Raw genomic sequence first — 144,179 nt, 5'->3', positions numbered from 1 at the left:
CCACATTCTATCCACTGGTTGCCTCACCTGTGAAATGAGAAAATTGGACTGAAATGACCTCAAAGCTCTTATCCAACTCCTATATCCCTCTCCATGGAGCTAGCGAAAAACCCCTGATGAAACATACAATTTTTCTTCTTTCTTTTCTTTCTTTCTCTCTTTCTTCATTTCTCTCCTTCCTTCCTTCCTTCCTTCCTTCCTTCCTTCCTTCCTTCCTTCCTTCCTTCCTTCCTTCCTTCCTTCCTTCCTTCCTTCCTTCCTTCCTTCCTTCCTTCCTTCCCTCCCTCCCCCCTCCCTCCCCCCCTCCCTCCCTCCCTCCCTCCCTCCCTCCCTCCTTCCTTCCTCCCTCTCTCCTTCCTTCCTTCCTTCCTTCCTTCCTTCCTTCCTTCCTTCCTTCCTTCCTTCCTTCCTTCCTTCCTTCCTTCCTTCCTTCCTTCCTTCCTTCCTTCCTTCCTCCCTCCCTCTGAGTTTTCTTCCACCAAATGACTAATATGGAAATATGTTTTACAGTTTTGCATATGTATAGCACAGATCAGACTGCTTACCATGGTGGGGAGAGAGATAGAATTTGGAACTCAAAACTTAAAAAAATCAATGTGCAAATTGTTTTTACGTTTAACTGAGGGGAAAGAAAATATTATCTTACAGTGCATATCACAAGAAAGCAATGGAGAGGTGCATGATGGATACAGGCAGAATATAACCAATGAGAAACTGGGAAAGAAGAAAAGAGAAGCAAATGCTAGGGAAGCAAATGCTAGGGAAAAAAAAGACTGATCACATGGTCAGGGGAAGAATAGACTGAATGCTCTTCTATGGACTGCGAATTGTCTTTGTGTTGTTCATATCTTGGTATCCCTCCAGTGCCTAGCAAGGTATCTTAAGTTCAGTAGTTGCTTAATAAATGCTTAATGCAAAGAAAAAGAGAAAAAGAAAAAGGCCCTGAGCTGGGAATCAGGAGACCTGGGTTCTCCTTCTGGCTCTGCTATTCGCTTGCTGTGTTCACCTTGGCCAAATAACTTCCCTTCTCAGACCTCAGTCTCCTCATCTGTAGCATGAAGGTCTGGATTCTATGGTTTCTGAGGTTCCTTTCTCCACCCAAGTCCCGTAGTTCTGGATTCTTCCAAGGGCTGATGTTCTTAGGGAAAAGGTAATATCTCCCAGTGCCAGCAGGTGGCGCTCTGACTTTGCCAAAGGGGCGGTAGTCACTCCCTCAGGCTCAGTGGGATAATTGCAATGGCGTCCTGGGCTTCCGAGAGGAAAGTGGGAAAAGATGGGGTAGGAGAGGCAAGAGTCAGTCCTCCAGGAGGGCGTCTGCACCCAACTGGCTGGAGGGATCTCCTGGCTCCCAGTGTGAGTTGGTTTGTGGGTTTGTTAGTTTATTTTGGGGTTTGGGCAGAGGGAAGTGGTCTGAAAGGCAGCTTCTTTCCGAGAGGTGGCAGTACTAGATTTGAAATCAGAGAGTCTGTTCTGAGTTCCAGTCCCTGGTCTGCTCTTTACTTGCTTTGTGACCTTGGACGAGTTATTTCCCTCCACTGGGTCTGTTTCCTTCTCTGTAGAACTATGGGGTTGAACTAGGAGATCTCTAAATTATCTTCCATGCCTGCCCCCTATATACAATAATGCCTCCTGCCCCTTCCCCCCCCCCCCCCCCCGCCCAACTTCCTTGGGTGGCAGAGAGGCCCCTGGACACTGCTAGGGGGAGAATGAAAGAAAGCCAGCTACGAAATAAAAACAGCCCCTTCCCAAGTGGCAGGCAGTGATTTAGGACTTCAGTCTGGGTTTTCTTCAGCTTTTCAGATCTATGGATCTTGCTCGAAGGAAAGTTCAAGCAGTAGTTTGATTTGAATGCCAACTTATCTAAAAACTGAAATCAAGCCCGCATGGTGGTGCTGCTGGTGCTGGTGGTGTGTGTGACAAAGAAATGTGTCTGCCTATCCAAGCTGGGCCCGGGATTTGGGTCCTGAGAAGAGAGGGGGACCACTTCTCCAGTACCTTTGCAGCACATGATGGGGTACTTCTTCCCTTGCTCATGCTCCCATCCCCTAGGGAGAAGCTGACTATGTCTGCACATTTCTGAGAATAATAGGATTTAGATCTAGGAAGAACTTTAGAAAGAAATCATCTACATTTTACATATGAGTGAAAAACCCAACAAGGGGCTATGACTTGCCCAAGGTCACATAGCCAGTAGGCAGCAGAGCTGGGATTGGAATCGAGATCTGATTCTGACCCATGAATTCAGCACTATTCCTTGCAGTAGGGGCTCACTTTTAAAAATTGAAAAGAAAACATTTTAAAGCATTTCTTTTTTTCTTTCCCCCTACCCACATTGGAAAGGAAAATGAAAAACAAGACCCTTGTATCAGGCATACATAGTCAAGCAAAACAAATTCCCCCGTTGGTCATGTCCAAACAGGCATGTCACAATTGGTATCCCAAGCCTATCACTTCTCTGGCAGGAGGTGGGTAACAGGTTTTATCATTGGGTCTGTGGAATAATAACAGCAACAGTAACAGCATTTATTTATTTTTATTTTAATTTTTTTAGTGAGGCAATTGGGGTTAAGTGACTTGCCCAGGGTCACACAGCTAATAAGTGTTAAGTGTCTGAGGTCAGATTTGAACTCAGGTCCTCCCGACTCCAGGGCTGGCGCTCCATCTACTGCGCCACCTAGCTGCCCCAGTAACAGCATTTATAACGTACTGTGCTAAGTGCTTTACAAATCTTAGAGTTTAAGTGCCTCAGATATTCCTTACTACCGGCCCAATGCTCTGTCCACTGTGCCATTTTGATCAGAATTCTCAAGGCTTTCTAAGTTGTCTTTACAATGTTGTTATTGAATAAATGATTTCCCTGGTTCTGCTCATGAAAGTCTTTCCATGTTTCTTTTCAACTTTCCCTTTTGTTATTTCTTATGGCACAATAATACTCAATTACAATTTGTTCATATATTATAATTTGTGCAGCCATTCCCCAACTGATGGGGGTCCCTTCAGTTTCCAATTCTTTGTCATAACAAAAAAGCTGCTATAATTATTTTGTACATTTGAGTCTCTTTCCTCTTTCTTGTTTTCTTTGTATCCTGGGTCAAAGGGTATATACAACTTGGTAACTGTTTGCATATAGCTGCTTTCAAGAATGGTTGTCCAATTCACAACTCCACCAATAGTGTATTTTATTTATTTATTTATTTTTGCAGGGCAATGAGGGTTAAGTGACTTGCCCAAGGTCACACAGTGTCAAGCATCTGAAGCCAGATTTAAACTCAGGTCCTCCTGAATCCAGGGCCGGTGCTTTATCCACTGTGCCACCTAGCTGCCCCACCAATAGTGTTTTAATGTGCCTGTTGATCCAATATTTTCTTTTTTTTTTTACTTGCAAATATACATTTATTTAACAATGAGTAGAATTAAAACCATATATCCACTTTAAAAAACCTAACCAAGCAACATATATATCTATAGTACTCTAGGGAGGTAAGAAAAATGTAATAATGAAAGGTGGTAAAGGAAATAAAATATATTCATCTAATATTTTCTTGACCCTTCCCTCTATCAGACAGTAGGGAACCAAGGGCTTAATATGAATCTTGGAGATAAATAAATTAGCTATTGAGGGAACAATCTCTTCCCAGAGTCATTCTCCCTGCCCAACATCTATACATCCTTCCCTCCTCCTCTATCTCAGCACTTTGCTGTGGCCCTTCAAAGAGCGTTGCAAATTGTTTACTGAGACTGCTGGAGAGGAACCATGGAAACGTACCATGTGAGGCAGGCATCTGTTCTGTTAGATTTTCTCTGAGCAGAATAAGAGTCACAGGTGGTCATCCTAATCTCTGGCTGCTGCACAAGACCTCGCAAGAAGGAGAAAAGGGCTTTGCTTATTATCATTTTAATTTTTATTTCTAGTTGCAGCTGTGATCATCTTTCAGACATTATTTATGGCCCTGCCTGCTATGGGAGGCAGCAGGATGGGAGCACAGAATTCAGAGTCAGAAGACCTGAGTTCAAGTCCCAACTCTGTTGTTCACCAGCTTTTGACCACAGGCAAGCAAGTCCCTTCTTCTCTCTGGGCCTCAGTTTCTTCCTCTGTAAAACAAAGCAGTTGGATGAGAAGGTGCTGATATTCTATTATCTTCTAGGTCACTCCTCCTGGAAGGAAGGAAGAAAACAAACATTTATTAAGTACCTACTATATCCAAAGCACTGTGCTAACTAAGCACCTTCCACATTTTTGTCTCATTTGATCTATATAGCAACACTGATAGATAGGTGCTGTTTTTAACCCTCATTTTATAGTTGAGGAAACTGAGGCAGGCAGAGGTTAAATACTTGCTCAGGGTCACACAGCTAGTAAGCATCTCAGTCAGAATTTGAACTCAGTTCTTCCAGACTCCAGGCCCAGAATTCAATTTACTGTGCCTCCCCAGGCCTCAGCTTCTGGCTATGGTAAGGTGAATGGGACAAAATTATTTGGAAAGATCCTTTTCTCTTTGTTCTCTGGGCCGCAGTTTATCATGATAATAGTGAACATTCACATAGCTCTTTAAGGTTTGAAAGGATAAGTATATTTGATCCTCCCATTGGTCTTATCTGTAAAGTTGCTCCCTTTGTCTCAGGCTCAGTCTCTTCAGAGGGGTGTGTGTGTGTGTGTGTGTGTGTGTGTGTGTGTGTGTGTGTGTGTGTGTGTGTGTGTGTGTGTGTCTGTGTGTGTGTGTCTGTGTGTGTGTGTGTGTGTGTGTGTGTGTGTGTGTGTGTGTGTCTGTGTGTGTGTGTGTGTCTGTGTGTGTGTGTCTGTGTGTGTCTGTGTGTGTGTGTGTCTGTGTGTGTGTGTCTGTGTGTGTGTGTGTCTGTGTGTCTGTGTGTGTCTGTGTGTGTGTGTGTGTCTGTGTGTGTGTGTGTGTGTCTGTGTGTGTGTGTGTGTGGAGAGGTTTGTGAGTTCTATCTCAGTGACACTGAGATCCCAGTTAGGAACATTCTGAACATTTAAGCAGAGGTCACTCTCTCCAACTTTACATTGATATTTCTCTCTTGTTAATGCCTGGCCTCTGGGTGGTTGAGGCAAAATTTGATTGACTGCAAATGGTTGGGTAATATGACTCCATATTATAATGTCTTCAGATAGATGGGCACCCAGGGAGAGCTTGAGAAAAGAGCCGAACTTTTCTGGGAATTTCCCCCAGCCTGGGTGTTCTGCCCTGAACCTGTGGAGCTCAGGACCTTCCTTGGTATCTTTCTTCATCAAAGGCCAGACCTAACCTTTGCCCCTCCAAGGTGCCAGGAAGCCAAATGCTCTAGTTTCTGGAATTCCTTTACTTTGGAGATGACTCCATGCTTTTATAGAAGACCCAGAGAGGATAAGGAAATTTCCCAGCCACTTGGAACAGATCTCTTGTTGGTGTCATTTCCCATCATCCACTGATTTCTAAAGACTTTTCACACTCAGTATAAGGTCTTTTGATTGGTTGGTTGATTGATATATGTTTTCACCTAGTTCATAAATCACAAGTCAGATGGAGTGTGGCTGGTTTAGTTCCCCAGTTAGCTATGGTCCCATATCTTTCCTCTCTTTGGTGACTAAACTCCTTGAGAGGGCCATCTACAATAGCCACTTACTTTCCTGCACGAGCTTGCTTCTTTTTTTTTTTAAGTAAGGCAATGGGGGTTAAGTGACTTGCTCAGGGTCACACAGCTAGTAAGTGTTAAGTATCTAAGGCCGCATTTGAACTCAGGTACTCCTGACTCCAGGGCTGGTGCTCTATCCACTGTGCCACCTAGCTGTCCCCTACTAGCTTGCTTCTTAACTCTTTACAGCCTGTCTTCTAATCTCATCATTCAACTGAAACTGCCCTCTCCAAAGTTACAAACAATCCCTGAATCGCCCAGTTCAATGGCCTTTTCTCAATCCTCATCCTTCTTGCCCTGTCTGCAGCCTTTGACACTGTTGATCACCCGCCTCAGTTTCTTCCTCTGTAAAGTGGGATTTTTGTAGTGTTCAGATGAGTAATGTATGTCGGCTACTTTGTAAACCTGAAGGCCCCATATGAATGTCAGCTATTTATTGTTATTAGCTCTCCTTGGGAGAGGTTTTGCTGCTTTCCCTTACATGAGCTTTGCCCCTAAGCAGGAGACACCAAGCATCGGTTGGGCAATTAACAAATACTTAGTAAATGCTTCTCATGTGCTAGGCACCGGGGCTACAAAGAGAGGCAAAGAATTCCTACCCTCAAGGAAATCACAGTGTAATGGAAGATAACATGCTAACAACTGTGCCCAAACAAGATCTAGATAGGCTAAATGAGGGATAATCAACAGAGGGAAGGCACTAGTATTTTTTTAATCATAAGAGTATTTTATTATTTTTCAGTTACATGCAAAGATAGTTTTCAACATTTGGGTTTTTTTGTATCACAATTTCAATTTGCTTTTAATGTACTGGATTCTACATTTCTTTAATTAAAAGCTTAATAGAAATTTGTAGTTTTCAAATAGTAAGTTACCTTAGCCTGGTTCTGACTTTCTATACTTTCTCTTAGATGTATTATATGTTTATGTCATCTCTTGGTATCCTCCCCATTCCTTCATTTCCTTTTAGAAAACTTGAGTCCTTAATTTGCTTTGAAATTTATCTTTGGGTAAATGAAGGTCCATTTTCTTGGTATTTTTTCCCAGCTTCATTTTCTTATGGAGAGAGCCAGAAAGAATAGAAAAATCTCCTCAATTATCTGTTTCCTGAACATTTGTTTTATAAGAGTTCTAGTTCCAAATTTTTCTCTCTCCCTTTCTTCCCCCCTCTCCAAGACAGCAAGCAATCTGATATAGGTTATATATGCACGATCACATTAAACATATTTCTGAATTAGTCATGTTGTGAAAGAAGAATCAGAACAAAAGGGAAAAACCTCAAAAAAGAAAAAAAATAAAATAGTATGGTTCAATCGGCATCCAGATTCCACAGTTATTTTTTTCTGGATGTGGAGAGCATTTTCCATCACGAGTCCTTTGGAATTATCTTGGATCATTGTATTGCTGAGAAGAGTCAAGTTTATCACAGTTGATCATCATACAATGTTGTTGATATTGTATACAATACTCTCCTTGTCACCAGCCCTGGATTCAGGAGGACCTGAGTTCAAATCCAGCCTCAAACACTTGATACTTACTAGCTGTGTGACCCTGGGCAAGTCACTTAACCCCAATTGCCTCACCAAAAAAATATTCTCCTTGTTCTGCTTATTTCACTCAGCATCAATTCATGTAAGTCTTAACAGGTTTTTCTGAATTCTGCCTGCTTATTGTTTCTTACAGCACAATAATATTCCATTACATTCATATACCACAACTTGTTTAGCATTCCCCAGTTGATGGGCATCCCCATCAATTTCCAATTCTTTTCCACCACAAAAAGAGCAGCTATAAATATTTTTTTACATGTGGGTCCTTTTCCTTTTTTTATGATCTCCTTGGGATATAGACCTAATGGTGGTATTGCTGGGTCAAAGGGTATGTACAGTTTTATAGCCCTTTGGGCATAGTTCCAAATTGCTCTTCAGAATGGTTGGATCAGTTCACAACTCTATCAACAATGCTTTAGTGTTCCGTTTTTTCTATAGCTTCTCCAACATTTATTATTTTTCCTTTTTTGTCATATTAGCCCATTTGATAGGTGTGAGGTTGTACCTCAGAGTTGTTTTAATTTGCTTTTCTCTAATCCACAGTGATTTAGAACATTTTTTCATATGGCAATAGATGGCTTCGATTTCTCCATCTGAAAACTGCCTGTCCATATCTTTTGACCATTTCTCAATTGGGGAATGATTTGCATTCATATAAATTTGATTTAATTCCCTATATATTTTAGAAATGAGGTATTTATCAGAAACACTGGCTGTAAAAATTGTTTCCCAGCTGTCTGCTTTCTTTCTAATCTTGGCTGTATTGCTTCTGTTTGTATAAAACCTTTTTAATTGAATGTAATCAAAATGATCCATTTTGCATTTCATAATATTCTCTATCTCTTGTTTGGTCATCAATTCTTCTCCTTTCCATAGATTTGAGAGATAAGCTATTCCTTCCTCTCCTAATTTACCTATGGTATCACCCTTTATGTCTAAATCTTGTACCCATTTTGATCTTATTTTGGTATACAGTGTAAGATGTTGGTCTATGCCTAGTTTCTGCCATACTCTCTTCCAATTTTCCCAGCAGTTTTTGTCAAATAGTGACTTTTTATCCCAGAAGTTGGAGTCTGGGTTTATTAAACAGTAGATTAATATAGTCATTGACTATTGTGTCTTCTGTGCCTAATCTATTCCATTGATCCACCTCTCTATTTTTTAGCCAGTACCAAATAGTTTTGATGACTGCTGGTTTATAGTATAGCTTCAGATTTGGAAGGCTAGCCCACCTTCCTTTGCATTTTTAAAAATTAGTTCCCTTGATATTCTTGACCTTTTGTTCTTCCAGATGGGGAAGGCACTAGTATTAAGGTGGATCAATGAGGAAAGGTTTCCTATTGAAGAAAGGCTTTTAATTAATTAATTTATTCATTGAATTATTCATCCATCCACTTATTTATTTATCCATTAATTTATTCATTAATTTCTATATTAATTAATTAATTAGTTCGTTCATTTATTTATTTATTTGGCAGGGCAATGAGGGTTAAGTGACTTGCCCAGGGTCACACAGCTAGTGCCAAGTGTCTGAGGCCGGATGTGAACTCAGGTCCTCCTGACTCCAGGGCTGATGCTTTATCCACTGCACCACCTAGCTGCCCCCTGAAGAAAGGATTTTAGCTGAGACTTGAAGGAAGCCAGGAGGTGGAGATAAGGAAGGAGAACATTCCAGTCATGGGGGACAGCCTGTGAAAATGCCCAGAATTGACTGCTACACTGTAAATTATTCTTCCTCCTCCTCCTTCTCCCCTCCCCCTCCCTCCTCCTCCTCCTTCTTCTTATGTCAAGGTTAGGTGACTTGCCCAGGGTCACACAGCTAGTAAGTGTCAAGGGTCTGAGGGCAGATTTGAACTCAGGTCCTCCTGAATCCAGGGCTGGTGCTTTATCCACCGAGACAGCTAACTGCCCCCCTCCCCTACCCCCTGCCACTATAGCTTCTTTTTTGTTGTTGTTTGTTTTTGCAGGCAATTGGGGTTAAGTGACTTGCCCAGAGTCACACAGCTAGTACGTGTCAAGTGTCTGAGGCCGGATTTGAACTCAGGTACTCCTGAATCCAGGGCCGGTGCTTTAACCACTGCGCCATCTAGCTGCCCCCTGCCACTATAGCTTCTTGAGCAGGTGAGTGGCATGGTCAGACCTGTGCTGCTGTGGGGGGATGTGATAGAGAGGAGAGAGACTGCAGGAAGAGAGCTAATTGAAGAGGCTACTGCAATAGTGTAGGTTAGAGAGGATGAGGGCCTCACCTGGGGCCATGGCTGTGTGGATGGAGAGAAGGTTTTTCTCAGACTTCCTTCTTCCCCCTGCCCTTCCTTGCACTCTCTCCTCTCTTTTCTAACTCAGTTCTTTCATCCTCCTCCTAGCCTTGGATCTCTGATTCAGCTTAAGTCACCCTTTTCTAAGGTGACTACTCTGGACTATGGAAGCAAGAAATCTGCCCTCTAGTCCTTTCCCTAACACTGACTTGCAGTTAACTACCCCAAGTGCAAGCGTGAAGAGGCAGATTCCAGCTCAGTGAAGGAAGGAGACGACCTTTCTAAAGAAAAACACCAGCTTTTCAGGGCTGCTTCCACAGGTAGTGAGTCACCTATCATTGGCAGTATCCAATACAAGGCTGAAGAATCAGCTTCCCGGGGAGAAGATTAGGCTGGATATCCTCCAAAGTCTCTTATATCACAGATTTTCAGGTTTATCCCAGGCTCCTCCTGCCCAATTAACAGAGCCTTGGGAAGAAGTTCTGCGTCCCTTGTTCTCAATAGCACATGCAGTATAACTCATGAATTTGGCTGGGTTTCATGACCAATTTGATAATACGTCTATTTCAAAGGGTTTCAGTTAGATTTGGAAGGGCCCTCGGAGGTTGTCTTGTCCAACCTCCTCGTTTTACAGAAGAGGAAACTGAGGTTTGAAGAAGGTGAAGCGACTTGCCCAAGACTTGCCCAAGATGCCCTAGATTTTCTAGCTGAACAAATGTCACTCTTGGGAAGTTGTAAAGCCTCTTGGGGGTGAAGGTGGGAGGGAGGGATCAAGGTTTGAAATGGAAGAAATTCCCATCCAGTGAAAAGTGGTTTCTGAGGCTTGTCTCTCTCCCCAACTTGGTTATGAGACATCTCCCCCATCATGGGGGTTGCCTTGTCCTGGGGCCCAGGTTCAGCACAGCCAAGCCCTGCAACTTCAGCTGGGGAAAAGAGGAAGGAGGGAGGGAGAGAGAGAGAGAGAGACAGAGAGAAAGACAGAGAGAGAGACAGAGAAACAGAGAGAGACAGAAAGAGACAGAGAGAGACAGAGAGAGAAGAAGAAGAAGGAGGAGGAGGAGGAGGAGGAGGAGGAGGAGGAGAGGAGAGGAGGGGAGGGGGGCTTTGCCAGTGGCAGTCCTGACTTGGGGAGTGGTTGAATAGGAGGCAGCGGTGGTTGCCAAATGGAGGAGGGAATCATTGGCTCAAGCTTCAGGGGCCTGGGAACAGCTTCTGGAAGAACCATTACTGGTTTGCTCGCTGGGGTTCACAGTGGTGCCAGCCTGGGGACAAGAGCTAGAAGCTCATAAAATCGAAGACTCAGAGGCAGAGGGCATCTATTCCACGGCTGATACAAGAATCCTAGATCAATGCTCATCCAGCCTCTGCTTCACAGCCTCTAGTGATAGGAACATTTGTCATGTCCCAAGATAGTCTCTTCTGACAAGTAGTTGTTAGAAAATCATTTCTTATATGAGCTCACTGTGCCTTGTTCTGCCCTGTGAGGCAGAGCTGACAAGTGCAGTCCCTCTTCTTCAGGCTAGCACTTCAGACACTTGAAGAGAACTAGCACCGCCTAAGGATGTTTCCTCTAGGTTAAACATGGCTAGGCCCTTCCAATGATCACCATTTGGTATGATCCTTCCTTCCTTTGCTATCCCCAGCCTTCTTTTCTGCATACTCTGCAGCCTTTCAATACCCTTCCTCTAACATGGTGGCCAGAGCATAGGCCTCCACGTTTGGTCTTTGTGTACCTGTTCCATGTCTTATCATGTGTACTTGAGATTGAGGACACCAAAGCAGCTTTGTACGCAGAAGGTGAGGCATCGTGGTACAGTGAAAAAAGAGCATTGTCTCTGGAATCAGAGGACCTGAGTTCAAGTCTGGCTTCTTATGCTTTTTCCCTCTGTAACCTTGAGAAAATCACTTCATTTTCTTAGGCCTCAGTTTCCTTATCTGTTAAATAAGGGGGTTGGACTAGGTGGTCTCTGAGGTCCCTTTTAGCTCTAGACCCATGATTTGATGAACACGTCAGGCATTTGAGGAGGGATAGAGCTGGGGTGAGGCCGGTCAGGTGAGGCTAGCTGAGCAGTACAAAGAGACCCCGGGCAGTGAATTAGTTACTAGGGTAAATTCCCTATCCCTCCTCTAAAACTGTGCTTTCCAACCCTGGCCAGACTACAAGACCTATGGAATCTCACATAAACTTGGCCTGGGGTGGGGGAGAAAGTCAGCCTCATGTCTTTAGAGGCGTAGAACTGGAAACTAAGGAGATGCCAGCATTTGAGGAATGGTTGAACAAATTGTGGCATATGGATTTAAGAGAATATTATTTTGTCATAAGAAATGATGGGAGGGATGATTTCAGATAAACCCAAGAAGACTTGTATTAATTGATGCAGAGTGAAGTGAGCAAGACCAGGAGAACATGTAAACAACTTTAAAAAACTTAAGAGCTCTGATCAAGGAAGTGACAAGCTACAATTCCAAAGGCCCGATGACAAAGGATGCTACCCACCTCCTGACAGAGTTGAGGGACTCAAGGTGCAAAGTGAGATTTACATTTTCGGACACAACTCATATGGGAATTTATTTTGCTTGACTATGCAGATTTGTTTTTCCAATAGAGGGGAATGTAGGATGGAGATAAAATAAATGCTTCTTGATTGAATAATAAATACTAACATTGACATGGCACTTTAAGGTTTATAAAATACTTTATATATTTTATGTCACTTCATCATTAAAATAACTCTGTGATGGAGGCACTATTGTTATCCTGTTTTATAGAAAAGGAAACTGAGGCTGAAAGAGGTTAAGTGATTTTCAGGGTTATACAATTAATAAGTATCTGCAGCAAGGTTTGAGCTGGGAACTTACTGATTCCCAGCCCAGCACTCTCTGCATTATACTTCCTAGCCACCTTTAGGAAAAAAGTAAAATAAAACAAAAGTTGCATTTTAAAATATGTCAGGCAGTGTAGGGACGTTTGGGAATGGAGGAGGTCTTCCTAGGTCTGTGAGATCCTAACACAATTTCCTATCCCACTGGACTGGGAGGCTGGAGAGCTGAATGGGCCTGACATGCAGGAAGGAAGGGAGAAGGGAAAGATGAAAGAGAGAAAGAGAGTAAAATAAGGAGAGTGAGGAAGGGGGCGATGGGGCTTCAGTGTTTCCATTTTCCTTCCCTGATTTGACTAAATCAGAGGAGTGATCATCGTCAGTAGCCGCCCATCCTGTGGCGCTGTCCACGGACTAAGGACGAGCATCAGCATGCTTCTGAATTCCAGATGGAGGCCATTCATTGTACCAGGACGTGTGTGTGTGTGTGTGTGTGTGTGTGTGTGTGTGTGTGTGTGTGTGTGTGTGTGAGTGAGACAGACAGACAGACAGACAGACAGAGACAAAGAGAGAGAGACAGAGAGAGACAGAGAGAAAATGAGTACCTCTCTCAGTCTGTCCCTGTCCATTTTCTAATGGTATCATCCCAACAGCACTCTTGAGGTAGGAATGGCAGGGTTTACCATTCCATTTTACAAATGAGGGTATCGAGGCTCGAAATGGTTAAGGGACTTTCCCAATGTCACATAGGGAGTGAGCAGTAGAGTTGGGAGGGCACCCTAGTGTCAATAACCTTCTGACTCAGGGGTATTTGTCTTCTTGTCCTGCACCCCTCCATTCAGTGGGGGTTGGGATGGAAGAGGGGTTGGGAAAGAGAGGCCCCAGTTCCTGGGCCCCTGGCACTGACAGCACCCCTGCTGAGAATATGAAGGGGAAGGGAGCTTCACTGTGGGAGTGTTGGGGGTGTAATGTTCTTTATTGAGTTTTGCTTTGTGCTCATTATACCTGGAATGCCATGGGCCAGGAAAGGCACAGAACACTTACTCAGTTGGAATTTGAGGCTTTAATCATAATTGCAGGAACACCAAATCCAGAAACCAAATCCTGCAGATCAAGTCATTTTTCTTCTCCTTTCTTTGTTCGGCAAATGCCTATCAATTGCAGGTTTAAGTCCTTGGCCCCAAAAGATAGTCAAAAGAGAAGCAATCCTGCTTGTCTTGCTTGGCCCTCTAACTCCCTCTCTCTTCATCTTGTCCCATGTATCCCATCCTCTTCATCACTCTCTCATTCTTTCCTTCTCCGAATCACCCCTTTCCTCTCTACCTCCCTTCATTTCTCCCTTATCTCTTCTTTTCATTCTGTCTCCATCCCTCACTTCCTTCCTTTTCAAGCTCTAGCCAGCCTTCACTTCCTTCCTTTCTCTTTCCCTCCCTCCCTTCTATACTTCCTCTCCATTCCTCCTTTCCTTCATTCCTCCCTCTCCATCTTCCTTTTTCCCTTCCTTCCATCTTTCCTTTTCTCTCGAACCTTCCCTTCCCTTCCTCTCTCCTACCATCTCTTCATTACTTCCTTTATTCCATTCCTCCTTGCTTCTTTCCTTTTCTCTCTTCTATTCTTTCCTTTGCCCCCTTTCTATCCCTTCCTTTATTCTTTCTACCATCCTTCCTTCTTTTATCCCCCTCTCTCAATTTCTTCCTTATCTCTCTCTATCTTTTTTCTTTGACCCTACCTCCCACTTCACCCATTCCTTTCTCCAGCTCTCTTTCCATATCTTTTTCCTGTCCCATTCCTGTCTTTCTTTCCTTTCCTCCCTTACTCTCTCTATACCTCTTCTGTCCTTCCTCCCTTTCTCTCTTCTTCCTCTCTATCTTCCCCCCCCCTCTATCCCTGCCTTCTTCCCTACTTGTGCGTGAATATCCATTTTATATATAGGTGTATACGATGGGACCTGGGATTTAATTGGTGTAGGGCAATAGCAGTGGAGGAAGCTCCCTCTGCTGATGAAAGTTGGCACTTTCTCTACATTGTAAAGAGTTGCTTATAAATATGGATGGGGGAGAGCAGGAATACCTGAGTAGGGAGCAGGAGGGAAACCCCAAAGTCCTCCTGTAGGAAGTGGTGCCTCATCTGTACTTTCAAGGGGTAAAGATAGCACTTCCTCTCACCTGGTGCTTGTGATGCTCAAACGATGCATTTAAAGGACATTACAAAACCTGAAGTGCTATGGGAGGGAGTCCTTGGGGTGCTGATATTATTCTTTAACTTCCTTTTTTTTTGCTGGGCAGTGAGGGTTAAGTGACTTGCCCAGGGTCACACAGCTAGTAAGTATCAAGTGTCTCAGGCTGGATTTGAACTCAGGTGTTCCTGAATCTAGGGCCGGTGCTTTATCCACTGTGCCACCTAAGCTGCCCAGTTGGTGCTCATATTATTCTACAAGTAATGAACACGCACTGTGGAGCTCAAGGTCCTCTCCAATTTGGTGCTGACGACTCCAGAAGTCAAGAACTGCCCAACTCACCTACATATACCCCAACCAAATCAGTCACCATAACTTGCCCATAGCCTGACTTGGACACCTTGTCTCAGGACTGTCATTCTCCCTAGAATTCCCCTCTCTGACACCATGAGTCTCTGCCTGTCAAAAGTCATCTTATCCTTTAAGACCTAGTTCCAGTGCACACCCTCTAACCTTCCCTGTATGCCCTTAGTCAGAAGGGACTTTTCCCTCCTCTGAACTCCCGTAGCTCCTCTTATGGTACATATCACACCCTGAAGCTGGATGGCATGATGGAGAGAGCACTGAGCTTGGAGTTAGGAAGATCTTAGTTCCACTCAGACTTCAGACACTTACTAGCTGTGTTTTCAGCAAATTAGTTAACTTGCTGTCTTGGTTTGCCCAGCTTTAAAATGGGTATAGTAATAGCACCCACCTCCCAGGGTTGTTGTGTGTGGCACATAGTAGGTGTTTAAGAAATAATTTTTTCCTGCATTCCTTATATTGTAGTTATTTGTGCAGATATCTTATCCTCCCTTCTAGATTGTAAGCTGCTTAAGGGCAAGGACCTGTGTCCTGGTACTCTCTCTCCTCCAAGTATAGGGCATTTCAGGAGTGGACAGTGTGCTGATTTCAGAGTCAGAGAACCTGAGTTTCAATCCTGGCTCTTTCACTTACTACCAGAGTGACCTTGGGCAAATCACTTAACCTTTCTAGTTCTCACTTTCTTCATCTGAAAAATAGGGGAGCTGGAAAAGATGGTCTCTGTGGTCCCCCAGTTCTAGAGCTAGGATCCCATGGAGGGAGGGAGGAGAAGGGAATGAGTATTTACATACTCACTTATATACTCATAATGTCCTAACCCTATGGATCTAAGAATGTTCAAGGTGAAGAAATTAAAACAGGTCCCATGCCTACTCCTCTTTGATTTCCTATAGGTTAGTTGAAGGCCACTACTCTTGGTTTAAGAAATTCAGAGCCTGGACATATCTAGCTACCACACTGGGTAGGCACCGCTTTTGAAATAAAGCTTTCCCTACCATTAAAGGAAGGAGAGAGTTATAGTCCATTGGGTCAGGTCTTTGTGTGGACCCTGGGGGAACTGGGATATTGGAACAGAGCAACTGACTCCAGGCCAACTCAGTTCTAGACTACTCATTTACCCTCCTGGGTGAGGACAGCTGGCTTTGTTCATGGTGCTGCTCTGCTCAACTATTTCATCAATGAATTGCAAGAAGCCTTAGCTGGCATGCTTACTTAATTTGCAAATCATATGAGTCTGGGAGGGATAGCTAACATATTGGATCACAGACTCAGGATTCCAAAAGGTCTCAATAGGCCAATTTTAATAAGTGGAAATTGAACTGGGATAAATATAAAGTCTTATATTTGGATTGAAAAGGTAACCATCTGAATACAGGTTGGGAAAGACACAGGCTCTTAGACTTAGAGCTAGAAGGGACCTTAGAGTCATGGATAGGTAATGGCTTGTGTGAACCAGCCCTGGGGGTTTTAAGAGATTGCAGGCATAGGGGGCATCTAGATGGCACAGAGGATAAAGCACTGGCCCTGGATTCAGGAGGACCTGAGTTCAAATCCGGCCTCAAACACTTGACACTAGCTGTGTGACCCTGGGCAAGTCACTTAACCCTCACTGCCTTGGAAAAAAAGAGATTGCAGGCATAATAGGAGTATTATGTAGCAGCAAAAAAGTCAACTCATGTTGCATTAATAGATATGAAATTCTGCTGTCTAATGTATCATGTTCAGTTCTCTATTCTCCATTCCCTGTGGAATATGGAAAACATTGTGTTGAAGAAACTGGGGCAGTCAAACCCTGAATCCAGGCCAAGGTCAGTACTTTGCACAGTGATGGCACAGGGGCACCTTATTAAGGTGAACTCTCTTTTTCTTTTTTGAGGATTTAGTATTTTCTTTTTTCATAGTACATGTAAAAACGATTTTTAACATTTGCTTTTTAAACTTTTGAGTTCCAAATTCTCTCCCTTTCCCTCCCTCTCCCTCCTTATTGAAAAGCAAGCCATTTCGGGGCAGCTAGATGGCGCAGTGGATAGAGAACCGGCCCTGGAGTCAGGAGTACTTGAGTTCAAATCTGGCCTCAGACACTTAACACTTACTAGCTGTGTGACCCTGGGCAAGTCACTTAACCCCAATTGCCTCACTAAAAAAACAAAAACAAAAACAAACCAAAAAGAAAAGCAAGCCATTTGATATAGTTTATATATGAGTAGTCACGGAAAACACATTGCCATTATTAGTCATGTTGTGAAAGAAAACATAGACAAAAAACCCCGAGAAAAATGAAGTTAAAAAAGTATGCTTCGGGGGCAGCAAGGTGGCACAGTGGATAAAGCACCCGCCTTGGATTCAGGAGGACCTGAGTTCAAATCTGGCCTCAGACACTTGACACTTACTAGCTGTGTGACCCTGGGCAAGTCACTTAACCCTCATTGACCCACCAAAAAAGTATGCTTCGATCTGCATTCAAACGCCATTAGTTTTTCCTCTAGAGGTGGATAGCACTTTTCATCAGGGGTCCTTCAGAAATGTCTTGGATCACTGTATTGCTAAGAATAGCTAAGTCATTCACAGTTGATCATTGTATAATGTTGCTTTTACTGTGTACACTGTGCTCTTGGTTCTGTTCACTTTGCATCAGCTCCCGTAAGTCTTTCCAAGTTCTTCTGAAAGCATCATGATAATAATTTTCTATAGTACAATAGTATTCCATCCTGATTATACAGCACAAGTAGTTTAGCCATTCTTAATTGATGAGCATTCCCTCAATTTCCAATTCTTTGAGAGTAGCAACTCTTTACCATCACAGATAGGAGATTGCAAGTCATTTATAACTCAGTAGGTCAGTAGTTATTCGGGAGCTGCTTCATTTGAGGATAGCCAAGGCAAAATGCCACAGCCCCAGTGTCTCCTGTTGCTTCCTCAAATGCTCATAATAATCTCAGCTCAGAAGCACTGTTCACCATGACTGAAATGTCCATTGCCTCTGACCAGACCCTTTTCGACACCGGTACTCTCTCTAGGCCAAGCTTTCTCATTACCAAGTGATTCCTGGGCTCTGTTACCACCTATTACTAAGATCACTTCCTACTCTCTCTCTCCTAGATGCTCCTATGGAGAGGCTAACACAATCAGCTACTCCTACAGTGGTGAGGTTGTACCTGGGTGACACTCTGCTTCCAAGCCCTACAGTGCCCCAGTCTCTTGATGCTGAGCCAGCTGCCATGCTGAGGCGTACTTTGAAGATGGTAATGTGGCAGGACACATTTGGAGTTGTGATTGAACAGAGTAGGGGGCAGGAAGGGTAACCTCTATCTTTCCTTTCTTGGCATGAAGAATGCCATTTTAGAATGTTTCCATTTGGGTATAAATGAGTACTCTTATCTAACCCCTATATAATGTCTTCCTTTACCTTAGTTTTTATCCAAGGACAACTGAAATCCCCAAAGAGAGGAAGTATGTATAGGATACCAGACTTGAAGCCATGAATACATGAGTTCAAACACTTCCTCTGATATTAGCTGTGTGAGCCTCCCCAAGTCATTTAACTGCTCTTAGCCTCAGTTTTCTTATGTATAAAATGTGAGGGTTGGACCTGAAGACTTCTAGGGTCTTTCCAATTCTAAAATCTATGGCCCATGATTCTGAGTCTTCCCTGCCTCAGACCCTTGGGGCTGACAGCAATTTAGCAGATTTGAAAGTCTTTTTGTCTTCTTCTGATACAAAGCAACTTGCTCCCAAGGCTAGTGACTGGCTGATTGTAAAGCTAGATAACTATGTCTTTTCTGTATACTATAAGTACCTGTAGGAAATGGCTCAGGTTTAAAAGGCTGCTTGCCCCATGAAGACACTTCTCCATATGGTAACTGATGCTCCCCCCTGCCTTGGCTTGTAACTCTGGACCAAAGTAGTCTTTTATTGACTTGTGTTCTAAATGACAAATAATGGGTTTTCTTTCATGACAATGATTTTATTGGAGAGAGATGAGGGGGTGCCAAAAGGTTTTCTCTTCCAAAATATTCCTTCCACAGGCCTATTCCAGGACCTGACATTCCCACCATTTGGGCTCCTCATTTGGGTTAGGGTGTTTTTGCTTCCATATGCTAGTTCCCATCTAAAATGCAAATATTTTATATAGGAGCTATTCATCTGTATCCAATAAACATGAGAACAGAGAATGGCTTATCTGATTAGCTATCTGCCACTCAGAAGAGAGTAGTGTGAATGACAACTCAAACTCTTCCTTGCCTGGGTACAAAAGTAGGAGTTGGAGATCCGCCAAAAGAGGTGGATCCTAAGAGACAGAGGTGTACATGGAGGAGGCTCATTGCAAGGGGTGGGCCGGTCTGGGGTGTGTGTGTGTGTGTGTGTGTGTGTGTGTGTGTGTGTGTGTGTGTGTGTATGAGAGAGAGAGAGAGAGAGAGAGAGAGAGACAAGGTTACACATTGGCAAGACATGAATGGATCTTCTAAGGAATCTTGCCCAGAGTCAGAGAAGGATTGACATTTCTTTTAGAGGGTTGAGGAATAGAGCATTTCCGCATTTCCACATACTCCTTGTTTTTCTTTTTCCCTTCCTTCACACTCTTTTCTGAACAAGAACAAGAAACTAGTGCAAAAAGGTCCGAATATTCTTCTAAGGACTGCGGTGACCAACAACACAGACTACTATTACCTGAAAGATCTCTTTTGCTGACCCACCTTTAGAAATGAGAATGCTCTAAGGAGGAGGAGGAGGAAGAGGAGGAGGAGGGAGAGGAGGAGGAGGAGGGTGTGTCCTGAGAGAACAGGCTGATTTTCTGTGAATAGCACATCCTGTCTTTTCCCAGGCAGATGCTTTCAGCCACACGGCAAGGCTGCTCTGCCCCAGGGCTGTCCAGCCTGCCCACTCTCAGAGCTATCATCCACCTACGCTCTAAAGCTCAGGTGATTCATGCTGCCATGGCTCCCAGCCTCCCCGATTAAAGGGACAATGGTCTGTTGTTTTCCCAAAGAATTGTTGGGGAGTCAAGGTCAGCATCTCAGACAGAGCACCTTGGTAGCTGATGGTCGGGGCTCAGGACTCCTATAATTCTCCTAATCTCAGAAAGAAAAACAAAACCTCCCAAACAAAAACTATGCTTAGTGTTTCTCTGCACTTCAGTTATGCATCTCCATTGGCCTCTTAGACAGCTCAGACTGGAGGTACCAAAGGCGTCACCAACTCCACATGGCCAAAACAGTTCATGATCTTTCTCCCTATGATCTCCTCTCCTAATTCCACTATTATTGTGTAGGGCACCACACTTCTCTCAGTTATTCAGCTGTCCTCCTGGATTTCTTATTGTCCCTCATCTTATTATCTTATCTCCCTCTCCCATTTATCTAATCAGCTGCCAAATCTTGGTGTTTCTATCTCTTCTATGCTCCATCTTTTCCATCTGGCCCCTTCTAATTGGTTTCCCAGCCTCCAGTACATACCCGCTCTACCAACTGCCAAAGTGACTTTCCTAAAGCACAGGCCTGAACACTTTGCTCCACTACTCAAGAAACTCCAGTGGCTCCCCATTACCTCTGGGATCCAATATAAGGTTTCGTGTTTGGCTCTGAAAGCCTTCCTCCTGTTAAGGGTTAAAATTCTAGCTAAACTGTCTAAAATATCTAATGAGTGGTCGCCAATAAATTATAAGCTTTAGCAAGAGTTAGACTTTTAAGCATTTATTAAGGAGAATAAGAATTTGGTAAAGAGAGAGAGAAAGGCCTAGATTCCTATCTATTAAAGGGAGAGCACATTTCTAGCTCCCTTCTCCGCCAGCGTCCCCAGGAAAAAGAGCCCCAGTCTCCTCCTTCCTCCTCCCACTAGTCCGCGTCACTTCCTGATACCAAAGAAAAGACTCCTGGTCTTGCCCTCAAAGACCTTTGCTTCATGGGCAGAACTCTTCTACAGTAAGTATCCAGCAGGTGGCGTTATTCCAATCGTTACACTCCTTTGCTTATCTGACACATTTTTCCCCTTCTTGTTGTTTCTCACACAAGACACTCTGTCTCTTGTCTTCGTGTCTTTGTACTGACTGTCTCACAAGTCTGGAATGTACTTTCTCCTCACTTCTACCTCTTAGAATTCCTTATTTCCTTCAGAGAATTGCTCGTGCCATCTTCTATGCAAAGCCTTTGCTGATTCCCCCCCCCCAACTGCTCCCTCCCCACCAAAGGTTTTTTTAAATTATTTTTACTGTGCATTACTTAGCATGTATACGTTGTCTCCCAACTAGCCTTTCAGCTCCTTGAGGGCAGGGATTACTTAATTTCTGTCTTTGTATCCCCATCATGTAGCATTGTTCTTGGTGCATTTATGGTAGGCACTTAATAAATGCTTATTGCTTGATAAGGCTGGAGCCCGATGGATGATTAGAGGACGTCTGGCAGTTTGGGAGGGGCAGAAAGAGGGCTGGATTTGGATTTAGGGGACCTGGGTTCCAATCTTGACTCTGCCACTTACTGTGTGACCTGGGGCAAGTCATTTCCCTTCTCTCTGGACCTCAGGTTGCTCATCTCTAAAATAAGGGGGCTGAACCTGATTATCCCTAAGGTCTCTTACAGCTCCAGATGCTATGATCTGGTCTGACCCCTTCATCCTTGGCACAGTAGAAGAGTTTGGGGCTTGGAACTAGGGCAGACATGGGCTCTGACCTGCCCTCTGCCACTGACTAGCTGTGTGGCCAAGGGCAATCCACCTCTCTAAACTTCTGATTCTTCATTAGTAAAATGGGAGTGGTGGTGATAGCCCTCACCTCATGGGGTTATTAGGAGGAGCTGAAGAGATGTTTGCAAAGTACTTTGCCATCCCTAGAGTGATTGACAAATATCAGCTACTCCTATCATACAAGGGGAGGATAGTGAGGCCCGGACAGGGAAAGTCATACAAGTTAAAGGCAGAACCAAGATTTGAACCCAGGTCTGTGCTGTGATCTGTGACACTGTTCTCCAAAGCCACCCCCCTCTATAGAAAATGAAGTAACCACTCAACCAGACTCTTTTCTGCCCCTCAAGCTTTTGCCACTCTCCAAGCCCTACCACAGTCACCATCCCTTACCTCAGGTAAAGGAATCCTTTGATTAAATACTTTAGAGGAAAAACCATGTCTGACCAGGTAATGCATTTCCCAGAGGCTTTGTTGCTAGCAAGAACAAACAGAATCAATTACCTTAGCTGGCTACTTATTCATCTCCATTGGAGGCCAGCCGGAGCCTAATGGACTGTTGGGGATTCCGATGTCAAGTGGGACAAGGATTGCTGAGGTTCTCTCAACCAGAAGCCTAGTTCCTTCTGGGACATGGGACTCCCTAATGTAGTCCCTAGGGGGCCCTCTCTGGTCTTTGAGGAAGCCATTAGAGTTGGTCACCACCCTTTGGGAAACCCAGCCTGGCTTGAAAGTTCTCCTCACTAGCTTGGCCAGTAGCAACCCAGAGAAGGAACATGACTTGGCGAAAGTCACACAGACACTAGGTGGCAGAACTGACATTTGTACCTGGGATGTTCATTCCCCCATATGGGATTCCTAAAACCCAGGTCTGACCATGTTAGTCCCCTAGGGTCAAAACCAAACAAACTCAAAACTCCTATGTTTGGCATTCAGAGCCTTTCCCAGTCTGGCTCCTCTCAATCTTTTCAGGCTGATTATACATTCACCCCCCTCATGCACTCTACACACTCACCAAACTGCCCCATTTGATATTGCCTGTGCATGACTTTCCATACCCCACCTCCTTGCCTTTGCAGAGGCTGTCACCTATGGCTCACACTGAGTGCTGCCATGGCTCCCAACCTCCTCAATTAAAGGGACAGTGGTCTGTTGTTTTCCCAAAGACTTGTTGGGGAGGCAAGGTCAGCATCTCAGAGCACCTTGGTAGCTGATGGCCAGAAACCCTGAGGGTCTTCCCCTCCCAGACTGATCCTTCTGTGAAGGCAAATGAGGCCATCTTTGGCCTCAATTCTTACCTAGCCTTTAATCACTGAGTGGTCTTTGTCTCAGACAAACTGAGACCTGGGAAAGACCTCAGCTCAAGAAGGCCAAGGACTCCTACTGCATCCGGGGTCATCTCCAGTCATCCTCACCTATGTCTTGTCACTGGCCTCCGAAGATACTGGAGGAAAGAGAGAGGCTGGTGGTGACTGCACAGCTGTGTCTCACTTAAATCCAGCTCACTTGCAAGTCATGGGATCACCCTGCTGATGTCACTCTTTGACAATGAAGGATGAACAACAACCTATCCCTGGAATGCTCTCTCATCACCTCTGCCTCTTGGAATGCCTAGCTCCCTTCAAGGCTCAGCTTCAGTGCCACTTCCTGAATTCTTTCTAGATTCCCTTGGTTATTAGGCAGGGCTGTATTGGAACCAGCTCCTATGGAATCTCCTAATTATAAAATTTTCAATGTGAGTATTTAAACCTGGGAAATCAGCAAATGCTACAAATCAAGGCTTGATTTATTGTTCTGTTGGTTGTCTAGGCTTAAGAAAGTGATGGAAAAAATGTTAATTATGCAGTTAAACTTAAAACTATGTCCAGCATAGATCTTCCTTCTTTCATTCCTTCCTTCCTTCTGATGTAGGATAGATTTAGGGTCAAATTGATCATGAGTCGTCCCAAAAGAATTATAAGACTCAGTGACTCAGTTTCCCAAGTTTTATTGCAATACTGTGAGTGAACACAGGGAGAGAACCAGAAAAGTGGAAAGGTATCTCTCCAATGAGGGAAAGGAAAGACAGTTATATTTATAGTATGGATAAATTGATTATCAGTCTCATTATAATAATCTCCACCTTAGGGAGGTACAGGGGAGGGCTTAACCTAATTTGGAGTTCCTGGGGTCTTGAGCCAATCCCCCAGGCAGGCACCTTTTCCGTAAAGGTGTGTTTTTGGGGTTTACCTGTCATAAGGTGAATCTGGGAACAAATTTGGCCTTTTCTCCATTTGTCCCCTTTTCATTCCCATGCCTGGTTTCAAAGTATTTTCATTTATCAGTTTTAATTTCTATGCCTTGTGTGTGTATCATTGTTATGGTTAAGGTCTCTATGACCTGCCTCTTTATGTTCTTGTTATGAGTGCTGATTAATGGGGGTACACAAGAACCTAGTCCCTGACTTGTATTAATGAAGACTCAAGTCTGAAGTTATCCATTAACTGGGGTCTGAATCAGTCTTAGAGCTCAGATCTAAATTAGAACTTGGGTCTTAGGTTTTTCTGTTAACCCCCTTTAGGTACTATTGATAGGTTATCTGTTAACCCTTTTAGCCTCCTCCCTCCCTCCCTCCCTCCCTCCCTCCCTCCCTCCCTCCCTCCCTCCCTCCCTCCCTCCCTCCCTCCCTCCCTCCCTTCCTCCCTTCCTCCCTTCCTCCCTTCCTCCCTTCCTCCCTTCCTCCCTTCCTCCCTTCCTCCCTTCCTCCCTTCCTCCCTTCCTCCCTTCCTCCCTTCCTTCCTTCCTTCCTTCCTTCCTTCCTTCCTTCCTTCCTTCCTTCCTTCCTTCCTTCCTTCCCATTTGCCAGCACACCACAAACTCCTCCATCTCCACCCCTCCGAAAATGACTTTGTTGTTTTGTATACAAGGTTCTTCCCCCAGCCAAGGTTGTTTTGTATACAAGGTTCTTCCCCCCCATCTCCCCCAAAGTAAACTCTGCTAGGGCAGGGACTCTCACTTTCTTTGTTTCCCTCGAGTCTAGCCAACTGCCTGGTACCTAGTGGCCACAGACTGCATTAATGCTGTTGAATTGAATCCAGTTCCTTCTACTCTGCCTGAGGGGTGGGGGGGTGGGGCTTGTGCACGATCAAATCCGAGAAGGTTGGGATACTTAGAGGATACGGAAGGAAACGTAGGGTATGTGACCCCCTCCCCCCCAAATAAATAAGAATCTATTTCTAAAAAAGACCCTAAGAGAGGTAGTCGCTACCCAACCTTCTCAATTAGCTTTATTTGTCATTTTAATTTATTTTTTGTTATGGGGAAATAGGTGGGGGTTTGGGGGAGGGGTTCTTAGGAATTCCTTTTTAAAGGATTACACTCTTTTGCACACAAATCCAATTAGAATAAAATAACAGTTTATTTAGGGTGCTAGAGAAAAGAAACCAAGAGAGAAATCCTTGGACTTCTTCTTCTCATGGGGAGAAGGCATGACACAGAGATGTGGCTCTCTGAGATACCTTTCTCCCTGAACAGGAGACAGGCAGATACCTTTTTTTTTTTTTTAGTGAGGCAATTGGGGTTAAGTGACTTGCCCAGGGTCACACAGCTAGTAAGTATTAAGTGTCTGAGGCCAGATTTGAACTCAGGTACTCCTGACTCCAGGGCCGGTGCTTTATCCACTGCGCCACCTAGCTGTCCCCAGGCAGATACTTTTATAGAGGACAGATGGTGGTGGTCCAATGGGGTCATCATCTGACTGTGAAAAGTTCCCTTATTGGGGGAGGACCATCCCCTACTGGTGGTGGCTGGGGGAAGCTGGGTGAGGGGCGGCTTTGGATCTCTCAAGCCCTCTCTCTCCCTCTCACACAACAAAGGCAGCAGCCATACCTAATCTTATCTCCCCAGGGATGGGGGAGACTGGAATGAAGGGTGGTGGTCCCAGAGCTAGCTCAGTCCCAATCTGGTGCCCCTTATCTCTTTAGGTGTGTCTGTCCTTTGGTTTAGTTTATCAAAGAGAAGGTTCTTTTGTTTTACCTCAGAAAACTTCTGGGGTACGCTAGGCCCATAACATTTTTCAGTTAACAAACATTTATTTTCTCTTTCACTCTCTCCTTCAATTTAAAAGGAAAATGAACAAAACCCTTGTAATGGATATGTGTAGTCAAGCAAAACAAATCCCTACACTGGTCATGTCCAAAAAATGAATGTCTCAATAATCACCTCGCTGTTTCATGGTGGATCCTCTGGCATTGTTGTTGGTCATTGCTTTGATCCAAGTTGTTTGTCAATGTTACAATGTTGTTAGTGCATAAATTATTCTCCTGGTTTTATGTTCCCTTCACTCAGCATAAGCTCATACAAGTCTTCCCAGGATCCTCTGAACCCATCTCTTTTGCTCTGATTCATTTAAACTCCAGGTTAGGAACAAGAGCCTTGGGTTGGAATGAGGTTGATATGTGTTCCAGGTCCAGGATTCTCTCCAACTCTGACTTCAGGCAAGTTACTTCCCTTCTCTGGGCCTCAGTTTCTTCTTCTTCTTCTTTTTTTTTTTTTAGTGAGGCAATTGGGGTTAAGTAACTTGCCCAGGGTCGCACAGCTAGTAAGTGTTAAGTGTCTGAAGCCAGATTTGAACTCAGGTACTCCTGAATTCAGGGCCGGTGCTTTATCCACTGCGCCACCTAGCTTCCCCAGTTTCTTCTTCTGAAAAAGGGGAGGACAACCCCAGGGATTTTCTCTATGGGTAAAATCGATAGTACAAGGCTTTGAAAAGTAGACTGAGGTAAGGAACTATTTTCATATGACAGTCAAAAGGAAGGCTTTTGGATTTTCCATTAAAGAAATTAATTAAAAAAACAACACCACACAACACCAGCTGGTCTGTTTTGGCTTCATTGATCCAGACGAAGACCTTGGGCATGCCTTCCCTTTTCCAGTGCTCACCATCATCTCTTCTCTCCTTGGCCTTTTCCTCTGTCCTTCAGTAGTCACCCTGAGCCTAGAGACCAATCTCCTTGGGGGGGGGGGAGGGAGCAGTGCTCCTAGGGGCTCGCCCCTCCTCCCTGGAGATTTGCCAGGGATCCATCCTTCCCTGGCATTTCTCAGCCCTCTTTCCCCCATCACGGACCTCTGGTGGGCCAGGGCCAGAGAGGGACATCACAGGTTAATTTGGGAAACCAGGCCGGGACTCAGCACATAGCAGTTGGTGCTGTTGGCATCAGCTCTGAGGGAGAAAGAAAGTGCTGATGGTTCCAGCTGCCTGGGTGATTTATGAGTGTTCAGGGAGAGCCCGGTCAGGGCTGGAGACAAGCAGGAGGCTTGGGGAAAGGGCTCCTCCTCAGTTGGTCAGTCAGTCAGTCAGTCAGTTGACATTGATTAAGTACCTACTATGTGCCAGGCACTGTACTGAGCACCTGAGATACAAAGATAAGCAAAATAACAATTCCTGCTCTCAAGGAGCCCAGAGGCCAATGGGGGAGAGAACAGACAATTAGATACAAATCAATGATATACAGGATAAGTGGAGGGCACTAATATTAAGGGAACAAGGCTTCTGTGGTCACAACTGGCCTGGTCTTTGGGCTCCTTCCCATGGAGATCGGGGGCATGAATGAATTCTGCCACCCCTCTGTCCGTGCACCTCACACTTACTTTGGCTCCAGTCTTTTGTTGACCCTCATCTCTTTTGTCTTCCATTGTGGCAGCAGCCCTGGGACCCTTCCTCTGTCTTGGATCCTCAAGCCTGGCTGTGACTCAGAGATTCATCACCCTGCCATCAAACTGGTGAGGGACTTCTAAGTAAGATGATGGAGAATAAGTCTATTCCACCTTGGCACCTTGTTCAAAGCCTTTCCAGCTTGCTAAGACCTGACAGCAGCCCTTGAGAACCCATGATCAAAACCCCTTGTTGGTACTCACTGAGGAGGAACTTTATGGAGCTAATAATAATGAACTAAAATATGTTCCCACCCTTGGGTCGAATTTGCATGTAACTGAGACCATTAATGTCTTTAGCTAAAGAAATGAATTTCTGATGATTTAAATTTCAGGCACTATGACAAGTTACTTAAAGCCATATTTTGGAACTGGAGTGAGTGGTTCTTTGAGCAGTTAATATTTATCCTCAAAGCACAGAATCATAGGAAATAGAATGTTAAAACTGGAAGGGCCCTTAAAGTCATTTAGGTCTTCATTCGACAAAAGAGGGAGACTGAGGTCTTTAGTCTAGTGGCAGACCATTTCAACAGAGATGGACCCACTAGGCAAGGTGCTAGGGCACTTCTTTTAATAATACCTTTTTTTCTTACTATGACCTGAAAAATCAAGAAATATGAACATTTCAATATATAAAGAGCAGAAACCTAGACTATTTGAAACCATGAACTTCTGTTTGGTGTTATATTTAATATGAATTTAGAAGGTAGTAACAGAAATGCCTTGCCTGTGTCCCCTTCTGAGCTTCCCTGTGCTCTTTTCTGTATATTTGTAATTTTTAATTGTTTTTCTTTTTTTCTTTTTCTCCACCACTATCATTACTCACCAACTCCTTTTCCTTCCTCCCCCAATAGAAGCCCTCCCTTATAACCAACAAATAGAATCAAGGACATTGGCACCTCTGGTCTGCTACCCCTCCAATTAGATGACATGTTTTATCTTCAGTCTTCTGAAATCTCTGAAGACCGGTGATGGGTTTTTGTACTGATCAGCATTTTGAAATCTCTCAAAATTGTTCTCCCTTACATCATTGTGGTCATCTTGTCAGTTGCCTGTGGTTTTGCTCACTTCACTTTGCATCAGTCCCTGTATTTCTTTGTCCTGTAGTGTATATCTCGTAGCTTTTCGGTTTATCCACTTCTTTTAATCCGGTATTCCCACCCTAGGCCAGGAGAGGTGGTGGCATCAATACTCAGTCTGTCATCAAAATTTTATTAAGTGCCTACTACGTGCCAGGTACTGTGCTGAGTTCTGAGGATACAAAGAAAGGCAGAAATCTATATGTTCTCCATGATATCCTGGGGGGGTTGTGGTTTCCCTCCACAATGTTACTGAATCTTGACTCTGATCCTCACTTTGGTGGCTTGAGGGAATAGAAGAACCTTGAAGAGAGGGGCTTTTAGCATCTGGGGAAATGTCATCTGATCCAACTTTGGCAAGACCCGTCCACCAAGGACACAGTCAAAACCACGTGGAACTGTCTCCTGGCCTTGGAAGAGCTCCCTGGGTCCTGCCAAGGAGACCCTTGGCCACATCCCACATTACCCTTTGGTTCATCAGGGCCTGGTATTGATGATGGTGGTGCTAAATTGGCTATGGGAGCAGCAGGGTAGGGGAGGAGTCAAATGCCATTTGGAGGATTAGCTGCTGGAACTGGTCAAGGGGCTAGCTCATGTTACCTGGAACATGGAAGCCATAGCCTGAATGGAGGTTTCCTTATGATGCACTTTATTTTTTTTTTTTATTTTTTTTTTTTAGTGAGGCAATTGGGGTTAAGTGACTTGCCCAGGGTCACATAGCTAGTAAGTGTTAAGTGTCTGAGGCCGGATCTGAACTCAGGTACTCCTGACTCCAGGGCCGGTGCTCTATCCACTGCGCCACCTAGCTGCCCCTTATGATGCACTTTAAAATAGCCACATTCTAGGGTGGCATGGTATAGTGAACTGGGAGTCAAGAAGTCTTGACTGTCACTATTTGCAGTGTGACGGAGACTTGCCTCTGAGTCTCAGTTTTCTCATTGGTCAAGTGAGGGTGATACTAACTTCTCTACCTCCCCAGCATTGTAATGATGATCATATAGGTAAATATGGGACGGGGTTCCTTTGGTACACTACAAAGATCTCTTGTCATTTGCCCATGCCCCCTTCTCTCATCCCTTATCCCTGAGACCCCAGCAAGGCTCCCTGGCCCAGCTGGCTTTTCCAACTGATCAAAGGGGATAATGGGGGAAGGGGCAGGCAGAGCTGTCACTAGACAGAGCAACTGAGTCTGTGTCCCAGGGCCTGAGTGACTTCACTCCCCTGTGCCCCATCATCCTCATCTGTAAACTGAGGGTAATGATATTTACACAATTGTTCAGAGAGGAGAGTGCTTTACAAAACCTTTAGATGCAGTAGTGAGTTATTATTACAGTCTCCCAGGCGACACCTTGCTCTGGGTTAGTGGGATGTCAGTCAAGGCAGGCAGATGGGCAAGCAATTGAGGGAGTCCAGCTCTTCTGTGTTTGGGGGGACTATGGCAGAGGGGTTGGGGTATAATAGTAGACAGGACACTGGGCTTGGAGTCAGGAACCTCTGACTTCAAATCTTGCAACTTAGTAGCAAGTGTGACCCTGGGCAAATCACTTAGCCTTTCTGTACCTCAGTTTCTTCATCTGTAAAATGAGGTGCACCTAGTTGGCATAGTGGATAGATAGAGCACTGGGATCAGAATCAGGAAGATTCATCTTCCTGAGTTCAAATCCAGCCTCAGACACTTAGTAGCTGTGGGACCCTGGGTAAGTCACTTAACCTTGTTTGCCTCAGTTTCCTCATCTGTCAAATGAGCTGCAGAAGGAAATGGCCAACTACTCTAGGATCTGTGCTGAGAAAACCCCAAATGGGGTCGTGAAAAGTTGGATGTGACTGAAAAATGACTAACCAGCAACGAAAAACCAGGGGGTTGTACTCAATGGCATCTAAGGTCCCTTCTAGCTCTAAATGTATGATCTCTAACTGCAGCAGGGCTGGGCTCTTGAGGCCATGAGTGGATGGTAGAAACTACAGTCTGAAAGTGGCAGCTAGGTGGTACAGTGGCTTAGAGAGATGGACTTGGAGTGAGGAAGAGTCGAGTTCAAATCCTGCCTTAGTCACTTATTATCTCTGTGACTCTGGCTAAGTGACCTCTGTGTCTAAGCTGCCTCATCTATATAGTAGCACCTAGTTAACACAATTGGGAGGATCTAATGAGATAACCTATAGAAAAGGGGCACAATTTCACCAGCTTTGCCTCTTTTTTCAATCTATCTCTTTCTTAATGACTGGGGGCTGGTTTGGGAGTCAGAAACACCTGGATTTAGGTCCCATCTGTGACCCATGTGAGTTGTTCCACCATTGGCAAGTCATTCAACCATGTAAGCTTCCAGGCAACTCTTCAAAATTGTCAAGTCCCACTCTCATTTCTTAAAGGGAATTTTGATATCATAAATCTAATAAAAATCCACCAACATTCTTTTCTCCTTGCCATTCATCTATGCTGAGGTTAAACATTCATTCCTTCTCTGGTGGGAGTTCTCTGCATTTCAGTTGGCCTGTATGTATATTATAGCAGTGTTGACCATCAAAGCAGATACAATCAAGGGTGCAGTAGGGGGGGAGCTGTGAGAAGAGGGAGCCCTAAGTCACCTCTCGAATGAGTTTTGGAGACTCCTATGACAGGAAGGAAAAGCTATAGGGTTTCCAACCAAGACAAAGGAGGAGGGAAAGAGATGGTCAGGGAGATGAGGTACCACTAGGACCACGTGGCTCGGGATATGGAAGCTGCCATTTTGGTTAGGAATCAAAAAAAAATCAGACCCAGTTGTTAGAATCATTTGTAACTAGGAATTAGAAGATGGTGTGATTTTCCCATAATTCTTGTTGAACCTCTCCATAATTGTCCTATATTACAGGCCTCTAAAAAAACCACTAGCTTTGGGGGATAAAGGTGGGAGGTCACATTAAGGCAAAAGGGAAAAAAAGGGCAGTAGCAGAAAGTGCTCCTTGAACTCTGGTTGGAAAGTGAGGGGAACTCAGCCTCCATTGACTCATTTCAAGTTGTGGCAGTGCTGACAGCAGGGTAGAAACCTGGAGAGAAGGGTCACAATGTAGGTTCTTGGACTGTCTGTTGGGTTACAGGAAGTGAGACTAACAGGAAGTGGAATCACTGGACCTGTGAAGGCCAGGCATGGGACAGGAGAGCCTACTTTGCCAGAGAGAGAGAGAGAGAGAGAGAGAGAGAGAGAGAGAGAGAGAGAGAGAGAGAGAGAGAGAGAGAGTGTAAGTGTGTGTGTGTGTGTGTGTGTAAGTGTGTGTAATTGGGGGCAGAGTCCCATGGATCCAATTCCCTACAACCTAACAAACTGCAATCAAGTCACAGTTTTCCTTTCAAGGACATTGTTTCTAAAGTATAATTTTCCAGTTTGGGTAAGACAAAACAATACCACCAGGAACACACCAAAAAAGACTCCTGACCACTGAATAATTTGCAACATTCACATACATTTATAGCCATATAACATTACAAGTTGCTTAAAACAACAATAACAACATGATTTTTTTTGGTATTTTTATACCCCCATTTTTTTTTTCAAAAAAAGAAATAAACACATAGGTTACATTATTTTGGTATTTTTTAAAAGAAAAAAAACCTTTCTGTTTTATTTCATATGGTTTGTACAAAATTGTAAACTTTTTCAAGTTTAATTTTGCTAGTCCCTCCTTCCCTAACTCAGGGTGGCTTTGACCTTGGCCCCCTCCCCCCCACGCAGGGCGGTCAATTGAAAGGCAGCAAGGCAAGCGTGAGCATCAAATGGGCCGGCTATAGCAGCTGAATCCTACCGAGTGGAGGATTCTTAAGGCCAAGTGTGGCCAGGGCCAAGCTGGGGCCCGCTGCGACTTTTGAAGCCTATCTCCGTTTCCCTCCCTGGTTCCCACCCACTGAATTCCCTCCCTCCCTGGTGCCCACCCCCCACCCCAGGAGATGGCAAGGCCGGCCTGCTCACAGGAGAGTAAACAAAATGGCTCCAAAGGCCACTTGTGGGCTTTCTGAATTTTTTTGTCTTTTTTTTGTCTTTTTTTTTACAAAATGGTATATAGGTAGGATTCCTTTGCTAGAAATGTTAAGTGTCTTGTCTTATCTTTCACACAGTTAAGCTTGTGAAAAAGATAAGCAAGGTCTTATTTCATGCAAAGATGCAAACTAAGGATTCTTTTTTATGTCTTAAAAAAAAAGAAAAAGAAAAGAAGGCTGTGTTGGTTCCTTGTTGCTGTAGTTGTCTTTTGGTAACACTGTACACAATGCAATGCAGCCTCTCCTGTCACTTGGCTGGGGGCAGACCAAGTGACTGCTTTCTCTGGTTTCCACACCTTAGGGTGGCAGCACCCTTCCTTGCTCTCCCAGGCTGCTTTGCTCCTTTGGGCATCAGAGTAGTCAATCTGGGTCTGGACTATGCTGTCCAGTGCTGGCATTTGCCCAAGTGGGATGGCATGCCGGGGCCTTGCAACTTTTACCACTCATTCCCTCTTGCCAGTCTCTACAGTTTGAATAGGCAAGATACAATTCATCTTGCCTCCCCTCCAGAGCCACTTGAGGCCCAAACTGTCCCAGGGCAGGCAGTTTGAGACCCTCAGGTTTCCCGGAGGGTGAGTTGATGATAGTGACTGGGCCTATTTGCGCTGTGCACATGGCATTCTCAAGTCTGAACCCATCAGTGTGACATAACCCACAATCACCCACTGTCCTCTGGTGCTAGAAATCCCATGGGATGAGCCTGCTTTCAGAGGCATCCCAGAGGGGTTCATTCAATAGCAGTCTATAGGCTATGTCACCCATTTCCAAAAGGCAACTGCCATCCCCACTGCCAGGTTACCAGTGCAGGTGGGTAGCTCAGAGACAGCTTGTTCTTTTCTGTACAGAACAAGGAAATGTCATTGGAAAAGGCCATTCTCTCAGCAACACTCGGCTTGGAACATGCAGAGGCAAAGTCACTTTGTGATTAGCAAGAGGATTGAATAGATTTTACAGATACATTTGACAAGTTCAATTCAAACCCAACAGATCAGCTGCTCTCACAGCTGGGGGTGGGTAAGAGGGTGTGTGGGGGGAATATGAATGCAGCCCCAGCCACCCTAGGGAAGAGGGGCCCTGGGAGCCCCTCCTAGGAAACATAGGAAAAGGCAAGGGACACAGGAAAGGCAGAAGGAGGAGGGGGAGGAGGAGGGGAAGGGGGAGGAAGAGGAGGAGGAGGAGGAAGAGGAGGGGGAGGAGGAGAGGGAAGGGGAGGGAGGGGAGGAGGAGGGGGAGGGGGAGGAAGAGGAAGAGGAAGAAGTAAAAGTATTCCTCTTTGCTTCTCAATCGCATGTATTGTGTTTTTGCATGCCAGTTAGTCCAAGAGTTGTTAAGACCAATTTCCCTTGCCAGGGACAACCCAGATTTGCCCTGAATTCTGGCTGTCTGGCTGTGGTTACTAAGCAGGGAGATGTAGCCTGGCTTCAGGACCAGCACAGATGGCACAGAGTGCCCAAGGTGGTCTGCCAGCCGGCTCGGTGGTATGTAGAATCCCTTCAGGGAAATAGCATTTAGGGTCCAATAGGTGTTGACAAAGTCCACGTTGGCTACAGAAAAGAAGGGGAGATTTGGTCCCTCTCAAATTCCTTTGATCATCTGGAGGGGGGAGGGTCTGTCTGCTCAGTCAGTGCCAAATGTCCCTTTCATTTGGGTAGTCTGTGGCTCAGTGTGTCTGTCCAATACATTTAGGGCATGAAGTTCCTCCATCACCACATCACTGTGTAGACTAAAGCCATGTCTCATCTTCCTACTCATTCTAAGCACCGCCATTCCAGTCCTCTTCCTAAAACATCACTTTGATCCACGCTTTCCTTTCCCCCTAAAACTCAACTTTCAATGGCTCCCCACTGCCTGAGGATCCAAGCCCACTTCCTCTGCCTGGCTGTTGGGGCCCTCCACTCTGATTCCCCCTTTACTGCCTTCCCCGTGCTCCTAATGGAAACGTTGCCTAAAGACAAGTTGTTTTTCCCCTGTCTTAGACCCTACAAAGCAAATCTTTCCTTGGCCACTCCATTCTGGAGCGACTTCTGTCTCTCTGGAAATTACTCAAAGCCCTGGTCTCTGTCGAAGTCGTGGGGCACCGATCCCGGTCTGCCCTGTGTTTGGAATGTTTGTTGCGTGTGTGTCTACTTTAGCTCACCTACTCAAGTGGGAGCTCTCCCCAGTGGTGGGGTTTGAATCTTCTGTAGCTGTGTTTTCTCCTCAGGTCTCCCCAGCACAAGGTGGGTCTGGATTAGACATTGTTCTTGGCTTGATGAATTTCTTGCCTTTGAGGTCAGAGTGCTATGCTCCATCTTGCTCATGTCACTAGACCCTAGTTAGAGCTAGCGTGCTTATCAACATGTGCTCATAAAAAAAGCTCACCACAATTAAATGGGCACTAGGTACAAGACCTGAGTAGTTAACCTCTTTCTAAAAAGACAGGGGAAACTGAGGTTCCTTCTTTCTTCCAACTTGAGCCCTGTTCCCCAACCTCAGGAAGGTGGGGCGAGGGACTCAGCAACCAGTAGGCCAGGGCAATGTCTCTGTCCTTAGGTCCCAAAGAACCACCCTTTGTCACCCCCCAAATGGTGACCAGATGCAGAATCTCAGGAGTGGCCAAAATGGCAAGTCTCTTTTGATCTTAAAGGTGCCTGAATGGACTGATTTTGAACAGCCAGTCCTAGGCCTTCTGCTCTTGTCACATCCTTATCGGATGGGGCCAGGCAGAGTGTGCCACTCGAACAGATTTTCCTGTGAAGCTTTTTGAATGTCCTACAGATATCTCCTTAGTTGCCCTAGACTGGCTTATGGCTAGGTGTTGGATTAAAAGTGGTGTCTACCATGCTATGTGTGCAAGCAAGAGAGTGAGATTGCGCGCACGCGCACGTGTGTGTGTGTGTGTGTGTGTGTGTGTGAAATGCCAGTCTGTGCCACCATGTTCTACTCTCCTGTTGGGGGAAACAAAGGTCATCCATCCTTTAAGGCCCATGAGTCAGAGGACCCAGGGTCCCTTTTTTCTTAAGACATTATTCAGCCCAGGGCTGCCCCAGTAACCTCAACACACAACATTGGGTTTATTTGGCCTACGACATGAAAACAAAAATAAGACACTTATTTAAGGGGACTATATACACAACCCCTTCTCTAGGGCTCTGCCCACCTCCTCCCCATGCTCTTTACTGTGCCTTTTCAACATACCTTCAAGGTTCTCTCCCTTCCTAATTCTCTTTCTCTAAGTATCTTCTGACCACCCAATCTAGTCACTCTCCATCCCTGGCTTCCATACCTTTTAGTCCTCTGAGCTTGCTATGTGGGGCTCAGCAAGACCCAAGTGATCATCCGCTTCTAGAGAGACCATGGTCCTGTGTTTCCATCTTTTAGACTGGTGGTTCCCATTTGGGATACAGAAGAGCAGATATGTCTCAATCCACCTGTGGGCTGAGAGATCCAGTCCACATACCTCAGTAGAGGGGGTCAGTCTCTGACCCCCAAACCTACCCCATCCACTGACCATATACTTCTTGTCCAGCACTATGTGACTGGGGCCTTAAAAACTGACAACAACATGTCCTTATTCTCCATGGTGTTCCACCTTTCGGTTGCTTCATTGGGCCGTCAACCATTTCCACTCCCATTTCTGACACATCACAAGTTCTAGCCCCTCTTCTCCCTCATCAGTTTGACTTCCTGCCTCTCTCAGTCAGAAAGCCCAAACTCAGGCCTGAAAACCTTGGTCTGAGTCCAAGGTGAAGACCGCCTTGCCAGGAAGAGAGGTCTTGCCTCTTGGGAATGGCCCTACTGTTGGCCCCAGGGATCCCTTTTGTGGGGACAAGATGGGAGTTGCTCTATGATGAAAAGGGGTCAAGCAGTGACAAGAGGCCCTGCTTGCTTGAAAGACTGGAGCTGTTGGTGCTGTCATTTCAGCTGTCCATATATGTCCACACATAGCAAGGAAACTATATACTCCCTACAGTCAGCCTTGGCTCACTTTCACCCGAAGCTGGAAACCCCTGAGACAATATGAAAACAGTACCTGCTAATAGTGCCTGGGCAGTCTGCTCAATCATCACCTGTGGTACCATGCTAGCCAGTCAGTGGGAAATACCAATGGCAGCCACACCTGGTCCTGGCTGGATGCCAGGAGCCCCAACACCCACTGACCTGAGTCATCACTGGTTCAATCAACTCTCTTCCTCACAAAAGCCAATCACTTTCTAGCTCTAGGCAGCTCAGGGGTTCTGCACTGGCTCCTCAAGCCAGAGGAGGACAAGGAGCGAGTGCCCTGGGCTTCAGTCCTGAGCTAGGCTTCCAGTAAGCACATGCAGGGTAAGTATCTTCAGACACACCATCCGAAAGAGACAGCTAGTGCACCAGAAGAGACTTTTGCAAAAAAGATGACAGAGATTTCTGTCAGTTTCGGGAAAAGTGTGTGTGGTCCCTAGTTTGAGAACCACTGAGTGGGGAGACACATGATCTCAGTCAGGCATGCTAGTTCTCACAATCATTCTAACAAACACTCACAGACAGATCACTATACACAGATGGTAGACAAGTACTCGCACACGGACTCAATGGTGTGATGCAGACTTACCACGTCATGCCTAAGTGTGCACACAGTCTCTCACTTGCCAGACTAGGAGAAGCACTCCAGCACTCTCTTAAAAACACACACACACACACACACACACACATACACACACACACACACACACACCCCTTCTCTCTCACTTAAAGATCCAGGCACATTACACTGTGTTTGACCATCTGGTATATGTCTGCAACTTTGAGTGAGGGAGATACACACATATGTACTCACAAAGGCTCTCTCACATACACACTCACACAGACACTCTCTTATACATACATTCTCTCTCACACACAATCACACAGACTCTTACACATATGGACTTTCTCACACACACACTCACACACACATTCTCTCTCATACACAATCACACAGATTCTCACACATGGACTTTCACACAAACACACACTCACACAGACACTCTCACACACAGACTCTCACACACAGATTCATACACACACAGACTCTTACACACAAACTCACACAGATTTTCACCCCCCTCAGACTTTCTCACACATACAAATAAAGGTACATGGTAGATAGACACATTTTTTCTCTCTCTCTCATACACACACATACACACAAAGATAAAGGTGCATGGCAGATATAGACACACGCACTATCACACACAAAGGCAAATGTGCGTGGCAAATAGAAACACACACATACATAGATACTCAAAAATACTGACTCAAGGACAATGGGCACACATTGCCCAGACACACAAGTACAGTCACCTTGATATACAAACCTCACAGGTGATACACACACACACACACACAGCAGAGGAGTGGGGGTGAATTCATTCTTCACATGCACCTGTACCAAACATGGAGTGGGGGGGGAGGGTAAAGTAGGGGTGAAGGAAAGTAGCCTAGAAGGCTGTTGGTTAATAGTTGAGGGAGTGCAGCATGGTTAGGGAGAGTCTAGTGAGTGGCTGAGCAGACTAGGAGATGGGAGCAAGTGGTTTTGGGGCAAGAAGCTTGGGGAGCCAGTACAGTTGGCCCCCGAGCGCCATTTTGAGTCATGTATTCCCTTTTGTCTTTGAAGCCAAGGAGTACAGTTTTAGATGAGCTTGAATAGAAAATCTTACCAAATGCTTTGTTTGTAGATCCGGTCATTTTGCTGGAATTGTGGCTAACCCTGGTCTAGGTTCCTGCCACCCTTCATTAGTCTGAATGTGCAGACATTACTCTCACCCTTGGATTCTTGAACCCCTAGGATTTCCATCCAGTCACCCTTGGATTCCTGTCGGCTTTGAGCTCACCTGGCACCCCTTCCAGAGCTCAAGTCTACCTCTGATCACAACCTTCTCCACTCAGGGATTCCTAGGGGCCAACTCCCAGGTGTTTTAGAGGTCAGGGAACCTTGGGCTTGCTGTAGTAGCTACTGCTGCTGCTCCTCAGTGGTGGCAGCAGAGATAATGGAATCAACCTTAGGCTGGGAGTCAGTCACAAGGTCCAACTGGGTTCTGCTATTGGCTCTGCTTCTAACTTCCTGTGTGACTTCAGGCGAGCCTGGCCTTAAAACTTTGTAGTCTTTGAAATGTGGACTATAATCACAAAGTTGATTAAATACGATCAAGCATGTAAAAAACACTTGGACAATAGAAAGCACGATACAAGGGGTCAGGGGGCGGGGATGGGATTATCTTCTCCTCTTAAGGGGTTTGGTCCCTGCCTCAGGGGTAGAGGCCCATGCAGGGTTTATCACCTCTGCTTAAAAATAGAAATAAGGAGGCCACAGAGAAGAGCACAAGATGATCCACCCCCAAAGAGTGCTGGAATACAAAAAGAAACCCCTATATATAATGCACTCAAATTGAAGGGGGGTGGAAGAAGCACCTTTATAATGCCTTATGCCGAGACGACCAATTAGCCTGGGGGGGAAAAGAAGGCCTTGGTTCTTGTCCCAGCTCCTATAGAGCAGCCAGATTTCCAACTGCCCTTAGGATGCCCCTTTGCAAACAGCCCCGGACTTTTCTGCGGGGAAGGGGCTGGCATTTTTAGATCGTCTCTTCTTGTGTGGCATAGGGACCATAGGTAATCAAAAATTGAGAGGAGAGAAGAGAGAGAGGGAGAGGGAGAGAGGGAGAGGGAAAAGCAAAATTCAGAGGCCATCTCGAATTACCGAGCAGTCACCACCTGGCTTTTGGCCTTTGCCAGGCAGGGTTTAGAACGTAAGACAATGGTTACTCTCAAAAAGGTACTTGCTTAAGGAATTCTGCTTGAAAAGATCAGGCCTTCGGGAAAGTTCTCTTGTGAGGAGCTGGTTGGAATTTGACAGGGGAAAGCCACATTACATAGTACTATGGATTGAACAGAGTTGCCCACCTCTGAATTCCTTTTTTTTCTAATTGCATTTGGGATGTTACTTAAGACACCATTTTAGTTTTACCAGGGCACTGGGTGAAAACAGAATGCCAAAAAGGGGAAAGTGACAAAGACATAAAGGAGAAAATCTTGAGAAACCCTGAGAAATGGCTAAGGGAGAGAGAAAAATAAGGAAAAGACAAGAGAGAAGAGTAGAAGGGAAAGGTTTTAGAATCTTTCATCTTTTTTTTTTTTTTGCAAGTCAATATTCACGAGGTCTATTTGGGGGTGTGGGAGGTGGACTCTCTGATGCTGGGGAAAAGAAAACTGTCCCATTAAATGGGAGAGTCAAAATTTCCACAGCTGGCAGGAAGAGAACACGAAGCTAGCCTTATCTCAAAGAAATTAGATGAGTATTTGTCTGCTTTTATTTCCCCTTGGTCCTCTCATTTTGGTTTCTACAAAGCTGAGTGAGGGTTAGCTAGATGGCTGTCATAGCTTCCCTCTTAACTCAAACGTCCTGCCAACCATGCTGCCTGTAGAGGAGGCCCATGCCACTCTGGGAGCTTACTGGGGCAGGCTAGGGGCCCCTGTCTACTCTCATTGTGACTTGGGTTGTGGGACAGTAGGAAGAGGGGACAACACCGTTGGTCACTCCAGTAAATTCTAACATCAGACCTCTTTCCATTTCTTCCTTGTTATTCTCCCAAAGCACCAGACCAATCAGCCTTTGAACTACCCCCTCCCTTCTCAGAACTCAAGTCCCTACAAACCAGCTAATTCTTATACTCTGTTCTTCACCAATGGGTGTTGTCCCCTCTTCCTGACAATTTAGGAGACAGATGCTCACCAACTTCCCTGCTGAAAAATCAGAGAGTCCAGCCAGGCAACTAGATAGGTGTTCCACTCAGGAACTAGATGAAGAAAAGATGGAAGATGTGGAAAACAAGCTCATTTTCAAAGCCAATGACTTTTTCTTAAACAGAATGTTCTGGAAAAGTCAGAAGTTCCCAAAGAAAAATAGAGGTGCTAGTCTCTTCCAACTCCACACACTCTTTCTTCCTCCTCTTCCTATCTTGAAACACTCAGTATTTGTAATGTGCTGAAGAGAAGTCTAGAACCAAACTAAACCAAATCATGGAAGAAGGAAGAAGAGAGGAAAATGGCACCAAAAGGAAAAGCAAAGGAAAAAGGACCACAGCACCCGGGTCATATTGCCTAATTATCTTTCCCGAGAGGTCCTGGGGACTTAATTGACATAGTATAGCCAGTAAAAGAGGTTGAAGAAGGCAAAGGTGACAGGAAAGACAAGCCGAGACCACTTATCCACCACGCTGACATCATTCAGGGTGGGCATTCTGAGCTTCAGCTTGGAGGAACGGCGGCGGAGGCGACCACCACGGTGGCGGCACCCAGAGCTGCGGCGGCGGCGACCCCCGATGGGGCTGATGGCCGGCTCCATTGGCTGGCTGAGGGCACCCCGAGAAGCAGCCCCCCTGCGCAGCTGAAACCCAGAGATGTCAGCTTCAGACTCCTCCATCTCATTGGTCATCTCCAGAACACTCAAGGCAATGTTTCCATGGGCATCCACCTGGGAAGGAGACAAAAGTAGCAACAAGGTTGTTAGCCTGAGAGAAGAAACTTGAGCAGGCAGACTGGGTGACTTCTTGGCAGGTGACTGATGAGCGACAGCATAGAAGTTCAGACCAGGAATTCTCCCTGCAAGGTCTAGCAAAAGACCTGGAGTAGTGGCTCCTGACATTTGATGGTCTTTTGGGAGGACCCAGAGGGCCAAATCTCCTTCGACTGTCTTAGAGCTTCCCTAGACCCAATCCAGAGGTGCCATCATCCCAGATGCTTTCTAGAGCTTGAATTGACCCTGCAATCCTAACCCCAAGGGAAATCATGGAGAGTTACTTCTCACCCCTAGGCTAGAGCACCCTTTCTGCTTCAGTCTGGAGAAGCTCTAGAACTGGGCAAACCCTGAGAGAGGGGTTCTGTTAGTGTGGAAGAGGATGACCAACCTGGGGACCTCTGCGCCCTTTGCCTCGTTTTCCCTGGGACTGGGAACGTTTGGCAGCCTGCCTGCTCTGCTCACTGGGACCACGTCCAAAGAAGATGTAGTTAACAAAGGCGTACTCCAGAAGAGCCAGGAACACAAAGACAAAGCATCCCATGAGATAGATGTCGATTGCCTTGACGTATGGGATCTTGGGAAGGGTCTCCCGAAGGTGAGTGTTGATGGTGGTCATGGTGAGCACTGTAGTTACACCTGCAAATAATATAGCACCAAACCTGTCAGAGGGCTTGGGGCTAGAGAGAGCTTGGGTGCTGGGGCCCCTCTGTGGCTAGGACCACAGACTGCTGTGTCTGCAGCAGATAAGAAGCAAGTAGGTGCTGCAGAGGAAGCATGGGAGGACTGGCCTGGCACTGGGTTGGTGCCTTTGCTTAAGGCAAAGGGAGAGGTCAATTTCAAGGTGAGGGAAATATTGACAGAAATGACCTTGATGTCAGGGCAGCCAAGTGGCACTGCAGTGGATAGAGCACTGGCCTTGGAGTCAGGAGGACCTGAGTTCAAATCTGGCCTGACACTTATTAGCAGTGTGACCCTGGGCAAGTCATTTAACCCCAATTGCCTCAAAAAACGACTGATGTCAAAATAAATGGAATTAAAACTTACTTCTACTTGCCTCCACTTTTTTTAAACTGCTTGGGCAGTAAGGATACTGGAATGAGGGTGGAAGGCTGTGTTCGTGTATGTGAGTCTGGGAGTACGAGGACTCAGTTGGCTCTCAGTCCTATTGAACGAACACCAAGTTTGTCTTCAGCATTCCTCCATCTCTATCCAGCCTCTTCCTGCAGCACATCTCTCAGGCCTACCTTGGTCCAGGTTTCAGGCCTTTCAAAAGGGTTCATGGATTACTCTTTCCAGAAAGTAGTTTTATTTTATTGATATCCTTAGGATCACAGCATCATGGGTCTAGAACTAGAAGGGACCTTAGAAGGCACCTAGTCTAATCCCTTCGTTTTACAAATGAGGCAACTGAAGCCCAGAGAGAGAGAGAGAGAGAGAGAGAGAGAGAGAGAGAGACTTGTCTAAGGTTATTCATACTGGTAAGAAGCAGAGCTGGCATTTGAACCCATGTGCTCCAACTCCAGACCCAGGATTCTTGACTCGCCACCCCTACCGAATAGTATGGGATGGCTGGAGCCTGTTGTCTTAGTGAGCTCCATCCACATTTGCCCCATTGGCGCCATGTACCCCAGTGCCTTCATGTTCAGACTGGCTCCTCACAGGCTGTGCCAGCACAGGCGTCCAGAGATCTTTTCCCTGGGCTTGTGTGTGGGGAGGGTGGTGAGAAGAGTAATTATCTCAAAGGCCATCTCTCCTTTTCTGTATTCTTGAAAACTGGCTGCAATCCAGGGCGATTACTCCAGAGGCAGAGACTTACCTAGTGCCACCCTGGCAGCAGAAGCATCATAATTGATCCAGAAGGAGACCCAGGACAGGATGGTGATGAGGACAGAGGGCATGTAAGTCTGCAGGATGAAGTAGCCGATGTTTCTCTTGATCCGGAAACTCAGTGACAAGCGCAGGTATGAACCTAAGGAGGAGACACCCCAGCCGGCCATTCCTGTTATCTGGCATTTGATGCCAATGCTACTAAGATAGTGGGAATGGGGGAACACTCCGGTGATGCCCCACTGCATCTAGGCTCAACTCCAAATGCCTCTCTTTGGCATTTAAAGCTCATCGCAATTGTGTTTCCAAGCTATCTTCCCAGCCTTGTTAGCTCTATGACTCCCCTTCACATACTCTGTGTTCCCAGTGGGATTCCTTCTCCTGTCCCTGGGCTCTTTGACATGCTATTCTCTAATGCCTTCCTGCTTTTGCCTCTTGGGACCCTCAAGGGTCAGCCTAAGTGCCCCCTCCTATGTGAGGCCTGCCCTGAGCTGCCCAGTTGCTAGTGCTGTGTCCTGCCAAATGACTGTGGTAATTGACCGATTTGTGTATATGTCACTCCCTCCCTCCCCAGCAGAATGTAAGCTCCTTGATGAGTAGGGTCTGTTTCCTTTTTGAGTCTGTATACCTAGGGCTTAGCACAGTACCTGGCACACAGTAGGCCCTTTAATAAGTGCTTGTTGAATTGAGTTGTTGAATTGCATCAGTAGGGAGGAGTATAAAGAGGCAGGCATAGAAGGGAATGACTGTGAGTGCTAACACCTTGGAAGGATGTTCTCCACCCACATGCCGATTTATCAGCAATCCAGGCCTTGCTGGGGGCATTGGCAAGGCCAGGCCACTGCCACCTGGCCAATCTGTACTCAGCTAACAATAATCCGATGGCTGCTATGTGAGTTATACATTGGGGTCACTGAGCCAGGTCCCCAGCAGGCAGGCAGGAGCTCAACTGTCTCTGTCACACTGGTTAATAATGAACTGAATTGTTGATATAGTGGTCTGTCCAACACCCTGTTAGGATCCTTCAAGCAGAGGGGATGGAAGGCCAACATGAGAAGCACATGACTGGCCATGGTCATAAAGGTCCCTTTTCAACAATAGCTCATGTTCTTGGAGAATGTTAAGGTTTGCAAAGTGATTTCTTCATGACAATCCTGGGAGGTGGGGTTATTTCCCCCTCCTTTACAGGAGGAGAAACGGAGGTTCCAGGGGGAGTGAGTGGTTCAGGGCCATATAGGTAGGAAGTGACCTAGCTGGGATTTGAGGCCTGCTGTTTTCTGTTGCTTTCTGTGCTGTCAAGGCTCTCTGAGATTTGCCTCTAGCCCTCTCTACCCTTTTAGAGTTCCCCAAAATATTCCTAGGGAGCAGAGTATAGACAGGAGAGAGATCATTTCACCAAGTTTGGTGAAGAGCTTGGTCATGTTAAATTATTCCTTCAGCTTGGGCTTGGTTCTGTCATGGAACTGGACTTTGGGAAACTTTTGTCTTATTCTTGTCTCATCGGTTTGAAGGTAAAGACTCCCAGAAACTCCGACTCACCCAAATGGTAGCCACTCGCCACTCTAAGCAGCTAGCTTGCTTCTTAGAAGCAAATACAAACCAAGTTATAAAAATCTGTGATGGAAGGAAAAGCTGATAGTGTGCTCCTAGAGAAGCAGACGAAAGCCCAGTGGGAGCCTAGGCTGTTGGGCACAGGGGCAGCTGCTTCCAGGGCTGGGTGCTGGTGGGGAGGGGGATTCCACATGACTGAAAACGAGATTCATAGGCAGGCACCAACTGAGGGAGCCCTGCATCCTGGGCAGTTGTTTTTTTACAACCAACTAGAGGATTCTGGGCTGGAAGGGTCCCAGGGTCATCAATTCCCACCCTCTTGTTTTATATATGATGAAATTGAGGCCTAGAGAGGGGAGGTGATCTACCCAAGGTTACACAGGTATACTTCTTGGTGCTCTGCACTGGGCGGAATGAAGTTTTTCAATGGTCTGTATGTCAACTTAGCTAGGGGCTGTGACCCAAGAAGAGAGGAGTTGGACTAGATGACCACTAACGTAGAATCCTTTTTAATTCTGGCAGCCAGTCTGGACTTGGAATCTGTCTCTCTGGGGGTGGAGCTGCCACTTCAGCACTCATTTCCCTAACTCAGGAAGCTGCCTGGTTTGGCTTGTTTTTCTTGCTTGACTTCTGAGGACCATCTGAAGGTGGGGATCCTTCAGTCAGGACATGGGCAGTTCAGTTGGCCCATGAACCCCTGTTACAGAGCAGAGGATGCCAGGCAGATGGGTGAGGTGTGGTTCTTTGAAGGGCAGCTGACCCCTGTGGGCTGAGCTCCCTCTGAGGCCTTGGCACAGACATTCTGTGAGACAGGGCTGAGAGTGCAAACTAGGGAGGGAGAGAAGGCTCCTCCCTGGGACCACCCTCCCAGGAGCACTCGGGCTGGGGCAGGGGGAAGAGAAAATCAAGAGACGCACAAACAAGGGAGACAGAGGAAAGAGGGCAGGAGAGAAATGGAGCCTGTACTGACTGAATGAAAATGCGTTTATTAAAGCGCTCATGATGTATCAAGCACTGTGCTATGCTAAGCACTAGGGATACAGAGGAAAAAAGCAAAGGCAGTCCAGAGCAGGTAAGGGGATGGGGAGAGGGGAATAGAGAGGGAGGAGGAAGGGGTGATAAAGAAGTAGAAAGAGAGCGGTATAGGGAGAGGTTGAGTCAGAGTCAGACACACACAGACAGAGAGGGACAGAGAGACGGAGAAAGAGAAGGAAAGGGAAAAGGAGATAGAGAGGATGAGAGAGAAAGAGATAGAGATAGTGGCACAGAGACAGATATAGAGGCAGAGGGCAAGACAGAAAGAGACAGGGAAAGAGATAGACATCGAGAGGGAGAGGCAGAGACAGAAACAGAGGCAGAAATAAGAAAGGGTAGGAGAAGGGTAGTTAGTGGTTTGGCATGTGGGTTTCCGGGGCCCACCTGTGGTAAACACCACTTCTCGGGTAACCAGTCTTTGTTCCATGATGGTAAACTGAGGCAGCTCCAGCGTATCCATCCCAGTCACAGCCGAGTCATTCCCTTGCCAGTAGAACACAATGTCATCAACGGTGTAGCCATCTGGAAGGAGGTGGTGGAAGAAGGGAGATGGGTCAGTTTCAGGATGAGCCTGCGCATGTGAAGTGCATTCCCTGGGGGCAGGAGCCTGAGAATCGCGTCTGCTTGCTTTCGGGTTCTCAACCATCAGCTAAGACAGAGAGAGATAGCAGCCCTTCTGGAGGGCCAGCAGGGGGAGCTTCCTGTGGGCCATGTGGACAAAGGGCCAAGGAGACTTTCTGAGCTGAGGAGGAGGCAGTAACACCTGTCATACCTGTGGGTGCTCCAGATTGAATTTCTCATCAGGTTCTCAGCTGACCACATAAGTCTTCTCATGAACACAGTGGACAATGTGAGCCTTCTCCCTAATTTTTCCCTTCAAGCTAGCCCTTGTTACTTTCCTGGGGAGGCAGCCCCCCCCCTCCCCCGTTAGACTCACACAAAGGGAGAAAGAAGCATCAGTGCGCGAGCTAATATGTTGTCTGCACCTGAGTCTTTGGCTAATATTTGTACTCAGGATGAGTTTTTTTCATGGAGGAACAGAGGAAGCCTCTGTTCTAAGGCTCCCAAAGGTCACTGGCCTCTCCTCCCTCAGATGACTTCTGTCAACAGGGACCCTTCTTAGAGTAAAAGAAGCCAGCTCGGGGACAGCCAGGTGGCACAGTGGATAAAGCACTGGCCCTGGACTCAGGAGGACACGAGTTCAAAGCCAGCCTCAGACACTTAACACTTACTAGCTGTGTGACCCTGGGCAAGTCACTTAACCCCAATTGCCTCTCAAAAAATTTAAAAAAAAGAAAAAAAAAGAAGCCAGCTCAAAAGACCAGAGTTAATTGCAAATTCTTCAAGTGGCAAAAGACAAAATTGTTAAGGATATCAATTTTGCTTCCCACATTCTGAGTGAGACTTACAAGTAATGGAGAACAAAAAGAAAAAGGGGTTCTAACAGTAGCAAATTTCCCAAGAGCATCTCCTCATAAACAAAATCACAGTGCAGGGAATTGTATAGAATTCCCAATCCACTGTTTTCTTGGTCATAAACTATTCTCGAAATACCAAGAGGTACCAAGGATGACATCAGCCATTAGTGCCTTCAGGATCTCATTTACATTCCATTACTGATCATGCTGAGCATGACAATTTACTGCTCACCCTAACCTTTTGAGAACATAACTAGTACTTTGTCAGATGCACGTTCACAAATAGAGCATCAAGTTTGGGGACAATGCCTGTGTTCGAATTCAATATCTTATGTTCATTTGAATGGGAAGCAAAAAAGATAACATATTTGGAGAATGGCTAGAATTAAGGGGTTTGATTGCATTTAGTCAGTCACCAAGAAGGAAGGACCAAGGGTCTCTCTGGCAGCTGGAGACTCCAAATCACATGGACTGGCATGCTTCTAGAGGCAGGGGCTTTGAAAAAGCAAAGAGGGAACTTTATAATAATTTTAAAATAAATAACATTTAAATAAAATTTTAAAATAAGCTTTAAATAAGCTGTCTCCAGGCCCCTCCATTGTGCCTTCCTTCTTCTGACCCACAGGAGCTGGAGCAGAGGGAAGAGAAGGGACCAAGATAAAATACGTACAGCTTTCAATCTCGAGGGTGCAATTCTGCTGGTCCAGGGGGTATTGACGAAGATCCATCATGCAGGCAGCAGTGGTGGTGATTCTGGGCAGGGGAAAGAACAGGAAAGAAAACATGAGAGCTTGGTGGTAGGACGGGAAGAGAGGGTAATGCATTCTCCATAGTATGTGGCTCCAATACCGTGAGACATTTCAATCTGGCCGAGCCTGTTCATGGAGTTGTTGATTTCCCAGGATGGCAGAAGTGGAAGAAACCTTTGAGACCATCTGGTCTCCTCCTCTCATTTTAGAGAGGGGGAATTGAGGCTGGTCTGGGAAGATGTTAACTGAAACACTCAAGATTACACAGCTAGTAAATGGTAGACAGGAGAACCTGACCCCATGCCCTTTTACTTCAGATCTGGTACTGCTTCTACTGAACCAGAGGATTTCAAGGTAGAAGAGGTCTTAGACACATTCTAGTCTCCTTCCCCCCATTTTATTGTATTTTTTATTAAGATGCTTATTTTTATGTTTTGTCCCAATTTGCTGAGATAGCATATGTAGTGATTTGGTTGAGTGTAGGGGATCAGGGGCAGCTAGGTGGCACAGTGCATAGAGCACTGGCCCTGGATTCAGGAGGACCTGAGTTCAAATCTGACCTCAGGCACTTGACACTTACTAGCTGTGTGACCTTGGGCAAATCACTTAACCCCAACTGCCTCACCAAAAAACAAACAAACAAAAAGAGTGTAGGGGATCAGAGGATTTAGAGATGAAGGGACCATCTAGTCCATTCCACTCATTTCAGATGGAGAAACTGAGACCTGTAGAGGGGAAATGACATAACTAAGGTTTCAAATCGAGTGACAGCCAGGACTTGCACCCAAGTCTTCTGACTCCAAGTCAAGTGCTCTTGCCACTAGGCTACTCTCTCTTTCTCTCTGTTTTCCTCTGTCTGCCATCCCTTTCTCCCTCCTTCCCTCTCCATCAATCTCTGCCTATTTGGTGAGAAGAGTAATGAACTAAAGATACAGAGGGGAAGGAAAGAATACTATGGGTACAACAAAGAAGCCTAGAAATCTGACAAGATTAAAAACAGAAACTGAGCCCCTGGGAAGGGCTGAGAGACATTTGGGACCAAAGTAATGAGAACCAAGTTGCTCGATGTATATTCCCAGGTTCCTTGGCAGCGCTGGTTGTGACCTAGGAGGTCATCTAGTCCAATGCCCTTATTTTATAGCCAGGCAACTGAGGTACAGAGAAGTTCAAGGACTCCCCTGGGGTTACACAGCTAGTGAATAGCAGAGATAGGTGCTGAAGCTCCCTCTTGTGCCTACAAATACAAGGCACTTTTCCCGTGCCTTGCGGCTGCCAGTATCTGGGGTCATGAGAATGGAAGTGACGTGTGGTGCCCTGGCGTGTGTATGTCTGTGTGTGGAGATAAGCCTATATGACCACACACAGCTATCCGGTAGCTTAGGGAACACCTGGAGCTACCTGCACGCATGTGCATTGGAGAGAGAGGGTGAAGGGCAGATGGTCCAGAGTGGATCATGGGAAATTCTAGGCTATGTGTTAAAGAGGGGGTGCATATGTGGCTGAGCTACTGGAGATCTTGCAAGGAAAAGAGAAGATTGAGGGAGAGAGGTAAGGTGTAAATGGGATAAAAACCCCCATTCTTAGCTGATGTAATCATTCCCATAAGCCCCCCCCCCAACCCTGTGTCAGTCTGCACTGTCCTCTTCATCTCAATCTCCTTCAAAGCTCCAGTTTCTCTTTCCAGCCTCACTGAGTTCAATTTCCATTTCCTATAGTGTGTGCACGTGTATGTGTGTGTCTGTTCACCTCCCCCCTTTAATTAGCAATCCCCAAAGCATTCATCAACTGGCGTACTTGTTTATGGAGCAGGGAGAAGCAGTGAACTGTTCACTGGGAGCTGAGTTGAGCCCCGTGGTCTGAGAGATGGGCCAGGGATGAAGCAGGAGGGGGCGGGGAACAAAAGGACAAAGAGCCAAGGCCTGAGCGGAAAAAGGGAAACTGAGAGAACCCCCAGAGAAATGGTGGCCCAAGGTGGGGAAGGGGCAGGCAGTAAGCCTGAAGAAGAGACAAGGCAAAGGGCAGAGAAAGCTGTAGTGGCTGCCTCACTGTCTCTTTAAGAAATCCTGTGTGCTAAATTTATCTCTCGGCTGTCTGGGAAGACTGTTTGTGGGAGATGAAGCCTTGAGGAGAGTCTTTGCCATTGCGTGCTGTGCTATAAATAGATCTGGAGAGACTAAGGGAATGTACAGATGCACACACATGCCTCTCTCACACATGTGTACACGCGCGCGCGCGCACACACACATGTCCATCCTCCATGCCTTTGGCTCCAGCATACAAACCACCTTTTAAGGGGGAGGGGAAGGAGAAGAGCTTTCACTGGAGCTTGGCGAGGAGAGGGGAACCAAGTCACCCATGATAAAATTGTGATTAATGGAGTCCATGCAGTTTGGTTTCCTGGGCGGAGCTGAGGAGGGAGAAGATCAGGCAGTGTGTTGGTTGCCATTGCTTCAGAAGTTATGCTGGACAGGGAGGATGGGGGGATATTCCACCAGGGGATCCACCTTCTCTTCCAGATTCGCTGGGGCAAAGGGTCCTTACGGCCTCCACCTCTAGAAGGGGCTTTACTTCCTTTCTTTCAACATGTGAGCTGAACAAAGGAAGGGAACAAATATTGTTCTAGGTAACTTGTTGGACCTTGTGGACTGGCAGCAGCCTCCAATGTTCTTCTTAGGGGAATGGTCTTGTTTCCCTGCCTGTGTCTTGTCCTCTTGTCTGGCTGGTATAGTGGTGCTATCATTCCAGGTAGCTACTGGGATCTGGAGGCCATTAATGTAGTAGTAGTTCAGTCATTTCAGTCATGTCCGATTCTTCACAATGCCATTTGGGGTTTTCTTGGCAGAGATACTGCAGTGCTTTGCCATTTACTTCTCCAGCCCATTTTACAGATGATGAAAGTAAGGCAAACAGGGTGAAGTGACTTGCCCAGGGTCACACAGCTACTAAGTGTCTGAAGCTGGATTTGAACTCAGGAAGATGAGTCTTCCTGACTCCAGGCCCAGTGCTCTATCCATTGCAGTGCCACGTAGCTGCCTTGGCTACAATGTACTCAGCTCTTGAGGTTTCAGAGGTCTGGACGAAGTGTGGCTGGTTGGGGCTCAAGCCAGGTATGCTAGAAGTGAGCTGATAACAGAAAAAGGACTTTGATTACTTAGTAAGGAATGCATCTCCACTCCTTGGCGGGGCTGGGGTCCATAGGGAGAATTCACTGGATGCAAGAGAAGAGGGAATCATTGCTCCTGTCTGCCCTCTCCTCCCCCCAGGACCTTGGGAGCCGAATGGCTTTATGAGGATTCCTGAATGGCATGCTGCTAGATGACAAGGGCACAGAAGGGGGAGACAATGATGGTGGCAGTCCATGTCTTCCAGGTCTGGGGCAGTAGTAACTTGTCATCCTCAGGAGAATCAAGGGGAGCCACATGGCAGGAAGGGAGTTCCAGCACCCCCCATACCAGGAATCCCAGACTGGCGCTGGCATCACTTGAGAAGCATGGGCCCTGTTGGCAGCCTCCCTTAGATCTTTCCAAGCCTCATGGCCATCACTGCCAGCAGGAATTTTCTTCTCTTTTCTAAAAATCTCTTCTTCGTGGTAAATGCTACCACTTGTTGAGGACAGATGCTGTTCCAGCAGCACTTGGAAGGAAGGCTCCTCCTTGCTCTTCGGTTTTGGTGAACATCAAGACAAAATGGTGGGCCGAATATTTACGTTACCTCTCTTCATTGTGGCAAACAACTGGAAAGCTGAGAAGTTGCCCATAAGCTGAGGAATGGCTGAACAAGCTATGGTACACAAAGGTGATGGAATACCATTCTGCTATGAGAAATGGTAAAGGCAATGCTTTCAGAACAGCCTGAGAACACTCATATGAACTGATGCAAAGTGAAGTGAGCAGAATCAGAACAATTTATACAGTGGCAATAATAGTGAAAAGAAAAACAATTTTGAGAGACATAGGAATTCTGATCAACACAACGACTAACCAAAATCCAAAGGACTCATGAGGAAACATGCTACCCACCTCCCGAGAGTGGGCAGATGGACTCAGTGCAGATCAAAGCATATTTTCTTTTCTTTTGTTGGGTTGGGGTACATGGCTAATGTGGGAATTGGTTTTGTTTGACTATACACATTATAATAGGCTTTGTTCTTCTTGCCTTCTCAATGGGTAGGGGAAATGGGAGGGAGAGGATTCAGAACTGAAAACAAAATAAAACTAAATCAAAACCAAAAGAGCATCCTGAGACTCCCATCCTTCCCTATGGCCAGTTGATTGGCTCAGGATGCTACCTGAAGAGAAGCGTCAGGCTGGCCTGCTGGCTTGGCACCACAACACAGTGGCACCATCTTGGGATGTAGGTCCAGGCCATTTCAGCCCAGTGGGGATTTGCTCATTCAAGTCATATGTTTTACCTCCTACAACACAGCTTCCACAACCCTTTTAAATAACGTTTCTCATGGCAGCTCCAAGGGAGATGATCTCCATTTTCCTAATGGGAATTTGCCAAAGAGTTAAAGTTGGGGGTACTACATGGCTAGGTGATCATAAGAGAGAACTGCCAGGTATCACCAGTGAAGAACTGCCCAGGAGAAGCTGCCACAAGGATTTCATCAGAGAGGTGTTTGCCCAGACAAGGAGATGGGCAGATCATAGAGTGGGGCCTGGGGATGCCACATGGGCAACTCCATTGGTATCCACACCACGCTACGAGGTCTAGAGGACCTCTTCTTGACTCCTAGAGGGAGGCCCCTATGGAAGATATGGACAAGAATCCCACAGGATGAGAAGGGATGGATCAGTGGTGACTTGTAAGGATTTAGTAAGAAGGGGAGGAGGCCTGGAGGGAGAGCTCCCCCCACCTCATCCTGGGGAATTTGTGACAAGGCTTAGACCTCAATGGGAGACAGGAGTTGGAGGGAAAGCCTTTTTTAAATGGAAAGATTATGTTCTGAGGATTTGGGTTGACTGAATATTATACTTTGGTGGGGGTGTCTGAGGAGCAGAAGCCAGAGGAAGGACCAGACAATGGTGGAGGTCTAGGCATCCCAAATATTTACCCCCATGTGGCTATGTGAGTGTGCATGTGTGTGCCCATAGATGCATGCATGCAGGAGGCAGGTCACCAGTCCTTTCGGAGTGAGAATTGGGAGCATGAACAGTGTGGCTGTGACTATGCTATGGACAAAGCACTCATTTCTGAGGGGAGCAGTGGGGGTGACCTACATTTCTGATTGTGCTGACTGAGCCCACTCCCATGGTTAGGCACCAAAAGAGAACACTCTCACCTTTACCAGTCTCTTTCTGTCTCTGCTTATCTTTCTCTATGTGTCTCTGTCTTTCTCTGTGTTTCTGTGTCTCTGTCTCTGACTCTTTTTCTGTGTCTCTGCCTGTCTCTGTATTTGTGTCTGTGTCTTTGTCTTTCTCTGTCTTTGTCTCTGTGTGTCTCTGTCTCTCACTTGCTATTTGTGTTCTTCAGAAATGTTCTCATTTTTTCCTCTGAATAGATGATAAGCTCTTGAGGACAGCAACTCTATCTTATGCTTCTTTGACTCACTATGTAGATAATGGAACCCTGAAAAGAGTATACCCCCAGTGTGTGTTGCAAGTTAGCTCTGCAGTGCCCACTGAATGGGATGTGAGTCTCCACGCTCTCTGCCTAATTTACTGTGAGTGCTAGACTCCTAGATGGAATTACCTGAGGCCATACAGGACAGTCCCATCAGGATGGAGACGGATCATGCGGTTCTTCACAGTCACTCCATGCAGGAAGGATTTCTTGTCATTCAGGAAGTAGGTGTCAGGGAGCCACAGCTGATCAGCCACACGGTTGTCCAGGGTCAGGTTGAAATCAAAATCACTGTATGCCAGGCGCTTGTCCCTCCAGCTCTGCTGGAAATACATGGTGATGGTGTAGTCCTGTGGAGACATAAAGGAAAGCCAATATATTGAAGGTAACTGTGTGTGTGCGTGTGTGTGCGTGCGTGTGTGCGTGTATACGTGTGCATGTGTGTGAGAACACTGAGCTGGTGCACAAAGAATGGGAGGTAGGGCTCTGTCTAGGAAGTGGTGGAAAGGAGTCCGTCTTCACATGGAGATGAAGAAGATGCTGTTGCTGCCCATCCTTTCAGGTGTTCCATTGAGTGTTCCTCCATTAGCAAGGGCAGAGGAGAGGAGGGAGATGTCATTCTTCCCATAGAACTGGACAAGCTGCGGGCTTAGGGGGGAACCACTGCTCTAGTCCTCTTTGGGGGATGCACCCCAGGGACAGCAATGGCCAGTGTCCAAGAGGTCAATCTCTCCTTTCTCCACCCAAGCCATGTGCCTTCCTCTGCCAGTGCTCAGAAAGAAGAGTTGCTGTTAAGTGTAAGCAGGCCAGGTAGGAGTTTCCCTAGTGGGATATGATCTTGCAGCTCCCTGGGTCTCACCTCTTCAAACCAATACATTGTTTGGAGAGGGGAGGCTGAGGAACACAGCATGGCTGACAAGATGGAGAGGGAGACTTAAGACCTTTCTTGGTTGTCTTAAAAGCCAGCTCAGTACAATGGAAAGACTATAGGTCTGGGAGGCAAGAGGCCTGGGTTCTACTGCTGGCTTGGATAGGGATGGGGATTGCACTTGTAATTTGATAAGCAGAGGGGATTCTTGGGTGGAGAAGCTGCCTCTGCCAATGCAGGTAAGGGCCTGGGAGATATATAAAAAAGGGAAAGTTCAAAGGGGAGATTAATGCTCCGTATATCCAATTTTGGCCCTCACACAACTTACAGTCTTAGGGAGTTGCCTAGAGAACTGAGGGGTTAAGTGAATTGCCCAGGTTCATACAGCTTTACAGTCATACAATGTCAAAACTGGGGATTTGAACCCAGGGCTTCCTAGTTGGGTACTGACTGTGTAAGCTTGGGCAAGCCACTTTTAGCCCTCCAAGACTCAGTCTTCTCATTTGTAAAATGGGAATCCCTGTCTCTCCCAGGGCTTCTGAGATGAAAACTAATGTGCTGATAGTTCTACACCTATGTTCAGTACTGGTGATCATGCCTGTTGTGCAGCATTTCAGGACAAGCTTCACATGTGGATTTCATCCTAGGCTCTGTAAGAGGGGAAACTCACAAGGGATGTGCACAATTCTCTGGTAGCTAAGCTAAATCAGCCTCTGCATAAGTGGTTCCCTTCCTTTCCCTCCCCAACCCAAGGACAGGACCCCCACCGTTAGGGGAACTGGGTAAGATACAAGAATGGGTTCAGTCCACTTGTGGTCTCTAGAATAGAAGTAGAGATCCCACCTGAAACTTCCATCCCCTGTGGGTACAGCAATGAGGAAGGCACCGTCCTTCATCAGAAACTACTTCCACTGCGCTGCAACAGGTGTTTTTCACAGTTACACATCCAAAGTCACAATCCTCCCTGCCCATTTCAGCATTATTAACATGGGAGTTAGGAAAGGGATGCGTTATTAGTGTCGCTCATTGCCTGGGCTTCTTGGTTGAGCTCTCCAAGGTTCTTACACCATTAGCTGCATCTGCTTCCTTCTTTTCCAAAATGACCACTATAAACCAGTAGTCTAGTGATTGCTGGACGCTGAAGCTTTTCCCAACAGCCCAACCGCCCCCCCTGCCCCCCCACAAACATGCATACACACAGTGCTGTGGCTCAGCCATCCAGCTATTTTTCAGCTTTGGGTCATGCAGAGATAGGGGAGCAATGCAAGAGCATGGCTGGGCAGGCTGTGTTAGTTGCTTTGAAGCCAGGTAGCTGAGCAAGGACAAAGAAATCTAGTTCTTAATAAAGAATCTCAGATTAAAGGGAAGTGTGAAGGGCTAGAGGCAAAAATTAGCTCCATACTGATCTCTGGAATATAGCAGGCAAGAGCGAGTTTATGGCTGTTCCAGTAGCTGCCCAAGGGCTTTTGCTGCCAAAATTTGAAGGTGGGATTGATCTAGGGCCCTGCTTGGCACCCCCACCCCATTATCTGACCAGTAATAAGCCCTCTGGGCAGTCAGATTCCCTTCTAGTCTCCTTTGTCTATCCAGAGAAGTTGCCACTACAAGAAGACAGTAACAGCGAAGAGAATCACAGTGTCAGAGTTGGAAGGGACCTTACTGGCCATCTCACACGAATAAGGATCTTCTCTATAATTTACCTATGGAATATTCATCTAGTCTCTGCCTGAAGGCCTGCAATGAGGAAGACTGGTCACTTAGCAGGCCCAGTTTCCCCTTAAGGAGGCATAGGCTGCTTTGCCAGGGCACTGGTCCTGGGACTGGAGGTGATGGAAAGAACACTGCACATGTATCTAGGATGCCTGGGTTCCTGCTATGAGACTGTGGGCAAGTCACTTCGCCTATCTGAGCCTTAGCTTCCTGACCCATGAAATGGGGACACTTTGTGGGGTTGTTGGGAGGAAGGCACTTTATAATCCTTGAAGTGTTCCAGAAATTCAAGCTATTCTAATTATTCCCTGGCCTGGCCTGTGTCTGTGTCTACATCTGCTCATGGCTGCTTGGAACTCTCTAGAAGAAGAAGGTTATACAAAGTGGTGACATCATAGTTAACCACATGATTATTTTTTGGGTGGGGGGGCGGGCAGGGCAATGAGAGTTAAGTGACTTGCTCAGAGTCACACAGCTAGTAAGTATCAAGTGTCTGAGGCCGCATTTGAACTCAGGTCCTCCTGAATCCAGGGCCGGTGCTTTATCCACTGCACCACCTAGCTGCTCCCAACCACATGATTTTTTTTTTTAAATGAGGATTTTTTTTTCCATTGAGGGGGGAACACAGGAGCCTAGGTTGCTAACTACCTGCTGTCTGGAGAAGGTAACCTTCTCCCTGCCACTGGACCCCTCTCTGGGTCAGGAGAGATCTTCAAGAATCCCCCTCCTACCCATCCAGGTAGACCCATCCATGTAAGGTGAATGAATGGTATGCCTACAAAGCCCTGGGGCCCCTGCAGATCCACTGAAGGCTCCTGCTGCTCTCCTCTTATCAGGGTGTACAACCTTTTGCCTTCCATGAGTGGCCTAGGAAAAGACCCTCCAACTGTCTTCTTGCTATCTACTGGGGCGTATCTTGAACCCAACACATCCTCAATGGAACCCTAGTGGCACCACTATCCTCAAGTGACTCTTCCCTCCCCATTCATTTCCCACCCCACCCTCCATCTATTGGTCACAAGTCTTACCTCTACTCTATCTCAGATGCTGGTCCTGTATCTACTCTGGATCATTATCTTGGCCTTAGGCTATTGTAGCATCCACCTAAATGGTTTGCTGGCTTCCCCTCTCTAATCTCCATGTCCTATTGCTGCCAGCATACTCTTCTTAATGCTCAACACTGATCATGTTGCTCCTCTACTCAAAAGCCTGCAGTGGCTCCCTAGTGCTTAGTTACCAACTTCTTTCTTCTTTTGGTATTCAGGACCTTTCAGTCTGGCTCCAGCCCACATTTCCAGCCTGACTTTATGCTACTCTCCCTTCACATATTTTATAAGCAAATCCATGAAGTCTCCCTTGATGCCACTAGCTAGACATGACCTCTCTCTCCTCAGTTTTCTCTATTTGATCTCTCCTGTGCCATGATTCTATTATAAATGGCCTGGTACAGATAAATCACTCCCCCTCATATCATTCACAGGTTCTGTGAAACTACAACTCTACGTGAAACATATTTGTGGGGGGCAGTTAGTTCCATGGCAACAGAGTTATAAATGGGAAAGCTGTTCCTGGGTAGCCTAAATCTAGACCAAAAAAGCTTCTAAAGTGTCTTTAGAGAGACCTACAATTATAACAGGGCTAAGTTGGGCCGGGCTGCTCGGATATGCTAGAAGACCCGAGGTGAGCAGAAAAAACACACTAAATCTCTGCATGGATCCTTGAGGATCCATGCTTGGGGATGGCTAGGAAGGGGATGAGGGAGACGACTGGCTTAAGAATAAGGAGCCAAAAAGCCATATATCAATCCAGGTGGAGGATGGGAATCCCCTGATCTGTAGTTTAAGATATTATTAAAGATGACAATTCTCGAATGAGTCTGAGCATTGTTTCTTTCAAAACAATCTTTTGCTCACATCTCGAAAAGGGACAGTATATCACCCCCAGAGGCATACTCAGCTCCAGCACAAAGGACAGAAAGCTGGGCTGGTGGGGGTGGGGGGGAGTTGTCACTGATTTCATTTGGAAGCTAAGACACGAGGGGCTATATCCTCCTGACCTGAGACCAGCTTCTTCAGGTAACTAGAGGAAGTCCAGCCACCAATGGGGCAGTGACTTTGACCTTGCAGGGACTGGGCTAAAGGTCTGAAAAAACCTCAGGCTTTGTTTATCTTTTCCTGTTCTCTTTCCCTTTGTCTTCCAGAAGCAACCAGGTAGAACTATTAACTCAGTGCCTCTTTGTTGTGAATGGGGCTGCCTCTGGCACCAAAGCCAAACGCTGTTTGATATCTCAAATTTCTATAGCTTTCAGATGTACAAAACACTTTCTTCCCAACAACCCTAAGGAGAGCAAGTGAATACATTAAGTGAGGAACAAGGAACTAGGGAGCCAACTTTCAGGTGGGGATTGGTTACAATGAGTTATCGATCTAATTGTGAAATGATGTTCAGTGGGGAACTCTTTAAATGATGTGTGTGTATGTGTGTGTATTCGCACACGTGTGTAGTTACATCCACTTCCCCCACTCTAAGCTCTTTGAGGGAGGGACTATGTCTAGCTTCACAGATTCACAGCATATCAGATTTGGAGGGGTTTTCAGGGGACAGCTAGTCAATATCATAAGAACATATCTATCAAATGATTGGTTATCCAGTCTTTGTTTGAAGACCTTAGAGATGGGGAACTCACTACCTGCCCAGGCAGTCCATTCCACTTTGGGACAGCTGTAATTGTTACTAAGTCTTTCTTTCCACTGAGTCTAAATTGGTCAGTATCATCTTTCAGGGCCTGGTGCCTGGGATATTTGCCCTGCACACATTGTTAATCCATTAATAACATGGATACATTAAGAACACTATTAATGAGGGATCTCCTTCTGCTAATATGGATAGCAACCTACTTGTCTCATTCTCTCAGAGAAGTTGCCAGAAGCTCATAGAAGTTAAGCAATGTGCTCAAGGCCTCATGGGTAGTAAGGGCAGAACCAAGATTTAAGCTGAGGTTCCCATAACTCTCCAGATAACTCTCTTTCCACTGCCCCATGCTGTCAAAAGGGCTTGGGAGAAGGTGAGTGTCTAGATCATGGTTTTGGAGGCCATCAGCATGACCTCTGAAGTTCCTTCAAAGCTGTCAAGTGGCCACTCCACTGCTCAGGGTTGGGGGCTGATTACATTGCTGTCAAACATCCAGAAACAGGTTTTGAAAAATCATTGTCCATTTTTGTAATCTACAACTACTCTTTGACTAAATTTCATGTAGATCCGATTCCTGGCCCCAGGAAAGGTGACTGACACATTCAGTCCATCTCATTTGACTTGACTATAAATGGGAAGGAGAGAACAGAGGTCCTAGTGAACCACAGGATCTTGGAGCTGGGAGGGATCTCTAAGACCATCTGGTTGAAGTCCCTTATTTTTACACATGGGGAAACTGGGTCATCTCTCAATCCTCTCATCTGCTGTTATTGTTGTAGCTATTGGCCCAATGAGGGTGATGGGCAAGATGATATAATGTTTCACCCAGTTCTGAGGTTTTGTGATGAGGAGAATAGGGCCTTTTAAAAAATTACGGGGGCAGCTAGGTGGCGCTGGCCCTGGAGTCAGGAGAACCTGAGTTCAAATCTGGCCTCAGACACTTAACAATTGCTAGCTGTGTGACCCTGGGCAAGTCACTTAACCCCCATTGCCTCACCAAAAAAAAATTCTGTCTCCTTTTCCCTGCATGTCCTTCCTCTCTCCCTTTCCAAGGAGTAAAGCCAATACCTGTGCTTCTTCAGGGAAAGAAGCTTCTGGAACCGAAACTGGTGAGAATATGCCTCTGTTAATTTTGTCTAGCCAAACCCCAGGTAGGAGGAAAAGCCTAACTTGAGAAGCCAGGGGATGGCATCTTTGGATTTCCTGGTTTGGCTGCTGGGATTATTGGGAGGAAGGCTGTCTGTTTTCTCTGTCTATATCCTCTTACCCTATGACTAACAGATGCCTCTGTAAAAAAGACTGGGGCTTTTCAAGAGCCACTGAACCAAAGCACTGGGGCCTGTGGGAGTACTGCTACACAATGGATGCCAGTCACTAGAGACTGATGGGCCTGTACCAGGGAGACACCCACCAGGAGCCCTAAGCAGAGTCGAGTGAGTGAAGGATGGCATCTTTAGGACTTTCATTTCCAGAGAGAACACCAGTAAAAACTCTTAGTTTTAGTGGTTGTGTCCTTCAGGTTAAAAAGCATGAAGGGGAAAATGTCTCTCAGTAATATGGAGAATGGGCAAAAATGGCAAGAGCACCTATGTTGTTGATAAAGGCTACGATGGGGTTTCTTCCTCTCTAGGCACCAATGTTTTCAGGCTGATGGAGAAGAGGGGGAGGCATGGGGTAGTTAATATTCTGAGTCAGTGACAAGTTGCTAGGCAACAGAGAAGGATAAATGTTTAAGGCAAATGATTAGGAAGAAAGAAGAGTGCTACTGGGATGTTGAAGGTCAGTCACATCCTTTGGGTGGGTTGAAAGAGGGTTTTTTGAAACCCTTAAGAGGGCTGAGAGTTAACCCAGAACACACAGAGAGGTGGTTAGTCAAACCAGGTTGAATAGGAACGCTGAACTTTGGGCAACTGCTATTTCATCACTTAGCAAGATAGAAGAAGAAAGCACTTTGGGGCATTTAGGTCAGATCTCAAAGTCTTCTGTTTCCTCTACAATCCAGAACCTGGTTTCTTGGATAGATCTAGAAGCCTGAAATCAGAGTTTCTCAGGCTGTGGGAGACACAGGTTCACACAACCCAAACTCACACGAAACTGATGTAGAATTTTAAGAGCCAATCTGTCCATTTACTGTGTGGGCTAGACAATAGTAAAATTAAGTGGTTGAATGCCTGGACACAAGGAATAGTCATTAATGGCTCAGTGTCAGCTTGGAAGGAGTTTGATATTGGGTTGCCCAAGGGATTTGTGTTTGGCCTTGTGTTTTTTAATATTGTTATCAATGACTTGTATAAAGGCAGAGATGATGTGCTCATCATATCTGCAAATGACACAAAGTTAGTAGAGTTACATTTTGTATGAGTGATTAAGGCTCCAAAAAGATCTGAGTAGGTTAGAATACTGGATTGACAGTAATAAAATGATATTCAATGGGGACAAATGAGACTTTCTGGTCTTATATTTGGGTACAGGAAAGTGACTTGACAAGTATAAAATGGGAGAGCTTTGACCAGATAGCCAGCCATTCATCTGAAAACTCTCTGGGAGTTTTAATGAATCATAAGCTCCGCGTGAGCCAACAGTGTGATATGGCTGACAAAAACCCGAATGAGAACTTAGGCTGTGTGAAGATAGGTGCAGTATGGACTTGGGAGATGAGAGTCCCACTGTACTCTACCCTAGTCAGATCAGATCTAGAGTGCTGAGTTCAGTTCTCAGACTGACAGTTTGGGAAAGACGGTGTTAATCTAGGGAAGATCAAGGGGAGGGGGAGCAGGTTGGTGAAGGGGAGTTTCTTAGAGCAGTGAAATCATAGGTTGAGCCCCTTTACTTGCTGAACTGGAGAAATGAGGTCCAATTGTACCTGACAGTCATGCCTGATCACATACATTATAGCACACAGCATGCTTGGCTGGTTCTAGTTCCAGGCATCCTAAGTCAATGTGTTTCTCTCCAGTGCAGATACCCTAGTGCTATATAGATCACATTTAGGGAGAATGACCACACTAGTCGATCTTTATCTTCATTTGTGGAGGTCACTCCTCTCTGAGGGGTTACCCTGGAGAGCCCTAGATCACTTTTTCTGTGGGGCAATGAGGGTTAAGTGACTTGCCCAGGGTCACACAGCTAGTAAGTGTTAAGTGTCTGAGGCCATATTTGAACTCAGGTCCTCCTGACTTCAGGGCCGGTGCTCTATCCACTGCACCACCTAGCTGCCCCCGGATCACTTTCTATACCCAGTTAGGTATAGATCACCAATATACTACACAGGAGGAATGACTTCAGATGCTACCCCCAAAGAAGCCAACATCCAAGTGAAACTGGACATGTAAGACCCAAGGACTTATCCTGGGTGCATCATTGTTATGATTGTCATGTATAACAATAAACAATGATTCAGAATTCAATCAGAAGGTCACTGTTCTGGATTTATCTTGGAGTCCTGACTCAGCTTCTTGCTGCACATGTGACCTTGGACAAGCCATCTGGATCTCAGTTTTCTCATCTTTAAAGTGGGGATATTTACTATGCTAACTCTCATTTGATCCTAACAACCACTCTGGGAAGTAATGTTTATAAAATTGTTGGCAAATATCAAAGTGCCATAGATGTGGCCATTCTTTTTTTAAAAACTATTATTAAATGCAGATGGTAGGGGGCAGCTAGATGGCACAGTGGTTAAAGCACTGGCCCTGGATTCAGGAGTACCTGAGTTCAAATCTGGCCTCAGACACTTGACACTTACTAGCTGTGTGACCCTGGGCAAGTCACTTAACCCCCACTGCCCCGCCAAAAAACAAAACAAAACAAAATGCAGATGGTAGGTCAGATATGGACCTGCCCTGAAGGCTTAACCTGGTGGTCCCAGACCCCCTCCGAGGGGAGCATGAATTTGGATGAAAATTACATATTTATTTTCACTCTCCTCTAATTGAAATTGAGGGTTTCCTTCAATCATTTAAAAACATTACTTTGAGGAGGGGTCCATATGCTTCATCAGACTAGCCAGGGACACCCAAAAAAGGTTAAAACCTCATGGTCTGGTAGGAGAACCAAGAGAGGTATATCTATAGTCATCAAAAACATATGCATATATGCATGGTAGTGCCTACCTGAAGAACCCAGCTGTTTCTGGTTAGGTCTCTCTAATTGCTAAGAGGCCACTCACCTGGCTCATCTGCTGAGAAACATTAAGAACCACTTCCAACCCACTGGGATGTGGACAAGTTTGAAAAAATTCAATTGGGATGCAGAAGTGGAGTTGTCTTTCCTTGGGATAAGCATAGCAAACAAAAAAGTAATACCTACTAGAAGATATTTGTGAGTTATTCAGGTGATGATGAATTAGAAAGATTGAGAAAGAGAGCAGAAGCAGATCTCATTTGGAAAGAGTGTCCTTCATCCTTTAGCTGCACTGTGCATGGTTGGCTGCCTGCCTAACAAATGTTTCTTGGAAGAATGAATGAAAGTCAAAGGTAAAAGTCCTACAAGGTTAGAATGGCTGAAGGCCAATTGGCTGCCCATCTGCATTTGGGACAGTTTTCAGGCATGACTCATAACATTTATAAAGGATAAAACAGACATCAATTGAGGCATCCCTGCTCGATTGTGGGGGGGGGAGAAGAAATTTATGAATTTGGTATGACTAGTGAAGATTTCTGGGAGGATGTGGGATTCCAGTGGCATTCAGAAAGAAGGGAAAGATATGACACAAGGGATTTTTGATGAGAGAAGGAAAGTTGCATCTTTACGGATGGCCTAAGTCCCCACACAGAGCAAAGATGGAGAGATGTAGGCTAAACAGTAATAAAATTAGGTGGATTTGAAATTGACTGAAAGGCGGGATTGGAAGAGTAGTTATTAATGGCTCAATTTCAGCTTAGAAGGAGCATTTTATTGGAGTTTTCCTGTGATACATGCTTGGCCTTGTGCTATTTAGCATTTTTATTAATGACTCGGATAAAGGCATACATGACATGCTTATCAAATTTGCAGATGACACAAAGATAGGAGGGTTAGCTAACATGCTGTATGACAGAGTCAGAATAAAAAAAACTAGACAAGTGATGATATTGGCTGAGTCTAGTAAGGTGAAATTTAATTAGGGCTCATAAACGTAAAGTCTTACATTTCAGGGTAAAAAAAATCAACAAGTACAAGATGAGGGGGAGTTGTGGCTAGACAGTAATTTGTCTGAAAAATGATCAGGGGTTTTTAGTCCCTGGAAGCTCAATATGAGCCATCCATGAAAGCTAAGGTATAGTGTGTAGCCTATGCAGAAGATGGATAGTACCATTGCGTCTGGGATGTTCTGTTCTGTTCAGTCCTGGGTGCCTCACTTTAGAAAGGACATTAACAAACTGGAGTACATCCAGAGAATGGCAACGAGGTGGTGGTGGTGAGAAGACTGGAAGTTATGTCCTACAAGAACCAGTTGAAGGAGCTGAGTTGTTTAGCCTGGAGAAGAAGATACTTGGGGCAGAATGTGAGCTATCTCTTCATGTTTTTGAAGGGCTGGCTTGGCCCTAGAGGGAAGAACTAGGAGCAGCAGGTGGAAGATATACAGTTTTCTGCTCAATATAAGGAACAACTTCTTAACCATCAGAGCTGTCTAAAGGTGGAATGGGCTGTCTTTTGTTTTTTTTTCCGAGGTAATTGGAGTTAAGTGACTTGTCCAGGGTCACACAGCTAGTAAGTGTCTGAGGCCAGATTGGAACTCAGTTCTCCTGACTCCAGAGCTGGTGTTCTACCCCCTGCAGTTCCACCCAGCTGCCCCATAACGGGCTGTCTTGGGAGAAAGTGAACTCCCCTCCACTGAAGGGCTTGGGACTGCATGGCCACTTGTTAACGGATTTTGCACTGGGAATTCCTGGGGGAATGGGTTAGACTAGATAGCCCCTGAGGACCCTTCCAACTCTCAGATTATGTAATGGGCTTTTAAAAATAAGAGTTGTCTTCCCTTGAGAATCACACCTAGCCAGAATGTAACCATGACTAGTTAGCGCCTGATTTTCTAGGCTCCCATGACCGGCTAGCCTTAGCTCTCCTTATTCCTGGCTAGGCAGTACAAATGGCAACTGGGGTAGGGCTGCAGCTCTGCCTCACCTCTTCAAGGAGCTGAGGCTGTTGACACAGTAATTAGATTGGAAAAAAATGAAACCAGTTATAATTATGGTCAGTAGCCAAAAGTCACGAAGGATGCAACCACAGCATGTTTAAGATGGAAAGGATCTTGGATGGAAAGGATGGAAAGAGTCATTTAGACTACCAACCTCCCCCACCCACACCCTATTTTACAGAATGGGGAAGAGAATCCCTGAGGTCACATAGCCAGCAAATGGCAGGGCAAGACTAGAATTCAGGTCCCCTGACTCCCAGAGCTCACAGCTCTTTCTTTTCTTTTTGTTTTCTTTAAAAATTTTTTTAGTTAGTTTTAATTGACTAGCAAAGGGGGTATGTTTGTGTACGCTGTGCAGGATGGGGCAGTTTGGAGGGGTCTTCTGTGGGAGGCATAGTTATCCATGATTTGTTTGGGGGGGAGGGGGATGTTTAGGGTAGGAACTTGCTTGAACCTCATGGATCTTTCTACTACATCACATTGCCTTGGGAAAATTGGCTTGAAATTGATGCCAGCTAAAACCAAGAGAGAAGAACAGGAATCATCACATTCTTCCTCTACCTCTATTTCCTGGAGATAGCAGAGAGAAGAAATAGGCTGAGGTCTTCTTGAAGAGTGGGCTTCAGGGAGTCAAGCCTGGATTCAAGACTCCATAACCCCTCAGACTCTAGCTCTACTTCTGTGGAATTCATGACTGGCCACACAGACAGGGTTTCTAGTGGTTTCTCTCTCCCACAAATGGTAGTAACCTCTCCTTCTCTAGTGGCAGGAAGCTGACCTTACTGCTCATTTCTGGACTGCTGGATGGAGTAAATGAACATCTGTCCTTCGAATTGAGATGCCAAAGGGCTAGGGGCTTCCTGTGATATCGACTGTGCTAGGAGTCATTTGGGGACATCCAACCAAGGGCACAGTTATTTGCAAGCACAGCTCTGCTGTGGCATGGCCCACCATTCCCAAGAGCACAGAAAACCAAAGCTGGCCTCGGCCTTCAGGGAGCTGCTCACTGAGCCCTCTCATTTAGAGCCTCCAACAGGACTTCCTCTTTATTTTGCATCTATATCTATTTTGTATTTATTTGTCTCTGTATGTAGACTCCCTTCTTAGAATGTAATATCTTTGAGGGCAGGGATGGTTTCATTATGGTTTTTGTAACCCCAGTTCCTAGCATATCCCAGGTGCTCAGTACAATGCTTGTTGAATGAGTAAATGAGTGGAATTATTTAACCAAAGTCCCACAGGGAGTTAGTGACTGAGTAGGCCCAGAACTGAGGTTCTCCTGACTTTGGAATCAGAGCTCTTTGCACTACAGCCTGGCTACCTCTCTCTGACCACCAGCACAGAGCCTCCCTCATCTTCCTTGCCACCAATCCATTACTCTCTAGGTTGGAGGGAGGAACCTGAGAGTACTTGCTTCTGGTCCCATACAGCCATTCTCTCTGAAGGTCAGGGGCTGAGCTAGTGTGATGGAGGGGAAAGGTGAAGAGCAGCTGGTCTCATGTCCAGCTACTACTGTCTCCCAGCACTCCTGTCATCTACAGGGAGGAAGTTGCAGCTCTGTACTTGAGAGAAAGTTTGAGAGCCACACATTGTGGAGTATTGTTATTGTCTATCCCAACTCCCCAGATGCATGCAAAATGAGCTTTGGTATTTTAAAACCCTCAAAAATGTGGGCAATGTTCAGTTCGGCTCCTCTCCGGCCATTGGCCCTGGATCTTTCATTCCTTGAGCACCTTATGTATTTGCCAGCATGCCAAATGTTAAGGTAGAGGGTACCTTATGACCAAAAAGCTGGGCTCCTTCACGTTTGCTGTATTCTTTGCAGAATAGTATGTCCGGTTGTCCAGGATTACCTTATTATCTACCAAAAGATGCTATTAAAACACCCAGCTTTATTTTCTGAAAGCTCATCTAATTGGATAAACCTGGGCTTGCAAAGACCTGGCCAGGAAACTTGCCTGCCCACCTGCAGTTATCGTCTCGGGTCACTATCCCCAACATGCACCGAGGGAGGTGAGGTGAGACGAGGCCAGAACGGGACAGGATGGGGGAGGAGAGGCCTCTGCTTGTTACTAGAATGCCGTCACCCCACTGTCCCCTGTCTGCTTCTTATAAAAGGCCTAGCCAGTCTCCCCCAGTTGCTAATGCCTTCCCTATAAAATGGATTAGTATTTACTTGGTATATGCTTTATAATCGCCTGAATGTGGAAATAAGAGTGGAAGCTTTCTGAGGTCAGGGATCGATTTGTTTTTGTCTTTGTAGCCCCTGCACCTGGCACAGGGCTTGGAACATTGTTCAATCAGTAAGTCATTCAACAAGCATTTGGTCCAGATGAGAGATTCTTAACCTGTGGTCTGTGGACCTGTTTTTTAAAAAATATTTTGATAACTATTTCACTATAATTGGTTAAGCCTCCCTGCTCTAGACGTTTCCCATGCCTCCAATAGTTCCCCAAGGTTCCTACCATTCTTCCTTTCTCCTTGGCTCCTTAGTCAGTGTCGTGTGGCAAGTTGTACACTGGACTTGGAATCAGGAGACCTGAGTTGAAATCCTAACTCCTTGACTGTGTAATTATAGGGTTGGCCCCATCACCTCTTTGAGTCTCAGTTTCCTTAAGCTGCAAGATGGGTACAGTCATGCTTCTATCTATCTCACTGGCTTATTATGAGGGGAGCATTCTACAAACCTCCTAGTGCTATAGATATCTGAGTTAATATTGTTCTTACTATCTTCTTGCTCTCCAGGTCGAGAGAAAAGGTGAGCCAGGGGATGCAGTCACTTTTCCACTGCTACCAATTCGTTGTCTTAGCTATGTGACCAAAGGACTTTGCTTTTCCGTGAGACAGACTACAACATCAGAACAGCCATTGCCCCTCCTACCTCTTGGAGGGGAAGGCCAATGGACATGAGCTTCATTGCCATGCAGGAACACAGGCTTTCTCTACTGGGGACAGACACCAAAGAGCTGGGCTTCCATTGGAACGAGCAGGTCAGAGGCTAGGCAAAAGGAAGAAAGAGCTGAAATGGGCCACCAAAGAGCATGGCTATGAAGCATTTACAGTATCTCAGGGCTGGGCAGGACCTCTGAGACTTTCTCATTCAACCTGTCCTGGAACAGGAGGCCTTTCTGTAACATCTTCAACAAACCTTCATTTGAAGACTTTAGGAGAGGGAAAAACTGCTGCTGCCCAAGGCAGCTCATTCCATTTGGGGAAAGCTTGAATGACCAGGAAGGTTTTCCAGACACTATCTGATGCTCTGTAACTTTCACTGGTCTCCATTCTTTTCCTTGGGACATTCATTCATTCATTCATTCATTCAATCAACAAGCCTCTTCTGAGCCCCTATCCCTGAGGTAGACTGGGCTATGGGGCCCAAGAGGATGAAGAAGGCAGTCTCTGTCCTCTGTCTTGGAAATCTTTGTCTCCTTGAGAGACATAACCATAATCCAAGACAGAATGTGAGTGGGCAATAAACGAGGGCTACCATGTTGGTCATCACAGATTTCTGTGGAGTTGGCCTGGAGGCAGGGGGCTGGACTAGATAGCTCCTCCTCGTTCCTTCCAGTCTATTGCTTTTGTGACTGTGAGGATGGCAGCCATCAACATCAGTAGGGCCTTACTTAACACCGACAGGGACATGGAATAGCACGCTTTCTAGCACAAGTATAAAGGAAAGACTGAGAGTGTGCAAGAAAGATTCTGAAAGGACAGAGAGCCAAGTGTGTCTTCATCATAGAGTCAGCATTGCCTTTTTTAGAGACTGACGTTCCTCTTGGGGCCACTTCAGTAGCTATCATGGCCTCTAAGATGACAAGGTCACTTTCTTTCAAAGTTCCCACATCACCAACCACTCCCTCCTTGTCGGTCAGCACTAGGCCCAGAGTGCCACTGACTGTGGCTTACTCCTCTTCCTGAGATAAAAGGATTAGGGAGGCCCCCGAAGCTATAAGCATTGTTCTTGACTCCTTTCCCAGCTGTGGACAATGACTGGGCCCCTCCTTCAAGATTGTACTTCTTTTTGATGACACCCTGATTATCTTTCTAAGCATCTGGTTTGGCAGTTTTATCTGAGCATATTTTCCCTTCCTCCTTCCATTTCAGCCCAATGCCCTCTTGATCAGGTCAGTGAGTCTTCTGCCAAATACATTCAGCCCAGTTCCCATAAGTTGTCCTCTGTCCCTTGCCCATCATTCTGGTTATCTTGAGTCATGGTCCAGAAAATCAAATTCCATTCTTAGATAGCATCTACTTGGCTAGCTGGTTACCTTCCATAGCCTCCCTTCTCTTTCAAAGTGATACATACCTTTCAAGTGGAGAAAAGTGATGAAAACACCATGTGTATTGCTGCCTCCCCCCTACCTCCCCCAAGCCCTTCAGTTTCCTATTGTGAACTTCCCTGGAGATCCATTCCAGGTTTCTTCTGGTGGCATCGTTCTTACCCATGTGAGTCAGCAGAAGTGGGCTGGAGACTTGGCAGCCTCTCTGTCTCATCTTGGCTCTGCACCCCAGCACCCCTCCCACGTGGCCACGTGAGGTCCACATATGGTCGCCTTTCTGCCCTCAGCAGGGAGGATCTAGCCATCACTACCCATTTCTTCTTCCCAAGACTGGTTCCAGCCTTCTTTGTACCTATGAATTCTCCTTATTGTTATCTGAAGCACGGGAAATTCATCTGTCCTCTGTTGTCGTCTAGTTCCAGTGGGGGGGGCAATCCCTTCTTCTCTTTCTCCTCTTGGTCACATTCTTCCACTTAGCATCTCTTTGAAGGTGATCCCTCAACCTGTGTCCAGTCCCAACTTGTCACTCAAGCTTGATGGTCACATTGTCAATTACCTACTGGACAGCTCCTAAGGTCTAGAGCTGGAAGAAAACGTCTCATCCTATGGATGGGGAAAGTGAGGCCCAGGGAGATTAGGTGACTTGCCCAGGGTTACAAAGGCAGCAAGTAATAAGTCTAGGTCTTCTGACTCCAAATTCAATGCTATAGAACTTGGGATTCCTCATGTGGATCTCTGGCCTATTATAGGAGCCGTCTAATTGGTTTCCCTGCCTCAATCCTCTCCTTCTTTAATTTATCCTCCACATAGTTGCCAAATTGCTATGTCTGAAGCACAGATCTGATCATGTCCCTTGCGTGCTCCAGAAGCTCCAATGGCTCCCTATTCTCTCATGGATAAAAGACAAGCTTTTCTGTTTAACATTTAAAGCCCTTCCAACCTATCTTTCCAGACTGATCTCGTATTCCATCTATATTCTGGCTTTCTTGCTGTTCCCTGCACATGAAATTCTATCTCCTGCCCCTCCTCTTCTTCCTTTGCACAGGAAGTCCCTATGCTTGGAATGCCTTCCCTGTTCACTTCTGTTTTGTGGAATCCCTAACTTTACTCAAATCATAGCCTAGATGCCACTTCCTATGGAAAGCCTTTCCTAATCTCCCCATAACATTGCTTGCTATTTACTTCCTATATATTTTGGGTATATTTAATCCAGAAGCTTTCCTCACCAGCCTCAGCTCATTCTGAGTTTTAGAGCTCCTGACACTATTCTTTCATGATGATGCCATACTCTTGTAGCCATCCTCTGTTATCTATCCTTGTTCCCATCTTCTACACGTGGCTTTAAAATAGAAGTTTTTTGGTGAGTTCCCTGTGCATCCAAACCAATCTTTTCATACGATTCCTGTTTTTCCTCCTTTTCAGGTTTGTGCCCCTTTGTGTCTTCAGAATTCTATACTTAAGAGTTTCCCATCATTCTTGTGCTTATCTCTCCTGAAAAACTTTAGTTCACAGGATCCTCCTTATCTTTCCTCTCAACACCTTGGAATTTCCTCTCCTAAAATCTAGGGTGCATGTCAAAATATACCTAAATTTCCTTTCCTTATCCTTTCAACCCCAGCAACCGGTTCTACCTTATTAAGGACAATTTCATCCTTCAAGGATGGAAGAAACAACAAGGGCAAATTCCATTTGGGATTTCATTCTCTCTAAGGTAAGTCAAGAAGTTATTATCTGCTCTGCATTTGGTGGAGAACTGAAGTGCTTCCATCACTACTATATCATGCCTCTGTACTAGACTTGTGATCTGTTTCCTGAACTCATCTATTTCTTCTCTGTGTCCAGGTGGTCTGCAGTCTACTCTGATGACAAATTGCTTCTGTTTTTCTCTCTACTCTATCAATTTTCTCTACCTTTCAAGCCACTATTTATACCACTGCCAAACTAATCTTTCTAAAATGTTTTCCTACTCACAAGGACTTGTAAATGGCTCCCTGTCACCTCCCGTATAAGGTCTACACTTACCTTGATATTCAAGGTCCTCCACAATCCAGTCCCGACATGCCTCATCTTTCACTGCTCATTCCCATGAACGATAAATTCCTTCACTGTAGTTCCAGTCACCCCAAAACATTACACAATCATTTCTATCTCCATGCCTTAGTTTCTACTATACCTTTGACTGCTTGAAATACTAGTTCTTCCTTTTCCCCTACTCTATCCTCCTATCCTTCAAGATCCAACTTAGGTACCATCTGCTCCGGAATGCTTTCTTTGACAAGGCCAGCCCAAAATGACCTGTAGTTCCTGGAGTTCTCTGCACAAATGTGTGCAATTTGCATCTTGTTACATCTACTGTCTCTTCCCTCTACTTGTATCTACTGCTTAATTTAACACCAAAAATCCACCAGGGTATAAAACACAGATCTGTCTCCATTATCCCCTACTTAAGCAACACTTTTAAGGTCTGCAAAGCATTTTGCAGACATTATCTAATTTGATCTTAGATTTGATCTCCATGAGGAAGATACTGGAGGTTATTATTATTCTCATTTTAGAGATCATGAAGTTGAGGCTCAGTCTAGTGAAGTGTCCAAAGTAGGGTTGGAACTTAGGTTTCTCTCGACTCCACATTAGGTGCTGTATCCATTATACTAACTCCTTCGTTTTATAGGTGAGGAAACTGAGGCTCCTGAGAGAAGCGGGAGGGAAGCAAAGGTGCAATAAGACTTTATCAAGGCTTTCTCACCCCACTGGGGGGCTCCAGACAATTCTAACTATGCCCACAATTCGGAGACCGCACCACCCTGATTCAGCTCTGATCGGGCAGGAGAGTTTGCTGGGCACCAAGAGCTACTACACTATTTCCATGGAAACCCAGCTCTGCTTAAGCACTTCTCATTTCTTCATTCTCTTGCCTCTTCTTGTGGCCCACCCTGCCCACCCCATTGAGAAGCAGTACCTTATGCTCCCTTGTGGCCATGAGCTTGGATTGAAGGCAAGACTCAAGCTACCAGCGGCAATGATGACCATTGTTAGTATCATTTTCAATCACTAATAGCATGCACTAATACCTCTACCTTGACAAACCTTTCTTCAAGAAGCACAAGGAGGGCCGATGTTTGCTTTCCATTCTCCTGGCACAGAGTTGTAGGCAAGGTCCAAAGGAAGCACCTACCTTTGTTTTTCCATCTTGCCTAGTTTTCTTTATTTGGTGCTCACAAAGATGGTACCAAGCAGACCTTTCCAATATTTCCCACTCCATGTAAGAACATTATATACAGTTCCCGCTGCACACCCCCAACCTCTACCCCAAGCTTGTTCCTCCTGTTGAGTGTCTCCCAGTGGAGATGGCCCTCTCTCTCCCTCCACCCCCGTCTGGCCTTAGTGTGGCCATCAACCAATGGGCCAGATTGGCGAGTCTGGTGGGTGCCTGACCAATTCGTGTTGGTTCAGGAACATCCAACCCCAAAAGGTAGCTGTGTAAAGAAATGGCTTCTCCCTGGTGGGGTTTTAGAGGATCATAGATTTAGAGCTGTGGGAACCATTAGAGGCCATTGAATGGAACCCCTTATCTTTTATAGATGGGAAGACCAAGGCTGAGAGGTAAAGTCACTTGCCCAGGGTTCCACATCCAGTAAGTTTTAGAGGTAGGATTTATCCCAAGTCTTCCTGACTCCAAGCCCAGTTTCCTATCCACTATACCATACTGCCTCTCACCATGTTTTCCTCCTATTCTCTTGGTCCTCTGTCCCTCACCCCCAAAGGCTCACCTGAGTGTCTGCCTTTGGCATAGCTTAAGGAGAAGAGGAGACCTTAGATCTTAAGTCCAAAGGGGCCTTGGAAGTGACTCACTCTAGCCTCCCTTATCTCTTTGCGAGGGGCCAGGGGCAGATTCAGAGAGGTTAGGTTGGGGGCAGGGAATCAGACAGAGTCAGAGAGGCTTTTATTTGATCAAGTGAACTTTCACTCTGCTTCCTATTGGTGTTTCTTTCCCCATGTCATTTCTTTTTCTTTTTTTTTTTTATGGTAGATAGCCAGTGGAAAAGCATGGATATCATTGATGTGGGCATTCCCACTCCTTTATTTAAAGTTTTGAGTTCCAAATTTTACCCATGTCATTTCTTAGCAAAGCTGTGCATTGCTTCAACCCTGTTGTTCCTTAGGTAGCTTATGGCGAGAGGACTTTCTGTTCTTTGCCATGGCCAGGTGACCCGGGGGGCTGCTAGGGACCCCAGAGGTCAGGAAGGAACCAGTAGCCATGAAGACAAAGGTGATGCCACCACAGCTGATTCAGAGAAAAGGAAATACCTTACAGAGAGACGTCTGGGGCTCTCAACTTCAGGACAACAATAATAAGTGCCATCCCCCTTCCCACCAGAGGGGTTTCTTTACACAGCGTCCTTTCCTCTACAGTGTTCTCGAACAGCAAGGTGAGTCTTCATTCTCATTATAAGGGTGAGATCTCCCAGTGCATGGTGGGGGTTAGGAATCAGGCTTGCCCATTCTTTCTCAGCCACCACCCTGACCCCCCCCCCCAAACTCTCATGATGGTCCCTAGCCTGTGGAAGCCCCGCCTCAGAAAAGCAACCAGCCAGCAGCTTATGTGACTGAATTTTGCTGGTCAGGACCAGAGAGAAGTTTTGCTCTCCTGGTGAGTTGGTTTTCAAACATAATCACACCCCCTTCCTTCCCGAATAAATGGACATTATGTAGGCCTTGGCCAAAGTGTCTTTTGTCATGGACTCACCATGTTGACTTCCGAAATCTGGTCAATGCTGGAGATGTGGATGCTCATCCCAACGGTGACAGGGTTTCCTGTGACACAGAGGGACGGGTTAGAACAGCAAATACACGTGGCTCTATTCCCCTGACAGAGGAGAGGGTTTCCTGGTTAACATGGTGAGGTGGAACAGGAATAGGACTGGGGCAGAGGAGAGAGCTATGTTCTAGTCTCAGGCACACAACCTAGTTGGGTTTCTGCTCTAGAAAATGGGAACCATGATCTCGGCCTTGCCCACCTCGGAAAAGGGAGCGTCAGGGCAGGAAGGTGGCTAGACACGGATGGGTTCAAGTTTCGGCTGAATCCTCCTCGGATGTTCCTCTGTCCCTACATGCAACATTCTGCTTCCTGCCTCAATGCCCTTGCCTGGAATGCTCTCCCTCCCATCCCTTGGAATCTGGAGCTTCCTTCAAGCTCCCTTCAGCTCAAGCGTTCTCATGTACGCAAGGCCTTTTGTCATCTTCCTAGCTCTTAGTGCTTCCCCACCCCCTGAAATACATTTTGTGTTTATTTATCTGTGTAGTGTACATGGTATAGGGGCAAAGAGAAATTGGAGCACTTGGGTTCAAATCATGACTCTGTCACTACTACCCGTGTAATCTTGGGCATAACACTGAAGGTTTCTGGGCCTCAGTTTCCTGATCTGCAAAATCAGGGGATTTGGACTAGATGGCTTTCAAAGCTTCCTTCTAGCTCTAAATGTGTTCTCATCATCGTCTTTGTATTTTTAGCAATTAGCACACAGTAGGTGCTCCATAAATACATAAGGAATCAAACTCAAATAATTTACACTCTCAGGGTCTCCATTCCTTATCTCTAGAATGAAAGGATTGGTTCAGATGATCTTTAAAGTCCTTCCAGCTCTGATGTTTTATGAGTTTACTTTGCAACAGGATATTGTGATCAAGTGAGATAATATATGAAAGAACCCTGACAATTGGTAAATTAAAAAGCCTGAGAGAGCTCTAAGTCAGGGTTAGTTGCCAGACTTGAATGAAAAGATCAGAGGAAAGAGGTCTGGTGGCAGTAGCCCTATTTAGGGCATCATTCTCATCCCCATCACAGGGATTACTTCCTTCTCTGGTGTCTTTCCTCCACATTCCATCCCAGCCAGGGGAATAGGCCTCTGTTGCCACCAATGTGTTGAATCCCAGAATTCCATAATGTGATTCTAAAAGGAACTTGAGAGACTGTAATTCTATTCTAATCCTCTAATTTTACAGACCCAGAGAGGGGAAAGGATTTTGCAATGGTCACACAGATAGCAAATGAGAGCCAGGATTTGAATCTAGGTCTCTTTGCTATAAAGAGTCTCTTGTGAATAGTCTTTCAGGCCGTTATGATGAAGCTATCACTGCTAAAATGGCTGAAGGGAAGACAGTTTCCCCTTTCACACAATGGGGTTACTGGAAGGATGGATGTTGCCTGTGGACTTAAGACCTCAAGGACCCCCAAATTTATCCTCATGATCCATTTTCTGTTCTCAGATGTACTCACACCCATTCTTTCCCTGCTGGGACCTTCATACATGGACATTTCATTTGTGGCCCCTAACCCTGAATGGGAGATTGCTCTGCCAAAGGGGCAGAAGTCATGGGTTCAATCTTTCCCTTTTTCTCTTGGAAGTTGGCCATGCTCTATTCCCAGTCTCCCCCTAACCCTGTATAGGTAGCTCACAATGGGAAGCAGTGAAAAGAATGTGGGGCTTAGTGCCAACTCAGTTCCACTGCTGGAGACTGAACAGTGTGCTGTAGCCCCTCCCTGGGGACACAGCTCACACCTTGGTAGTTCCTTAATATAGCAAACAGAGAAATCATAATTGGAAAGTAATTAATACAACCAAGAAACAAGGGAAGCACTTTGGTGTCTGTCTCCTTAGCTGAGCACAGCCCAGAACTGGGAAGCTCTAATCTGAGGCCACCTGGGGAAGTTGAGCTGAGAATGATTTTCAGGACCCTGGAGAGAACCTGGCTCCTCTCTTTCTACCTTTGTGATAGAAAGCCCGGGGAAACAAAAACCCAAAGACAGCCCCCTTCCCCTTCTCCTTTCCTCCCCACTCCCCCATGCCACCCCTCCTTGCTCCCCCTCCTTAAAACATTACCCTGCCCCACCCGGCAGAGCTAGCCAGTGCTCCAACTCACTCAGAGCCCCTGGGAGGACTGTGAGCAAAATGATCCAAGCTGAGGGGGAAAAAAGCAAGCCAGAACCTGAAAATGAAATGGTGGCTTAATTATGCGTTAATGCAAGCAGGGAAGTGGTGTGATTAGTGCTTCTTGGGGACTGTGTGCTGTGTTGTCACTGAGACAGACCCTTTGCCAGCCTGCCAGCCAGCCAGCCAGCCAGCCAATATTCCCCTTAAGTGCCACAGGACTTTAACATCACTTCACCAGGAGGGAGGGAATAAGGATCACCTCTGTGAATCTTCTTAAAGAGACAGTGCCCTGGCTTAGAGACCTTTGGGCTTTGTTCTTTCAGGGAGAAGGGCTCATCCTGAACACTGTACTCTCTTCCTGAAGCCTGGGAGATGAGCAAGGAGCTAGGGTCCCGCTAGCCAGTTTTGAGGGCACCACAGTGATGCTGGGGTCTATTGGCCCATCGAGATCTCCCAGCACTTGGAATGCCTTTCTTCCCCTATCCCTTTCCTCCATGGAGGTCTGATGCATTTGTACAAAGTTATATTGAGAAAGAGCTTCTGTTGTGCCCCATCATGTATTGTGTGTCCAAGGTGGTTGCCTACCTTGCTTGTCCCTAGTTCTGGTACTGCTTCCAGAATTCTAGAGATTAAAAACCTGTACATGAATAAATATAGAATGAATTGGGTCCTGGCAGGAAGCTGGAGTGTCTATTTAGAGTATTTTCATGGACATGGAGGCTGATCAGAGAGCTGGCTCAGTTTTCCAAAGTCACCTGATAAATAACAATATTATGAACTTACATTTCTACAAGCACTTGCTTCACAACAACCCTTTGGAGGAGACAGTGGGAACACCATCATTTCCATTTTGTCTATGAGGAAATCTAGACTCAGATTTGAATGCAACCTCCAAAGTTTCCTAACTGTGTGAACCTAGGAAAGTCACTTAACTTCCAAATCTGCTTTTCCATTTGTATAAGGGAGATAGCCCCCCGCCCCTCCGCCCCAGTAGATACCTCCAATTGCTGTTGTGAGGACATAAAAAAGTGCTTTCTTTGTATTCTCTGAGTGGCCAGAACGACCTCAGATCTTACGATTCTGGTTATTTGCATGTGCTAGTCCTCCTCCACCTCCTTCTGCCAAGCTGGGCCTCTCCTCTGTTTTGTCAAGTTGAGTGCTTTCCCTGCCCCCTCTTCCCCCCTCAATTGCATGACTGCGCCTGAGCCCGAGTCCCATGTGCACTCAAGTTCTGTCACTGTTCTTCTGCCTCTTCTTGTACATTTCAAACTTGTCTTGTCACACTAGGTAAGATGAAAGAGGAAAATGTAATTTGCAAGTGCCTGATGTTGATCCAGGTACTTGCAGTATTGGTCTCAGAGCTCGCAGGAAGGGAGCGACTCATTTCTAGGGAGCATCTCTTGGGGACGGGGGGGGGGGGGCGAAGAAGGAATCATAATGAATGGGAGGAACAGAAGGGGAGTGGAAAGTGCTCTGGGATGGGAATCAGGAGCTAGTCCTGTCTCTGTTAATAACTTGCTGTGTGATCTTGGGCCAGTGTCCAAGCTCTCTGGGCTCCCGTTTCCCCATATGTGCTGGGTGGTGCTGGTGAAATCAATGATGCCTGAAGGTCCTTCTGGCTGTGATGTTCTAGGATCTTCCTAGCTTTGCCTCATTCTGGGTGGTAGCACAGCCAAGTGAAAGCAGACTAGACTTGGCCATCATAGGGCTCTGATTCCCATCTTAGCTCCACAACTAACTTGCCTGGGCTAAGTCACCTCATCACTAGGAGCCTTGCTTTCCTTGTCTATAAAATAAAAATAACAATAATCCTTGTCCCAAACCTGGGTTTGATTCCTGGCTTTGCTCTATACTACTATACAATCGATCCCCATGCAATCGATCACTCAAGCATTTATTAAGCACTCTGCTAGGCACTGGGAATACAAATACAGAGTGAAACTATCCCAGTTTGCAAGGACCTTTCATTATAATGTTGGAAACAACAAAGACATATATATGCATAGGCAATATATATATGCAAATATAAAATGAAAATATAAATATATGAAAAGTACATATGCAGAGTAAATATAAAGAGAATAGATACAAATATTTACAATGTGGTCATTACTCTGGGTCTCTATTTTTACTGCTGTAAAATGAAGGGATCAGTGAGCCAATCAGCAAACATTTATTAAGTATTTACTATGTGCTTGGCACTGTGCTAAGGCGAAACAGTCCTTCCCCTCAAGGAGCTTAAACTCTAAAGAGGGAGCCAACGTGTAGATGATTAGGTAGATACGAGATCCATACAGCATGGATGGGAGATTAGGTTAGAATGAAGCTGGAGCTGCCTTGCAGCTCTAAAAGGAAATTCCTTAGTTGTTGTGAAGAAAGTGTTAGAGAGGTGGGAGGTTTGGTTAGCAATGTGAAGCTCCTGCTTGGATCTGAACCCAGAGCCTTTCCCTTCCTTTAGGGGCTTGTCTGCTTCCACTTTAGTCTAGCCTTTGGGAGGTGATTCTAATCCATGTGTTGGTCCAAAGCAAATAGCAGTGGGTCCCAGGAGCCTGCTCCAAAGGGCAATGGAAAGAAGCATGGTGGCTGGAAGCTGGCTGCAGTGTATCACCAAGGATGACTAGTTCTGGTGAAGTGATGGAAGATACACATGGTGAGAGCATGTTTGATTAGAAGAGGGGGAGGGGTTGGTCACAGTCAGAAGGATGACTCTGGGACAACAGTCCCTGGTGCCATACTGCTTCCTGAGCTGCAGGAGCAAAGGGACTACTCTGGGGCCTTTGGGGGATTCTCACTGGAAGGCATGGACACTAAGGACCCTAGGATGGGAGGATATGTGTGTGTGTGTGTGTGTGTGTGTGTGTGCGCGCGAGAGATAAGCAGATCCAGTTATACTGCTGTGCAAGCAGGGAGAATATGTCTGCATGTCAATTTATTTATTTCCTTTTCCTTTTTCTTTCTTTCTTTTTTTGTTTTTTGGTGAGGCAATTGGGGTTAAGTGACTTGCTCGGGGTCACACAGCTAGTCAGTGTCAATTATCTGAGGCCGGATTTGAACTCAGGTCCTCTTGACTCCAGGGCTGGTGCTTTATCCACTGCACCACCTAGCTGCCCCTGCATGTCAATTTAAATGGGGGTCACCTGTGAGTTTCTCTTTGGAGGGTGAGAAATGAGAGAAGAGGGACAACATAGGGAAAACCCTTAAGGTTTTTTAGGAGGGTGCGTCAAAACCCTGAGGGTTTGACTTTCAGGTTTCCTAGACTCCTAAAGCACTTAGCAACTCTGCAAGAAGCCCTAACAATTACATCACCTAACAGAAGATGCCCTGTTTTCCTCCCCCTGCTTAGGTGAGGATCAAATGAGGTAATGGCTGGCCATGGGGCTTTGGAAGCTGTAAGCTCTTGTCCTCATGAAAGAGGGAGCTTATTTTTAGCACTCTGCTAAGGAAATTGGGGAGAGGGAAGCTAGAAAAATGCTGTAGGTGCCCACGCTCTGTGGGAGGAAACAGGTATTCCCTTGGCACCTTGGGAGTGACAATGAATTAACCTTCCCTGGGTCAGCCCAGGTAGCAGCCAGCTTGCTTGGCCAGGCTATTATAGAAAAGAGGACAGTTGGGCACTTAAGCTGGTAAGAGGGAAGGTGCTGGTAACAATGGGGAATACTGGAGGGGTACTAATGAAGCCACAGCCATTGGTCTGGAATGGCACAGCTCCCCGATGGAACCAAGGGAGTGGGCAGTGGTAACATGGGAGGAATCTTGTTGGTTATGGCAAAAACAGAGCAGCCCCATGGTTAGCTGTGTCCTCCCCACTGCCAAGCACTTTGGACCTTCACAGGGTGCTCTGGCTGCTTCTGTTGGTCTAAGTGTTCATTTTATAAGACCACGGTGACCACCTCAAACATGTCTGGGGATGGCCAATTTGCTGGGGGCCTGGGCCTCCCTTCTCTCTACACTCCCTGTAGCTCTCCCTCTTCTAGATATTTACACTTACACTTAGTAAGGCTGTCTGTCAGCCCTGGGCATCTTATAAAAGGGAACGATCCCAGTATGATTGACAGACTGTGAGAGACAGATGCACATAACATGGTAAGATGGGGACTTGAGGAGAGGACAGCAATGAGCTGGATGCTAACAAGCTAAGCCCTTTCTCATGACTACCACCATAGTTCTGGATTACCTTTGGCAGGTCACTTTAGCTTCTTGGTACCCAGTGCCACAACTGGTCACTACATCAATCAGAGTTCTGAATTCTTTTCAGTGTTTTCCTTTACGTTTTGGGGGTCATCATGTTATTCTGCTTATTTCATTCTGTATCAGTTCATACAAGTCTTCCCAAGTTTCTCCAAATTCATCACAATATCTTTCCCCATGACACATTCCTGCTTCTTCAATTATATGAGGAATTTAGGCAAAAGCAGGTTTGGGTGTCTGAGTTTATTTGGATCACTGTGTCTGGGTAGAGCTGAAATGAAGTAGTGAAGCCTGTGTTTTTGTAAGGCGTTTGGAGAGGCATTCTGTCAAGCAGAGCCTCATTATTTCATTACCAAATAATACAAGTATTTTCAGTCCAGGAAATCTGTGGCCTTTTCAAACTCATCAGCCACACAATGGAGAGATAGGTTTCATGTTCCCCCTCCCCAATTCAGAAAGAATAAATCACACTTTCCTACTCATCATTTCCCTAATAAACAAAAACGTTCAAATGCTAATTTCTAAATGTTGTCTTGATACAAATCCAACAAAAACTGAGCCCAGAAACAATGGTGCATTTGGAGACTTTTGAAAGGGCCTGTTTTCCTCCAAATATGTAAATATAGTCTCCCAGTAATGCTCTTGTTTCAATGGGTTCCCATCCTGGATCTGTCCTGTTGTGTGTGTGCATGCCTGCATGTGGATCTAACACACCCATCTGTATCCATGTCCTTCTCCTGCTATGGAGATGCTCAGGTAGTCACTCCAGCTTCCTGCCTGGATCCAATTCAGTCTGGATTTATTCCTGTAGAGTTTCAATCTCTCCTGTTTTGGCAGCAGTTCCAGAACTAGGAGCAAGCAAGGTAGGCAGCCACCTTGGGCACACGATATACCACGGGGCACAACAAAGGCTGTTTCTTAACATAATTTTGTATAAATGCATACATTTGACAATATCTCAAATTACTCCCCTCTGTGGCTCAAAAGGGTTGATTTGATAAGTTAGGTGGATGTGTCAGCGAAGGCTTAAAGCCTTTGATGAACACACAGGGGCACAGTTTTTAAACCTGCCTAGGGCACAGTTCTGTTTACAAGGATTTGCTGTGCTTTTCCTCTTCTGTTTTCTTCATTAGGTAATGATTTTCTCAGTGGGCTGCAACAGGGGCTTGGGAGGAGCCCTTTGCCATTACATATGGGATGTGACAGAAGATTTGAATTTCTGAAGTTTTATGGCCATTTTATCTAGTTCTGTATCATTGCAACCCGGGGCTGAGCCCCATGCATCTGTTCATTCTAGCTAGCTCTAGAGAAATGTGCTCATTCTCACACCATTTCTCCTCAGGAAGGAAATTACAATATGACAGTCTACCTCTGTTCAATATGGCCTTTTCTTGGCCCAATGGTCCCTTCTCTATTCCCCAGTATGAGAGCAAAAGAGTTACCCAGAGCAGCTACATTGCATAGATTTTGATCTGCAAGATACCTTAGAGGCCACTGAGTCCACCCCCTTAATTTTTTTTTCTTAATTTTTATATATGCGGAAATTGAGGCTGAGAGAGCTGAAGTAACTTACCCAGCCTCATATAGCTTTTAAGTACCTGAGGGAGGATTGGAACCCAGGTCTTCCTGAGTCCAGGTGCTGATAGAACCCAAAAGGATTTAAAAAAATTATAATAGCATACATTTCTAGAGTGCTTTAATGGTCACCCAGAATGAAGGGAGTATGAGTGTTATTAGCGTTTTCATTTTATGGCTGAGGAGAGAGGCTTAGAAAGGTCAAATGATTTTCAGCTCCCAAGTTCTATGACTCTATGCTTCCTTCCTGTTCTAAGATTCTCTGAGCTGAGGGTGCCTGAGGAGGGATACCAGGTGTGAGGCATGGGCTAAGCTGCTCTGGATGCCACATCCCTAATTGCAGCCCAGTGATTTTGGTATTTGACCAGTATTTGACACACCAAGATCCACCCTTCTGCCTCTATACGTCTGGCCCCATCTGGCCACCAGTGGAGCTGCTGTCATGACCACCAGTGACAGCTGCCCCAAAGATAAGAGTGTTGCATCCTTCCCAAGTCAACACATCATGCCATACAGAAGAAAAGGACTCCCACCTCTGCTCCCTTGTTGCATCTCTAGGGAAGTTACCCGGAAGATTCGAGGTTCTTGGCAATGCCAGACCCGGATTCCTCCCTGCCCTCCTGCCCTTTCTCAGTTCTGTGGGAAGAGACTCCACCAGCAAAAAGTCAGGTGTGGGACTCTGGGAGGGCTTCTTCACCAGTCAAATGGTGCTTGTCTTCATTTCTGTGGACAAGTCTTATGTCTCTGCTTATTTCATCACAAAGTTTCTTTGAAGATAGATGTGATGCCACAAGTTCCAGGGGATTCGCTTCCACTTCCAGGGCGTTTGTGCATGGAGGAGATGTATTATTTCTACAAATACACCTTGACCAGCACAGCAAAGTTGCAAAGAAGTGCCTGACAAGGAGATGGAGAGTGAATGTGTTTCTAGGTAAGGACATTTTAGCTGGGAGTGATTGGGAAGGTACTAAGGGACACCGTAAAATGGCTCCCTTCTGCTACCCCACTAGAGTCCTCCATGTCTTCATCTGAGAAAGACAGACTCCATGTTTGATTCGAGATACACAGGCAGGGAGTGGTAGACAGAGCAGGGTGGACAATTCTCAGCCAGGGAAACTGGCACTGGGCACATTGGCGAAGGAATCAGCCGAGCCTCCCAGGGGTTGGTAGAGTCTAGGTGGCGATAGCAGGGCAGGGTTAAGGTCAGGTCAGCTGATATTGTTATGGGGAGCTGCCTCATGGTAATGGAGAAAGCTAAGTGAGTTCAGGGTCAGGGAGATGGAGATCAGTGGCATCCTGAGTAGCATGGCACTACTTGGCCAGCCCCAAATGCCAGGTCCATCCAGATAAAAGATCTTATTCTAGCCAGGAGATTTGGAGTTCTGTTGGAGTTCATGATCTCCTGGGCTTATCTTGGGTCAGGAAGCAGAAAGGGAAGTCCACATTTAGCAAAGGGGTCCTCCCTACTAGGACAGAGATCCTGATACAAGAACCACTGGAAGAGACTGCTGCCCTGTGCCAGCTTATTGCCCAAAGTGTGCAAATGAATGAAAAGGCATTTAGTAAGTAGATGTGCCAAGCACTGTACAGACAAATACAAATGCAAAGACAGTCTCTGCCCTCAAAGGGCTTACATTCTCACAAGGAAACAACACACATAGGGGACTCTTTAGACTGGAAAATTTCAAGGACGATGAGGGGGGTCATTCGACAAATCCCATCTAGCGATAATGGCAGAGTTGATATAGTCATGGTTCGTGGTTCAAGTTTCCAGAGGTGGAGGTGGCTGAAGAGAAGGGAGTGACATGAAGCATGGCTGAAGCTTTCCTGAAATGGTGGTATGGGAAAGGCAGTCACCAATAAGGCCAGCATGGTCCCAGGGTATGGTCCTGGCGGTGGTCTCACAATAAATCTTTAGATGCAGAACCAAAGTGCCATCAAGTGTCCCCCACTGAGTCCTGAATGTGATTTTCAGTTCAGGCTCCTTGGGGTTGAGCCTTTACTATCAACAGTTCAGAAAGCCTGGTTTTTCCTGATAAACTGATCAAGATTGTCCCCCGAATGGCTAAAGGTGATACTGTTACCACAATCCAGGAGACAGGCCAATTGAGCTGTGGGAGGAGGAAGGTAGAAGCAACAGCCTTAAGGAGGGCAATGACTTCTTTTCCACTCTGAGACTAACTGGAAGCAACCTATCAAAGCCATCTCTGAGCTGGTGCCTCTAAACTAGCTCTCACTCTGAGACTGTAGAGTTGCCCATGTTGACAGGAGGGAGAGTCAGGTAAGACTTCCGTGCAGCAGAAGAGTGCGGGTGTGGCTGCCTGTGTGGCTTTTCCTGTGTTTGTTCCCTTGTGTCATGTCCCTTAAGAAAGTTGTGTTGGACTGTGCTGCAAGCTGCTTGAGGTCTTGGGCACAGAGAACATCGAAAGGCTTGGGAGTGATGACTCAGTTGAATGACAGCTGCACTCAATATCCTCTGAGTTTCTTCTATTCTCTTGACTGGGCCTTGGTTAGAGGTCACAGGACCCTGGCAGTCAGTGATCATGGGACTATGACAGATACATGGATGGCAGCAAGCTGCCATTATGATCAAGGCAGCTTTCTAACCATACCACGGATCTGGTCACCTCCAGCCTGAATTCATGACCTCTGGAGAACAAATTTCAACCAGCTCCAAGTATATCAGGTGAGAAATCAGCCGTTTTCTAACTGAGTTCTCACATCTGGCCATAGCCAATGGAAAGAAACATGGGCTTTGGCCATGTAAGGAAAGCAGTGTTGGCTACAAGGCGAAGCAGCTATGACAACTGTGTTCAGAGACCCTCAGGCTCCCTCTCTTCATGAAAAACCCACCAGGAAGCATCAGGACAGCCTTGGAGACTACAAGCAGTAAGTGACCTCTTTTCCCACAGAGCTCTAACCTTGAAACCAGGCTAACAGGGCCATGGACTTGGTTGTGCTTCTGGTTCCCTCTGCTGTCTCCCTACAGCAGTGAGTCCAGGGCTGGGGGTTTGTCCCACCTGTGTTTGTGAAGCCTTAACTCTGTGGGGCACAAGGGCTGGTTTCGAATTTCTACGGCAAGTGGAACTGCCAGGTTTCTATCCTGGTTAAAAAAGTGACTGGGTTTTCTCCTGGTATCAATAAAAAGTCTGTGAAGTCTATACAATGTCTTCCTGTTTTCTCGGTAAGGTAAGGTTAAAGTCAAGAAGGGACCTGTTCCCCTACAGCAGTGTTAATGATTGCCTTTTGTCCTTTTTAGCCAAAGACCTCAAAGTGTACATGGGTTCGACCTTCTATCAGGCCCTACTACACTGCTATCAGGACACAGTGAAGGTCTAGAAAGGTTATTGGGAGCATTTCTGTACTTTCATTATTCTTTTTTTTTTTTTTTGCGTGGCAATGGGGGTTAAGTGACTTGCCCAGGGTCACACAGCTAGTAAGTGTCAAGTGTCTGAGGCCGGATTTGAACTCAGGTACTCCTGAATCCAGGGCCAGTGCTTATTTCTGTATTTTCAATGGCACTTTTTTTCCTACCTCGTGTTCAATTCTTTCTACTGCATCCCTGAGATCAAAGTAAACACCACTTGACCCATTTTACAGATTTAAAAGGGGAAGCAAGACACAGAACAGGAAGTGACTTGTCCAAGGTACCACTGTGAGTGAGTGGCAGCGGTTAGAGCCAGGATCAGAATTCTGACCTCTAACTTACCAATATTGTGATTTATTTTATTTTTACTTTCAAAAGCTTTATTAATACCTTTTGTTTTTCCAGCCTAGAAATTTCCAGATATCTCCCTGCTCCTACCCTCCAGTGAGTCTTTCCTTGTAATAAAGAAAAAGTTAAACAAAACCACCACAGTGACTACATGTGCATATAAAATTCCACATCTAAAGTCCCTTGTCTCGCCTCCCCCCACCTCCCAGGAAACCAGAAACCACCACCTCCCCAATGAAATAAGAGTAGTACATTCTCCTAGCATCTGGTGATTCATCAGACTAGGTGCCATGTCTACCACCCTTTATGGTTTGCAAAATGAATCTCTGCATTCTCTCATTTGAGCCTCACAACAATATTGTCATGCCCATTTTACAGATGAGAAAATTGAGGCCCAGAGAGGTGGACTTGCTTAGGTTCACACAGCTTATTAAGTGTTTGGGGGCAGTATTTAAATCCAAGGATTTTTGACTCCAAGTCTAGAACTCTGTCCTTTTTTCTTTTTTTTTTGTGGGGCAATAAGGGTTAAGTGACTTGCCTAGGGTCACACAGCTAGTAAGTGTCAAGTGTCTGAGGCCGCATTTGAACTCAGGTCCTCCTGAATCCAGGGCCTTTGCTTTATCTACTGCACCCTCTAGCTGCCCTCTATCCTTTATTCTTAACCTGGGGTTTATGAACTTATTTTTTAAGAAATATTTTGATAATTATATTTCATAATTAGTTTCCTAATTTTCTAATTAATTTCCTTTGTAAGTCTATATATTTTATGCATTTAAAAACATTGTTTTGATAAGGGGCTCATAGACTTCACCAAACTGATTGCCCATGGGGTCCCTGACATAAGAAAGGTTAAGACTTCCTACTCTATGCCATCCTACTTCTGAAAGGTAGTGAGCTCTCCATTTCTGGTGGTATTCAATCAGACAGCACTGCAAAAGGCAGGAATGGGGTAAAGGACATTCCACTGAACAGTATGAGCAAAGGTAGGGGAGTGGAAGTTGGTGGGGGGTATCTGGGAATAGTGAGCTATACAGGTCTTTTTAGAAGGCTCAGCACAACTTTAACCCATGTCAATTCCTCAAGGCCTTAGCTTTCTGATTACACATAAAGAAATCAATTCTTTTCTTTTTGCTTCTGTCTCTCCAGAGCCTAGCACATGGCCTGGCACACGGTAAGTGCCCAAATGCTTTTTGCCTTGAATTGATCTGAAAAACCTGTTGACCCCATCTCTCTGAAAACTAGCCCTCCTCCTAACTTGAACGAAGCACCAGCCCGGGAAGCCCTCTGGCTCTTCGGGACAATCCAGGGGACAGAAGGTAGCTGGAGAATGGCTGCCCCTGGTCCTTGGCTGCTCTGCTGGTACTAAGGTCCCTTCTTGGGAGCAAACAAATCCTAAACCATGTTTTCCCTTCTTCATCTTTTTATTTAAAAAATTTTTTTGCGGGGCAATGAGGGTTAAGTGACTTGCCCAGGGTCACACAGCTAGTAAGTGTCAAGTGTCTGAGGCCAGATTTGAACTCAGGTCCTCCTGAATCCAGGGCCGGTGCTTTATCCACTGTGCCACCTAGCTGCCCCTTCTTAATTTTTTAAAAGGGAAAACCAGAGCAGTGAGCCCAATTGGAAGGCTTTTTTTGGGGGGGAAAGCAAGGCAGCAGCCTTCCTCTAGGCTGACTTCCTCCAGAGCTTGCCCATGAAGGGCTGGGGTAGCCCCTGCATCCTGAAACCTGGCCCTACACCAGTCTCCTACCCCAGAGCTTCTGGATGAGGGTATCTTCTCTCTGGGGAACAGTTAACCCTGCATTCTAGGTGATCCCTCCAGGAGGGCAAACATAGAGCTTGAGGTTTTGCTTTCATGGATAGGGGTGGGGGTGGCAAAGGGAAGGGCTGGGGCTGGGAAATGGCTTGATCTCAGCAGGGCTGAATCATTGATGGCTACTTATGTAATAGCAATGGGGAAAATGGAAGTTCTCCCAATTGGCTGGGCTGGGGGGGGGAATTCATTGTTTTCCTGCCAAATCTGCAGCTTCCTTCATCCTCTTTATGTATGTTTTCCCTGCCTCATCCTCTTTTTTATGCGCCCTTTGCTTTGAACCCTACTCTTCATCTTCTTTTCTCTTTTTCTTCTCTTTTCCCAATTCTTTCCTCTGCCCTCTCTATCCCTTCTCTCCTTCCTTATTGCTAGCTTCTCTCCTCAATCTTCCCTCTCCCTTCTTCTAATCCCTGCATTAAATTTGCTGTGGTCTAGACAATCTCCCAACGAGGTCCCTTGACAACAGCTTCCTGAGTTGCAGAGCAGCACAATACTTGGCCTCCTCTAGTTTAACAATCTATCCCATTATTCTCTGAATCCCTTTACCTATTGTCCTAGGGCAGCTAGGTGCTGCTACAGTGTATAGAGTGCTGGGCCTGGAGTCAGGTAGACTTGAGTTTAAATCTGGCCTCAAGCACTTACTAGCTGTGTGAGCCTGGGCAAGGCACTTAACTCTGTTTGCCTCAGTTTCCTCATCTGGAAAATGATCTGGAGAAGGAAATGGCAAATCACTCTGGTACCTCTGCCAAGAAAAGCCCAAGTGGGGTCAAAAAGGGTCAGATATGACTGAAAACGACTGAAAAACAACAAAAGCTATTACCTTTCCTCTCTCTACTTTCCACCATTAATGTCCTTGAAGGAGTCATCTACCCCAACTGCCCAAATTATCTCCCATTTCCAATTAATTCCTCCATTCCTTGTGAATCAGCTCCTAACCCCACCATTTCATAAGATTGCGCTTTTGAAAATCATCAGCAATCGCAATCGCCAAATCCAGTGGCCTTTTCTCAGTTCTTATCTTTTTGAACCTCTAGGCAGAAGGTGCCACTGTCTAATGAATCTGCTTCTTGAACTCTCACCCTTTGGCTTCACCTATGCTATCTGGTTCTACTTCTTCAGTTGTTTCCCTTTCACTGGCTCCACTTACTCTTCCCACCCTCTAAATGTGGATAGCTCCCAAGGGTCCAGTCTGTGGCTCACAGCTCTTCTTTCTTTATTGTCTCTCCCTTGGACATCTCCAGCTTTATCCCCAGTTCCCTTCCCAAGTTCTAGCATTAGATCACAGGTCTCTAATTGGTAATCAGAGGTCATCTAGTGTGACCCCTGGACTTTTACACATGAGAAAAGTGAGGCTCAGCAGGTTAAGTGTCTAGTGCCACATTTTCAACTGTCTCCTGGATTTACAATCTACTAGACTTGGGACTTTGTGAGGGCAGGGACTGTGTATTAGCTAAACTTTGTATCTCTCCCAGTCACCAGAACAATGCTTTGCACACAGCAGGCATTTAATAGACATTTAAATGGAATTGAATAGAATTGAGGCACCAGTGAGACATCCAGTGGAGGTTTCTTATCTGTTCTCTGGGCTAAGCACCTCCAGCTCCCTCACCATCCTGCTTGCCCTCCTGTGGACTCTTATTTTTTCTTCCTCTGGATTCTCTCCTGACCAGGGCAGACAGAGGAGAGCGGACTCCCTAGTCCTGGACACTCTCAGCATTGCCTAATACTGATCACGCTGAGCCTAGTGCTTTCCAATCTACTATGGAGGGGGTGAGGAAAGGGCAGACCCAGAGTCTGGGAAGGGGAATGGTCCTTTGGTGCTGGTTAAAGCCAAGAAAAAGGTTCCAGGAGGGCTCTTTGGATTTTCTAGATCCTCTCCCTCCACTCTCCCACCCAAATCTGACACTCTTTCGATGTTGTGAACATTAGTGCACGACAGTTGATTCACCCTAGTTAACTACTTTCTTGCTGTTTCTAGTATCTGGGAACCTGGGGCAAGATGGCAGCATCTCAGAGGTAGAAAGGGACCTTAGAGATAATTTTGATCCCCCTTCTGCCCTGTGTAAGAATTTCTGACAAGAAGATATTTGTGTCTGCTAGAAAACCATCAGTAATTGGGAACTCACACCATTATAAGGAAGCCTGTTGTACTGCTAAGCTTGTGATTGTTTGGAAGTTTGCCCTTTTACTCAACTGGATCTATCTCTGTTCCCTCCAGATGACACAGATTGCAACTCATTCATAGCTGTCCATCCCATGTTATTCTTGTATATGCCCTCCCATAGATTCTCCTTTGGCGGTTCTCCCAACAAACCGGAGGCTTTCTGTGCTTTCTCCCGTCTACCTGTCATCCCTTACTCTTGACCCCTGACTCCTGTGTTGGATCTCTTCCATTACAGTGGTGAACACTTTTGGAGAGCACACATCTCCCTGTTTTGTGCCTTGTCTGACTCTCAAATAAATAAAATATTTGTTGACAAAGGTGTTTTGTGGTTCTTTTGGTCTCCCTGTTTTGGCAACTGATTTCTGCTGTAGTCAAACTGAATACAATTATAACACGTGTCAGTGTCATTTCCACTGTCTAATATCCATTTTTCTTTATCAGTTAGTTGTTTGAATAGGTAATAGGTCAGCAGTGTGTTCCAATTGTATGCCATATCTTTTTCTAATTATCATTCTTTTTTCTAGCTTTTTCCTCAAATGAACCTTTGAGCTGATAAGTCAATGATCTGATTAAGGCATGACTTCCACATTGATATTCTTTCTTATATTGATCCCAAACATCCTTCTTTGTACCATTTCTCCCTTACTTCTAGTGAGGACCAATGCAGAATCAATCCCTGCTCCATTTAATATGGAGACAGCCATCATGCCCCCTCTAAGCCTTCTCTTTTCCAGGCTTGCATTTTCATTTTCTTCAACAGAGCATTATATGGCATGAACTCAAGGTCCTTTGCCATCCTGTTTGCCTTTTTCTTTTTCTTTTCTTTTTTTTGTGGGGCATTGAGTGACTTGTCCAAGGTCAAACAGCTAGTAATTGTCAAGTGTCTGAGGCCAGATTTGAACTTAGGTCCTCCTGAATCCAGGGCTGGTGCTTTATCCGCTGTGCCACCTAGATGCCCCGCCCCCTGTTTGCCTTTTTCTAATCTACCTACAGCTTGTTAACATTCTTCCTAAAATGTGACCCCTTCCCAGAAACCAATTCTGCTGGGCAGAGCAAAGGAGAACTGTCACCCCCCTCATTGTATCTACCTTTTCTGCAGTGCCCCCTTCTGTCTAAGTGCTAAACAGGGATCCCCTGGTGATGACTTCCCTTCCCCTGTCAGACACTCCCACTGAAACCCAGCCACTCCGGGTCTCCACCTTGGGACTTTCTCCCTATCTCCCAGGCTTTCCTGAGCCTGCTGGAACTGCCAAACTGTAGGTTCTGAGAGAGCCAGGCCTTCCTTTTTTCACCTCTGCCAATTGGATTTTGATTAGGTTCCATCAATGTCACATCTGTATGACATTTCATGCTCATCAGAGCATCTCAATGGGCCTGGGATGTATAGGCAAAGCTAGCACCAATCTCCCCATTTCACAGAGGAGGAAATGCTTTGTCCAGGGTCACACAGCTAATTAAATATAGAGACAGCTAGAAACTAGGCTTCCCAGCACCCTCTGGCTTGCACAGTCCACCCCATCCCTATGAAATTGGAGGCTGACTTGTAGTTGGACTTTTGCTTCTGGACCCTGGTTTCTTATGGTTCTATCCTTCTATCCATCCTCTGGCCTCTTCAGTTGGGCAAAACTCCAATCAGAACAGTAGGTTCTGCCTTCAAGATGCCCATGGAGGCTGGGGCAGGGCCAAGATGGGGCAATGGTGGGGGCTTTGCCATTCAGTAATTGTGTGACCTTGGCCAAGTCACTAACCCTCTCAGCTTCAGTTTCCTCAAGTTTATATTGAGGGGGTTGGACTAGATAACCTCTAAGGCCCCTTCCAGCCTAAGCCTCTCACCCTATGCCCCACTCTTTCTCCCTTCTGTCAGAATGCCATCCCTGGAAGGAGCTTTGTAAAAAAACATTCTATGTTTTTCTAATTATCAAGTATTTTTTCCCTCCCACTTCCCTCTCCCCCACTGAAAAGCTAGAGAAAATCCTTGTAATTAAGGCTTTGCCACACTAGCCACATGTTAAGGGGGGTCAGGAGCCCTGGGTTCCAAGCCTGCATTGGTCCAGGTGATTCACTATGAAGGCTTGGCCCTTGGGTTAAGGCGATTGTCCCCCAAGTCCAGTCTCCCCATCAGTGAAGCAGGGGTTGGTCTCTAGGGTCCCTCTCTGTCTCTACCATTGCCCTCATGCCCAAGTTAAGAAGCTGTTTGACATGGGGTGTCAGTCTACTGAGAATCTCCTGTGCTATTGCTCAATGGCTCAAGGGGCAGGCAACCCCGGAGAGCAGGCAAGAAAGCAGGAAGCCTTGGTTCCTGGGAAGCCTGGGCCAGGTGACAGTGCTGGGGGCTACTCGGACCATTTCACTGCCTGGGAGCTGGGGTAGGGAAAGGGATGGGTTCCACCCAGGCCTCCTGCCACAGCTGAGCTCAGCATGAAGCTAAGGAGGCCTTTTAAAATATAAAACTGAACCACAAACCCCAGTGGGCGTGTCCTCTTTCTAGCATCAGCTGGAGGTTTTGCTCCCCTTCTGAGGGGGCCACACCAGGGGGTAAGGGGTTGAAAGGGCTGGGGAACCCCCGAGGCCAGGTGGTATGGGCACAATGCCCCCTGGGGGAAGGAGGTAGGTGGCCATCAGGGAAAAAGATCTGCAGTGCTGCCTAGGGGGCCTGGCTGCCTGTGTGCTATTGGTTGGACTCTAATTCTGGGGTTAAGCTGTCCCAGCGGCCCTTCCTTCCTCTACCCTCCTAGCTTACCTATCTAGCTTGCCTCAGTTCCTCCAGATTATGAAAGAGGAAGGGCAGAGAAAAGGGAACAAAGCTAATGGAAGTGGGAGGTATGGGTCAGAATATCAGCTATGGATGCTTAGCAAGAATGGGTACCTGAGCAGCATTGGGTGGGGGAGAAGCCTGTCTGTTCCTGACCATCCAAAAGAGGTCAACTGAAGCTGCTGGATGATGGAGTTGGGAAGACCTGGGTTTGAATTCTACCCTCATACTTCCTACCTGTGTCCTCAGGCAAATTGCTAAGCCTCAGTTTGCTCCTGTATAAAATGGGATCAACAATACCTACCTCATATCAAATAAAATGAGGTAAAGTGCTTTGTAAGACTTAAAGGGGCCATAGTAATGCCAGCTAGCATTATCATTGGGAGAAATAACCCGTGTCTAGAGAAAGGAAAAATCTCTAAGATTTAAAAATATGTGTGGTCATTTCTCCCTTATAGATTTATTTGACTGTGAAATCTATACCCTCTTCTTTTTCACCTGTATCTTTCTTTCTGCTTAGCACATACCATAGAGAGGTAAGGAGAGATTAAGATGGAGGGGCAAGGAGAGGCAGGCTAGGGTGGGGAGGGAAGGATTGAGAGGGACAATGGATCAAGGAGAGAGCCTGGAAGGCCAGCTAGCCAATGGGTGAAAGTAGGTGGGGCTACTTCAGTCCCTCAGAGGAGGATGTTAGCTAGGGGGCAGAAAGAGAGAAGGGATGAAAGCACAAATGGCCTTTTGGAGGGGTGCTGCCCAGGGCCTGGGAGAGGGGGCACTGCCAGTCAGCTGCCAAAAGAGCCTTTGGATACAAAGAAGAAATGTATTGTCCATGGACTTAACCCATTTGCACTGGGGAAATCTGAAGAACAAATGGGATTTCAGTGGAATTCACTGAGGTGCACACCAAGTATCTGGGAAGCCCAAATCTTTTTTTTTTTTTTTTTTTGGTGGGGCAATGAGGGTTAAGTGACTTGTCCAGGGTCACACAGCTAGTAAATGTCAAGTTTCTGAGGCTGGATTTCAACTCAGGTCCTCCTGAATCCAGGGCCAGTGCTTTATCCACTGTGCCACCTAGCTGCCCCCCCCAATCTTGTCTAATGAAGAGAACCTCACTACAGGGATGGTCTGAAAACAGGGAGCTGATAGTTTCTTCTATGGAAGCCCGGGATCTTGCCCCCTCCCTCTAGTGTTGAGGGGAGAGGGTGGGGCCAGAGAAAAACGGGCTTATTTGGGAAAAGGGAACAGCTGTGAATATGCCCACTCTCCATCCTACTTGGCTCCGGGCTAAAGGGAGGTCCTTCCCACTACTCAAAGGTAAGGGCTAAAGGAATGGATGGGTGAGATGAGTGTGACCAGAGAGAAGGGAGTGGGAGCAAAGGGCATCCCGAGCAGCCTCTTTAAGCCCCTCGTACCTCCCCAGCTATGCTCCTTTTATTCCACTCTATACATCCTAGGTTGACTATGGCTTGGACAACACCTTGGAGCTGGAGTATAATTTTTTTTTTGTAAGGCGATTGTGGTTAAGTGACTTGCCCAGGGTCACACAGCTAATAAGTGTCAAGTGTCTGAGGCTAGATTTGAACTCAGGTCCTCCTGGATCCAAGGCCAGTGTTTTATCCACTGCGCCACCTAGCCACCCCAGTATAATTGTTTTTAATAATGATTCACACATGGCTGTTACAAGTCTTGTGAACTAGCACTGGTTCCTGGTCCTCCTTCCCCTCTCCACTTCCCCCTCCCCCCACAAAATCTCTTTTGTAATCAGAAGAAATCAGGCTACAAGGACCCTTGTAGGAGGGGGAAGAGATACTCCTAACCCCAAGCCTTGTACTGATCCCTCCAGATGCTAGGGTTATGCCCCTCAAGACTCCTTGTGTGTGTGTCCACACACACACAACTCTACAGAAGTATGTTATTCACTCTGAATCGAATGGAAGCTCTGTGATGGAGGCCAGGAGGGACTTTTCATTTTCATATTCCTAGAACAGTGCCTGGCACATTGTAGGGCTTTAATAAATGTTTGTTGATTGACTGATTGAAGGCCATCTAGACAAGGGCTGTGAAAGTCCAATAGAAATGGAGGCCACTAATCTTTTTTTTTTTTTTTTTTTTTTTGCGGGGCAATGGGGGTTAAGTGACTTGCCCAGGGTCACACAGCTAGTAAGTGTCAAGTGTCTGAGGCCGGTGCTCTATCCACTGCGCCACCTAGCCGCCCCCGAGGCCACTAATCTTAAACAATATGTTCACTTAGTTTTAAAATGCAATGCTATCTATGTTTGATTGTATTTTTATTCATTTTTGTTAAATATTTTTCAATGACATTGCATTTAATCTTGTTCTGGCTGCTTGGGCAAAGGTGAGCTGTATATTTGACAGCTCTGAACTAGACCAACCCCCCCTCCCCAACACACACCTTGTTTTACAGATGAAGAAACTGAGTCTAAGAGGTGCAGATACTTGCCCAGGGTGACACAGCTGCTAAGTGAGGTCAAATTTGAACTCAAGTCTTCCTGACTCTTGAGTCCAGTGCTCTTAGCCACTGCCTTCTAACTCCAAAACTATCCGTTTTTCGACTGCACCATGATGTCACCAAAGAGTTAAAGTGACCATCAAGGGTAAGTGGACTAGTGCATTCCTTTTCTTTTGTTTTGGTGATGGGGCCAGGGAGGGGGGATAGGAAGTTTAGTATTATGAGTTAATGTGTATGAGACATAAGCTCAGATTTCATCTCTCCTCTCCTCTCCTCTCCTCTCCCTGTCTTTTTCTTTCTCCTTCTCTGTGTCTGTCTCTTTTACTGGCTTAGCTGTCTGTCTCCCCTGTAGGAACTCTCTTAAGCAGATACCAGGGGGTTGGCTTGTGTGGAAGCTAGGGGCCCTTCCAAGCATGGAATCTTGGACAAGTCATTCCGAACTTTGTTCCAGGTACAGCTCTGCTGGGAACGCCTCCTCTTATTTAGCTCCAAATGTTCTCTCTCTCCTGCCCATAAGATGCCTAAATGCCTACATCTGACTGAGCTCTTCCACTAGGAAATGGGATCTTCAGTGGCTCCTATTTTCATGCAAATATATGGACCTAATCGTTCAGTCCTAAACTATCAAAGCTCAAGGGATCCTTGAAAATAATTTGGTCTCATATCTTCTTTTTACAGATGGGGAAACTGAGGATCAGGGTCAGGGAGGACCTTGCCCAAGGACATATATGGAGCTAGTGACAGAGAGTGAACTCAAATGCTAGGGCACTTGCTTTTTATTCCAGGGCCCTTCCCACTAAACCACACTACCTTTTGTCTTTGCATTATCCATTTGGCTAGGCTCAGAGTGCTGAACCCTAAGGAGATAGGCCAAAGAGGGGCAAAGTTTGATTGCGAAGTAAAGTGGGAAAGAGTGGGATGTGGGGGTGGGGAGAAGAAGTCTTCACTCTAGAGGCTGAGAGGACCCCCTGCAGTGCCCAGGGTTGGGCTTTGCACAGAGCAGGCGCATACTCAATGTCTTGTCTTCTGCCACTGTTATGCTGTCCCAGTCCCCTGGGGTCAGTGAGTGGTTGGCCTCTTTTCCAATCACTCATGAATTCCTAATGGGCAGGAGGTCCCTCCCATAAGATCATGGGGTTTGCATCCCTGGCAGAGAGAATGAAAGTGGCACCCAATGAGAGGGTCCTTTTTTGCAAGGTGAGGGAGCAAGGCAGCTTTCAGTGGGGTGTAAGGCTGCTAGCTTGACCCAGGCCATCAGGGGCATTTGAAAGGTGGAAGTGTGTGCAGAATTTTTTTATTATTAGGATGGAAGTTTCTCATGCAGACTGATTTCTTCATTCTTGGAAATTATGTTCCAGCTTCTAGCACACTGTTGTTGCACACAGTATGTGTATAATAAATAATTGATTGAAATATGATATGATCATAAGAGTCTAGATCTAGAGAGGTAATGCAACTCAGAGGCCATTGGGTCCAATATTTTTACAGGAGAGGAAACTGAGGCCCAGGGATTTTAAGTGGCTAGGGCTACAGCTCAAAGGAACCTCAGAGGCCATTTATTTCAACCCTCTCCTTTTCACAGGTGGGGAAACTGAGGCCCAGGAATTTCAAGTGGCTGGGGTGACAGCTCAAAGGGACCTCAGTGGCTATTTATTTCAACCCTCTCCTTTTTACAGGTGGGGAAACTGAGGCCCAGGGATTTTAAGTGGCTAGGGCTACAGCTCAAAGGGACCTCAGAGGCCATTTATTTCAACCCTCTACTTTTTATTGATGGGGAAACTGAGGCCCAGGGATTTTAAGTGGCTAGGGCTACAGCTCAAAGGGACCTCAGGGGCCATTTATTCCAACCCTCTACTTTTTATTGATGGGGAATCTGAGGCTCAGGGATTTTAAGTGACTAGGTCTATAGCTCAAAGGGACCTCAGATGTCATTTAGTCCAACAGTCTCCTTTTTACAGGTGGGGAAACTGAGGACCAGTGATTTTAATTGACTAGGGCTAGAGCTCAAAGGCACCTCAGAGGCCATTTGGTCCAACCCTTTCCTTTTTACAGGTGGGGAAACTGAGGCCCAGGGATTTGAAATGGCTAGGGATAGAGCTGAAAGGGGCCTCAGAGACCATTTATTCCAACCCTCTCCTTTTTACAGTTGGGGAAACTGAGGCCCAGGGAATTTAAGTGGCTAGGTCTAGAGCTCAAAGGGACCTTACAGGCCATTTATTCCAACCTTCTCCTTTTTACAGGTAGGGAAACTGAGGCCCAGGGATTTGAAATGGCTAGGGATAGAGCTGAAAGGGGCCTCAGAGACCATTTATTCCAATTCTCTCTTTTTTATAGGTGGGGAAACTGAGGCCCAGGGCTTTTAGGAGGCTTGCCTAACAAAACACTTAGGATCCTAGATCTGTTCCTGGAAGTAATTTCACAGGCCTTCATTTTCAACCAGTTTTTAGAGAAGAGGCCCTGTAGTCCAACCCGCTCATCTTTCAGTTGTGGCAACAGCGGCCCAGATTTTTTTTTTATTGTTCATCTTCATGTTCATGTGCCCTTCCTGAGTAGAGCTCACCCTCGCTTTCTTCTCAGCTAAGGTCATCTCCTTTTTTGCTCTTCTTCCCTCTCGTTCCCACCCTATTGGTCCAGTTCTTTTCATTTGCCTATTGCCTTTCGTCTCCTTTTCTGCCCTCATCTTCCTTTCTTGTCTCCCTTTGCTTACCATTCTCACCATCTGCTTTGAAAGAATCTTTTCGATGTGTTTTGATTGTCTGTTATTTCCTTTTGGGACCTTAAGTCTTCTCTCTTCCCCACCCCAACTACTGGCCTGTAAGGTGTGATGTGACCAGAAGCCTACTGGATTGAGAAGTTCAGGATTGGGGGTCAAATCCCAGGTCTGTAACTCATTCATTCACTTACCTGGGTGACCTTAACCAAGTTACTTTACCTCTGCTTGCCTGTTTCCTCCCTGGTAAACTGTGGTCCATCAAAACCTACCTCCCAATCTTGTGGTGAACATATGTCAAGGCCTTTGCACAGCATCAAGTGCTATAGGCAGGCAGCTGCTATTATTTGAAACAACATCCCTGAGCAGGTGTGTGGCACTGCAGATGATTGGGCAATTGTGGAAATGTTTGTCTTGATCTTTTTTTTCTTACCTTTGCTCCTCGTTGTCCAGGAGGCCTTCAATTCCAGTTGAGGCCAGTCACAGAAGATGGTCCCTAGTTGGATTTGTTTTGCATGTGCTGTTTTCCCCCTCCCCTTCCCCCTTGTCCCCACTGTCCTACCCATGTAATGTAAGCAGGGACTGGTTTTCATTTTGTGACTAGCAGAAGTCCTTGCACATAGTAGGTGCTTAATAAATGCATGATATGCTTTGCATACCCTGCCTCCCCCCTCCCCAAATGCTGGGCTACATCAATGAGAGGCCTGTGAGGGAACTGAGCTAAACATTAATCAAGGCCTTGTCAGAATTGGAGCTGGGCTCTCTAGTCTCTTGCTCCCTTATGGGTGTTGCATATGTTCCCAGGCTTGTCTAAGCTTTCCATACAGACAATGGCCAAACCCTCTTTCCACAAATACAGTTGATATATTTTCAAGTTCACATCTGATGGGGAATCAAGAAGCGAGGACAACAGTCTCCAAAAGCAAAGTAGCCTTTGCTAAGAAAGGGAAGTGAGTCATTTCACTTATCTCTTCACTTCCCCACAGACTTCCAAGTGGGACTTGAACTCAACCCTGGAAGCAATGTCTACTGACTTCCCTGAGGGACACTGGGAACACTTCCCTGTGTATTCATACATTCCTTTTACATGTCTGTCATGCTAGACTGCCTCCCCGGGACTCTTGGGATGAGGGATTGGCTCAGTTCCTGAGTGCCCAGGAGGGCCCTTGGAGAACTTGTTCCCACCTCCCCTCATCAGCACATAGCCAGTCATTTGTGTACATGTATTATACAACCACATAATAAATTCTTTTTCACTCATTCATTCATTTAACTTGCTCATTCATGTGTTCGACCCCCTCCCTCCGGGCCCCCCCTCCCCCCCGCCCAGGATAATGCCCACTACAAGGTCTTTGTCCCTGTATCGCCAGTGCCTAGCACCATGCCTTGCTTAGAGTAGGCATTTTGTCATTGCAGGTTGGATTGCTGCATTTGGGCTTCCTCACGGTCATAACTTCAGGCACCGAGAAGGAAGAGGGGAAGAGGAGGAGCACTTGAAGGTGTCCTATGTTCTATGTTGTGGGCCAGTCATGGCTGAAGCTGGAGCCAGGCAGACAGCCCAGGTCTGGGCCCTGGGGACTTAGAGGTTCTAGGGGCCCCGCCCATCTGCAGCTGCCTCTGCAGAGTCCCATTCTGTCCACACCCATTCCTCTGCAGGGGAGGGGGCAGGTCTGGCTAGGAGAGCTGCTGGGGGAGAAGAGCCGCCTGCGCAGAAGGAAGGGATGGGAGAGAGGAAGGAAAGGGGGCAGGGCGGGGTGATGAGACACGTAACGGATAGAAAGCGCTTTGCAAACCTGCGAGTGGTCTTTAAAGGCGAGCGAGCGCTTCATAATATACGACTGTTATGGGAGGCTGAGCTGGGTGGAACAGGGCAGAGAGATGAGGGAAGGCAATGGGAGCGGGGGTCGATGGGAGGCAAATGGAAAAAGAATCGGAAGCAATGGCAAACAGGGGAAGTCCACTGCCTGGGACCCTGGCGAGAGCCAACTGTTGACTAGCTTCTACATCCTTTCTGTTCCCTTGAGCACAAAGCGCCCTGTCGCGGGCTAGAAGGGAGGGAGCACACTGTGACTTACCTCCGAAATCAGGCCGGAGACGGACATCGTACCCTTTCAGAAGCCTGTCCACGATCTCTTTGACCTGGGTCATGTTCGCAGAAGTTTCGCTGAAAAAAGACGCTAATGTTAGGGGGGCACGAACCCGAGGGAGGGTTCGCCTCTCTAAAAGGGCGCCGCACTCCTGACATCCGCCTGTCCACAGAGTGGGGGCCACTCCCAACTCCGCCCCCTCCCGCTCCTGCCCCCGCCTTCCCGATCTGGTGGCCGCGACGCAGCCTCCTCCTCCTCCCCCCTCCTTTCTCCTGCCTTCTCCACTTCTCGTGTTCGCCCCTCCTCATTCGCGGTTAATCGGACACAGCGTCTTGGGAAAATGGGGGGGGGGGCTTTCTCGCGACACGCCCCGCTAGGGGACCAGAAAAGAGTTGGGGGGGGCGATCTCCCGCAGTTCCGCCCTAGCCTAGGGTTTGAGGGTCATCTGCCCATGACGTCCTGCCCAAGCGCCCGTCTTCATGTGTGTTTTTTCCTTCTCCCCTCTCCCTCCCATCCCGATTTTTATTAGGCTCCTGAGAAACAAGATCCGCTTTCTGTGTGTGTGAACATGTGTACACGTCTGCATATGTGTGGGTAACTTTTCTGGTAGTTTCCGGCCGCACCCGGGTCCACCTTGGCTCTCCTGCTCCGCAGTCACACTTCTCTCCTCTCCAGGCAGGCTTTTGGACACCGTTCATGTGGCTAGTTCTCCTCGTTTCCTCCCACCTGTTTTTGCATTTCTCTGTATACCCCAAATCAACTGCTCCTTTCCCCTCTTCCCCTCCCCTCTTTCTCCTGCTCTGGTCTATACGGGAGATTTATTTCCCTTTATGTTGTGTTTTCTTCAGGGAGTTCTAGGGAGAACTGTTTTACTAGCGTCTCTAGCATCGTTCCCCCCCCCCCCCGCCCCCATCAGCTTTGGCTGATAATTGCCAGGATAATTAGCCATTCTCTCCTATGAGCAGAGCCATCCCAACTAGGGAGGCTGGGATAGACTGTGTGTGCCCGCTTCTGTCTTTGCGCTACTGTGCCCGATTATGTGTGAACTTCCCACCGCCTGGGATTTCTGAGTTCTTAAGATCTTTTGGGGGCTGAGAATGGCTAGGGTGCCATTAACTGCCGTTAAACAGCAAAACAGGAGCTGGTGTACTGGAGGCAGTAGAAGGAAGAGCAAATTCGACCCTCACCCTCATCCCCAGGAGTGATGATTGCATCCTTTTGCCTTACAGGCAGCTGTTTTTTTTTTTTTTCAGGAACCTGGGGTCCTCATACCTTGGATGCTATTTCCCCCTCCCCTCAATGCTGGAGAACAGTCTTCCATCCCTAGCCACATTTTTCAAAATACACTCTTCTTTTGCCAGTCTGGGTCCTCTAATGCTGCAATGCCACGTTCCTATTGCTAGCCTTGGCATCAGAATAGGGTTGAGGATTTTGTTGGCAGATCCATATATCCTGATTGCCATTGTGCACATGTATGTTGTTGTATGAATCTGTGACAGAACTGTGTTTATGAATGTCTAAAAGTATATGACAAGTACACAGCAGAGAGGCTTCTGTCCTTGGAGAATGTATTTATCCAATTACCCCACTATATCAGGATCTTTAGGCACACTGCTTTCTTTTGGGGAGTAGAAGCATTTGTGTTTACTGGTTCTGTTTGCGTGTCTGAATCTGGGGTGTGTGTGTGTGTGTGTGTGTGTGTGTGTGAAGAGGGGGAAGGAGACATTGACATTGGCTCTGTATTCTGAATCTAGGTAGGTGGGTAAGGGTATGTGTATGTGTGTGCATTTTGCATATTCATGTAGTGGGTTAGGGTTAGGGTTAGAGTTAGAGTTAGAGTTAGAGTTAGAGTTAGGGTTAGGGTTAGGGTTAGGGTTAGGGTTAGGATTAGGGTTAGGGTTAGGGTTAGGGTTAGGGTTAGGGTTAGGGTTAGGGTTAGGGTTAGGGTTAGGGTTAGGGTTAGGGTTTCTTGAAAAATAAGGCTTAACCTAAAGCTCAGGATATATCTTCATTTGTGTGAATGACAACTGAATCTTTCCTGAGCATCTTAGCATCATCTGTTGATCAGAAGAATTAATATGATTTTCCTGCCTTGTATGTGCATTCTGGATGCGTATGTTTGCAGACAGTAGCTCTGCCTGTTTCCATCTTTGTGCCCAATTATTTATTTATTTTTTCCATTACCTTCAGGTATATACTTACGGCTGGATTTGATCAATAATTCAGCGTTGTCATGCAGAAAAATGAACTTTGGAGTGCTCCCACAGTCGACATTTACATGAATTGTTCATAAATAGATAGGGGGACCCCGAAGCTATTTCCAAGATTCCTCATTTCAATAGTGTATATGTATTTGATCAACCCGTGTTTATTGGTCCCGGGATGTATATACATATATATGTATATATCACCTTTGTACTTGGATATTTTTCCTACCTATGCAAGTAGAATTCTTAATTTAAGGGATCTAAATGGCTTACTTAATAGTAATAGTCTTTAATAAGACTCCACTTGCACCTTCGAAACCTGTAGCCTTGCATAAGGAAAGTCTGCATTCAGGAAGCCGTACTAATGATTTTGGTGCGGTGGTGGAGGTGGGGGGGGGCAACCCTACAAGGAGCGCGGATGCGCCCAGAACCCCGCCCCTACAGAAACGCCAAGACAGTTCGTCAGAACCCAGGTTGTCAAGGTGCCAAGGAATCAGTGCTGTGAAAGCGCTGACTCCCCCCCCCCCGTCCCCCGCCCCCCGCCCATCACACCAGGATCCGTGCTGCGGCTAGGGAAGCGGTTCTATCTTGTGTTTATTAAGCGGCAGTTCACCCAAGAATCCGCCTCCACACACATACACACGTGAAATCTGCCCCTGTCTGCTAGCCACCACCTGTTCATTAGTGCCGTGGCTACAGCCCTTGTTTTTTTTTTTTCACAGCTTGGGCTTTTGGACAGTAATAATTGGCCATTATCGATTTCTGGAGACGAGGGGTGTCTTTAGACACGCACCTGTGTACGCAGCTATATGGTCTAATGTGGATGCGCACGGGCAAGTGTGGGTGGGTCAAAGGCTTGCCCGAGTATGCGCGCGGTGTGTGCGTTTGCGCATATGTTCGGGCACTGCAGTAACAGGTTCAAATGGTTGAATTTACACTCCCCCCCTCCCATATCCCCCCTCCTCCTCCCCCCTCAGGCTAGTGGGCACACCCCACTCCCCCCTCCCTTTCTGCGTCTGTGGGCGCCACCCGTGTGTGTGTGTGTGTGTGTGTGTGTGTGGGGGGGATCTCTGCGCTTTTGCGCAGGGGCTGCAGAGAGACTGCAAGTGCGCGGGGGGGGGCGTATATGCCTTTTTTTGGGGGAACTCGCGCGTTTCTGGCTATAACGATAAGATTAGGGACCCCGTTTTTCCCTGGAGCTGGATTGCGCGGCTATTCCGCTTTCTGGCTCCTTTTCCCCTCTCCCCCGCCCTAAGACCCACAACGGGGTCTGGGGGCTAGCTGGCTTGGCGGGACCTTATTTCCCCGGTCCGCGCCCCCTCCTCTGCCCAGGGTCCCATTCCCGGCCCCGTGGGCCACCTTACCTTTGCGCGCGGCCGGCGAGACAAAGCAGCGCGAGCGCAGCCAGCATTCCGCTCCACCTGTGCGCCAACATCGTGCCGCCTGCGCCGGACAGGCACGAGGAAGGGGAGACAGGGTCAGACGGGCACGGCGGCGGCGGAGAGCGCTTCGGAGCTCTCTTGGGCGGGAGATCCCTAGCCTGCACTGACGGGGCGAGGGGAGGGGGAAGGGACGGGGCAGAGGCTGGGGCAAGGCAGGGAGAACCCCCGAAAGGGATGTAGCCCTCGCTCTCCGACTATCTCTGTCTGTCTCCGTCTCTGTCTCTGTCTGGCGGGGAAGGAGCGCTAGGTTTAGCGTCGTTTGGGGTTGGAGGCGAAGGGAGAGATTCCCGGGGAGAAGAGGAGGAGGAGGAGGAGGAGGAGGAGGAGGAAGAGGAAGAGGAGGAGGAGGAGGAGGAAGAGGAGAAGAGCTGCTTCTCCCGAGGGGCTCAGCACGGGCTCGGGAAAAGGGTTTCGGATGTACCGAGGGACAGGGAAAAGGGTTGGAAGCCCTGCCCTGTCCCCCTGCCTTCCGTTACCCCTGCTTCCCAGTCTGCTTCCTAGCCTTCTGGTCTCTGCTGCCGACCGCCTGCCCGCACCCTCCGATCTAAGAGCTCTCTGCCTCTTGCCTGCAATTTTGCTACCCGGGTTCTGCAGACGCAGTGTGACTGGGGCTGCCCACCTTCTGAGACGACGAAGCAGAGAGCGAGGGGAGGGGACTAAAAAGGAGGGAGGGTGGGAGGGAGGCGGGAGCAGATGGGAGGGGGAGCAGGAGGAGGAGCAGGCTGAGTTATCTGGCGACACAGTTTGCTTCCAGATTTTCAGCCCCCCCTTCCCCTCCTCTTTGTCTCGCCTCTCCCCCTCCCTTTGGGGTCTGGCTTTGCGCGTCGGGGTGCTAGGATGGCGCTTTTGCTATGACTGCGGCTCTTGCAGCTGCGCCAGGGGCTGAGGGAAAGGGTGCTCAGCGAAAGGGGGCCCCGATCCCCTTCTCCCTCCCTCCCCGACAAGGGGGAAAACCACGGCTGCGGGCACAATGGCTACCAAAAGCAAAATTGCCTTTCTCTTGTTGCTGCAGCTTCTGTGGAGTTTTTCTGCTCCTTGCCAAGTCACAAAGGGTGGGGGGCCAGGGAAATGGAGAGAGATGGAGTTTGCAGATTACCAAAAAAATATCTGGGCAAATTGCGAACCTCACGTCATAGCTGACACCATTAAACCCTACTAGGTTGGAAGGGGTTTGGGCAGGAGGGAGGTTTGATTGTGAGACTTTGGAGAATTGGGGGTTTGGGGGTGCCCTTTGGGAAGCTAGGGAAGGAATTTGGAACTGCAGCCACGACCGCCAACCAAGTGCACTCCCAGCTTTTCACCGCCCTTTTCTGCTCAACAACTAGAGCTCCCAGCCCCTGCCTGCCTCTAGAAGATTCTAAGGGACCCGCCCCCCTCCCCAAAGGCTCTCCTGGCATGGGGAAGGGGCAGTGAGCAGGAATCTTCGTCCTTCCAGAGCCAGTAACTGGGCGGTTGGGCAAAGGCAGAACTGGTAGGGGCCTGCAATTCCTCTGAGTGATGGCAGCCACAAGTGTAAACTCATGAAGCTCTGCCTTTGGCCAAGTGCTAGGAAGCCTGGCTGCCACTTGGAGGGCAGTTTCAACCAGCAGAGACCAGATGGAAACCTCTTAGCAGAAGCAAAGGCTCACCTGATGTCCACCCAAGGACCCCTAGAAACTACAGGCAAAGACTGAGGCAGGGTTCAGCCCCAGCCTCTTGGATCCCTAAGACCAATCTGCCAGCCTGTGAAGCTGGCATAGATATTCATGCTTGGTCATCACCCATAGGAGCTTCATTGGTAAGGATTAAAGGGGCCCCCTGTCCCCCTCTTGTTCTCTTCTTCCCCTTTGTTAGCCTCAGACTCAGATACAGTGGATCTGGAAATTACACAATGTCAGAGCTGAAAGGAAACTAAAAGATGATCAAGTCCAACCCTCCCTCCCTCCTTTTACAGAGAGGGAAACTGAGGCCCGGTGTTGTGAGTGACTTGTTGGAGGTTACAGGGTTCATTAGTGGCAGAACTGGCACTAATGGCCAGGTCTCTTGAATCCCACGCCAGTATTTTCTCTGAGTTAAGGTAAGGAAGTCTCTCACTCATTCCACCAGACAGACATTCATGCTTTAGTGGCTTCTGTGTGGCCAGACGCTTACTCAATTGGTCAGCAGGGGGCGCTGTACAAAGAGACTAGAATGCTACAGGCTGCAGATAATTTTGTGTGTGTGTGTGTGTGTGTGTGTGTGTGTGTGTGTGTGTGTGTGTGTGTGTGTGTGTTGCTAAGCAGGGGCCACTACAGCCCTGCCCAATTTTTGCCGCAGATTGCAAGTGAGCATCCTCTAACTGCTAGCCTTGGAGAGAGATGGGGAGGGGAAACAAACTCTTTGCTTCTTGCCTCTCTACCCATAGAAGGGGTAATCCCCTTTTTTCTTTTCTGTTTTTTGGGGGGGCTATAGAGTAAAACCTCCATTTAGCAGAATCCATAATTGGATTAAAACATTTTCAAGCATCTCACTTTAGGAGAAAGGAGCAAATGATGCTAGATCAAGCTCACATTGGAGATTTTAATAAAAAAAAAAGAGGCCAATGACCAGTGAATGAGTGAGTGTATGTGTGTGTATGTGTTAGATGGGGGGAGTCAGAGCACATCTGTCCCAACCTTTTGCTCCTTTCCTGCTTCCATTCAGGGTCCTGGCCTCTGAAGATTCATGCTTGGAAAGATGATCATCGCCCTCTCCCCTTCTGAGAGTAGTAGTAGTAGTAGTAGTAGTGTCAGCCATGTTCACTAGACTATTCTGTGTTTACAGAGACTAGAACATGACTAATACATTTTTTTTTGGTGAGGCAGTTGGGGTTAAGTGACTTGCCCAGGGTCACACAGCTAGTAAGTGTTAAGTGTCTGAGGCCAGATTTGAACTCAGGTCCTCCTGACTCCAGGGCCGGTGCTCTATCCACTGCACCACCTAGCTGCCCCACATGACTAATACATTTTTAAAGGGTGAAGGCAAAAAGGATTTCAGATTCATCTACAGCTGGCCAGAACATTCAATTAGCCGTAAGTCCAAACCCTGTCCACTCACCCTCCCCCCAATCCTGGGATATTTTGGGGAAATGAGGTTTGAGTACATATTTTTGCCTGTTGTAGTAGTCAGATTAGGGCTATCTGGAAGCCTCAGGGACCAAGTCATCCTCAAAATTTGAGCTTTTCTTTATAGCTGAAGATTTAAGGACTAAGATTTTTATATATTAACCACTCTGAGTGGAGAATTAAATATACACACTATGCTTCCCTTTCTGCCCCCCACCACCAGTGGAGGACTGAACACATTGGGATCTTTTTTTGATGACTGTGGGCAATATGAACAGTACTATAATGTGGGGGTGCTCTTAGGGACTTTGGGGGTGTGTAGGGCATTATTCAATGCTTTTCCCTTTATTTCTACTACACTCCTTTGCTGATGTGATCCACTTCAGGGCCCCAACTTCTACCTTTCCTGTCTTTCTTCTTTTACAGATTCACGACATCTCCAAATCGGAAAAGTCCCTCACTGGTACCATCCCTTGCTCAGGTTATCATGAGGTTTACTCTCCAAATAAGCAGTCCACTTCGTACCCAAGTTTGAATCCGGTCTGTGCCATCCCTCTCCCCAAAGACGTCCAATGAAGAGGGACCTGCTACCTCCAAAGGTAACCAATTTCCTTTCAGTTAACCCTCGTTATTAGGAAGTGTTTTTCTTAGGTGGGGCTGAAATTTGTAACTACCTTCTCTTCCCCTTAGAGAAAAGGCAGGACTACTCAACCTAATTTGTTTTTTGGGGGGTTGTTTGTTTTTACCAAGGAGAATAATCTTCTGACTGGGGAAGGCTAGAATAACATTGATTAACTGGGAATTGAAACCCAATACAGGTGAGGTGATAAGATCACCTATCTACTCACAAGAAGTGCAAGGCAGCAGGCCCTCACAAACTAAATTTGAGGAGATGGAAAGAACCACTGTGTGATGGCTGAGACACTGAGAATGGTCTTTGAAAAATCATGGAGACTCAGATGGGTGCTACAAGGGTAAAGCTAGGTAAATGTTTCCCAATAGGAAAGAGGATGTGGAAATCAATTTCCTCTGAAATTTGACAAGTGAAGGAGTTGAAGTCGAGAATCTTTGAGTACCCTTCAGTTCAGACATCTTACTATTCTCATTTCTAAGGTCCCTTTGTATACCCCATCTAAGCTGCAAGAAGAGGATTTTAATGGAGGGAGCAGCCACATATCACACATGGGGAATTATTGTTCTTGTCCTTGGGAAACTACTCTAGGATCCAGAGTTCTACCATTAAGTCTGGTTCCTGTCTAGGATGCAGGTGAGCTGATGGCAGATCATTTTTCCAACCCTGCTTCCCCCTCCCGATTACTGTTTGTGTGAAGAGGCCTCTGAATCACAAGTTAAGGGGATGGAGGAGCAATAAGGGCTGAAATGGCCTTGCAATTTAGGCTGGTTTGGCTTCTTATTTGCCTGTTTATCAGAATGTCTTGGTGGAACATACTTGAACTAAAAAAACCCTAGCAAATTGTGTGGCATACAAAGAACTTTAAACTTGGAGTCACAAATACCTTGGCCCCTCCTCCTGATGTTCCAGAGAATCAGGGCCCTCCTGCTTTCTTTTGTAATTATTGAAAATACATCATATATGCCCCCCTCCAGTTTCAATGAGGCCTAATATACAGAGGGAGGGAGGGAGGAGGAGGAGGGGGAAAGGGGAAGGGGAAAAGGATTGTTTCCTGCCTTTTGAGGTTGCCTGACATGGAAGAAACAGAACACCTGGGTTCTAATCCCACCTCTGCCATTTGCTAATTGAGGAATGTTTGGCAAGCCCCTGCTATCTGAGCCTTAGAATCTCCACCATGAAATGGAGAAAGTAAGGGTGGTGCTAGCTTCTCTCCCCTGGTTGAGGTGAGCTAAAGATCTTGTGAATAAAAGAGTGAAAAGGCATTTATTAAGTATGTAGTATGTGCCAAGCACTTGGAATATAAAAGAAATAAAGATGATCCCTGATTAAAACCCTACAGAAATGGAAGATGTTTTTCAATCTGGGACGTTAGAATTGGACTTCGCTAAGACAATTTCTCAAGGTCCTTGAAGGGGAAGGAGGGAAAAGGAGGGGGATAGTGTTTGGATTGTAGGGGAACATCTTCCCTGTTATTACTAATCAGGGGACTGCTGCTTGATAATCTGAGCCTTCTGTGGACTAGAGTGAAATTAATTTTCCTCTAAGAGCTACATGTGGCATATACCACATCAGGGCTGAGATGGTACCCGACTCTGAAATGCTGTCAGCAACTGATCTCAGAGGTGAGGAGGGGTGGGAAATGAGCTTCTGTGTTTTTCCTGATAGAAATCCAGTGAAAGAGGGACTTTTGCTGCTTCCCTCCTTGTCCGTTCCCCATGTAGACACTGGGAACAGAACACAGAGGGGGTCCCTGGAATACCCTGTTGTTATTGTTTGGGGCTAAAAACACCTAGGGAGCTCTTTGGCTTCACTAGGAACAAAATGTTTACAATCTATTGCGATGCAGATTATTGGAGCGAATTCTCTCTCTCCTCTCAGCCTCAGTTTCCTACTCTCTCCAATGAGGAGCCTGAATTAGATGACTTTCAAGGCCTTTTCCAGTTCTGATGGTGTGGGATTCTCTGGCTCCTACATTCCAGTGGATTTGGGAATTCAATTGTCCAGTTTAATGTTATTCTCCTTCTTTCCTCTGCCATTTCCTTGTAACAGACTCCCAGTTCTCCAGTTTAGGGGGGAGGGGAGAACATACAGGACTTCATTAGAGATGGCTGAAGGAAGGTGGAAGTTGGGGGTGGCATTGATGGAGAACTAAAGTGGGGTGATGGCCAGGAGGAACAAAAGGAGGGAGGAAATGGGGGACATAGGAATAGCTAAACCAGGGGAAGGAAATTAGGAAAGAGAGGAGAGCCAGGAACACTGATGGGCTTGCTGACATCTGGGGGGAACTGGGTGTTCTGGGCTGCCTGAAGCCAGAGTAGGCTGACAGAGGAGGTGGGAAGGAGGATACTTGAGGACAGAGGTTGGGGTGGTGCTTGATAGTATTCTATGTGAAGGACAGTTGTCTATCCTAGTAGTCACCATCATGGCAGGCATGGGTTGGCCCTTTTCTAGAAAGTTTCTAATAAGGATTTCAATGGTAGAGTATGATTGTCTAAGGAAGTACTCATGTTCCACAAGCTACACAGATCATCTTCCTCTTGGCGTATGCAAACCTCAGTTTGGGAGATGGGAATGTAAAACATGTGGATCCCTCAGTTCTGTGTCTTTGCCCTTTCCCCAGTTGATACAGCCTTCAGTGTACCCTGAAATCTGAATACCAGGCCCCAGAGGGACCCTTGTTGACTTTAACTCCTGATCCTGTGTTCCATGTGCCACCTTCTTTTCAGGACCCTTATAAATCATGTACATATTGTAGCCACCCCCTTCCCTAATAGAATGTGAGTTCCTTGAGAGGAACTATTCTTGGTTTTGCCCTAGCACCTGGCGCAATGCCTAAAATGCCCTTTCCCTTCTCAAATACTCTTAGTCTGCATCTCCCCTTTGCCCTCATCACTCCTTCCTCCCTTCTACTTTGAATTACATTTAGTTCATGTTATATCCCTCCCTCCAAAGAATGCATGTTCTTTGGTGGGTGGGGATTATTTCCCTTTTTTGGTCTTTATACACAATAGACACTTAATAAATGTAGCATTTAGGATGAGGAGTGACAAGAAGCCTAGTGATGTCAGACCAGAGTATTGTGTGTTACTTGGGAGTGGGCAGAGCTACGAGTCACACAGCTAACAGAGCCAAGGTGCAAGGGACAAATCTGGAGTCAGAGATTTTGTACAGATTTTTTCTGTGTACATATTTCCCACCAGTACAATGTAAGCTCCTTGAGGGGAGGGACTATTGTATTTTTGTTTTATATATGCAGCAGTTGGTTGGACAGGTGAATGAGAATTAAACTTGCCTAAAATTCCAACCATCAGTGCCTTGTTGGGAGTGGGGTGCTGTTACCTCTTGGGAGAAGGAGGCCTTCTATGAGGTATGCCTGTGTTGAGAAATGGAAGCTAGCAATTCACTAGATGGCAGAACTTCTAGCCATCCAGTGCAGACTTGGGCTTTGTCCCAAATCTCTATGGGCAGAATTGGTTTGTCCACCCAGGTTTCTTTGCCATGTAAACCCTTGTTGTCTGAATCCACATTTAATGCATTCCTCTAAACCTCTCTGTCGCTCCTTGCATCATCTCCTATTTTCTTCTTGAGTACTCCCTCCATTAAAAAAATCCAATTTCTCAGTCAGATTTTCCCCATTTCTTCAGTCTGGACTCCATGTTATATAAACACAAATCTGTGGAATGTTACAGCAGGCAAGTACCTTGGAGAGCGACTCCAGTCCTCTCATTTTATGGATGGGGGAACTGTGGCCCAGACACTGAAAGCTACTTGCCTAAGGTTACAAAGTGACTTAGCAGCAGAAGGTGAGTCTCTTCTGCCTCCCAGCCCCAATGTTCTTTTTATTACAGCCCACTGGCCCAAGGGAGGCTGGGGTAAGAAGAATGTCTTACACCTGAGACTTGAAAAACGATAATTGAGACCCATTGTGACTGACAACAAGGGAAATGAAAATCATGCAAGCCAGAGAGAAAATTCTCTATAGTACTAAATGATTCCTAAGTAGCTAGAATTTATCCAGCTAAATAGTGGAAGGGATGGTTCAGACTGGAAGAACCTGGCTGACAGAGGCAGCCTGTCACCATTCTGTCAGCATGATATATTTTTCAGACCCCTAAGGAAGAGCTGCACTGGGAGTTGGAGAGCAGGTCTGGTCAGCATAAAGTAAGACTACCAAGGTCTCAAGAGGAAGGTGCATGGATGCAGTCCACACCAGGTGACAGCTAGATGGTTTAGGGGATTTCAAATAGAAATGGAGACTCTTTTCTTTCTTTTTTAAATATTGCAGCTTGACGCTTCATTTAAATATTTATTTTCCCAATTACATGTAAAAATAATTTTTAACATTTATTTTTTAAAATCTTGAATTCTAAATTCCCTCCCTCCCTCCCCTTTTCCATCATTGAAAAGGCAAGTGATTTGATATAGGTTATATATGTGCAGTCATGAAAAACATATTTTCATATTTATTATGTTGTGAAAGAAAACAGAACAAAAGACAGTCCAAGAAAAATAAAGTAAAAACATATGCTTCAATCTGCATTCATATTCCATCAGCCCTTTCCCTTTTTTTGTACTCCATAGGATACAGACCTAGTAGTGGTATTGCTAAGTCAAAGGATATACATGGTTTTTATAGTCCTTTGGACTGGCTTACCCAGTGTGGTGTGTATTGGACTATGCTCCACTCTCATCCCAGTGAGACAGACCTTTCCTGCTGACCTTATACATTGTCTTAGGCTGGAAAATTGTTTCGCTCTGTCCTTTTGTTGCTTCTGCTGCTACAGAATTCATTTTGAGGCATTCTTTTGAAGTTTATTGGAGGGGAATTTGGGAGAGCTCAGGTGAGTCCCTATCTTTATTCCACCATCTTGGGACTGTTTTTTAAGCTCTATATCAAGGCACCTTTTTTGGCTGTACTGCCCAGGTTCTGAGCCCTATCAGCTTAAGCCAGAACCCCTGTTCTTAGGGACTGCAAATCTTTTTAAAAATGAAAGTGGTCTCTATTTTGGGCTTCAGTATGTGGGTCTTCTTTAACTCTTTAATCCAATGAGGAAATAGGCAGAACAAGTTGGAAGGACAAAACATATTTGGGCAGTACCAATTCCCATATAATAAAATAAACTGGAGTGGCAATGTGGAATAGTGGAAGGGGCCAGCCATGGAGTCAAGAAAACTAGAGTTTTAGTCCTGCCTCTGACACATACTGATTTTTCAACCCTTGGTAAGTCACTTAACATCTCAGTTCCCCAGGTAGCTCTCCAAGATTTTAAGTTACAGAGGAGATGCTGAACTGCATTGGTGGAAGGAGTTTCCACATGATGATATATTCAATCTGGAAAAGCCAATCCCAGGTGTCTGGACAGCTCAAAGATTTCTAGTGAGTGGGATGATATGATTTAATACTGGAAGGGAGCTCAGAGGTCATCTGTCTAGTGGTCAGGGGATTCTTACCTTGGGATCCATGGACCCCCATCCACCTAAGGGTGCATGGCTATATTTAATACGGTCCTTAAACTTGGATGGTGGAAATTCCATATTTGTTTTACTATCTTTTGGTTTCCTTTTTAATCCCATGGATTTTATTTTGTGCATTTACAGAAGATAATTCTGAGAAGGCATTTATAGGCTTTACCAGGCTTCCAGAAGGGTCTAGGACACAAAAAGGTGAAGAACCCCTGATCTGATCCAACTTTCACCTTTTACTAAGGGGGAAACTGAGACAGAGAGGGGAAGAGACTTGGCTTATGATCACAGAGATAGTAAGTGGCAAAGTCTGGATTTGAATCCACTTACCTCTAAATCCAGCATTGTTCATCCAAGTGGCCTGCTTATCTAGGTCTTTAACTCCACCCAATGCTCTTTATTTCGGGGGGGGGGGTGTCATATATATGGAGCCCACTGATTAGAGGTAGAATATGAAGATGTGACAACAAACTGGAGGAAAGCTCACCTCTGTTCTTGCTTCAAGTCCCGGGAAAGGGCATGGGACTGGGGATGGGGGATAAGAACAATAGTACAGATTGTGAGAGCGCTAGTCAAAACTATAGTCACATCACATGAGAGGTACTTCATTAATACTTGTTGATTGAATATATTGACAAATATAAGTAAAACACATATTAGAATCCAGAGGAGGGCGACCAGGATGGCACCATGGGAAAGTTTAGTCTTTCAAAGGGAAGACTTGGTGGTGGTGGTAGTGGGGGGAGCATTCTAGTTATGTTCAAGTATTGAAAGGCTGACAGGTGGAAGAGGGATTAGATTGATTCAGCTTGGCCCTAGAGGGCATATCTATGAGCAGAAAGGAATATTGAGAATCCATGTAGGGAGAAATTCCCAACAGTTGAGAGCTATCCTAATGTAGAATGGGCTTCATTGGGAGGGAATTGATTCCCCATAGGTAGAGGGGTTTAGGCAGAGGTTGGCCAATGAAGTTCTTTCTGACGCTGACATCTCATGATGCTGTGATTCTATTTCTCAAGCATCTTTGCTGTGACCCAGGAGGCACTGCTTAGCCATGAGCTTTCCAGATAAAGTCAGAGTGACTGTCTTTCTACTTTATTAAATAGAAACAAGGCAAGAGAGTCCCTGATGAAATGCTTTAGCCTGACACTAAGTTCTTATAGGGTTTCGCTTTGGGCTCATTAAAATAAATGGAAATGCTTGTTCAAATTTTGGGACTCTGTCTGGGCTTTAGTCGATAAAAGGACTAGTTACCCCCTTACCCTTGAAAATAATCACCATATTCATGATCAGCTGGCTCTGGAAAGGAGGTGCAGGCAGCCCCAGAGACCTCCTGAACAGTCTCCAAGTTGAGTCCTGAGATTATACCAGAAGAGGGACAACTGATAGGGAAGAGGAAGAAAGAAATCTGGGGAGTAGAGTCGGGGCATGTTACTCAAATCTCAATTTCCTGATTGTAGAGCAAAGAGATCACTCATTTAACAGACAGGGTCTGAGTTTGAATTTCAGCTCTGTCAGTGTGACCTTGGGCAATGGAGTTCCCCTCTCCTGGGTCTTAGCTTCCTTAGTCACAAAACGAAGGGACTAGACTCAATGAACCCCAAGGCTGTGTCCAGAAAAGTTATTGAGAACACCAAATTATGTATTTCCCTATAAATCATCTCATTAACTTATAAAGACCCACTATAACACCTAGCTTAGTTTGATTATGATAATTCGCAAAGCAAAGAACGACTCTTCGCAGGTTATGTATGAGAGCCTGGAACCCAGGCTATCCTGTCAATTTCTACCAGAAACTTAATTATCCAGTTTTGAAGTATCCTACACCCAAATAGTAGTTGTCTTACTTTAAAGTTTCAAATCATTTGACCAAGTCTGATTTTTCATGTTGCACACTTTTTAAGGCTTCTAGCAATTTCTGTCGATGCTATTGGTCTGAGTAGAACTAATATGTCCCCTCTCCTCTTCAGTCACACTCTCAATGCAGTTTCTATAGCAGCCAGACCTTTGCTATTTACACCTTTCTATCAGTAGCCTGATCTTAGCTATTGCTGTGGATGCAGGAACATGAGGTTTGAGATCTGTCCCTGATTCATGATGGGGCACAAGACAAAACATTGGCTTTCTTCATGTGTCTTGTTTGTCTTCCGTGAGTGGAAATGGCAATTCTTTATTGACTTACTCTTGACCTGCTCCCAAGGCTCTCTGAGAAATGGACTGCTTATAAAGGACCTTCATCTCCCTAGAAACCAAGGCTTCTAGAAATGAAGTCTAATACATTCTTTCTCTATTTGTATCACGTTTCCAGAAGCCAGAGCCCCTTCCTCTTAATGAGGAGGAAGCCAAAGACCCTGTCTTTAAGCCCATAGGTGGTCCAGAACTCTCTGTGAGATTTTAAGTTTGTCTCAAGGATGTTGTAGCCTTGATCATTGACACAAGGCAAGATGGTAGCAAGGGCCTTCTAAGTCCAAGAGTGCTTACCAGACAAAGTAGAGGTAGGCAAATCGTCCTGAAATTCCCTAGTATAAAAAGTAGGTGAAGCCCTTGGGAAACTATTGGAGTGACTATTGCTAAGGGCATCTCTTGAATGCTTTGTCTATAAGTTTCTGGAAAGCCCTAAACTATTCTATTCCCATTCCTGGGTCATAATCCTAAATTGCTCAGACAATGGTATCCTTGTCTTTGTGTTAAAAACTGGTGCAGGAACACAGCTAAGGCCATATATCAGCTTTCATCTGTCCTTGCATTGGAGAAGGGAGGCAGTAGGTAGGTTCATGTTGCAAAATGGCAATGGTACACAGATGTCACAGTGGTCGAACTTTGGTGCTATTCACTGTGTAGTATGTGGAAGTGTGGGAGTGATCAACCAGGCAAGATCTAGAGGAGTTTTATAGAGGGTCAATTGTGTCAATTTGTGGTTCCTTTACATTTTTCACTGTGCCTTGTGTGGGGGGCATCTGGCCACTGACCTGATGGCTAGTGCCTCTGCACAAGTGCTAGTGTCTTCCCTTCTTCCTCTCTAAGTTGTGTTTAACTCACTTGTACTTATTTGTATTTATTCTCTATAGACTTGTAAGTCTCTCTATATATTTGTATTAGCTAATATTTTTATAATGCTTTAGTGTTTGCCAAATACTAACCATAACATACCACTTGATCCTCACAACTTTGCCTTGCAAAGCAAGTGCTGTTATTATATACATTTTTACATGAAGAACCTGAGGCTGAGAGGGGTTGAGTGAACTTGCCCAGGTTCACACAACTTATAAACATTGGAGGTAGGGTTTGAATTCAGCTTTCCCTGACTCCAAGTCTAGCCCTCTATCCACTATATCACTTGCCTGCCTAGATGTATTTGCTGCCTTTCCTGATAGACTTGTCAGACCCTTGAGCATGAGGCTCTTCTCATTCTTTATATTTGTATCCCAAGCACTTAGCACAGTGTTTCACATACAGTTGGTACTTAATAAATGCTTTTTGACTGGTTGACTCTTTAGGAGGAGTCATGTGGTATTGCTGTGTTCTCTGAATGTCTCTGTGTCTCTGGTTGAGTGCTGTACTATTCTACACTCTGGAGACAATACATTGGAAATGCATATCTGAACAGTGATGGTATCTGTCACAGATTCAGCCTAGAACTGAATATCTAACTTGTACTTGCCTGAGCTCCACTGTTCCCCCATTCTTTGAGAATGGACACTAGGTTGTGACATCTCAGCTGATTAAGTACATCTGGAAAATGGGATAATATCAGGTCTACTTGCCTCACATGCTTCTTGAGGGAGAAAATGAGATAATGGATGTGAAATTGATTTGTGGACTATCATGCTATCATGCTATTAACAGCAGCAGCAACAACAACAACATGTGATTTGTTTTTTATTCACAATAAAGGAAGTTGTAGAGAACAAAAAAAGTTCTGAAAAGAAGGTGCTGAACCAAGGGAAAAGGGATTTGACTTTTCCTTGGAGAACTAGCTTTTTGGGGGGTCGTCTTTTGTCATTAATAACTTTAGTCACTGGCATCATAACTCAGTGGACTGGGTCAGAGTCCAAGACAGCTAGTCTTGGAGATGTTTGATAAGGTATGTTGTGTCCTTTATTCAAGCCAGATTCGGTCAGGGTCTGTTTAAGATTCTATATTTGCTTTGCCTCAGCACAGGGATTCATTCCCAGGAATCACCAAGCTCCCTGAAAGAGCCATGTCAAAAGAAATCTGTAACCTCTGTGAGTTGGAGCAGGACTCCTGAGCTCTGACCTTCCCAGTGCTCAGAGAACTGGCAGTGGGGGCCATGAGGTGACCGAGAGTACACTATTACTTACAGTGGGAGATGGGGTACTTGTCACCAGGAATGCTAAAAGATGTACAGTATGGTAAGTGGAAGAGGTCCTGCTTGGGAGACAGAAGTCTTGGCATCTAGTTCTGACTCTTCTGCTAGCTTGCTGTGGGATCCTGAGCAAGTCCCTTCCTTGTTCTGGACCTCAGTTCTGCCCTGCCTCCTACCATGATGAAGTGAGGTGGTTGAACTAAATTATCCCTAAGGAACCTTTTAGTTTAGATATTTTATGATCCTGTGGGAGGTAGAGTAATAAGACAGGGAGAAGAGGTCTCACAGGATAGGCATGCATGGATGCATTGTCCTTTTGCATCATTAGACTGTAAGCTTCTTGAGGGCAGGGATAATTTTCACTTGTGTCCCTGTATCTTGAATGTCTACCACAATGCCTGGTGTATAGTCAGTGCTTAATAAATACTTATTGATTTGAATGGGATTCATTACTCTAAAAGTCATAGATCCATTAGAATATGGTACTATGAGAGGATGCCCTTCCATTGTTTAATGTGAGTAAAATGGGTTACCCTACTGACCTCTGGACAAGTAGAGAGTAGTCACTTAGGACCCTCTATGTGAGCGTGGAAACTCAGAGGTTGCCTCCTGTGTGAGTAAGAGCTCTAGAGATGAGGGGGAGAAGATACAAAGACCTTGTCCCTGATTGCTTCTCCATCTTGGTCAGATCAGATGCCCACTATCTAGGTTTCTCTTGTTTTTGTTCTTGTTCATCTTTATCACTGAGGTTTATATTTATATGGAGCTTTCTATGCATAAGATGCTTTCCACACCTCTTCTCATGTGATCCCTTGGTAATGTTATAAGGGAATGACCATGCTGACCGCTCAGTGGTGGTGGGAATGGGTAGAGATTGTGGGAGTGCTGCAGGATGTAAGAGGGTAGCAGGGTAGACCTCTGGGGAGCAAGATGAGCATTATATACCTGGCCATGGAGACTTGTGATATGGTATTTTCTTCTTTGAAAAAGACATCTTTCCCTACCATTGAGGCTACTGGGCTTTCAGGTGGTAAGGTGATACCATCCAACTGAGCTCTCCAGTGGAAAGGTTTTTCCAGCTTTCTGGCTGGGCCTGTAGAACTGTGACACCAGCCAACAGTAACAGAGACATCCCAGACCCAAGTGTTACAAACATCTTGCAAATACTTACAAGCCTAACAAATCTATCACTCAGGTCATTTGGAACAGTGGGTACTCACTGAGACAAGGAGTCATCACTGTGCTGCCAAGCAGGCAGTGTGCACTGCTCACTCCCAGTAGACTTCTGACCTCCTCAGGCATTCCCGGGACACTGTGTGAGATGACTAACCCTTGCGATGGGCTTTCTTAGCTGCTAAAATGATAGCTCTTTTAGAGACTTATGACAAAGGGGCATAAACTTGGGTAATATCAGCCAGAATGTTTCTCAGAAAGTGCTCTCTTGCTCACTGTAAGGGGTTTTTGTCCCCAGATGCATTCTGACTCTCAGAATGTGGTTTTACTCCATCTGCATAACGAATACTCAGGAAAGTTGACTGTTTCCTCTGAATTGTTTGGATTCAGATCGGGGACTGCAGGGAAGATGGAGTGACTGAGACCAAATCCAGCTTATGCTTCCCTTCTTTGGGTTTCAACCATCCTAGCCCTCATTCCTTCCACTTGCCATTTTCCAAATGAAAGTCCATGGCCTGAGTGTGCCAGCCAACATTGTTTCCTCATGGTTTCTGTGGGAGAAACATACAAGATATCAGTAATTTGGCAACAGGCAACTGTCATCAGAAGGAGAAAGAGCAAGAGAAGGAAAGGAGCCAGGGGAACTTTCAAAGACTGACCCAGTGAGACAAAGCCTCAAAACCTAATACAATGATCTGGGACTGGAACAGGTTCCTAACATTCAGGGAACTGTTTCCAAGCATCACACACCTTTGGTGGCTCCCCATTGCCTGCCATATAAAGTCAGAATACATCAGCCTGGCATTTAAGGATTTCTCCAACCTAGCACTAATCTTTTCTAGTCCTATCTCCCTCCCCTCCAGAACCCATACCTGATGTTCTAACAGACAGAATGATTCACTATTCCCAAAACATACCTGGCGCTTTCTTGTCCCCACGCCTTTGGCCATATGTACACTTGAGGTGAGATACTCTACATTGCCACCTGTTGAAATCCTACTCATCTTTCTAAGAGGGTTCACCTCCTCTATTATGTTGTCTCAGATGGCCCCAGCCAGAAGTGACTTCTCCATTTTTCTCCCATGATACTTTGTACCTCACATGGCAATGATTCTGCTTGCCTTTATTGCTGCTGTTTGTAGCTGTGTCCTATATCCCATACCTTAAGCTCTGGGATGGAAGGGATCACATCTTTTCTTTCTTTCTTTCTTTCTTTCTTTCTTTCTTTCTTTCTTTCTTTCTTTCTTTCTTTCTTTCTTTCTTTCTTTCTTTCTTTCTTTCTTTCTGGCAGGGCAATAAGGGTTAAGTGACTTGCCCAGGGTCACACAGCTAGTAAGTGTCAGGTGTTTGAGGTCAGATTTGAACTCAGGTCCTCCCGAATCCATGGCCGGTGCTTTATCCACTGCGCCACCTCGCTGCCCCGCTAGGGATCATATCTTTTCTACCTTTTCCTCCCCCACATATAGCTCAGTGAAGAACCCTACACACACACACACACACACACACACACAAAGGATTCAGGAAATGTTTGATGAATGAATGACTTTCTATCTATCTATTCTTGCCAGATAGACTCAATTTTCATTGGAGGAAGATTGGTGCCTCAGAAGTGGAACTTTTTTCTCCTCTTTTCATTTCTTGCATGTGGGTCTTCTGAGCCAGAGATGTAAGTCAGAAGAGAGAGAGGCTTGGGCTCCAGAGCAAGAGGCAGCTTGGCGCAAAGACGGAAATGCAAGGAATGTGCTTAGTTTTCTCCCTTCTTCCTTGGCACTGTAGACAGGGATAATCTGTTTGTACAAGGCCCCCATTTTCTAAGAAGTTCCAAGGGCCCTAGAAATACTGAGTTATTAGTCAGCACCAGAGCCCATGAGGTAGATGGTGCTTCTAATAGCCCCACTTCCCACAACGGGGCCAAACCACGAGGCCTGGTTTGTTTATGTTTCAGATACAATGAGAATGATGATATGAGATTTTCCTCTCATGAATGTCCTTCCACAGAGGGGAATGCTTCTGTGGTATTGCAACAAAAACAACAAAGGAGATGGGGGTTATATCAACAACCCCAGAAGTCCCTCATTGGAGATCTTGGAGCAAAGGCTTGGGTATGTCATGGTGGAGATTCCTTTGGGATATCAGTTAGACTAGGTGGTTGCTCAGGTCCCTGCAACATCCAAAATTCTGTGATTCATCAGAATCCCTTAAATAGTTGTTGGAGCAACTATTGCCACAACCTTCTTCCCTGACCCCTCTACTTCAGAGAGTTCTGCTGAATGAGCCCTTACACTTAAGTACTCGTCACTGCTTTGTAAACTCCTTAGAGACCACCTGGGGTCTTTGGATTTTTTTCATTTTTCACTATTTATTTAGAATTTTATTTTTCCAAATTATATGTAAACATAAATTTTGACATCAATTTTTAAAAACTTTGTGTTCCTACTTCTCTTACTCCCTCCTTCCCCATCCCCCCCAAAACTCAAGCAATTCAATATAAGTTATACATGAGTAGTCATGCAAAACATCTCCACATTAGCTAGGTTGTTAAAGAAAACGGACAAAAACAAAACTTCTGATTAAGGAACTATCAAAAAATATGCTTCGGTCTGTTTTCAGATACCATCAGTTCTTTCTCTGTAGATGTATTTCAATTTTCATAAGTCCTTCAGATTTATCTTGGATCATTGCATTGCTGAAAATAGCTAAGTCATTCACAGCAGATTATCTTACACTATTGTTATTTTATATACAGTAAATTTCACTCTGCATCAGTTCATGTAGGTCTTTCCAGGTTTTTCTGATAGCATCCTGCTAATCATATTTTTGTTTTTGATAAAGTAACTAACAAAAGAAATTATGTTTCCATCTGTATTCAAATACCACCAGTTCTCTCTCTGTAGATGGATTGCATTTTTCATAAGACCTTCAGAGTTGTCTTGGATCATTGCATTGCTGAAAATAACCGAGTCAGTCACAGCATATCATTTCACAATATTACTGTTATTTTGTATACAGTAGATTTAACTTTGCATCAGCTCATGCAGGTCCCTGCTCATCATTCTTTTGGATCTTTGGATTAAGGACCAAGCCTCTTTGCTCTGAATCCGCTACTTGGCTTCTTGGTTACCAACCCAGCCTGTCCAACCATGTCCTTGCCTTGCTCACAGTGCTTAAGCCCTTGTGACTTGGTGGCTATGTCTCTAGCTGACTTAGGTACAACCAAAGTGGCTGCTGTGCCCTACAAAAATGGTAGAAGAAGAGGTTAGGACCATTGAAGTGGGCACAGAGTAAAAAGGAAGTGGCCTATAGACAATGGAGAAAACTCCTTGTGGCCATCTGTTAGGATAGGGCAGTTCTGAGCCTTGATAGTATGGTTTGGGGGTGTTTGAGGAAGCAAAGAGTCAATACCGAGAAATAGAAATCACCCCAGAAAGGTGGCAACTTCAGGAGCAGTTTCTTTCAAACACAAACCAGATATTAGATATGAAAACACTATGGAGAACTGCCCGATTTATCTACAAGAGGTATCATTACATCATTGGCAGCCAATAAGTAAGCCTCTTACACATCTTGCCAGCATAGAATTTCCCCTCTGAGATTCTGGCCCAACCTTGTGGGCAAGAAGCAATAACAATGTAGGGAATTTTCAGAAGGGTACTGATAAGTGGGAGAGTGCCCAGAGGATGGCAACCAGGATGAGGAAGGGCATTAAAATCACATATGTGAGCTTCAGCTGAAGGAAGTGGGCATGTCGGTCCTGGAGACTCCATTACTTCAGGGGAATAGGATGATTTTCTTCAAGTATGTGAAGGGCTGTCAGGTGGGAGACAGATTGGACTGGCTTACTTGGTTCCAGAAGAGACAATGGATCTTTGTTGCACAGATAGGGATGGATTTCTCCTTGATGTTAGAGAAAACTCCCCAGCAGTCCAGGTCGTATGATAGTGGAATGGACTGATTCAGAGTGGTGGGGCATTCTTCCTTGCTACAGGGCTTTAAGCAGATGATGGGCGGCTATTTGTTGGTGATTTTGGAAGGGGACTTCTTGTTTAAGTGCAGGGAATACTATGGTTGCTGAGGTGCCTTCCAACTCCAATATTCCTATTGTCCACATCTATGATTAGGAATCTGACAGGTCCTAGGAGCTAGTATAGTAGGTTTGCATCCTTAAAAAAAGACTTACCCAACAAGCTGGCTTCCAAAGACATATGTGGACACCACTGGGAATAGGAGGGAAGGTCTGATATAAATTCCTCCAATGAAAGACTTTTTTGGGGTGGATTTAGAAGTCACAGACATGAGTGAAGGCTGAGGCCTTACTAGTCGAAAGACATACCTACCAGCCCTTTGTAGCCATATTCTACAGAAAGAAGATTGTTTCTGTCCTTGGATCAGTGGTTGCATCTCAGTTTGCAGGTACCACTTATAATTACCTTCTTATTTCTTCCTGGGCTTGTTCATTTCTCACTACCAGGGTCCCTCAACTTCTGGCTGGTAGGTTCCTCAAACCTCTGACACAGGCAAGAAGAAGGACCTAAACCTAGAAGGTGAGGCCAAGGACACAGATGTCAACGACCTTGTGGCATAGAGTTGTTACTACCAATCCCTTTGGCTTTCTCTGGGTCTCAGACTTCAGACATTTCAGCAGACTAGCCCAGCACCTAAGACTCTCAAAGGGAACATACGAAGCACATACAGAGCATAGGGGAAATACCCCAACATATACACTGGGACAGAAACAAGGGATTCCCCCCCCGCCCCCCCCCCCCGTCACTTCCCTCTATTCTCTAACATTTTAGAGCTCAAACACTAGCAATGAAAACCTTGTTTCTCTGAGTTTTCATGTTTTAGCTGTAGTCAAATTGAAGTTCCAAATTCAGATTTAACAAATATCGACTGAACACATCCTGCATGTAGAGCATTAATCTAGAGGAGACACTCAATACTTAGCTATCGATCTGTGATCTATGATCTCATCAGTATGGATGTGCCCTCTGGCAGTGCAGGTTGCCAGCCATCCATGTCTGTCCATTCTATGTGACACTCACCCATGTCATTCACCACACCCAACACACTGGAGCAGAGGCCTTCCTTCCTTTCTCCCAACACCACAAGGATTTGGTGGAGTGGTCCTTCTGTCCACCTCTGGTTCCATGCCCTTGACACATGGCCACCCTTTCTTCTCTTCAATTTTTTCTGATGGAAACCTTTATTCCTGTTCTTCAAAATTCCTCATTGGCTGTATCTTGCTGCCTACAATAGCACATCACCTTACTGCTCTCTGTATGATATGCCTTTTCAATTCTTTGGTGACTATTGTGTTCCATGTCTCACAGTCATCCAACAGCAGGAGCATATTGGTATTAAAAAGAGGCTTTTTTGTTTATGGTAGAAAGTTAAAGGTATTGAAGGATCTTTGCAATTTCCTGAAGGTAACTATGACTCCTTCTTCTCCTGTTCAATACTGGTCCCAGCTTGCTATCTCTTTGTAATGTAGACTGCAGACATACATACTGATAGACTAGCTCTCTGTGTTGTGATGCAAACACCATCCACAAACTGGAGCATGTGGAGAACCTTGTCGTTCCCAGGGAATCTCTCTTCAACTTAGACTGTGTGCCAGAGAGCCACTAGCACACTGGTGAATGTGTTTGATTATCATGCATCTGCCTGATGTTTATGATCAGAGGATTTTTGAATGAGGTTATTTCCGTCATATTTTTCAGGGAATCTTGCATGATTTTGATATATGTATGGGAGACACGTTGCTAGAAGAGAGCCCTTAAGGTGGCATTTTATTCTACCAAGTCAAGTGCTTTTCCATAATCAACCACCAACAAGCACAATGAACTCTTGTGTTCTGTACATCTTTCAGTAGATTGTGAGATGGTAAAGATGTGGTCCATCATGCAGTGTTGTTTATAAAAATCTCCTTGTTTCTTACTAATGCCCCCATCAAGGATACCATTAATGCATGTGCTTATGAGTCTCAAAGAATTTTTAAAGATGGGAGAGTAGGTATGTGGGTTGTTGGTGATTCAGGGAGACTTCCACATCAATAACAAAACCTCCTATTTGTTTAAATAGAGTCAATTTCATTTTTGTGAGGTTTTTTGTTGCTTGTCATATCCAGAGCCTATAGATTCTTTTTGTGAAGAAAGTTGTTATTTGTCCTTCCTTCTCAAAGAGTGCCATGACACTGGGAGGTGATGTCACGACTTGCACTGAATTGGATTTAAGTGAGGGAGGGCTGTGCAAGGTCACCGGCTTCACTCTTTCCTCCAGAGCTGTGTGGGTCTAGTGGCAAGATATACATCAAGATGACTGGAGATGGCCTCAAATGTTTAGGGCAATTGGGGTTAAATGATGTGCCCAGGGTCACACAGTTACTAAGCGTCTGCAGTGAGATTTGAACTCAGATCTTCTTGACTCTAGGGCCAGTTCTCTATCCACTGAGCCACCTAGCTGCCTCTGTGAGGAAGTACACATGATATAGAGGCATGCTATTTCCGAGTACCCTAAAACTCTTTAGTCTCTTGAATTTCTCTTCCTGACCATGCTTTCTGAGGTGTTTCTTCCCATCCTCACCTATTCTCACCCTTGATACTTGGTGACTTCAATGATGCAAAATGTATTTTGATTTAGGGCCTTATCGAGTTACTTGTACAATTTCTCTACCTACCTATCTTCTGTAATGGATGTTGTGTATAAGTCACAATCATTTTAATGATAGTGTTTCTTGCAAATACTTATCATAAGTACTGTAATACCAGATGACTAAACATCTGTGACATGATGTTTCCAGTTTCCATTGGCCAAATAATCAAACCAACTTCATTAACTCGTCTCTTTGTTTCTAATAATAAGAACTTTAGATAAGAGTCCCTGCACTCACGGAGCTTACAATCCAATAGACACAAACATAAAAAGTAGACCGCAAAATAGTTCATCATGAAGATTCAAGAAAAGTCCAAAGGTAGGAAAATCACTACTGACTAGGGTGGGATGCGGGCAGGATGTAAAGCTTCCTGGAGGAGGTAGCATTTAAATTGGGCATTAAAAGATGGGAAGAGTTGAGAAGAGGCTAGTGCAGTCTTTAGGGCTATTGATTTAAGCTGCTGTTCTGCTGTTTCCACAGCTAGCTGTCCTGGCTTCTTTGCTGTGCCAACACCTATACCGACCCCCTTGCTTAGGCACATCACCATGATTTTATATATTCTGACCTAGCTAGCCTTCTTGAAACTCTGCTACCGCCTACTTCTCCATTTGTGCCAAACCTTCAGAGTCTGGTCTTTGTTTACACACTTGTGCTCATGTGTCCCTGTACCAACTGATTTCTTGGCCAAGAGCTCTTGCTGATCAGATCACCTTTATGGGTCTGAAACCACTGGTGCAACCAGACTCCTGATCCTGGCCTTTCCTGGCTTACCCTGTGACAGGACCTTCCTTCCCTTTAAAATGAGAGATTCCCAGATGGGGAAGTGTTCATAGCCTATCTCTCACTTTGGGAGTCTTCAGATACTCACAGAGAAAAATCCCTGCCCATTGATAGGCCCAAAGTACTGGCTAAGTTGAAGTCTTTATGAATGTATTTTAGACACGTGTGTGTATGCATGTGTGTGTGTATATGCATTTCAACTATGACATATATATGCTTGAGTGGAGGCACTTTCAGTCTGGAGCACGGACTACATTTGGGCACAAATAAACTCTGTCAGAGTCACAATTAGAAACTCCACGTATTTGGGACTTCGTTGATGTGGGCATTATCTCCATGAATGCAAAACATGACTCATACCTGTTTTCTCATCCTTTGTAGTTCTTGTTTATGCCCTCCCATACATTCTACCTAGGGGATTTACCCATTCAGATGATTCTTTTCCAATAGAATGTAAGCTCCTTGAGGCTTTCCCCTGGTTTCTTCAATATTCTAGGGCTACCTTGTGTGGCCCTCAAGCTGTTAGTCTATTATTTTTCATTCTGACTAAATGAGTAGCCCACCTTCTTTTCTGGTAACACTTACCCATGTCTTGAGTCCAAGTCATCATTGGTAATATGCTATAGTCCACTTATATTCACTCTAGGTTTTTTCATTACTCTGAGTCATCGATCGTTTTTGTTTCTGCTTGATAGCTTCTGGAGAGAGGGATCTCGCTAACTCCTGGGCATCCTCTTCCACTTAACAGTCTTATTTGTTAGGATATTTGTCTTTCAATCAAACTGAAATATTCATCACATGTAACTGTCCCCTTCCTGCCCAAGTCTTTCTTCTCCAGACTAAGCTTGCTCAGGTCCTTTCACCAGTCCTAGTACATAATGATCTCCATTCATCTCAGATTTCTAGTTGTCTACCATATGACACCTGGACCTAAACACATTATTCTAGATGTGCTCTGACCAAGACAGTGTACAGTGGGACCATCACTTCCCCCTGCCCCGTAGTTCTGGACACTATGTTCCTGTAAATATAACAATAACTAACATTTTAATAGTGCCAGGCACTATGCTAAACACTTTATAATTATCATTTGATCTTCCCCCAAACCTTGGGAATTAGATATATGATTACTTCTATTTTACAGATGGGAAAACTGAAATAAATAGGGGTTAAGTGACTTGCCCAGGGTTACACAGCTAGTAAGTGTCTGAAGCTGGATTTGAACTCATCTTTCTGACTCCAGGCCCAGCATTCTAACCACTGAACCACCTAGATACCTAAATATATAAATATAGCCTAAAATTTCATTAGATTCATTTCAGTTCAAATACTATTTAATAAATAGACATTTGTTAAGCACTTAATTTGTTATGGACACTGTACTAGGTATTAAAAACAAAACATCTTCCTTCCTCAAGGACCTCAACTGGGGAGGGAGACAATATGTTGGTGGCTTCCATGTCACAGTGGCCACTCATTTTCAGTTTGTTGTCCAACAAACTTCCTAGGTCTTCTCACAAAACTATATAGTTGATTGTTGGAACTTAAGTGTAGGAATTCACATTTATCCTTAAATTTAATAAATTATTAATTAAATACTATTGAATTACTCTATTCAATCAATTTCATCTTATTTGATTTGGCCCATGATTCTATCACATTAAGATGTTTTTGGATCTTCACACTGAAGGTAAACATGTTAGCTATGCTTTCCAATGCAATCTGAACATTTTGTAATACAATGCATACAATGCAAAGCAAATGTAATGCAAAGCATACAATGTCACAAGCAAACCAGAATTCTTGATTCAATTCATAGAGGTGAATTTTGAAAAGCAAAGGGCCACCAATAGATCCCTGGGACATTTCACTATGTTGATGGTGACATCATTCCATGTTGACATCAATTAGTCAGTTAATAAGTCTATTAAGTGTGTCAGGTATGCTGTTCTAAGTGCTAATGGCTACAAAGAAAGGCAAAAGACAGTTCCTGCCCTCAAGGAGCCCACAGTCTAATAGGGGAGACAACACGCCAACAACTATATACAAACAAGCATAGACAGGATGAATTGGAGAGACTCGACAGAGGGAAGGCAGTAGCATTCATGGGAGTTGGGAAAGGTTTCTTGAAGAAGACAGGATTTTATCTGGGATTTGAAGGAAAAGCAGGGAAGTTAGGAGGTGGAGGTGAGGAGGGAGAGCATTCCAGGCATGGGGCACTGCCAGTGAAAACATCCAGAGTCCAGAGATGGAGTGTGGCATTTGAGGAAGAGCAAGGATTACCAATGCCAGTCAATTGCAGAATGCAGGGAGGGGTGGAAGGAGTAAAAAGTCTGGGAAGGGTCCAGGTTATGGAGGGCTTTAAAAACCAAACAGAGGATATTCTACTTGATCCTAGAATCAAAAGGGAGCCACTGGAATCAATTGAATAGGAGGGTGACATGGTCCAACTTGCATAAAGAATACTTTGACAGCTGAGTAAAGTAGTGGTGTCAAACTCAAATAGAAATGGGGGCCACTAAACCCCTGGGGGCTGTATGTTGACATAGAAAACCACATATTAACATTACCTGTGTTCTATTATATTTTATTAATTTTGTTAAATATTTTCCAATTACATCATTTTTTTGCGGGGCAATGAGGATTAAGTGACTTGCTCAGGGTCACACAGCTAGTAAGTGTCAAGTGTCAAGTGTCTGAGGCTGGATTTGAACTCAGGTCCTCCTGAATCCAGCACTGGTGCTTTATCTACTGCACCACCTAGCTGCCCCCCAATTACATCTTAATGGAATTGGGCTGTGGGCTGTGACACAGTTGCTAGCCTTGTGTTTGACACATCTGGAATAAAGGATGGAGTAGAGTGTAGTGGGCAGAGACCTGAGGCAGGGACTCCAACTAAAGGGCTATTGCAATAGTCCATGTAAAAGATGATGAAGTCCTGCAGCTGGATGGGTGCAGTGTCAGAGAAGAGATGGGGTGTATACCAGGTGAAGGTAGAAACAACAGGAATTTGCAATTGATTGGATAAGGGGAGTGAGAGAGGAGAAGTTAAGGATGGCATCATTGTTCAGTCCTTGGGACAGTCCTGTCATTCCACCAATTCCAAGTCCATCTAAATGTAATTATCATTTAGTACATTTAGCTCACCTCTTTCCATCCACAAGAATAGTATGTGAGACTTAGTCCCAAGTTTTACCCCCCAAAATTTGGGTATCATAGATCCGTGAAATTCTCCTGATGTACCCATTTAGTACCATTAGATTGGGAGCTACTTGAGGACAGGGACTGTCTTTTGCCTCCTTTTGTGTCCTCAGAGCTGAGCACAGTGCCTGGTACACAGTAGGTGATTAATAAATGTTGATTGATAGTACCTTAAGGATCTGTAGTTTCATTGGTGTGGAATTCAGATTTTAACCCTGCTGTAACACAGTAGGGTAGATAGAATGCTGAATCAGGAGTTAGAAAGACCCAAGTTTGAACTTCACCTCAGATGCTTACTAACTGTAAGGTAAGTTATTGACCTTCTTTTAGGCTATTTCCCCATAGAAGATCCTATGATTATAGATTTAGACATAAAAGGAACCTTAAAGGCCACAGAGTCCAACCCCTTCATTTCACAGATGAGGAAATTGAGGCACAGAGAGGTTAAATATGTAAAATAGAGATAAATACCTGTAAGCCATATCTCACAGGGTTGTTGTGAGAAATAAAGAATTTGATGTATACAAAGTGTGCTTTGCAAAACTTAAAGTGCCATATGAATATTAGATATTATTCAAACTCAATTGTCTTCAGAAGTTTCTATGGCTAGAAAATTCATCATTCTGTTTAATTTTCATGATGAGCATCTTTGAATTTGCTAGTTTGGTACTCTGGCAGAAGATAAGCAGTCTATGACCAGGCCCACTCCTGAAGCCCTGCATTGGAATGGGCTTAAAGAACCCAGAGTCAGCCATATTCCATGAGATGGTATCTGAGGAAGGCACCAGTGGTACCAATTCTATCAGAAAAGGAAATGGGTTTAGAATGGTAAGACCTATTCACAGTGAACAGATGAAGCCATGCTGGCTTTTATGACCACTATTTCCCTTTCTAAATGTTTACAAACTAACCCCATACTATGTTTCAGAATTTTAAAAATCAGAATTGAAGTCAAGCTCACTAGCTTCAGTCTCTTCTCTTTCTCTCTCTCTCTCTCTCTCTCTCTCTCTCTCTCTCTCTCTCTCTCTCTCTCTCTCTCTCTCCCCTCCCCCCTCCTTCCCCCCTCTCTGAAAATCAGGTCATTTGTTCCTCTTCAGTCTTGTGACCCTTCTCCCATGGCCTTTCAAAGATCACTGCCAGTGGCTCAACAACCACACCCACCAGTTGGTTCAGTAACCTGGGTTGTAGTTGGTCCTGGTCTGATGACTTGACTTAAAGGCAGCTCTTACACCATCTCCCAACTTGGCTTGTGTTTTCATTCCATGATAATTTTCACTGTATCCTTCCAAGTCCAATGATTCTCTTTGTAGAGGAATCAGAAGCCAATTAAGACTTGAGTAGCCCTGAATTTTCTTTGTCATCTATTAGTCTTGTCTTATCCACCCTGAACCAGCAGTTCTTTGATCTTTCCCTAGTCCCCCAAATAGTCAAAGAAGTCTTTTCTGTTGTCTTTAATCTTGATGAACAGCTTCACTTCAGTTAGATTCATCACTTCTGATACTAATCATATAAGCCAGGAAAATCTTTATTATTTATCTTCTGTTACCTACCATTGCTTCTGTAGTTGATATATGTTTATGTGTATACACACACACACACACACACACACATATATATACACACACACACACACACACATATATATATATATACATACACACATGTATACATATGCCCACACACACATATATATATATATATATATACACACACGTATACATATGCCCAATACACTCACACTAGTCTCTTTAGGTAGCTCCCATTTCTTTCCTTCATCTGATTTGTTTCTGTCTCAAATTTCACTCTTGAGAACTTCCCACTCCTCCTTGTACATACATCCCTTGTAGAATTTTAGAACATAGGATCCAATTATTTTTTCCCCTGAACTCTTTGAAATCCAATTTATTCAATTCTGGGGGTGAATGTAAGACTATATTTGGCTTTCCTCTACTCTGTCATGAATTCTAAAATGGAGTTGTCATTTCCTTTCCAGGTTCCATCTCATCCATTTCATCTATTAGCTCCTTCTTATTGGTCGGCATTAGGTCCAGAATAAAAATTTCTCTCATCAGTTTCTCTAGCTTTTATTCAAAGAAATTGTTATTAAGGGAGGCCAATGATTTATCAGCTATTTATTTCTTGTCGAATGAGAGCTCTAGCAGGTGGTTGGGATGCTAAAGTTTCATATCACTACTCTGTTTCACCTCTATGCCATGCTTGTGATCCATTTCATGAACTCATTTATTTCTTCTTTCAGTCTGTGTGGTCTGTAGCATATTGTCACCACAGTATCCTTTGTGTCATTCCCTCTCTTAATCCTCACTTATGTTCTCTACCATGTTTTTCTTCTGCCTCTTCCCTGATTCCTGGATTTCCTTACATGAATATATCTTCATAACATGTAGTGTTTCTCCACTGCCCTTTAAAAATATCTTCGTTTCCTTTTGAATAAGGTATAACTTTCCACAGCCATCTTCCATTCATGGGTCCCATACCAACAAATCTTAGTGAAACCTATAAAACTGAATTCCTTCCTCAAATTAGAATCTCTATTCCAACCTTTAAAAAATTATCCATATTTTTGAGTAGGCTAGCCCTAGATTATCACTAGCTCTCTTTCTGGATCTTATCTTTTTGGAACAGTTAAAGTCTTCTCTATTAAAATTATTCTTCCTCTTTTTTCTGATATCTAACTTAGTAGATATATGTGGGCAATTGTCTCTGTCCTCACTCTCCCAGTTCAGTTGAAAGCCTTCTTGATCAGATTTGCAATACTCCAGGTCTTCATTGAGTACACTGCATTACTGGTCAAGCTTCTTCTCAGGTACCATTGAACAACTTCTCAAACGAGCCCTTTTCTTACAGGGATGAAAACTCCACTGGTATCTCTACATTTTCCATATCATTGGACTTCATAATTCCAAGCAACACCTTCTGGGGGCCTCCTGGTGGTGCCACTTGTCCCCAGGTGAATGACAAAAAGTTGCTTTGACAGGTTGCCATCATGTCCTAGTTGCATGCTCTGAGAATAGAGACCACAAACTGTTCATATCAGGTCAATAAATGGTTGTCTTAGTACCCCTGAACAAGGAACTCCCAACAATAACTTCTTGTGTCTTCTTTCTTTGACCACCACTGAGTGGCATGATATAATCATCTATTCAAGAAGTAGTGGAGACACAACCTTTTAGGGCCTTATTTTTCTCTTCTAGAGGTCTAGATGGCCTCTAAGGCCCCTTCCAGGACTCAGTTTACTATTCTGTAACTCTATGCTAGCCTTTGTAGATCTATATCATCCTTCCTCCCTAGAAGGTTTACCCCTCCTCTCCTTAAAGGAAGACCCCATTATGTATTACTTAGCTCCAATGTCTAGTACTACTTCTCTTCCTTTTGTGTTGTCATCTTCTTCATCCCACCACTCTCTCAATGCAGATGGGAACTCCCATGCTTTCCCTCTTTTTTCCCAGTGAGTGAGTTGATGAACTAAAGGGCAAAAACCAGTCCCTGTTCTCAAGGAGTTCACATTCTAATGAGAGAGAGAATATATATTAGGACATAGAAGATAAAGACAGAGGAGATGGAAGATGACCTCAAAGGGGAGGGCACTAGGAATGGCCTCTTATGGGATGTGGCACTTGAGCTGTCTTAAAGGAGGCCAGGAATTCTCAAAGTTGGAGGTTGGGAAGGCAAGGGGAAATATGGATGTGTCTGAGAAACAGAAAGCATGCTAGTGTGGCTGGATCATAGAGTGTGGGATGGGGAGGAAAATGTAAGAAGACTGGAAAGGTAGGAAGGAGCCAGGTTACCAAACAGAAGATTCCTATTTAATTCTGGAGGTAATAGGGAGCCACTGGATTTTCTTGAGTAGTGGGTGAAATGGGCAGACGTATGCTTTAAGGAAATTACTTTGGTAGTTGAGTAGAGACTGGATTGGAATGGGAGAGACTTGAGGCAGGGAGACCAATTAGAAGGTTATTGCAACTGCCTAGGAGGGAGTGATGTGGGTCTGAGCTAATGTGATGGCTGGGTGAATGAGCAGAGGGATATATGTTAAAGGTGTTTTAGAGAAAGAAATGATACAATTTGGCAAATGATCAACCATATGGGGTAAGCAAAAGAAAGAGGTGAAGGAGGACAGTGAAGTTGTGAACTTGGGTGACCAACTGGCAGGTGGGTGATGTGGGAGTGGAGCTCAGGAGAGAGGCTAGGGCTGGCTTCATGGTTCTGGGAATCATTGCAATGATAATTAAACCCACAGGAAATGACAAGTTTACCAAGTGAGAGACTATCTAGAGAAAAGAGAAGACCCAATACAGAGCCTCGGAGGATACCCAAAGTAGGTAGGCATGACTTGGATGAATATTAGGCAAAGGAGACTGAGAGGGAGTAGTCAAAAACGTAGGAGGAAAACAAAGAGAAAGCATCAGTTGTCCTGAAAACCTAGAGAGAAGAGCGTAGCCAGAAAGGGAAGGTGGCCAACAGTGTCAAATGCTGCCCAGATCAAGAAGGATGAAAATGGATAAGAGGACATTAGATATAGCAATTAAGGGACACCTTTGGTAACTTTGGAGATAAGAGTTAACCCCTACCTTTAGCATTTAAAACTCTTCATAATCAGGCCCCAGCCTACCCTCCCAGTCTTACTAGACATGACTTCACTCCGTATACAATATGGTCCAGCCAAATTGGCATGCTACCTCCTGATTCTGTGGCTTTGCTCTGGCTGTGCCCCATCCTTCATGCCTAAAACACACTCCCTCATCACCTACATCTCTTAGAACCCCTCATTCCCTTCAAGGCTCAGCTCAAGCACCACCAACCATTTCTGTTCGCCCAACTTCCAGTGTTTTCTCCCAATAGAATCTTGAATCTCTTTCATATATACCAACACATGCTTTCCTGTGTCCCTTACCCTTACTAGATTTTAAGTTCCTTGAGGGGAGGGACCATTTCAATTTTGCCAGTGCCCAGAATAGCTCCTGTCTGTCACATAGTAGGAGATTAATAAATGCTTTATGATTCTTGTGGCGAAACACTCTGATTAAAGACATTGGGAGCTTTCCAAAGGGCCCAGATTCTATTTGGCCATTGTTGTTTTTTAAACCATTGCTTCCCTTAAGCTAGCTCAGATATAATTTTCCCAGTCTAATCCAAGATTCTAGAAGGTCCTTCCTTGACATTTTATATATCTGCACATGATTATTTCTAGTTTCCCACAGTCTGAGGTTAACTGAGTAGAGGTGAATCCTGGCATATCAGCAGGGTGACTAACTACCCTGTTTAGCCCTTGTAGAGTTCTGCCCATGTACCCTCTCTACCACTGGCACTTTCTGCCTTGGCACATCCCTCACTACCCCAAATCCCTTCCCAGGCCTTGCCATTATACTTAGGAGACAATCACCTATGCAGGACCCATTTTAATCCAACTCAGAAAGTAACTGAAAGGTACTAGTATGCTTGAAGGGGCAGGAAGACACTTTATCGCCTTTCCAACACTGAGCAAGACCTATTTCTGATTAATTGTCAAAATTTTGTCATAGATGGTCATTTGGGAATTCATAGAATAGAGCCATAACCTTGAAAGACCCTCGATCCTTCACCATAGCAACCTCAACAAATCTGAGACTCATAGAAAGGACTTTCTGCTGGAAGGTCTGTACTTCTGTGAGCCTACTTTATTTAGGGCAGGTGTATTGGTAGGCTGCTGACTTCTTTGTAGTTAGGATTGATACCCAGGGGCTTAGGGTGTCTACAACTAGCTGAGAGTATAAAATATGTCAGAGAGCAAATGGCTCTTGGCATAGTATCAAAATCCAGTCCTCACGTGTCTTATTCTTGTTGAATTCAGAACTCCAGACCCTTTTGCTTGCCTGCTTTGACCTATAGTATCTGCCTTAGATGATCTACCTGCACTTGAACCTCTGCCTGAGTGGACCTTTGATATCCACCAAACTCCTTCTGCTCCTAGCTCCTCCTGATCAGACCTGACCCCATTGTCTGCCTGCCTGTCTTCCTTCCTTCCTTCCTTCTTTCTTTCTGGGGAAGCAATCAAGATTAAATGACTTGCCCAAGATCACACAGCTGATGTCAAGTATTTCAGGCTAGATTTGAACTCGGGCTCTCCTGACTCCAGAGCCAGTGATCTATCCACTGCAGTATTGCCTAGCTGCCCCCACCATTCATTCTTCACTGGAAGCAATAAAAGAATGTCATATTCCAGGGGAAAGCACAATAGGTTGGAGTGAGAATGATGAAAAAGCATTAGAAGCTTATTTGAGAAGCAATCTGAAGACCCTCAGCTAGTTTCACTGAGGTCTGCCTGGCAGTGTTATTTTCCCCACATGCTAGGTGGTCGCCTAGGCCCATTAATTTTATTTATTTATTTTTGTTTTGGTTTTTGGTGAGGCAATTGGGGTTAAGTGACTTGCCCAGGGTCACAAGCTAGTAAGTGTAAAGTGTCTGAGGCTGGATTTGAACTGAATCCAGGGCCAGTGCTCTATCCACTGCACCACCTAGCTGCCCCGGCCCATTAATTTTAAGTGGGCTAAGTAAAGTTTGAGCAAAATCACATTGGAAATAGGACATTGAGTAAGCTGGTAAATGCGTTTTTGAGTAGATGGAAGTATGGAATAGGGGTATGGATAAACCTTTTTTTCCTATACTCTGTAGTACACTTACTTGTTTGTTGGATCAGAGATGTAGAACAAAAAGGGGTCTCTGAGGTCATTTAGTCCAATTACTTCATCTTACAGAGGAGGAAACTGAGGCCCAGGGAGGTTAAGTGACTTTCCCAAGATCACATAGGTAGTTGAATTGGTTAACCATAGGATCAAGTCTGCAAAGAGAGGAAAGTAAGACTACTTTCTTAATGCAAAGTTTTTTTTTTTTTTTACTAATGGACTGAAAAAAGAGATAGGAGTAGAGGCATTGGAGGTTGGACAGTAAAGATTCCAGTTTTATGGAAAAGAAATTGGAAGCAACATGGTATAGGGTAAAGCAATGGACTCTGAATCAGAAAGACAACCACTAGTTAGATGGTCTTGAGTAAATCATTTAACCTCTTGGGACCTCAGTGTCTTCATTTGTAAACTGAGGGGTACTCAAAGGTACATTAAAGTTCTATATTTTTGGTATATTACTCTACAATGGCAATGGATAATGCAAATTTCAAAAATAAACAAACAAAAGAAAACAAAATTCCAAGGTCATATACTGAATAAATGAAATAGCAAGAAATAGAATCCAAGAATTTCTGACTACCTATCAATTGGTTATTTGATGGGAAATACTTTTCCCCCACCCCACCCCAGTTGTAGTTTAAAACATAACAAATCGTTCCTCACAATAGCCCTAGGAGATAGGGAGGGAAATTATGATTATTCTTATTTTACAGATGAGGGAACTGAGGCTCCCCAAGTGAGTTGAAGTGCCTTTCCCCAGACCACACAACTAATAAGAGACAGAGGTGGGGTTCAAACCCAGGTCATATAGTGCCAGACCTAGTCATCTTTCACCCTTCCTGCCCTCCTCAAAGAGACCCTGGCTCCTTTTTCCTCTTGAATCTGCTGAATTCTAGAGATGGAGGCTGATTCACAGTCTCTCTGAAGGAGAAGCAGACAAAAAATTGGTAATCTCCATGTGATGCTGTGTTGCCTAGCAACAGGCTGGGAGGCATTGCAGTACTGCTCCTTTCCAAGGCTCTGAGCAGAGGGAACATTTAAAGATGTGATGATCAGTGTGTGTATGTGTGTATGTGCGTGTGTGTGTGGCAGAGAGAGAGAGAGAGAGAGAGAGAGAGAGAGAGAGAGAGAGAGAGAGAATATGAATATAAGAGAGGGAATGAGGCGGGGGGAGAAGTAGAGGAAGAGAGAAAGAACAGAATGCCCAGAGGCAGGCAGCAGAGAGAAAGCAAAACCCACAAGAGAACAAAGGCAGCCAGTAAGAAGGAGGGCAAATTAAGGAGAAAAAGCAATGGAGAGAGCTTAAGGCAGCAGACAGTGAGACAAAGACCCATGGAGAAAGAAGGGAAAAGAGGGACAGAGAAGAACAGATACCTGACAAAAGGGAACAGGGTCAGGGGAGAAAAAGGAGCTCGGAGGGGGACAGAGCCAGCCTCATGGAGCCCATCAAGAGGGCTGGGAAGTTCTACTTGCTTTTCTTTCCTTTTCTCAGATAGATATAGAGATAGAGATAGAGACAGAGAGAGATATAGAGATAGACATAGATATAGGTATATATATATACATATATATATATGTATGTATGTATATATTTTTTTCCTTTGGGGTCTTATCATTGGGCACCAAGAATAGGGCCCTTGCACACTGTGGTGCTTAAGAAATATTTGTGGAGTATCTGAATATCTTAGTAGCCTTGAGCAAGAGTGTCTATTATAATTGTGCCATGCTAAGGGTGGGAGGGACCTCTGAGGCCAGCTCGTCCAGCCCCCTTCTCTGTCCTTCTGAAGGAATCTCATGTAGAGCCTCTGATAGGGGGTCTTCAAGCATCAGACCAGGCCATGGCAGTCCAGCTCTGATTGGTGCAGAGTTCTGCCTTATGGTGAATCAGAAACTCTTCCTGCTGTACCTTCTGCCCATTGCTTTTAATTTTGCCTCCCTGGGCCTAGCAGAACAGGCCTTATTCCAGATCCATTCCATCCCATTCAACAAACATTTAAGACCCTATTTATTTCTAGGAGATGGAGATATAAGGATGAAAATGGAAATAGTTCCTGCTTTCAAGAAGTTTGCATTCTATTGGGGAGAAACAATAATACTCAGATAAGTAACTACACAATACAGACTACATACTTCATAATAATTGTACCAAAGAAATACAAAGTAATTTGGGGGAGGGAGAGCACTAATTGGGGAAACCTGGAAGGGCTTCTTGGACATTAGGAGGTGACCCTTTGGCCACTGAACCTTCTTGAGCAGGGAAGAGACATGGCGAGCTCTTGAAATACTTGAAAATAGCTCTCATATCTTGGGCTAGATCTTTTCTTTTCTAGGCTAAACACACCGTCTTTCAGTAAGCAGTCATCATATGACATGGACTCGACTCCCTTCCCCATCTTGGTTATCTTCCTATGGGAATTCTCCAGCTTATTATTGTCCTTCATAAAAAGTGGTTCCCAGAACTGAACCCTAATACTCTGAGATGTGATCCAAGCATAACAGATGATTGAAAGAATGTTTCTGGTGTTGTCTGAATCTACTGAGAGTTTCCCCCCATGATTAGTCAGTTTCCTGTGAGTATATTGAACATGGATGAGGTCTAGAGCTTATTCTCACACCCACCCTGCTTTGTGGTATTAGATCTCATTGTCTTAGTTGTTTTATCTCTGAAACATCTTCCACTTGCTCTAACAGTTGGAGTGGCCTTAGTCGAATCACTTTCCCTCCTCGGTTTTTCATCCTCTGTAAAATTATGGCATTAGATCAGATGCCACAGCTTCATAGGTCTTTGATCCCATGTCTCCTGATCTTGCACAGACCATGGGCCACTCATTTTCCCCAAATCTGAGGTTGAAAGCTGGCTGTATTTATTGATATGGCTTTTTTGTAGTGATGAGATCTGTTGCCTTCCTGTCACTATACTGGGGGGGGCAGGGGAGGCACTACATAGAACATTTCCTCTCATCCATCACAGGAAGAGGGATGGATGATAGCATCTTCCTCCTGCTTCCCCATGAAATTGACATGGAAAGAGCACAGGTAGGGTAGTCAGCTAGCCTGCACCCACCAATGGTAGCCTCTGGGGTTCACCAGCCAGACATAACTCACTACTTGAGGATCCTTGAAATGGCCTGTGCAAGGGGCTTGCTCTCTAAAAACTAAAGTAGGTAGAACCCATTCATCCAGTTTCAGCAAACCTCTGTAGGCAAGGCAAGATAAGAGACAACTCCCATCCTTGAAATCTAGGTTCTAGCCCCCAGTATGCTAACTGGTCCACCTGAAACACACAAGAGCCCCCCCCCCCCCGCCCCAGGGCTGGGAATGGCTTATAAATGTTGTTTCTTTGCTCCAGAGACCAGAGTGCCCAACTTCCCTCCCAGTGATTTCTGTCAGGATAGGGTGGGAGTGGAATAGAGATGTTTATCTAAATTTAGAGCTGGAAGAGGATTGTGATATCACCCAACTTCCATTCTCCCTCCTCTCTCCCCCCATTTTACAGGTTAAGGAAGTTTAGGCACAGAGGAGGAGAAGTGGCTTATCTAAGGTCACACAGATAGTCAAGTGGTAAAGCCAGGGCTTGAAAAACTGCATAGCAGTGTGTTTCTCTCAAAACTGGGGGACCCTGTACAATTCACTCACTTTTCTAAGTCTGATTTTCCCCATCTATTAAGTGAGGATGATAATACCCAACCAGGTGCCTTGGAAATGTGAGTTCCAAGGGCCTCATCTAGCCTGTAAGGCACAATGGAAAGTACATTTTACTGGGAGGAAAGAGATTGGGGTTTGAACAATCCCAGCTCTGCCATATTGGACGAGTCAAGAAATCTCTCCGTGTTTGGGTCACTCCCCTTGTCTTCCCTACCTTCTCATTCTTTCATTCCCTTCTTTCCCACTGCCTGCAGGAAACTACATCTTACTCTACAGTAGGTTTGGGGCATCGCTTGTTCTGGGCTCTGGATGAGTCTGGCTCTAGAGAAAGACATAAACTGAGCATGCTGGGAAGAAGATGGTGGAGAGTGAAGCAAATCTCCCTGGGAAAAAGAGCGACATAAAAATGTTCCAGAAATAGAAAAGAAGTTGCAATGGAGAGAAGCAAATGCAGATGGTATCTGTGGGAGGAAGGAAAAGGGGACTGCATGTTTCCAGGTGTACTTTGGGGAGCAGGACTAATCACTGGCTCCTGCTGAGGACACTTTGCATTTATAGATTGTCTTTTCGGTTTCTTCTGATGAGAACGATGAGGCAATATTTGTTGAGCACCCACAGTATGCAAGGTCCTTTGCAGCATCAGTGAACTTAATGAACTGTGTCTCATTCAGCCTCTCGACAGCCCCTATGGGGAGATGAAAAGTACTGTGTCGCTAGTTGTTGGTTATTCCCATTCCGTGGAGGGTAAGAAGGAAGTACAGAGGGAGGAGAGGTGTTGCAATGGTGCCGCAGCACATTGGATTGGGAGCCTAGGCTCCAGTCTTTACTCTGTGCCTCAGTTTCTCCATATATAATGTGAAGAGGTTGAACTAGATGATCTCCAGTTTTGAAATTCTCTTGATTTCTAGTGTACTGCTGTGAAATGTGAATGTGGCATTTGTACTGAGAGCACCTGAGTTCAAGTGTCAGCTCTTCTATTTCCTAAGTCATTGCCTCACCGTCTCTGGGCTTCATTTGCCTCCACTGTAAAATGAAGGGATTGGATGAGATGACTGCTAAAGTCCTTTCCATGTCCTAGGTCTATGGATTTCTATGGACCCTTCATGAAATTTCGGGGCAGCAGAATGTGTGAGAAGAACTAGGAAGTCTGGCTTCCAAAACCCAGTGTCACCCTTCAGTTGTCTGGAAGAGTCACTTCTCTCTGGCTCTCAGTTTCTTCATTTGTCAAATGAGGGGCTTGGATCTTGGTGGTCTCATCCATTTATTAAAAAAAATCTATTGAGTATCTACTATGTACAAGGCTATATAATGGGCTCTCTGGAGAGTGTTTACCTTGCAACTTTGGCAGAACCGTGGCCTCATGGGTGTTAGTGTCCTCCTGTCTCTCCACCCCACCTTGTAGATGGAAATGCCTCTCAAGTTTTTTTATCCTTCGTGATCCTCATCTACTTTTCCCCATGAAGCCTCGCTAGAGAAGCTGCCCAACACACCAGTGTGCTTCCTTTAGTATATCTTGACTATGAATGTACAAGTGGGGCCACAAAATTTAGGAAGTCACAGTCTCTGACCTCATGGAGCTTGTAGTCTAAAATTCTATGGAGCAATAATTGGATGGATTATATGTGTTTAGGTTGAGTTCTTGGCTCCCAGGGCCATTGTTGCTATCATTCAAATCACTATCATCCTCAAAATAGATCAAAGGTGTCTTTTACTCCTTTGTTTTCAGCCCATTGGGTTGCAGGGTGTGGAGACTGGTATTTTTGACTCCTTTCATACTGATTTTACTAATAGTCTTTTTGTATTCATTTACAAAATTTCTAGTTCAAAATGCTCTCCCACCTTCCAGGCCTCCCTGACCCAATGAGAAGGCAAGCACCATTATACCCAGTGTACATGTGAAGTCATGCAAAATGTATTTCTATATTAGTTAGCCATGTTATTAACAGGGTCTTGCTTTGCACCCTTTCCTGACAACTTCTAATACTTTGTGCTGCTTCTAGGCAAGAGTAAAACATTATCTCTGGGAAAGGGTGTGCTACATCTTATCCATAGTCCTTGGAAGGGAATCCAGGTCACCAAGTCCTCCTTCATTCTAGGAGCAGAGGGGCAACCACAGAAAAAGGGTGAATGCACACCAGAGGTGGGGCTTGTTGGTTGCACCTGTCAGGGATTATTCTAGCAATACTAAAGTTAGAGATGAAGAGGCACTTTTATTCTAAGCCCCCTATTTTCAGGTGCTTATGACTTCAAGGAATATAAATGAGTACAATTTTTAGAAGCCCGACAGGACAGAATCCCCAGAAAACAGAATTTTGTTGATGCTTTACACGTCAGTGTCATGCTGTGTCTGTGAGTGGTGTGTGAACTACGTCATGGTCTAGCCTCGGCTTTACCCTGTGACCTTCACCTCTTCCACAATTCCCAAGGAGTAGATCCTGAAACTTGTGGAGATCAATGGGAATATGTACAGGTGACCCAGATTGGCCAAGGGCACTTGTTAAAATGATCTGAAAGATCTTCTATCAGGCCTCATCCTACAGCTAGCAAGGAGACCCCCCAACAGCTGCCACTTACTATCTGTGCTCTGTTCCTATTTGAAATGCTACCCTAGAGGTCACGATTTGATCTGCCATCTCCCTGTCCTCAATGGCTTAAGTTACCGTTGGACATGACCCTCAGTATATTGAGAGGCAAAGGGTGAAGTGAAGAGGGGGTAGAAGATGGTAGTCAGAGTCAACTCAAAAGAATTCCTGTCTCAAGCATGGAAGGCTCAAAGAGTTCACCACAGTCTTGTGCTGGTCAACATTTTTGTCAGTGATTTAAATGAAGGCTTAGATTATATGCAAAGAAAATTTGGAGGTGACACAGAGCTAGGAGTAAGAGATTACATGTAGGATGACAGAGCCAGCCTCCCCCCCCCCCAAGATGTGAACAGTCTAGAATGATGGGTTTAATCTGAACAGAAGGAAGTGAAATTTAATCAGGATAAACGTAAACTTCTATATGTGGGTTCCAAAATTAAGCTTTACAAGAACAGGATGGGGAGGGGGGCATGTAGCTATGTAGCAGTTTGTGAGGAAAACAATCTGAGAGTTTTGGTGGACTGCGAAGTCAATATGAATCAACAGAGTGCTCTGGTAGCGATGACGGCCAAAAAAGCTAAGGCAATCTTAGACTGCATTGAGAGACATAGTGTCCAGGAACAGGAGGATGAGAATCTTGTCATCCTCTGCCCCGTCAGACTGAATCTGGAGTATTGTGGTTAGTTCTGGGATCCATATTAGGAAAGATATTGATGCACTGGAGATATTATTCCACAAAGAAAGACCAGGGTGTTGAAATGCTCATGCCCTATGAAGACCTGGATGCAACACAGCTATGGTCTGGTCCAAATGAAAATTCCATTAGATTCGTATAATAAGATCTTCTACTTTCAGTGGACATCACTGAAGGGAAGGGCTGGGGGGAGTGGATACAGGACACATGACAGGTCATCTTCAACATAGAAACAGTTGTTTGCCAACAGTTGGTTTGGTGTTTAAAATGCATTTTCTCCTAGAAATATGTTCTGCATGATTAGGTCGCAGCAAAGCACATAAAGATCTGTTTAACTAATAATAGCCCCTGGGCTGTGAGCCCGCCTTCTTTTCTGGTCTGACGTCTTCCAGTGTCTTTTGCGACATGTGGCATATGTGTCATTGCTCAGTGGCATGCCTATTTACACCCACTATCCATCTTTCTGATACCCTTCAGATTCCTTGAAATCTGGAACCTTTTGAGGCTGTGCCAGGAGATGATGATGGCAGGGAACACTGTATTGCAGAGCAGCCAGGATGGAAGCCAGTGCAACTGAGGCACCCAGTGATGTCGATCCCTGCCATTTCTATGTCTGGTCCTTAGGGCCTTCCTCTGTAGCATGAAAAGGTTGGACTCTCTGGTCTCCATGACCTCGCCAAGTTCTAACCTTGTATGATCTCCAGCCTTTGCTGACAGTGCTGTCCCACGATGACCTTTCTCTTCTCTGAGCATCAATAGCCTGTAGGGGCTTGAGGAGACAGTCTAGAACTGGATTGTATGGCTGGTCCTTGAGGTATTTCATGTGTGTGTGTGTGTGTGTGTGTGTGTGTGTGTGTGTGATGTCTCCTCAATTAAGCCTGTGGGACCCCTGGAAGGCAAGGGTTGATTCTCAACTGCCCACATTGCCTACCACAGTGAGTACCACAGTGGGATTGGGGACTTAGAGACCCCAGAATCTGAGATTGGGAGCTGGAAGGGAGCTTGGAAGTCATCCAGTCCAACCCCTCTCGTACAGATGAGGGAAATAAAGGTCAGCTAGGAGGGCTGAATGATAGAATGGCAGGGTCGGGAGGGACCTTTGGGACCAACTGGCCCAATCCATACCTGAATGAGAATCTTCTCTGTTCTTTCTGACTTTGAAGGTTTTTGCTAAGTTCAAACTCTCACTGCTTCTTGAGGCGACCCATTGCACTTCTGGGATAGCTCTGTATGTTGTGAAGTTTTCTCTTCCATCAGCTTCTGCCCAGTGCAACTTGAGCCTGCTCTGGGGCCAAGCAGAATAAGTTTAATTGTTCTTCCCCATGACAGCCCCTCAGATACTTTAAGACAGCTCTCATGTCCTGCCAGCCTTCCTCTTCCAAGTCTTCTCTTCTTCAAAATAAATACCCACAGAACACAGGCAGCTAGGTGGTGCTGCAGTAGACAGATAACTAGGCTGGAAGTCAGGAAGGCCTGAGTTCAATTATAGCCTTAGACACTTACTGCTGTATGACCCTGGACAAGTTACTTAACTTCTGTTTGCCTCAGTCTCCTCATCTGTAAAAAAATGGGGATAATAATAGCACCTACCTTCCAGGGTTGTGAATATCAAATAAGATAATAACTGTAAAGTGCTTAGCACGGTACCTAGCACATAGTAAGCACTATATAATAATAATAATAATAATAATAATAATAATAATCATGATCATGATCATGATTATTATCAATTTAGAGTTTGGAGGTCCCTTAAAGGCCATTGAGTCAAACCCTCTCATTTACAGGTGAGGAAGCAGACTGAAGAGTAAAGTGACTTACATAGGGTCACACAGCTCATAAATGTCTGAGGTGAGATTTCTCCCCAGCTCCCCCTGACTCCAAGGCCTGCAGTCTATTCACTTCATCACATGGCCTGCCTCTGTCAGTTTCTTCAAATTAGTCTCATCTCTCATATCTTGAGGCTTTTCCTTATCCTTCACCAACTTCCTCAATTTACCAAGAGAGAAACTAAAGTCTAGAGAGATAAGGACTCATTCAAGGTCATACAGAGGATAACTAGCAGTATTAGAAAGCACTCTGTAAATACTTCTGAGGTTGCTCAGGAAAACCCCCACCAAGCCTGCTTCTACCCAGTGCTGGCATAACTGCCCCCTTCTGTGAAGGGGAACTACCACATTAGCCTGCTACTGCTTTTCCTCCTCCAGGCTTGTGGATGAACTGAATGAAATTGGGCATGTCATCTCTGAAAGGTGGATGACCTCTGTCCTGGTCTTACCCTGCTCACCAGTGTGGGCCAATTCCAAACACCATTAATGAGTAACAAATGGCAAAACTTCCTTAAAAGACCCATGACTGACTTTTTACCCTTGAAGCATGCTTTACCTCTCTCTGCACAACCCCACCAGTGTGGACAACTGTCTCATTCAATGGGACTGGGTGCTAGGACTCCCCGGCATCTTTCTGGCTGCCAGTCAGATGCCTTTTGAAAGTCAATGAAATTGACAAGGAATGCAGAGCCATTTTTTCTATGCATTATTCAGAGTTGTCCTCCAGGCCTTAGGGGATTTAGCTCACTCAGGACCAAAATTCGACAGGTCTCCTTGAAATCAATCTCTATCATGTTTCCCAATTGCCCTGGATGCAAAGAGTTAGTCTCATGTTAAATTCA

The 144,179-nt window shown here is 45.5% G+C and overlaps 1 protein-coding gene across 3 annotated transcripts; it reads right to left on the bottom strand.

The window, feature by feature from the left end:
* Positions 1-32,120: 32,120 nt before the first annotated feature.
* On the bottom strand, positions 32,121-103,255 carry GABRQ (gamma-aminobutyric acid type A receptor subunit theta). 3 transcript variants are annotated; one of them, XM_043973812.1, is made up of 11 exons: positions 103,238-103,255; positions 102,541-102,619; positions 98,958-99,046; positions 73,314-73,381; positions 67,168-67,284; positions 53,029-53,249; positions 47,256-47,338; positions 45,552-45,689; positions 42,571-42,723; positions 41,143-41,390; positions 32,121-40,709 (listed from the first exon to the last, which is right to left on the bottom strand). In XM_043973812.1, the coding sequence occupies exons 2-11, from the start codon at positions 102,609-102,611 to the stop codon at positions 40,368-40,370; spliced, it is 1,530 nt and encodes a 509-aa protein (XP_043829747.1). In that variant the 5' UTR covers positions 102,612-102,619; positions 103,238-103,255; the 3' UTR covers positions 32,121-40,367. The 3 variants fall into 3 exon arrangements, with proteins under 3 accessions (XP_043829747.1, XP_043829746.1, XP_043829748.1); XM_043973811.1 differs by lacking the exon at positions 103,238-103,255 and adding an exon at positions 103,185-103,233; XM_043973813.1 differs by lacking the exons at positions 67,168-67,284; positions 103,238-103,255 and having other exon boundaries at positions 102,541-103,231.
* Between the last annotated feature and the right edge of the window lie 40,924 nt (positions 103,256-144,179).

Source organism: Dromiciops gliroides, chromosome X (assembly GCF_019393635.1).
Source record: "Dromiciops gliroides isolate mDroGli1 chromosome X, mDroGli1.pri, whole genome shotgun sequence".
NCBI lineage: Eukaryota > Metazoa > Chordata > Mammalia > Microbiotheria > Microbiotheriidae > Dromiciops > Dromiciops gliroides.
This window is presented reverse-complemented; position numbering and strand designations above follow the sequence as displayed.

Excerpts from the sequence above, each read along its gene's own strand:
- GABRQ (XM_043973812.1), bottom strand. The coding sequence starts at position 102,611 with ATGTTGGCGCACAGGTGGAGCGGAATGCTGGCTGCGCTCGCGCTGCTT. Across the intron at positions 99,047-102,540 it reads CTCGCCGGCCGCGCGCAAAG|CGAAACTTCTGCGAACATGA; the intron begins GTAAGGTGGCCC and ends GTCTTTTTTCAG. Across the intron at positions 47,339-53,028 it reads ACTGTCCTGTATGGCCTCAG|AATCACCACCACTGCTGCCT; the intron begins GTAATTCCATCT and ends TCCCCTGCCCAG.